Genomic DNA, 144,179 nt, shown 5'->3' with positions numbered 1-144,179 from the left:
TGTTCTTTGGATGCAACTCAGAATTCTGTCTCCTCCAAACACGAGTTTTGTTTCTACGAACAGTTCTAGTTTGGTTTCATAAGATCATATGACATTCTCCCAATACTCTTCAGGATAATCCAAATGCTCTCAAGCAAACTTCAGACAGGCCCAGACATTTATTGACTTAAGCAGGGGGACACGTATGGCACTGCATGATCTGAGTCCCTGGTGGCGTAGTGTGTTACTGATGGTAGCCTTTGTTATGGTGGTCCCAGCTCTATTCAGGTCATTCATTAGGTCCCCCATGTGGTTCTGGGATTTTTGCTCACCGTTCTTGTGATCATTTTGACCCCATGGGGTGAGATTTTGCGTGGAGTCCCAGATCGAAGGAGATTATCAGTGGTCTTGTATGTCTTCCATTTTTTTTATTATTGCTCCCACACTTGATATCACACCAAGCTGCTTGCCTATTGCAGACTTAGTCTTCCCAACCTGGTGCAGGGCTAAAATTTTGCTTCTGGTGTTCTTCGACAGCTCTTTGGTTTTCACCATAGTGAAGTTTGGAGTGTGACTGTTTGAGGTTGTGGACAGGTGTCTTTTATACTAATCACAAGTTCAAATAGGTGCCATTGCTACAGGTAATGAGTGGAGGACAGAGGAGCCTCTTAAAAAGAAGATACATATCTGTGAGAGCAAGAAATCTTGCATGATTTTAGGTGACCAATTACTTATTTTCCATCATAATTTGCAAAATAAATCTTGCCAAATCAGACAAGGTGATTTTCTAGATTTGTTTTCTCATTTTGACTCTCATAGTTGTGGTTTACCTATGATGTCAATTACAGGCCTCTCTCATCTCTCTCATCTTTTTAAGTCGGAGAGTCCCCACTGTATACTGTAGAACCTGCTTTGCGTGAAATTTCATTGTTTGAAATTAAAACTATAATTGGCCTGCTACACATGTACACTTTCTTAATATTTTAATGAGACCATCCAGTTGTTGCCTTCAAGGGTCTATAGATGACCCTGCTTGTAATTTATGGCAGGCTTTGCACTCTGCATAACTTTTGGGAGTGTAGGAGTACCATAACGATATTGTGCTCACAATATTTGAGTAAGGTATTACTGTTGGTGCCTTCAAGATTGAATGGATGACTCTGCATGTAATTTTTGGCAGGCTTTGCACTGTACAGAAGTTTTAAGAGTGTAGAAGTATCACAACTATACTTTGCTCACAATATTTCAATGATGCACTACAGTTGATGCCTTCATGGGTGTATGGATGGCCCTGCTTCCAATTTTGGGCAGGATTTGCACTTAGTGCATAGCATTTATGAGTCTATGCGTACCATTACATGACAATTTGAACAAAATGTGTATGAAGCCCTTCTTTATGTCTAATACAGGGTGTATCTGAGTCCCTCTTACATCACATATTTACCAGTTCTTGCTTCCTTCATAAATTACACTGAAATTTTAAATATTTTACTGAAAATTCCAATTTTGGTTTACTTAAATTATTTTATTAAATCCTTTTTAAATTTTGCCTTATGTAAAAGTAATTATATGGGAAAGTATGTTTCTTAACATTCTTTTCGTGTAAACTCCAATTTCTTCTTGATTTTGAATGTTTTTTTGTCAGTCCTTTAAAGTGGAGTAAAAGTGTGACACCAGTGTTGTCAGCAGTGATCTAGGAGTCAGAGATGCTTTCAGGGGTCTTTCCCATCCTGTTCTCCTTTCATTCAGCACTTTTATTAATCCATTTCAACATTTTCACTGGCCCCCACCCCCAGACCTCTTTGTAGTGTCTGCTGGAAAAATGCTCAGCTTTTCCATTGACTCCCATTATACTCCTTACTCAAAACGAGTATCCGAGTATTAGGTTCAAGTAATGAGCATCGGAGCATTTTAGTGCTCACTCATTTCTAGTCCTGACAAAAAGATGCAGGAAAGTATGGTGCGGCATAGGCATTTAGTCCATTTAGTAACTGCTTTGATGTGCATAGTTTCTGCCAGATGTGGAACTGAAACTATGTGGTTGTCCACAATGTGATGACTTGCCCGCTGCCCGTGCATATTAGCTTGCACATGAGTGTCTGTGTATTGGATTTGCTGAAGTGCAGGGGCCTGGTACATTCTGGTGAATGCAGATGTTCAAGATAATGAATTGGCAGTGCATTGTACTGACTTTAAATGCAAAGTCTTGAGGAAGCATCTGCTTCCTGTTGCTTTGGAGGAATCTCTGCTCTCTCAGAAACGATCATTGGAGTCAGGATTGTGCTATTTTTGTGTAGTATGTAGTAGTCTCTTGTCTACTTAAGTGGGTCTTCAGTATCAAAATCACTTAAACTGATGATGTCTCTTTGACTCCCATATATAGCTTGTTCCAGAACCTTCACCCTTGCCATGGCTGTGGCATGCTCACATTCCTTCCCTGGAGCCTCTATTTCTGCCCTCCTACTTGCCTCCATTTCTGCCTTTTTGCGTATTGCTTTTGCTTCCATTTCAGTTTTCTTTTGTGCTGCTTTCATTTCTCTTTTAGTTTTTTCACGCACTGCTTTTACTTCCATATGTGCCTTCTTGCAGGTAGCTTCCACTTCCATCTTAAATTTTCTTTGGGTAAATTCAGCTTGCATTTTAGAAACAGCTTCTGTCCGTGCCCTTATAAGCTGCCCACTGCCCCCATAAGACAAAGTCCACACACCCAGCCAGGCCCCGTATTTTCAAGTCGTGTTCAGCTCCAGCCCCACGCTATGGTACTTACCAGAAGATATTTAATCAGATAGCTTGACTAGACTGCAGTAGGCAAAAACTGTACAAAGATTTCAGAAGAAGGTTTATTTTCAAGTTGAATTCTTGAAGTTATGCACAATTGCAGTAGGTAAAAAGATTATTCTGAACCAGAACTGCTAGACATTTTGTTAGGCGCCAGGATTCTCTCGCTGCATGGGGTAGATCCCAAGCCTGCATCTGTGGTCTCCCATTCTGCTTTGACCACTGTGGGTGCTGCTGAGCATAGACACCGGTCCCAGCATCTTGCTCAGGCTCGTGCTATTCGTCTGGCTACTGACACCTATGGTAACCACCGGTAGGCAGCGACAAGCGATCGCACTGGAGACTAAGTCCAGAGATCACCCTACTGAGCATGCTCGTGATGTGGTGACCTCTCATAGGTGGTCAGTCATCAGCTTCTCTGGTGATGTGGCAGCTCTGGATTTTTTCCTCGGGCAAGGTCCTGTCCGACTGGACTTGAGCTGTACGTATTAAAGGTTCTCAGAGGCACACGCCAGTGGGCTAGTATCAATCTAATTTCATGTGTGAATGTACTTTGCAACAGTGTGGTTTGTGTCAGCATCTGCTCAGGGTCGCCTGCTAGCCGTTAGAATTCCGGCACCTCCGGAGAGGAGTTTGTTCATGTGGATTCAGGGCTGACGCAATGCCTCTAGAATTCCAGCACCTACGGGTTGTTTAAGTGCTGTTGCTGACTGTCTGACCACTGTTGCTATCTGCTCCGTTAGTGGGTTTAGATCCTCTGTGAAGTTAATAGGGATCGTGTCATATCTTTCGTTGCTGTGTGTGAGTGATACAGCTCTATTGCTGAGCATCTGCTTCATTACTGTGTGCGATTGACACAGCTTTTGCAGAGCACCAGCTTCGTTACTGTGTGAGAGTAACACTACCTCTTGTGCTGCTCACTGAGTCACGTGAAACTCAGTTGCGAGCTAGCAATCGCTCACTGCATTCTCTGTGATTGTTCACATTAGCTTCAGTTTTACATCTCTGCATGGTGGACCCTGGGTTGCGATTGCACTTCCTCATTAAATCTATTTAGTGCAATCTGCCAACCCTAATATGACACCCCAGGAATCCAGTTGTCACAGTAGTATTGCCAGCCTCCCGGGGAGGGTGATGCCATGCCTGTATGCAAGAAGGGATCCCCTTGGCAGGTAACACTTACATACAACACTTTCCTGACTCCAGGACAGAAGGGGGAGCTCCAAACCTGGTTTCAGGGTAGTTTCACTGTAAGTTCTTGTCTGGATGAGGAGTTAGAGGTCACTCTGTGTGAGACAGTGAAGGGGGAGGAAGCAAAAAAGAGAGAAGCTGGGAGTGGAGCTGCGATTGAGCTCACTCCCAGGATCGAGCTCAAGAAATTGGACACCGGAGTCCGAGGTTGTATACCCCACAGCAGAAACCTGAGGGCAGGAGATGGCAGATCTTCTACCCACAACTGACAACCGAAGGCACAGCAGCAGATTAGAGCCCGGAGTCACCACGAGAAAGGGCCACCTGTAAAAAGGCTCGAGCTACCTGCCATGCGGGTAGAGTTCCACCTAAGGGACAGATTAAGAGAGGGACTTGAGGAAAGCTAATGCATCAAAAACCCATAATTCAGCGCAGAAAGGAAGGCTTCCAAACCCACTTGGCTAGGGGATTCCGAACCGCTTCCACGCTGCCCTGATTTCCAAAATTACCTGTAATTTGTGCCCTGGACTGCAATTTCACCAGTAAAAGGTAAGTAAAAGGTATATTATTATTATTATAAGACACTGCAAATCCCATGTCCTCCAATTATTTCCTGCACTTCACCATCTATCATCCTTTACCAACTGCACCAGGAGCCCTGGGGACTAAGCTCTACCTGTGGGGAGCTGTACCAACTCTGCTGCAATACCATCATCCCCAGTGGACCCCTTTAAGCAGCGTCGGCCATCCCTGGCTGAGTAACACAGGTGGCATCACGAACACTTATCCCATAAACTCTATTCACCTTTTTCATATTTTATTGGATGCCAAGGGCAATGGACCAGGTCTCTGCTGCCATGACACATCCCTTTAAGAGCTGTACTGACCCCCATGGTCCTGGTGGGCGCTCCACTAACACATGTGCTTCTATAGATGGCTGACATATTCGGAACGAGGAAGAAGGAAAGGTTTACTGACATCAGAGCTAGGGACTCAGACAGGGAGAGAGGAAGGACAAACTACTAAAAGGCAAATGTTATTGCATAGCAACGCAACAGTAACAGTACAATACTGCATGATTCGAGTTATGGGACATTACACAAACACTTGGTCCATATGAAAAATCTGTCACCTGGGCAGCTCTACTAAAATAAATTGGTTAGTGTACTCATCCATATAATACACTCATCTGAATGAGTTCTTATGTGCTATGTCGAAAGGATACCTTTGGATAAAAAAATACATATACTGAAAATACTAAAAGTTTTTCTATGCCAAATACATGCAAAAGAACAGTGTTGTTTTGATATTTGACAGGCTAACCTATGGATCCTACTTTTCGCAGTATTAAAACAAAACCATTCAAAAACATACTGGATATACAGTATATGTTATTTTGCATATATTGTATTGACATAGAGCAGTATATTTTTATTACATACAGTTTTATACACTGTGAAGACTAATTTTGATTTTGCCTTACTGCCCAATCTCAAAGATTCCGCATATTCCAGTTATTTCTTTGTTTGTCGGAATTTTCATGTACCTAGTATTCTTTTTCTTGTGGACAGTACAGTTGCTTGTAGTTTTCCATATTTATGTCCTTGCTACAATGGAAGTCAAGGCGCCATATCCTCAAGTATTGGAGTGCAGTAATACACAACAGCTAATTTGCACTTGTACTTCAATGAAATGAATGGTGGATGGACACTGTCAGGGATGGCAACAGATAAGGCTGGATTCACATGTTCAAGTCTCACAGTTCGTTTGTGGACCGAGACGTCTGTGAGGCTGCCGAGCTCAGGTCAGGATAGCCACAGCCACTTCCAAAACTGAAGTCCATTGACGGACTACAAAGCTTTGATGTGAGAAGATGGTCTTTTATGGAAGATTGACTAATTACAGTAGAATTCTCATACACGATATCAGTAAGGCAGAGTCACGGACAATAGCTTTCCAATGATGCAAAGCTAAAACACATTCAAGAAGCCAATACTTTAGAAAAGAAAGCAGCTAAGCAGTACCTGAAGGCAGTGATTTCCATATAATTTGTTAAGAGTAGTTCTGCACTACTGCATTACGGTAACTTGAATTTGTTTTCTCATTTTTGGTAATACTTTCTTACACATAATAAGACATGAGGGAGTCTAATTATTAGCAGGTCTTTACCATACTTTCATTAGCTTAATCGCTCATGAACAAAAATCCAAAAGATATCATCAGCTAGCAAGGAGCAGCCAAGAAGGAAAACTCATTCCAAGCAAATCGTACCTTGAGCCCATTGCAATTACAGAGCGCTGTGAATGTGTTGTTTGAAGTACGGACTACAACGCACTGCAGAACAGTGTGTAGACTGTGATATACTGTGACACAAATGTTTCCAAATGTGTTGGATTTTCTGTCTCTGGTCACAAGTCGCAGGCTTCTCACTTGCCATGGATTTCAAAGCAAGTTACATGTGACTGCGGCTTGTCACCAATTTGACCATTTATTTTACAGACAAATCACAGCTCTAAAATAATCAAATAATGGCAGGTCACAGACAAGCTGTACAGATGTATTTTATTGCACAACTTTTCTGAGAATGTTCTACGACACCTCACCGTGTAGCCTTGGCCTTATAGGCATTATAATTCTTGCAAATTTAGTTTTTTTCTCTAAGGGAAACATATATAATTATAGATTTTATCAATATAAAGTCCAGTGTTAAATTATAGCAAGCAGAGATCTTCAATCCTGTAAGAAATTGATATACAATGGCTTGCAAAAATATTCAACTCCTTGGTTTCAGATGACAAAAAATAGATTAAATATTTTTGTAAACAGGTTTTAATGTAATAAAATAGGTAAAAAGCCAAGCCACTGCAAGGGAAAAAAAATTTGTACAATGTGTCATTCATCCATTGAAATTCCTGTCGATTCTCGAATTGGGAATCCTGTACGGGGTCTTAATTAGTGAACACTTTCCCTCTAGGTCTGTGTATAGATTGATGACTGTCGATCACTGGTAATGACCACTGTGAAGAATATTGGAGATATAATTCCATGTCAATCATCTGTACCCTATTGGGCATGGAATCATAAGAACCCCTTCAGCAAGTGCTGTGGTAACATGACAGCTGGCCAGCTTTAAACAAAGGGATACACACCCCACTAGCTATCTAGAATGCAACCTTCTATAGGAAGGCCACATGTGGTTCCAAGCCATGCCGTCCTTTGTTCGGCCAGCTAGGATTTCATAAAGGAGTTATGGAAATGCTAGCTGAACATTGTGTATACAGTACAGTGGGGGAAAACGTATTTAGTCAGCCACCAATTGTGAAAGTTCTCCCAATTAAAACGATGAGAGAGGCCTGTAATTGACATCATAGGTAGACCACAACTATGAGAGTCAAAATGAGAAAAATCCAGAAAATCCCCTTGTCTGATTTGGCAAGATTTATTTAGCAAATTGTGATGGAAAAATAAGTATTTGGTCATTAAAAAAGTTCATCTCAATATTTTGTTGTATATCCTTTTTTAGCAATGACGAGGTCAAACGTTTTCTGTAAGTCTTCACAAGGTTGGCACACACTGTTGGTGGTATGTTGGCCCATTCCTCCATGCAGATCTTCTCTAGAGCATTGATGTTTTGGGCCTGTTGCTGGGCAGCACGGACTTTCAACTCCCTCCAAAGGTTTTCTATGGGGTTGAGATCTGGAGACTGTCTAGGCCACTCCTGAACCTTCCTATGCTTCTTATGAAGCCACTGCTTCATTGCCCTGGCGGTGTGCTTGTGATCATTATCATGCTGAAAGACCTATCCACGTTTCATCTTCAATGCCCTTGCTGATGGAAGGAGGTTTGCACTCAAAATCTCACGATACATGGCCCCATTCATTCTTTCATGTACATGGATCAGTCATTCTGGTCCCTTTACAGATAAACAGCCCCAAAGCATGATGTTGCCACCCCCATGCTTCACAGTAGGTATGATGTTCTTTGGATGCAACTCAGCATTCTGTCTCCTCCAAACACGATGAGTTTTGTTTCTACCAAACAGTTCTTTGGTTTCATCAGACCATATGACATTCTCCCAATACTCTTCTGGATAATCCAAATGCTCTCAAGCAAATTTCAGATGGGCTCAGATATGTACTGGCTTAAGCAGGGGGACACGTCTGGCACTGCAGGATCTGAGTCCCTGGCGGCGTAGTGTGTTACTGATGGTAGCCTTTGTTACGGTGGCCCCAGCTCTATGCATGTCATTCACTAGGTTCCCCCGTGTGGTTCTGGTATTTTTTCTCACTGTTCTTGTGATCATTTTGACCAAACAGGATGAGATCTTGCGGGGAACTCCAGATCGAGGGAGATTATTAGTGGTCTTGTTTGTCTTCCATTTTCTTATTATTGCTCCCACAGTTGATTTCATCACACCATGCTGCTTGCCTATTGCAGATTCAGTCTTCCCAGCCTGGTGCATGGCTACATTTTTGTTTCTGGTGTCCTTCGACAGCTCTTTGGTCTTTACCATAGTGGAGTTTGGAGTGTGACTGTTTGAAGTTGTGGACAGGTGCCTTTTATACGGATAACAAGTTCAAACAGGTGCCATTACTACAGGTAATGAGTTGAGGACAGAGGAGCCTCTTAAAGAAGACGTTACAGGTCTGTGAGAGCCACAAATCTTGCATGTTTTTAGGTGACAAAAAGCTTACTTTCCACCATAATTTGCAAAATAAATCTTGCCAAATCAGACAAGCTGACTTTCTAGATTTGTTTTCTCAATTTTGACTCTCATAGTTGTGGTCTACCTGTGATGTCAATTACAGGTCTCTCTCACCTTTTTTTTTCCCCACTATTTTCAGAACCCCAGAACAGGGCAAGCGGCTGCCTTGGTCTCAAGACATTATAACATGCACGGGAAAGGAGATACATAGAACAGCAAGTGGCAGCTAGGTAGCACAATTGTGTTTAGTCTCAATGATTAGCAGTGGCCCAGTCGGATCTGATGGCACCAGAACCGCTGCCCTAGGATCATCCAGAAAGAAATTATGATCTTTGAAAGCTTTTGGGAGATTTATCTCCAAACCTCCAAGGGAGGAGGGTAGGTTCAGCCCAGAGGGCTGGAGTGTTGTGACTTAGCGGGTTAAATGCTTGCGTGAAGCATATCCTAATGCTTTTTCTCTGGGGAGGTCACAAGGACACATCGTGTGAGGAGGTCACACAGAGAGGGGACGACAAGTCTTCCACATGGCAGCCAATCCCACGCAAGCCAGGCCTTTCATCTAACTGGTAACTGACTATATATTCTGCTTATAATCTTTGTCATACCAGTATTGTATTTGCATATCTGACCATTATATATGTATAACCAGTGTGTATACAGTGTATTGTCCAGTGTGTCCTTAAGGCGATTAAATATATAACTTAACCTTGGGCTGCTCTTTTATCTCGATCCACAAATCCACACATCTGTTTCTTGGCCTATTCTCACACATTACTGGGGCTGGTTTTTGGCCCGTTATAACACTGTTAACGGACCAGGCGTACATCGAACAAGGAACCGGTGGCTGTCCTACCAGGCTGATAAGTTTCTATTTCACTGGTGCTAGTGAAAGGGGTCTCTCAGCCTGTTAGGATTGTGGGCAAGTGTGGTGCCACACCAGTGAATGCATGGGCCACTTTCTCTCTCTCCCCATACATCCATGGGGCCATGTGGACAGGGGGTGTCTGTGTAAAACTGTGCCAAGCTGACCTTACGTGTCCCCAGGGGATGCAGAACATCACATTGGTACAACTGGGGAGACCTTACCACATGATCCTGCTGATGTAATATTGAGGCCAGGAGGGGTGGGAAGGTTTGGATCTTTTAACAATCATCACAACCACCCTTTTGATGTGTATGTGCAGAATGACCAGAGTTTTCATTTAATAAAATACAGGTAAGGCCACATTCACACGTTCAGTAATTGGCCAATATTTTGCATCAATATTTCTACGTAGAGATGGACGAACCCGAACAGTAATGTTCGGGATCTGTACCGAACACCTAGTGTTAAGGCATAGACCTTGAACATGGAATTTTGCAGGAAGTCTGTGTTATTGTTTGGGTTTGGCATTTCACATTGATCTTGCTTTAGTGCAATTTAGTGCAACCTTTTTCTTTATTTGCTATGGGAATTGTTTTTGGTATGCACTATTGGTCAAAGTAGTTCTTTGTTCAGATAGTTTTCCATTACTTACTAAAGCACGAGAAACACGGTAGGGTTAGAGTTGGGCTAAAGTGAGTTGGGCTAAAGTTAGGGTTAGGGTTGGAGCTAAAGTTAGGATTAGGGTTGGGGCTAAAGTTATTGTTGGGGCTAAAGTTACGGTTAGGGTTGGGGGTAAAGTTAGGGTTAGGATTGGGGTTTGGGGCTAAGTTTGGGTTAGGGTTGGGGCTAGAGTTAGGGTTAGGGTTGGGGCTAGTGTTAGGGTTAGGGTTTGGATTATGTTTGCGGTTGGGATTAGGGTTAGGGTTGGGATTAGAGTTAGGATTGAGATAAGGGTTAGGGTTGTGGTTAGGTTTGGAATTAGGGTTAGGGGTGTGTTGGGGTTAGGGGTGTGTATAGGGTTATGGTTAGGGTTGGGATTAGGGATAGGGGTTTGTTGGGGTTAGGGTTGGAGTTAGAATTGGGGGTTTCCACTGTTTAGGCACATCAGGGGCTCTCCAAACGCGACATGGTGTCCGATCTCAATTCTGCATTCAAAAATTCAAACGTTGCTCCTTCCCTTCTGAGCTCTGCCGTGTGCCCAAACAGTGGTTTACCCCCACATATGGGGTATCGGCAAACTCAGGACAAATTGGACAACTTTTGTAGTTCAATTTCTCCTGTGGAACCTCGTGAAAATAAAAAATTGGGGGCTAAAAATCATTTTTGTGGAAAAAAAAAGTTTCATTTTCACGGCTCTGCGTTTTAAACTTTAGTGAAACACTTGGGGGATCAAAGTTCTCACAACACATCTGTATAAGTTCCTTGGGGTCTAACTTCCAAAATGGTGTCAGTTATTGGGGGTTCCTAGTGTTTAGGCACATCAGGGGCTCTTCAAACGCAACATGGCATCCGATCTCAGTTCTGCGTTGAAAAAGTCAAATGTCTTCCTTACCTTTCGAGCTCTACTGTGCACCCAAACAATGGTTTACCCCCACATATTGGGTATCAACGTACTCAGGACAACTTAGACAACAACTCTTGGCATCCAATTTTTCCTGTAAACCCTTGTGAAAATAAAAAATTGAGTGCTAAAAATCATTTTATTGAAAAAAATATATATTTTTTCACGGCTCTGCATTATAAACTTTAGTGAAACACTTGGGGGTTCAAAGTTCTCACAACACATCTAGGTAAGTTCCTGGGGGGGGTCTTGTTTCCAAAATGGAGTCAATTGTGGGGGTTTCTACTGTTTAGGCACATCAGGGGCTCTGCAAATGTAACGTGATGCCCGCAGACCATTCCATCAAAGTCTGCATTCCAAAACATCACTGCTTCCCTTTCGAGCCCCGACGTGTGCCCTAACAGTAGTTTTCTCCCACATATGGGGTATCAGCATACTCAGGACAAAGTGGACAACAACTTTTGGGGTCCAATTTCTCCTGTTAGTCTTGTGAAAATACAAAATTGGAGGCTAACAAAATCATTTTTGTTGCAAAAAAAAAATACTTTTTTGTTTTCACGGCTCTGCATTATAAACTTTAGTGAAACACTTGGGTGTTCAATGTTCCCACAACACATCTAGATAAGTTCCTTCAGGGGCCTAGTTTCCAAAATGGGGTCACTTGTGGGGGTTTCTACTGTTTAGGCACATCAGGGGCACAACATGACGATTGCAGACATGACGAACGCAGACAATTTCATCAAAGTTTGCATTCCAAAACGGCACTTCTTCCCTTCTAAGCTCTGCCATGCACCTAAACAGTGGTTCCCCTCCACATATGAGGTATTAGCGTACTCAGGACAAATTGCACAACAACTTTTGGGGTCCAATTTCTCCTGTTACCATTGGAAAAATAAAAAACTTCAGGCAAAAAAATCATTTTTGTGGGAGAAAAAAATATTTTTTATTTTCATGTCTCTACATTATAAACTTTAGTGAAACAATTGGCTGTTCAAAGTGCTCACCACACATCTAGATAAGTTCCTTGGCTGGTCTAGTTTCTAAAATGGTGTCACTTGTGGGGGGTTTCCACCGTTTAGGCACATCAGGGGTTCTACAAACACGACATCTCAATTCCAGCCAATTCTTCATTGAGAAAGTCAAACAATGCTCCTTCTCTTCTGAGCTCTGCTGTGTGCCCAAACAGTGGTTTACCCCACATATGGAGTATCAGCATATTCAGGACAAATTGGACAATAATTTTTGTGGTTCATTTTCTCTTTTTACATTTGACAAAATAAAAAAACTGATTCTGAAATAAAATGTTTGTGAAAAAAAAGTTAAATGTTCATTTTTTCCTTTCACATTGCTTCAGTTCCTGTGAAGCACGAAAAGGGTTCATTAACTTCTTGAATGTGGTTTTGAGCACCTTGTGGGGTGCAGTTTTTAAAATGGTTTCACTTTTGGGTATTTTCAGTCACGTAGACCCCTCAAAGTGACTTCAAATGTAATGAGGTCCCTAAAAAAAATGGTGTTGTAAAAATGAGAAATCGCTGGTCAACTTTTAACCCTTATAACTTCCTAACAAAAAAAATTTGTTTCCAAAATTGTGCTGATGTAAAGTAGACTTGTGGGAATTATTATTTATTAAGAATTTTTTTACATATCTCTCTGATTTAAGGGCATAAAAATACAAAGTTTGAAAATTGCAAAATTTAAAAAATGTTCCCCATATTTCTGTTTTTTTCATAAATAAATGCAAGTCATATCGAAGAAATTTTTTTACCACTAACATGAAGTCTAATATGTCACGAAAAAAGAATCCTAGAATCAGCAGGACCTGTTATAGCATTTCAGAGTTATAACCTCATAAAGTGACAGTGGTCAGAATTGTAAAAATTGGCCTGGTCATTAAGCTGCAAATTGGCTCTTTCACTAAGGGGTTAAAGAGCCATATTTAAAAAGACAAGTCTTAATGAATACTGAGATTAGGTGTTTTTGCTGCAGTTTTATGCCTTTTGCATGCTAATTTTCAGCTGCTTTTTACAGTACCAGCAAAGCCTATGAGATTTCAGAAATCTAATGCACACACATTGATTTTTTTTCTCATTGGTATTTTGTGCTTTGCATGTTTTTTTGGACATAGAGCAAATCACTTCTTTCAGCATTTTTGCAGTGTCTTTCACACACTGACTTGAATGGGTGGTGAAAAAAAGCTGAAAAACGCACCAAAATGCAGGTATCATGTTTTGCTGCATTTTTTTGTGCCAAAACTTGAACTCTGGTAAGCTTTCTCAGCGCTAGACATTAAAGGAGCGATTATGCTCCTATCAGTGTGTTCCGGTTGGTGGGGAGGGTCGTCACTGATGTGACTGCTCCTCAAATCATCCGAATCATAGTAGGAGAGTGTGGATTATCTTAACATCAGACAGGTGAGGGATATGGTTGTTCGTTTTTTTTTTACAGGGGACATGGGCATCAGTGGATTAGGCATGAGGTGAGTATCGTGGTTGTTTTTTACAGTTGACAAGGGCTTTAATGGAATGGCATAAGGTGAGTATAACTGTGATTTTTTTTTAATTTGTACTACAAATAAAGGAGTCTGTGTCTTTCTTTAAAATAAAGATGCTCCTTTCCTGAGGCGGCTGTGTGCTTTAATTTTAGGCTGGGGGCCAATATCCATGGCCCCTTACCAGCTTGAGAATACCAGCCAGCCCAGCTGTCTGCTTTAGCTTGGCTGGTTGTCAAAACATTTTTAGGTATTTGAGAAAAAAACATCTTGGAGTGTTGTGAATTCTGTTTGTGGGCTCCCCCGGTGGTGTTTGATGGTAGTGCCACTTGTGTGCTTTCTGCTATCTCTGCTCACCTGTTGCCACCCATTAGGGGAGTTTCCTATTTAAGGCTGCTTGGCTGTTAGTCCTATGCCGGCCAACAATGTATCAGTAGCATTCTGTTGCATTCTCCTGCCTCAAGTTCCTGTTCAGCTAAGTTGAATTTTGTTTTGAGTTTATGCTAACTTCTTGTCCAGATTGCAGTAATGTGTCTCGCTGCAGCTGGAAGCTCTTGTGGACAGAAATTGCCACTCCAAGTGGCATGAGTTGTCACTGGAGTTTAAAGTAATTTCTGGATGGTGTTTTTGAGTAGTGTTTTAAGTTGACCGTGAAGTAACACTTTCCTGTCCTTCTGCTATCTAGAAAGCGGACCTCTCTATGCTAAACCTGCTGTTCATCCTACGTATGTCATTTCCTCTGAACTCACCGTCAATATCTGTGGGGGGCTGCTATCTCCTTTTGGGGTACATCTCTGGAGGTAAGACAGGCCAGTATATTCCTCTGATAGGGGTAGTTAGATCTCCGGCTGGCGCGTGGTGTCTAGGGCATCGTAGGAACACTCCCCGGCTGCTTCAAGTGTTGTGTGAGGTTCAGGTCACGGTCAACTTTAGTTTCCATCACCCGAGAGCTAGTCCGTTTTGTTATTTTTTATTTCCTTGCCATTGGGAAATCATGACAGTTTGGCCGGCCAGATGTGTTAAAACCATGCACTAAAGCAGGAAAGGATAAGAAAAGTTTTTTCCTCTATTGTGTTTGAAACTGCTTCTTAGTTTGCTCATTTGTACTTCTTGCTTAAACTGCAGTCTTCAGCCTTTTTTTTTTTTCCTCTCCTCTTAATCTCTGAATGGCTTTGGTTACACCTGTTTGAATCATGGATCCACAGAGTCTGGTTGCAGGTTTGAATAACCTTGCTACAAAGGTTCAGAACTTACAAGATTTTGTTTTACGTGCTCCAATGTCTGAACCTAAGATCCCTATGCCTGAATATTTTACCGGAGACAGATCCCGTTTTTTGAATTTCAAAGAGAATTGTAAATTGTTTTTGTCTCTGAGATCTCACTCCGCTGGTGATCCTGCACAACAGGTTAAAATTGTTATTTCTCTGCTGCGGGGTGACCCACAAAATTGGGCATTTGCATTGTCGCCAGGGGATCCTGCGTTGCTAAGTGTGGATGCGTTTTTTCTGGCTTTGGGGTTGCTTTATGAAGAACCTAATTTTGCGATTTTGGCTGAGAAGGCTTTAATAGCCCTTTCCCAAGGGCAAGATGAAGCTGAGATATACTGCCAAAAATTTCGTAAATGGTCGGTGCTTACTAAATGGAATGAGTGCGCTCTAGCAGCGAATTTCCGAGAGGGTCTCTCTGATGCCGTGAAGGATGTCATGTTGGGGTTCCCTGTGCCTACAGGTCTGAATGATGCCATGAAATTGGCTATCCAGATTGATCGGCGTTTGCGGGAACGCAAACCTGTGCACCATTTGGCGGTATCTTCTGAGCAAAAACCTATGCACCATTTGGCGGTATTTTCTGAGCAAAAACCTGTGCACCATTTGGCGGTGACCTCTGAAAAGGCACCAGAGCATATGCAATGTGATAGTGTTCTGTCTAGAGGCGAACGACAGAATTACAGGCGTAAAAATGGGTTGTGCTTCTACTGTGGGGATCCAGCTCATGTTATATCAGCATGCTCTAAACACATAAAAAAGGTTGATAAAAAGGTTGATAAATCTTTTTCTATGGGTACCTTGCAGTCTAAATTTATTTTGTCCGTGACATTGATTTGTACATTATCATCTGTTACCGTGGATGCTTATGTGGATTCTGGCGCCGCTCTGAGTCTCATGGATTGGTCCTTTGCCAAGCGTTGTGGTTTTGATTTAGAGCCTCTGGAAGTTCCTATACCCCTAAAGGGGATTGATTCTACACCTTTGGCTAGCAATAAACCACAATACTGGACACAAGTGACTATGCATCTTACCCCAGACCACCAAGAGATTATTCGTTTTCTTGTGTTATACAATTTACATGATGTTTTAGTGCTTGGATTACCATGGTTACAAATTCATAATCCAGTCTTGGACTGGAGATCAATGTCTGTGTTGAGCTGGGGATGTCGGGGGATTCATGGGAATGCTCCTTTGGTTCCCATTTCTTCATCTACTCCCTCTGAGATCCCAGCATTTCTGTCAGATTTTCATGATGTCTTCCAGGAGCCTAAAATTGATTCTCTCCCTCCTCACAGAGAGTGTGACTGCGCAATTGAGTTGACTCCCGGTAGTAAATTTCCTAAAGGTCGTCTGTTTAATTTGTCTGTACCTGAACATGCTGCTATGCGGGAGTATATCAGAGAATCTTTGGAAAAGGGTCATATTCGCCCCTCTTTGTCTCCACTAGGGGCAGGTTTTTTCTTTGTGGGTAAAAAGGATGGTTCATTGAGACCTTGTATCGACTATCGACTTCTGAATAAGATTACAGTTAAATACCAGTACCCTTTGCCTTTACTGACTGATCTGTTTGCTCGCATAAAGGGGGCTAAGTGGTTCACTAAGATCGATCTTCGTGGTGCGTATAATTTGGTGCGGATTAAGCAGGGGGATGAGTGGAAGACCGCATTTAATACGCCTGAAGGCCATTTTGAGTATTTGGTAATGCCTTTCGGTCTCGCGAATGCCCCTTCCGTTTTTCAGTCCTTTATGCACGATATTTTCCGTGAATATCTGGATAAATTTATGATTGTGTATCTGGATGATATTCTGATTTTTTCGGAGGACTGGGAATCTCATGTTCAACAGGTCAGGAGAGTTTTTCAGGTTTTGCGGGCTAATTCTCTTTTTGTGAAGGGCTCAAAGTGTATTTTTGGGGTTCAGAGAATTTCCTTTTTGGGATATATTTTTTCCCCTTCATCTATGGAAATGGACCCTGCTAAGGTTCAGGCTATTTGTGACTGGATACAACCTACTTCTCTGAAGAGTCTTCAGAAATTCTTGGGATTTGCTAATTTCTATCGCCGATTCATAGCTGGTTTTTCTGCCATTGCTAAACCTTTGACTGATTTGACTAAAAAGGGTGCTGATGTTGCTAATTGGTCCTCTGCGGCTGTGGAGGCCTTTCGGGAGCTTAAGCGCCGCTTTTCTTCTGCTCCTGTGTTGCGCCAGCCTGATGTGTCGCTCCCTTTCCAGGTTGAAGTGGATGCTTCCGAGATCGGAGCAGGGGCAGTTTTGTCGCAGAAAGGTCCTGACTGCTCAGTAATGAGACCATGTGCGTTTTTTTCTCGAAAGTTTTCACCCGCTGAGCGAAATTATGATGTTGGAAATCGGGAGCTCTTGGCCATGAAGTGGGCATTTGAGGAGTGGCGTCATTGGCTTGAGGGTGCTAGACACCAGGTGGTGGTCTTGACTGATCACAAGAATCTGATTTATCTTGAGTCAGCCAGGCGTCTGAATCCTAGACAGGCGCGCTGGTCGTTATTTTTCTCCCGATTTAACTTTGTGGTTTCATATCTGCCTGGTTCTAAAAATGTGAGGGCGGATGCCCTCTCTAGGAGTTTTGAGCCTGACTCGCCTGGTGATTCCGAACCTACTGGCATCCTGAAGGATGGGGTGATATTGTCAGCTGTCTCCCCAGACCTGCGACGCTCATTGCAGGAGTTTCAGGTGGATAGGCCTGATCGCTGTCCGCCTGGTAGACTGTTTGTCCCTGATGACTGGACCAGTAGAGTTATCTCGGAGGTTCATTCTTCCGCGTTGGCAGGTCATCCTGGAATTTTTGGCACCAGGGATTTGGTTTCTAGGTCCTTTTGGTGGCCTTCCTTGTCTCGAGATGTGCGTATGTTTGTGCAGTCTTGTGATGTTTGTGCTCGGGCCAAGCCTTGCTGTTCTCGGGCTAGTGGGTTGTTGTTGCCCTTGCCTATTCCTAAGAGGCCTTGGACGCACATCTCTATGGACTTTATTTCTGACCTTCCTGTTTCTCGTAGGATGTCTGTCATCTGGGTGGTGTGTGACCGTTTTTCCAAGATGGTTCATTTGGTACCCTTGCCCAAGTTGCCCTCCTCCTCTGAGCTGGTTCCTCTATTTTTTCAGAATGTGGTGCGTTTGCATGGTATTCCTGAGAATATAGTGTCTGATAGGGGTACTCAGTTTGTCTAGATTTTGGCGGGCGTTCTGTGCCAGGATGGGCATCGATTTGTCTTTTTCGTCTGCATTCCATCCTCAGACTAATGGCCAGACTGAGCGTACTAATCAGACTTTGGAGACTTACTTGAGGTGTTTTGTGTCCGCTGATCAGGATGATTGGATTGATTTTTTGCCGTTGGCAGAGTTTGCCCTTAACAATCGGGCCAGTTCTGCCACTTTGGTTTCTCCTTTTTTTTGTAATTCGGGGTTTCACCCTCGTTTTTCGTCCGGTCAATTGGAGTCTTCGGATTGTCCTGGAGTGGATGCCGTGGTGAATAGGATGCATCAGATTTGGGGACAGGTTGTGGACAATCTGAAGTTGTCCCAGGAGAAGACTCAACAGTTCACTAATCGTCATCGGCGTGCTGGTTCTCGTCTTTGTGTTGGGGACCTGGTGTGGCTGTCTTCTCGATTTATTCCTATGAAGGTCTCGTCTCCTAAGTTTAAGCCTCGGTTTATCGGCCCTTATAAGATTCTGGAAGTGCTTAATCCTGTGTCCTTTCGTTTGGACCTCCCAGCATCTTTTACTATTCATAATGTTTTTCATCGGTCATTGTTGCGGAGGTATGAGGTGCCGGTTGTTCCTTCTGCTGGTCCTCCTGCTCCTGTGCTGGTCGAGGGTGAATTGGAGTATGTGGTGGAAAAGATCTTGGACTCCCGTGTTTCCAGATGGAGGCTTCAGTATCTGGTTAAGTGGAAGGGCTATGGTCAGGAGGATAATTCCTGGGTGACAGCATCCGATGTTCATGCTCCTGATTTGGTTCGTGCATTTCATAGTGCTCATCCAGATCGCCCTGGTGGTTCTGGTGAGGGTTCGGTGCCCCCTCCTTAAGGGGGGGGTACTGTTGTGAATTCTGTTTGTGGGCTCCCCCGGAGGTGTTTGATGGTAGTGCCACTTGTGTGCTTTCTGCTATCTCTGCTCACCTGTTGCCACCCATTAGGGGAGTTTCCTATTTAAGGCTGCTTGGCTGTTAGTCCTATGCCGGCCAACAATGTATCAGTAGCATTCTGTTGCATTCTCCTGCCTCAAGTTCCTGTTCAGCTAAGTTGAATTTTGTTTTAAGTTTATGCTAACTTCTTGTCCAGATTGCAGTAATGTGTCTCGCTGCAGCTGGAAGCTCTTGTGGACAGAAATTGCCACTCCAAGTGGCATGAGTTGTCACTGGAGTTTAAAGTAATTTCTGGATGGTGTTTTTGAGTAGTGTTTTAAGTTGACCGTGAAGTAACACTTTCCTGTCCTTCTGCTATCTAGAAAGCGGACCTCTCTATGCTAAACCTGCTGTTCATCCTACGTATGTCATTTCCTCTGAACTCACCGTCAATATCTGTGGGGGGCTGCTATCTCCTTTTGGGGTACATCTCTGGAGGTAAGACAGGCCTGTATACAGTGGGGCAAAAAAGTATTTAGTCATTCAGCAATAGTGTAAGTTCCACCACTTAAAAAGATGAGAGGCGTCTGTAATTTACATCATAGGTAGACCTCAACTATGGGAGACAAACTGAGAAAAAAAAAATCCAGAAAATCACTTTGTCTGTTTTTTTATCATTTTATTTGCATATTATGGTGGAAAATAAGTATTTGGTCAGAAACAAAATTTCATCTGAATACTTTGTAATACATCCTTTGTTGGCAATTACGTTTTCTGTAAGTCTTCACAAGGTTGCCACATACTGTTGTTGGTATGTTGGCCCATTCCTCCATGCAGATCTCCTCTAGAGCAGTGATGTTTTTGGCTTTTCGCTTGGCAACACGGACTTTCAACTCCCTCCAAAGGTTTTCTATAGGGTTGAGATCTGGAGACTGGCTAGGCCACTCCAGGACCTTGAAATGCTTCTTACGAAGCCACTCCTTCGTTGCCCTGGCGGTGTGCTTTGGATCATTGTCATGTTGAAAGACCCAGCCACGTTTCATCTTCAATGCCTTTGCTGATGAAAGGAGGTTTGCACGCAAAATCTCACGATACATGGCCCCATTCATTCTTTCATGTACCCGGATCAGTCGTCCTGGCCCCTTTGCAGAGAAACAGCCCCAAAGCATGATGTTTCCACCACCATGCTTTACAGTAGGTATGGTGTTTGATGGATGCAACTCAGTATTCTTTTTCCTCCAAACACGACAAGTTGTGTTTCTACCAAACAGTTCCAGTTTGGTTTCATCAGACCATAGGACATTCTCCCAAAACTCCTCTGGATCATCCAAATGCTCTCTAGCAAACTTCAGACGGGCCCGGACATGTACTGGCTTAAGCAGTGGGACACGTCTGGCACTGCAGGATCTGAGTCCATGGTGGTGTAGTGTGTTACTTATGGTAGGCCTTGTTACATTGGTCCCAGCTCTCTGCAGTTCATTCACTAGGTCCCCCCGCGTGGTTCTGGGATTTTTGCTCACCGTTCTTGTGATCATTCTGACCCCACGGGGTGGGATTTTGCGTGGAGCCCCAGATCGAGGGAGATTATCAGTGGTCTTGAATGTCTTCCATTTTCTAATTATTGCTCCCACTGTTGATTTCTTCACTCCAAGCTGGTTGGCTATTGCAGATTCAGTCTTCCCAGCCTGGTGCAGGCCTACAATTTTGTTTCTGGTGTCCTTTGACAGCTCTTTGGTCTTCACCATAGTGGAGTTTGGAGTCAGACTGTTTGAGGGTGTGCACAGGTGTCTTTTTATACTGATAACAAGTTTAAACAGGTGCCATTACTACAGGTAATGAGTGGAGGAAAGAGGAGACTCTTAAAGAAGAAGTTACAGGTCTGTGAGAGCCAGAAATCTTGATTGTTTGTTTCTGACCAAATACTTATTTTCCACCAGAATATGCAAATAAAATGATAAAAAAACAGACAATGTGATTTTCTGGATTTTTTTTTCTCAGTTTGTCTCCCATAGTTGAGGTCTACCTATGATGTAAATTACAGACGCCTCTCATCTTTTTAAGTGGTGGAACTTGCACTATTGCTGACTGACTAAATACTTTTTTGCCCCACTATATTCCTCTGATAGGGGTAGTTAGATCTCCGGCTGGCGCGTGGTGTCTAGGGCATCGTAGGAACACTCCCCGGCTGCTTCAAGTGTTGTGTGAGGTTCAGGTCACGGTCAACTTTAGTTTCCATCACCCGAGAGCTAGTCCGTTTTGTTATTTTTTATTTCCTTGCCATTGGGAAATCATGACATTGGAGACCCTCTATTCTTGATAACCAGCCATGGTAAAACTGACATCTGAGGGTTGCAGCCCCCAGCTGTCAGTTTTGTCTGCACTGGTTATCAAAAATAGAAGATATCCCACATCATTTTTCTTTATTATTTATTTATAGCACAGGCACCAGCTGATGAATACTCCCATCAGCGACTCCTGCTTTCGCTGTTTTCATCAACAGCAGGTGTAGGCTGATGGGAGTAGTACGCCTTCATCAACCAACGCCTGTGTTCTTCGCTCTGTTATGCAGATGACAGAGAGGCAAACAATGAATGTTAACACCCCCTATTTGTCAGAATGGGGTCCGGGTTCAGCTGCAGTGCAGTGCTGGTACCCAAAACAAACTTTCTTTATATGTTTGGCCAAACCCACCAGACCCGAACATCCACAGGTTCGCCCATCACTATTTGTCGAAACCAGAAGTGAGTGAAAAGTTCAGAAGTGGTGACGTGTTTCTATCATACTTATCTGATTTTTCCACTCCTGATTTTGGCTTACAAATACTGATCTAAAATACTACGAGTTTACCGCAGCTCACCTAGAGAATTTCACTATGGTGAATTTCAACTGCTCTGAACTCGCCTCTGCACCTTGTGACTTTCTCACGGTGCTAGCGGGTATCTCACCGAGGTCACCGCAGTTCAGCCCGGCTTTGAACGCATCCTGAGTGATGTGATTTTAGTCACTGAGGCTGCACTCGCAGCAGCTCATTCATCAGTGGTTGTCAGCCTGGACGGTCGGATCTTGGCACCATTCAGGTTGAAAACTGTTTATCCCCTCGACATGGATTACGGAGTGGGACAGAACGATGGACAGGTGAGGGATATTGTTGTTTTTTTATTTGAATTCTCTTGCAGGAGATAATGGTGTTAGTGGAATAGGAGAGGTCGTAAGTATGATTTAATTAAGATTTATTAAAGGTGCCTGGGTCTTACTTTCAATTAAAGGGCTTTATTCTTGGTGTGTTTGTTTTTATACAATATGACTATGGGGTTAGTAATGGGGGGTGTCTTATTGATGCCTCTTCATTACTAACCCCCCAACTATTACCTCAGTTGTCACCGCTACGGGGCAAGTGGGAAGAGGCTAAGTGCCAGAATTGGCACATCTTATAGATGTACCTTTTCTGGGCGGCCAAGAGCTGTTTTTAGCCTGGGGGGGCAGTATGCATGGACACTTCCTAGGCTATTAATATCAGCCCCCAGCTGTCTGCATAGCTTTTGCTGGTTATTAATTATAGGGGGACCCTAAGTCATTTTTTTAGGGTCCCCCATTTTAATAGCCAGTAAAGGCTAAGTATACAGCTGTGAGATCATAATAATAGCCTGGGAAGCTACATGGGTATTACCCTCTTCCCAGGCTATAAACATCGGCCCCAGCCATCAGCTTTCCCTCTGCTGGTTACGAAATTTACGCGGGAGCCCACGCCATTTTTTTCAGAAAAATCTTTTAATAATTAAATGCAGGTACAGTAAGCTGCACTCACACTGCACTAACTGTATATGTCACAGACATCTGTATATCTACCTATTCTTTATGTATTCACTGTATGTAATCCATCTCTTCTATCCTGTCAGCTCCTGCTGTGATTTCTCTGTACACGGCTGCTGAAATGCTGACTTTATTTCTATCTATTGTGAGGCAGTGACCCCTGGTACAGCTAGAGGGCGCTGTATGTGCTCTGCAGAATGTGCATGGAAGCGTAGTGAGGCCATGAGGGCGTGCTACAGACACAGGTGTGGCTGTAATTAGAATAGTGAAGCAGTGACTGATTAAAAAGCCCTGTAGTAGTGGGGGAGGTGTGTCAGTGTGTTCTTGGAAGCAGACAGGGCAGTTGTCTGCAGAGCGCTGTCTGTGTGGAGCGGCACAGAGGCTAAAGGAACCAGAGAGACTGACACCCTGCGTCTTGGGCTGTCTTATGTGTACCCGGCTGCACTCCAGAGGATAAAGAGTGCAGTGCGCTGAGTGAGTACAGAGACTTGTTACCGGCGTGCGGTCACCCAGGGAAACTGGACAGAGGGAAGTTCGGCCTGTGTATTGACTGCGTCATATAGCCATGCATTATTAATGGACTGTATGAAGAAGCCGTATACTATATTGACTGTGTGAAGTAACACAATAAAAGAACGTTTTGTTTGAACTTGTTTGGGTCACTGCCGTTTCACTGTGTATGGTCATACCGTTGCATCACATATGGTGGAAAGAATGCGAGGCCAGTGAACTAAGGCATACCCCAGAGAGTGCTGCCACATGGTATATACCACAGGCCACATAGTACTCCTATATACTACGTGGCCTGTGCTATATACTATGTGGCTGCTATATACATACATACATACATACATATTCTAGAATACCCGATGCATTAGAATCGGGCCACCATCTAGTATACATATATATGTGTGTATCACTGACATCTATATATCTACAGTATGTATTCTATGTGTATATACCTATTCTATTTATTCTAACCTGTCACTGTGATTTTACTGTACACAGCAGATGAATTGACAGCTTTTCAAAGGATCTAGAGGTACGGTTCTACAATAAGTATTTTTTTTTCTGGGGGCACTCAACTTTATTAGTATACACAAAGACACAAGCTAGCCCCAAAAGTGCATGAAAAAGCGCAACAAAACATGCGTTTTTGCCCCAACTTCTTTCCTGCCAAAAAAATCAGGTTTGGCTGCAGAAAAAAATGCTGCAAAAACACCCAGTGTGAACATAGCCCAAATGTAACAGAATTGCACATTTCACAGTTCTGTGTGGGCCCTTGACAACAAGGCTCCTGTACAAATAAATATGCTTGTAAGCACATCTTACTGCAAAGTAAATTACACACATCCATTCACTTCCCAACAGTCCTGACTCATTAGGACACGGAAAGCAAGTTATTATTATAATCTCATATGGATTATTAATAGAAATTACCAAAATGTAAAATTCTTGGAATCTTTAGAGCAGTAAAACAATAAAGAACAATAATGACACGTAGCAGACTCATTAGGATACGCAAACCTAGCTTATCTCTGGAGACAAGTAATTATTTCTTTATTTCCCAATATAGAAGATATAATAATAGAATCTAAATAAGGAAAAGTAACATCAATAATTATGATAGCAATGAGTGAAATAAAAATACTTTGGAGAATATTTTTTTAATTAGTCCCTCTTATCCAGAGAAAAAAACACACTAGCAAAAGGCAGAGATGCTTGCCTGCCCAGGTCTCCAAACAAATCAGGATGCAGTGGACCCATGTAGTTAAGATGGCGGCAATGATGGGGGTGGTGGGGAAGGAGCCAATGATGGAGGTGGTGAAATGGGCAATGATGGGGTGGTAGAGGGGAAGACAATGATGGTTGTGGTGGAAAGGACAATGATGGTAGTGGGGGGAGGCAATGATGGCGGTGTTGAAATGGGCAATGATGGGGTGGTGGATAAAGCAATGATGTTTGTGGTGTAAATGACAATGATGGTAGTGGTGGAAAAGACAATGGTGGTGGTGGAATGGGCAATTATGGGGTTGTGGGGGAGAAGGCAATGATGGAAGTGGTGGAAAGGGCAATGATAGGGGTGGTTGGGGAGAAGGCAATGATGGAGGAAATGGAAATGCACAGCATATGCAAAAACACATATAAAAATATGTGAGGTATTATTTAATTTGGTCTTGCAAACTGTGCTGGCTGTTCACATGGGATGCATCTGGATAGCGCTGGGCAGCCTGCCTGATCTAATAGTATGGGCATAACTAATAGGCTGTTAACCTGGATGCTGTGCATTTCCATTGTGTAAAGAGAGCCACATACAGTTCTTCTTTGTGTAATTACATACCAAGCAACCACCCCCCATTGGGATTGGCAGGCTGTGAGTGGTTGTCTCATCGGTATTTTTGCACCTGTATTGCTGCCATCTTAACTATATGGGTCCACTGCATCCTGATAATGCATTTGTTTGGAGGCCTGGGCAGGAAAGCATCTCTGCCTTTTGTTTGTGTTTTTTTGAATTTTTGGAGGCTCTCTGAATCATCTTTTTGTGCTATATTTGTTCCTCATATCCAGAGGCATAAATTTAAGTTGGTGGACCACAGTTGGAATTTTTTTTAACACAACCCCCAGCTACCATGTGCCCTTTATAATATTGGTGTCTTCTTATAAGACAATGAGGTGTTTTTTGGTTCCTCTTTAGGCACCTGAGCCTTGATATGTCTACTACTCTTGTAACCCAAAAGCCTGCCCCATCTTTCTAAAATTATCGAAGCACTGACATCTATATTTTCCATTAACTGGTATGAACATCCAGCGTCGGACTGGAGCACCTTGGGCCCACCAGAGAAAATCATTCTTGGGACCCACTATGTAGCTACATAGAAATAAATACAAGACCACCAATTGTGTGGTAAAACACGCAAACATCAGAGTATAATATAAGGTAGTACACGTCTTAAATATGAAGCAGGGGTTGGGTAGCCCCCCCTCATAGAATATAATGTAGCCCCCCTCATAGAATATAATGTAGCCCCCTCATAGAATATAATGTAGCCACCCTCATAGAATATAATGCAGCCCCCTCTCATAGAATATAATGCAGCCCACCTCACAGAATATAATGCAGCACCCCACAAATTATAATGCAACCCACTCAAAAGGTATAATGCAGTCCCCACCATAGAATATAATGTAGCACCCTCATAGGGTATAATGCAGTCCCCCCATAGAGTATACTGTAGCCCCCTCATAGGGCATAATGCTACCCCCTAAAATAGTATTATGTAGTCCCCAGAATATAATGTAGTCCCCTGAGATAATAATGCAGCCCCACCACAGAATATAATGTAGCCCCCCCCATAGAGTATACTGTAGCCCCCTCATATATTATGATGTAGCCCCCCAGAATATAATGTAGTCCCCTGAGAGAAAAATGCAGTCCCCCCCACAGAATATAATGTAGCCCCCTCATAAATTATAATGCATCCCCCCTCATAGGGAATAATGCAGCCCCTCTTCACCTCCATCATTGTTCTCCCTCCATCCCCATCATTGCCATCTCCTCCACCACCCCTATAATTGCCCTTTCCACCACCTCAATCATTGCTTTCTCCCCTAAAACCCCCATCATTGCCCATTTCACAACCACCATTGTATTTTCCACCACTACCATCATTGTCATTTACACCACAAACATCATTGCTTTCTCCCCCACCACCCCAATCATTGCCCATTTCAACAGCCCCATCATTTCCCATTTCAACACCTCCTTCATTGCCTCCCCCACCTCCATCATTGTCCTTTCCAGCACAACCATCATTGCCTTCCCCTCTACCACCCCATCATTGCCAATTTCACCATCTCCATCATTGCCTCCTTCCCCACGCCCCCATCATCCTACCCCACCACCCCATCATCGCCAATCTCCAATACACACATATCCAATACACACACAGCAGAGCACCACTCTGTCACTCACACACACAAAGCACCGCACCACATACACACACAGCCGCACCACTCTCTCACACACAAAAGCACTGCACCACATACACACACACCACTCACTTCTCGCAGCACAACTCAGTAGCTTCTTCCTCGCCGAAGCTTTCTGTCTGAAACAGCCGTGCGCTGAATGATGACATCATCCAGCTGCACTGTCTCGGACAGGAAGTGCAGGGCAGGACGCCAGGATGTGCTGCGAGAGGAGAGTGGTGTGCGTGCGTGTGTGTATGTGGTGCAGTGCGGTGCTTTGTGTGTGAGTGTCAGAGAGTGGTGCGGGGGTGGTGGAGCTTTACATGCGGGCAGTGTTAGCTGCAGCCATGGGGACGTGGAGAAGCGTAAATATTCATTTCTCTTTAGCAGTCACCCGCTGCTGCTCCACTAGCACAGGGCGGGTCCCCTTGACTCAGGGGCCCCATAGCCACTGGATGGGGGCCCCCAAAGCAGTGAGGAACTTAGGCAGCTGCTGGCCAGTATGTCAACAGTAGGGTTGAGCGACTTTCATTTTTTTAAGATCGAGTAGGGTTTTGGGAAACCCGATTTTGTCCAGAGTCGAGTCGAGTGCAGTCGGCCGATTATCGCTAAAAGTCGGGGATCGACCGAAACACGAAACCCAATGCAAGTCAATGGGGAAGCATAGTCGGCAGTGAGTGGAGGCCAGGAAAACACCTACAGTGCCCATTTTAATGCCAAAAACATCCATTCTTGTTTCTGAAGCTTGCCAATCTTAATTAACTGTATAATAATAGTTGGGCATAGGGAATTGGGGGAAAGTTGTGGGGGGAGTAGGGCTGGCTCAAGTTTTTCGTGGGCCCAGGAAATGCGGACTACGTCACGGCGGTGTTGCAGGGAAAGGTAAGTATTTAAAAGTTGCAAGTGCTGTGATCCTGAGCAAGCAGGGGGGGCCCACTCGTTCGCATTGCCACTGGCACAGGGCCCCTCAAAGTACGGCGGTGTGTTTGCATGGCGGGGGCGCCTCCCACCAGCAGCGACACTTTTGCGTACTCTGAGGGGCCCTGTGCCAGTGACGTCGCCAACGAGTATGCCCCCCCACCTGATGAAGGAACCTGCACTTTCATCTGCACCTTCCTCTTTGTCCCTGTGTAAGGTGGTATAACATGCGGGAAGGGGAACCTTACTTTCAGCAGGGACAGACTCTGGCTGTGTAGAGTACAAGGGGAATGTAGTGGTCTAGGTCAATGTACCAGCAGACTCATTTAGCAGTGGCTGGGCAATGGGCAGGATGAGGAGGAAACAGATATAGGGCCAAAGAATAAAGTAGGCAACATGCAGTTCAAAATTGGTAACAGGACTAAACAGGCGGCATTGCTTTGTTCAGTGGAGTAGCAAACCCAAGAGCAGCAGACACTGTTTCAAGGGCCTAACCACACTAGTAGGCCAAATGCAGTTTAATATCTGATAGTATAGGGCGAAAGCCAGAATGTGGAAGCTCAGCTTTGTTCAGTTGAGGACAACACCAGGGAGGGGCAGACACCTTTAGTAGGCCGGAAAAGCCTATTGCATTTTTTAAAATGGTAATTTGGAGCAGAAGGTTGAAGCTCAGCTTTATTTAGTTGAGGGCAACACCAGGGAGGGGCAGAAGCCGTTAGTAGGCCCTAACCACCATTTTTTTTTTTAAAACCACTTAATGAGAGCCGGAAGGTTGAAGCTCAGCTTTATTTAGTTGAGGACAACACCAGGCAGGGGCACACAGACAGACACCTTTAGTAGGCCGGAAAAGCCTATTGCATTTTTCAAAATGGTAATTTGGAGCAGAAGGTTGAAGCTCAGCTTTATTTAGTTGAGGGCAACACCAGGCAGGGGCACACAGACAGACACCTTTAGTAGGCCGGAAAAGCCTATTGCATTTTTTAAAATGGTAATTTGGAGCAGAAGGTTGAAGCTCAGCTTTATTTAGTTGAGGGCAACACCAGGGAGGGGCAGTAGGCCCTAACCACCATTTTTTTTTTTTAAAACCACTTAATGAGAGCCGGAAGGTTGAAGCTCAGCTTTATTTAGTTGAGGACAACACCAGGGAGGGGCAGAAGCCGTTAGTAGGCCCTAACCACCATTTTTTTTTTTTAAAACCACTTAATGAGAGCCGGAAGGTTGAAGCTCAGCTTTATTTAGTTGAGGACAACACCAGGCAGGGGCACACAGACAGACACCTTTAGTAGGCCGGAAAAGCCTATTGCATTTTTCAAAATGGTAATTTGGAGCAGAAGGTTGAAGCTCAGCTTTATTTAGTTGAGGGCAACACCAGGCAGGGGCACACAGACAGACACCTTTAGTAGGCCGGAAAAGCCTATTGCATTTTTTAAAATGGTAATTTGGAGCAGAAGGTTGAAGCTCAGCTTTATTTAGTTGAGGGCAACACCAGGGAGGGGCAGAAGCCGTTAGTAGGCCCTAACCACCATTTTTTTTTTTTTTAAACCACTTAATGAGAGCCGGAAGGTTGAAGCTCAGCTTTATTTAGTTGAGGACAACACCAGGGAGGGGCAGAAGCCGTTAGTAGGCCCTAACCACCATTTTTTTTTTTTAAAACCACTTAATGAGAGCCGGAAGGTTGAAGCTCAGCTTTATTTAGTTGAGGACAACACCAGGCAGGGGCACACAGACAGACACCTTTAGTAGGCCGGAAAAGCCTATTGCATTTTTTAAAATGGTAATTTGGAGCAGAAGGTTGAAGCTCAGCTTTATTTAGTTGAGGACAACACCAGGCAGGGGCACACAGACAGACACCTTTAGTAGGCCGGAAAAGCCTATTGCATTTTTCAAAATGGTAATTTGGAGCAGAAGGTTGAAGCTCAGCTTTATTTAGTTGAGGGCAACACCAGGGAGGGGCAGAAGCCGTTAGTAGGCCCTAACCACCATTTTTTTTTTTTAAAACCACTTAATGAGAGCCGGAAGGTTGAAGCTCAGCTTTATTTAGTTGAGGACAACACCAGGGAGGGGCAGAAGCCGTTAGTAGGCCCTAACCACCATTTTTTTTTTTAAAACCACTTAATGAGAGCCGGAAGGTTGAAGCTCAGCTTTATTTAGTTGAGGACAACACCAGGCAGGGGCACACAGACAGACACCTTTAGTAGGCCGGAAAAGCCTATTGCATTTTTTAAAATGGTAATTTGGAGCAGAAGGTTGAAGCTCAGCTTTATTTAGTTGAGGACAACACCAGGCAGGGGCACACAGACAGACACCTTTAGTAGGCCGGAAAAGCCTATTGCATTTTTCAAAATGGTAATTTGGAGCAGAAGGTTGAAGCTCAGCTTTATTTAGTTGAGGGCAACACCAGGGAGGGGCAGAAGCCGTTAGTAGGCCCTAACCACCATTTTTTTTTTTTAAAACCACTTAATGAGAGCCGGAAGGTTGAAGCTCAGCTTTATTTAGTTGAGGACAACACCAGGGAGGGGCAGAAGCCGTTAGTAGGCCCTAACCACCATTTTTTTTTTTAAAACCACTTAATGAGAGCCGGAAGGTTGAAGCTCAGCTTTATTTAGTTGAGGACAACACCAGGGAGGGGCAGAAGCCGTTAGTAGGCCCTAACCACCATTTTTTTTTTTTTAAAACCACTTAATGAGAGCCGGAAGGTTGAAGCTCAGCTTTATTTAGTTGAGGACAACACCAGGGAGGGGCAGAAGCCGTTAGTAGGCCCTAACCACCATTTTTTTTTTTTAAAACCACTTAATGAGAGCCGGAAGGTTGAAGCTCAGCTTTATTTAGTTGAGGACAACACCAGGGAGGGGCAGAAGCCGTTAGTAGGCCCTAACCACCATTTTTTTTTTTTAAAACCACTTAATGAGAGCCGGAAGGTTGAAGCTCAGCTTTATTTAGTTGAGGACAACACCAGGCAGGGGCACACAGACAGACACCTTTAGTAGGCCGGAAAAGCCTATTGCATTTTTCAAAATGGTAATTTGGAGCAGAAGGTTGAAGCTCAGCTTTATTTAGTTGAGGGCAACACCAGGCAGGGGCACACAGACAGACACCTTTAGTAGGCCGGAAAAGCCTATTGCATTTTTTAAAATGGTAATTTGGAGCAGAAGGTTGAAGCTCAGCTTTATTTAGTTGAGGACAACACCAGGGAGGGGCAGAAGCCGTTAGTAGGCCCTAACCACCATTTTTTTTTTAAAAACCACTTAATGAGAGCCGGAAGGTTGAAGCTCAGCTTTATTTAGTTGAGGACAACACCAGGGAGGGGCAGAAGCCGTTAGTAGGCCCTAACCACCATTTTTTTTTTTTAAAACCACTTAATGAGAGCCGGAAGGTTGAAGCTCAGCTTTATTTAGTTGAGGACAACACCAGGCAGGGGCACACAGACAGACACCTTTAGTAGGCCGGAAAAGCCTATTGCATTTTTCAAAATGGTAATTTGGAGCAGAAGGTTGAAGCTCAGCTTTATTTAGTTGAGGGCAACACCAGGCAGGGGCACACAGACAGACACCTTTAGTAGGCCGGAAAAGCCTATTGCATTTTTCAAAATGGTAATTTGGAGCAGAAGGTTGAAGCTCAGCTTTATTTAGTTGAGGGCAACACCAGGGAGGGGCAGAAGCCGTTAGTAGGCCCTAACCAAAGTTGAAGGCCAAATGCAGTTTAATTTCTGATACTATAGGCCGAAAGCCAGAAGGTGGAAGCTCCGATTTAGACAGTGGAGGACAATTTGAATTAGGGACTGCAGACAGACTTAGTAGGCTGTCCCCTGTGGACCATGCATCCACCACATTAACCCATTGCGCCGTAATGGACACGTAATCTTCCGTGGCCATGCCTACAGGTCCATGCGTCTGTTGTCAGGTGCACCTTTGTACTCACAGATTGCCAGAGTGCATGGACAATGCGGTCTTCTACATGCTGGTGGAGGGTTGGGATGGCTTTTCTCGCAAAAGAAGTGTCGACTGGTTAGCTTGTAGCGTGGTACAGCGTAGTCCATCATGGCCTTATTAATAGTAAATAAAATATATAACTAGGCTCTATGAACTTTTAAATAGGTTCCAGGGGTACACGGGCAGCATTGGTGTGGTCAGTGGAGGAGTATTGCAAGTAGGGGCTGCAGACAGGCTATCAAAGGCCTAAAATAACAAACAATAGGCTTATGGCAGTTTTACAGCGGTTACATGGATACACGGGCAGGCAGCTTGGTGGTGAGTGGAGGAGTATTTAAAGTAGGGACCGCAGACAGGCTATCAAAGGCCTAACATAACAAACAATAGGCTCATGGCAGTTTTACAGCGGTTACATGGATACACGGGCAGGCAGCTTGGTGGTCAGTGGAGGAGTATTTAAAGTAGGGACCGCAGCCAGGCTTCAAAGGCCTAACATAAGAAAATGGGCTGGCTGTAGGCACTTTATAATTGGTTCCAGGGGTACACGGGCAGCAGTGGTCTGGTCAGTGGAGGACTAGTGGAAGGAGGGACCGCAGACAGGCTTCAAAGGCCTAAAATAACAAACAATAGGCTCATGGCAGTTTTACAGCGGTTACATGGATACACGGGCAGGCAGCTTGGTGGTCAGTGGAGGAGTATTTAAAGTAGGGACCGCAGACAGGCTTCAAAGGCCTAACATAAGAAAATGGGCTGGCTGTAGGCACTTTATAATTGGTTCCAGGGGTACACGGGCAGCAGTGGTCTGGTCAGTGGAGGAGTATTTAAAGTAGGGACCGCAGACAGGCTATCAAAGGCCTAAAATAACAAACAATAGGCTTATGGCAGTTTTACAGCGGTTACATGGATAGACGGGCAGGCAGCTTGGTGGTCAGTGGAGGAGTATTTAAAGTAGGGACCGCAGACAGGCTTCAAAGGCCTAACATAAGAAAATGGGCTGGCTGTAGGCACTTTATAATTGGTTCCAGGGGTACACGGGCAGCAGTGGTCTGGTCAGTGGAGGAGTATTTAAAGTAGGGACCGCAGACAGGCTATCAAAGGCCTAAAATAACAAACAATAGGCTTATGGCAGTTTTACAGCGGTTACATGGATACACGGGCAGGCAGCTTGGTGGTGAGTGGAGGAGTATTTAAAGTAGGGACCGCAGACAGGCTATCAAAGGCCTAACATAACAAACAATAGGCTCATGGCAGTTTTACAGCGGTTACATGGATACACGGGCAGGCAGCTTGGTGGTCAGTGGAGGAGTATTTAAAGTAGGGACCGCAGACAGGCTTCAAAGGCCTAAAATAACAAACAATAGGCTCATGGCAGCTTTACAGCGGTTACATGGATACACAGGCAGCTTGGTGGTGAGTGGAGGAGTAGTGCAAGGAGTGTCTGTCCCAGTACTCCCAAAATATAAATAGATGTTAATGTCTCGCAAAACAACCACAACAAAAAAAAAGGTGGCATACTTAGGTACAGGGGTGGGCTCATCTACTGAGTTTCTGACATAGTAATTTGGCAGTAACTATTTAATGGTGCCAATATACGACACAGACACAGACTACTTTAAGTTGCATCATAGATGTCTACAAATTTGTATTGTCAGTGCCAGACATTGAATGATGTCAGCGAATAGACTAAAGATTGGTGGAGCTGTGCGACATAATTTTGCACGTGGTAGAGCACATTTTGAGCTGGGGTAGGGGGGAACTCTCTTGAGGCCGGCGGGACCGCCCCAGGGCCCCTCATGTTACAACGGTGTGTCTGACGTTGGGTGCGCACCACCACCGCCAGAGACACTACATTGTACTATGAGGGACCCAGTAGCAATGCCGTCAACCAAAAGCGAGCACACCCACCTCTTCAGACAAACAGCAGTCTCACGGGTGCTTGCGCCAAGTCGCGATACCACGGCCCCGTGTGGGGAGTTTTGCCATTTAGGGAGGTGTAAACATGTCGTATGCTGTACAATCAGCTGCAGCAAATTAGACATTAGAAAAGTAATTCACAGGCAAGAGCTTTTCATAGGAAAGCTAGGTGTCGGCCGGGCAAGGTGGGGCAAAAGATTTCGAAATCCAGTTGTGGTTCATTTTAATGAATGTTAGATCGTCAACATTTTGGGTAGCCAGACGAGTCCTTTTTTCGGTTAATATTGAACCTGCAGCACTGAATACTCTTTCTGATAGGACACTTGCTGCCGGGCAAGCAAGCTCCTGCAATGCATATTCTGCCAATTCTGGCCAGGTGTCTGATTTGGAGGCCCAGTAATCAAATGGGAATGACGGTTGAGGGAGAACATCGATAAGGGATGAAAAATAGTTAGTAACCATACTGGACAAATGTTGTCTCCTGTCACTTTCAATTGATGCAGCAGTACCTGTCCTGTCTGCGGTCATAGCAAAATCACTCCACAACCTGGTCAGAAAACCCCTCTGTCCAACGCCACTTCTGATGTGTGCACCCCTAACACTCCTAGTCTGCTGCCCCCTGGAGCTCGTGTGAGAACGATCACGTGCGCTGTGTGCTGGGAATGCCTGAAGCAAACGGTCAACAAGAGTTGATTGTTTGGTTGCTAATATTAGTTCCAAGTTCTCATGTGGCATAATATTTTGCAATTTGCCTTTATAGCGTGGATCAAGGAGGCAGGCCAACCAGTAATCGTCATCGTTCATCATTTTCGTAATGCGTGTGTCCCTTTTTAGGATACGTAAGGCATAATCCGCCATGTGGGCCAAAGTTCCAGTTGTCAAATCTCCGGTTGTGATTGGTTGAGGGGCAGTTGCAGGCAAATCTACGTCACTTGTGTCCCTCAAAAAACCAGAACCCGGCCGTGACACGCAACCAATTTCCTGTGCCCCCGGGAAAGGTTCGGCATTAAAAATATACTCATCCCCATCATCCTCCTCATCCTCCACCTCCTCTTCGCCCGCTACCTCGTCCTGTACACTGCCCTGACCAGACAATGGCTGACTGTCATCAAGGCTTTCCTCTTCCTCTGGTGCAGACGCCTGCTCCTTTATGTGCGTCAAACTTTGCATCAGCAGACGCATTAGGGGGATGCTCATGCTTATTACGGCGTTGTCTGCACTAACCAGCCGTGTGCATTCCTCAAAACACTGAAGGACTTGACACATGTCTTGTATCTTAGACCACTGCACACCTGACAACTCCATGTCTGCCATCCTACTGCCTGCCCGTGTATCCTCCCACAAATAAATAACAGCACGCCTCTGTTCGCACAGTCTCTGAAGCATGTGCAGTGTTGAGTTCCACCTTGTTGCAACGTCTATGATTAGGCGATGCTGGGGAAGGTTCAAAGACCGCTGATAGGTCTGCATACGGCTGGCGTGTACAGGCGAACGTCGGATATGTGAGCAAAGTGCACGCACTTTGAGGAGCAGGTCGGAGAACCCAGGATAAGTTTTCAATAAGCACTGCACCACCAGGTTTAAGGTGTGAGCCAGGCAAGGAATGTGTTTCAGTTGGGAAAGGGAGATGGCAGCCATGAAATTCCTTCCGTTATCACTCACTACCTTGCCTGCCTCAAGATCTACTGTGCTCAGCCACGACTGTGTTTCTTGTTGCAAGAACTCGGACAGAACTTCCGCGGTGTGTCTGTTGTCGCCCAAGCACTTCATAGCCAATACAGCCTGCTGACGCTTGGCAGTAGCTGGCCCATAATGGGACAACTGGTGTGCAACAGTGTCATCTGCCGATGGAGTGGTTGGCAGACTGCGTTCTGTGGAAGAGCTGTAGCTTCTGCAGGAGGACGAGGAGGAGGAGGAGGAGGAGGGGGTGCGAACGCCTACAGCCAACTGTTTCCTAGACCGTGGGCTAGGCACAACTGTCCCTAAATTGATGTCGCCTGTGGACCCTGCATCCACCACATTCACCCAGTGTGCCGTGATGGACACATAACGTCCCTGGCCATGCCTACTGGTCCATGCATCTGTAGTCAGGTGCACCTTTGTACTCACAGATTGCCTGAGTGCATGGACGATGCGCTGTTTAACATGCTGGTGCAGGGCTGGGATGGCTTTTCTGGAAAAAAAGTGTCGACTGGGTAGCTCGTATCGTGGTTCAGCGTACTCCATCAGGGCTTTGAAAGCTTCGCTTTCAACTAACCGGTAGGGCATCATCTCTAACGAGATTAGTCTAGCTATGTGGGCGTTAAAACCCTGTGTACGCGGATGCGAGGATAAGTACTTCCTTTTTCTAACCAGAGTCTCATGTAGGGTGAGCTGGACTGGAGAGCTGGAGATCGTGGAACTTTCGGGTGTGCCGGTGTACATGGCAGACTGAGAGACGGTTGGAGACGGTATTGTTTCCGCCGGTGCCCTAGATGCAATATTTCCTCCTACAAAACTGGTGATTCCCTGACCCTGACTGCTTTTGGCTGGCAAAGAAACCTGCACAGATACTGCCGGTGGTGCGGAAAATGGTGGCCTTACAGTGACGGAAGGGATGTTGCGTTGCTGACTAGCTTCATTGGCCGAGGGTGCTACAACCTTGAGGGACGTTTGGTAGTTAGTCCAGGCTTGAAAATGCATGGTGGTTAAGTGTCTATGCATGCAACTAGTATTTAGACTTTTCAGATTCTGACCTCTGCTTAAGCTAGTTGAACATTTTTGACAGATGACTTTGCGCTGATCAGTTGGATGTTGTTTAAAAAAATGCCAGACTGCACTCTTCCTAGACTCGGATCCCTTTTCAGGGATTGCAGACTGAGCTTTAACCGGATGGCAACGCTGTGCTCCAACAGGTTTTGGCTTTGACACGCGTTTTGGGCCAGATACGGGCCCGGCAGATGGAACCTGTTGCGATGTTGATGCCTGCTGCGGCCCCTCCTCCACCTCCGCTTCTGAACTACTGCCGCCTGCACCCTGTTCCCCCAATGGCTGCCAATCGGGGTCAATAACTGGGTCATCTATTACCTCCTCTTCGAGCTCGTGTGCAACTTCGTCTGTGTCACTGTGTCGGTCGGTGGTATAGCGTTCGTGGCGGGGCAACATAGTCTCATCAGGGTCTGATTGTGGATCTGTACCCTGAGAGGGCAATGTGGTGGTCTGAGTCAAAGGAGCAGCATAGTACTCTGGCTGTGGCTGTGCATCAGTGCACTCCATGTCAGAATATACTTGTAATGGGCATGGCCTGTTAAATGTTTCACTTTCTAAGCCAGGGACGGTATGTGTAAAGAGCTCCATGGAGTGACCCGTTGTGTCGCCTGCTGCATCCTTCTCTCTTGTTGTAGTTTTTGCTGAGGAGGACAAGGAAGCGACTTGTCCCTGACCGTGAACATCCACAAGCGACGCGCTGCTTTTACATTTACCAGTTTCGGAAGAGGAGGCAAAAGAGCTAGAGGCTGAGTCTGCAATGTAAGCCAAAACTTGCTGTTGCTGCTCCGCCTTTAAAAGCGGTTTTCCTACTCCCAGAAAAGAGAGCGTTCGAGGCCTTGTGTAGCCTGACGACGAAACTGGCTCCACAGCTCCAGACTTAGGTGGAATATTTTTATCCCCACGACCACCTGATGCTCCACTACCACTACCATCATTACCAGCTGACAATGAACGCCCACGACGACCTCTTGCACCAGACTTCCTCATTGTTTTAAAATCTTAACCAAAGTAACTTTATTTGTTGCTGTCAAACAACTTACACGGTGAGCTATAACTTCAGTATGATTTCAATATCCCTTAACAGGTTGGTGAGACCACAAGGAAAATCAGGCACAATGTTACACACTCTGTTTTCTGTGGCACAAAATCACAGAGATGACACACACGCAGGACTGTCACTCAAGCACTAATGTCAATATTAATCTCCCACCTAATTTATGTTTGTTTTTTTTTCAGGGAGACTTTAGAAACCAAATAATATTAAAAAAAAAAAAAAAAAAAAAAGGCTTTCTATGGCCCACTGAATGAAAGGGAGAGAGGTGGCACACCCAGGAGTCAAGACTGGCACACAAGCTGAAAGGGCAATATTACTCTCCCACTGTTTTTTTAGGTTTTGTTTTTTTTTTCAGGGAGACTTTAGAAACCAAATAATATTAAAAAAAAAAAAAAAAAAATAGGCTTGCTATAGCCCACTGAATGAGAGATAGCACACACAGCAGTGGCACACAAGCCCTGACTGAGGCCAATATTTTTCTCCCACTGATTGATGTAGTGTTTTTGTGTTGAGGTAGAATTTAGAACACAAATCACGGAAAAAATAAATAGGCTTTCTATGGCCCACTGAATGAAAGGGAGAGAGGTGGCACACCCAGGAGTCAAGACTGGCACACAAGCTGAAAGGGCAATATTACTCTCCCACTGTTTTTTGTATGTTTTTTTTTTTTTTTTCAGGGAGACTTTAGAAACCAAATAATATTAAAAAAAAAAAAAAATAGGCTTGCTATAGCCCACTGAATGAGAGATAGCACACACAGCAGTGGCACACAAGCCCTGACTGAGGCCAATATTTTTCTCCCACTGATTGATGTAGTGTTTTTGTGTTGAGGTAGAATTTAGAACACAAATCACGGAAAAAATAAATAGGCTTTCTATGGCCCACTGAATGAAAGGGAGAGAGGTGGCACACCCAGGAGTCAAGACTGGCACACAAGCTGAAAGGGCAATATTACTCTCCCACTGTTTTTTTATGTATTTTTTGTTTTTTAAGGGAGACTTTAGAAACCCAATAATATTTAAAAAAAAAAAATAAATAGGCTTTCTATGGCCCACTGAATGAAAGGGAGAGAGGTGGCACATCCAGGAGTCAAGACTGGCACACAAGCTGAAAGGGCAATATTACTCTCCCACTGTTTTTTGTATGTTTTTTTTTTTTTTTTCAGGGAGACTTTAGAAACCAAATAATATTAAAAAAACCAAAAAAAAATAGCCTTTCTATGGCCCACTGAATGAGAGAGAGAGGTGGCACACCCAGGAGTCAAGACTGGCACACAAGCTGAAAGGGCAATATTACTCTCCCACTGTTTTTTTATGTATTTTTTGTTTTTTAAGGGAGACTTTAGAAACCCAATAATATTTAAAAAAATAAATAAATAGGCTTTCTATGGCCCACTGAATGAAAGGGAGAGAGGTGGCACACCCAGGAGTCAAGACTGGCACACAAGCTGAAAGGGCAATATTACTCTCCCACTGTTTTTTTAGGTTTTGTTTTTTTTTTCAGGGAGACTTTAGAAACCAAATAATATTAAAAAAAAAATAAAATAAATAGGCTTTCTATGGCCCACTGAATGAGAGGGAGAGAGGTGGCACACCCAGGAGTCAAGACTGGCACACAAGCTGAAAGGGCAATATTACTCTCCCACTGTTTTTTTAGGTTTTGTTTTTTTTTTCAGGGAGACTTTAGAAACCAAATAATATTAAAAAAAAAAAAAAAAAAATTAGGCTTGCTATAGCCCACTGAATGAGAGATAGCACACACAGCAGTGGCACACAAGCCCTGACTGAGGCCAATATTTTTCTCCCACTGATTGATGTAGTGTTTTTGTGTTGAGGTAGAATTTAGAACACAAATCACGGAAAAAATAAATAGGCTTTCTATGGCCCACTGAATGAAAGGGAGAGAGGTGGCACACCCAGGAGTCAAGACTGGCACACAAGCTGAAAGGGCAATATTACTCTCCCACTGTTTTTTTTATGTATTTTTTGTTTTTTAAGGGAGACTTTAGAAACCCAATAATATTTAAAAAAAAAAAATAAATAGGCTTTCTATGGCCCACTGAATGAAAGGGAGAGAGGTGGCACACCCAGGAGTCAAGACTGGCACACAAGCTGAAAGGGCACTATTACTCTCCCACTGTTTTTTGTATGTTTTTTTTTTTTTTTCCAGGTAGACTTTAGAAACCAAATAATATTAAAAAAACCAAAAAAAAAATAGCCTTTCTATGGCCCACTGAATGAGAGAGAGAGGTGGCACACCCAGGAGTCAAGACTGGCACACAAGCTGAAAGGGCAATATTACTCTCCCACTGTTTTTTTAGGTTTAGTTTTTTTTTTCAGGGAGACTTTAGAAACCAAATAATATTAAAAAAAATAAAAAATAAATAGGCTTTCTATGGCCCACTGAATGAGAGGGAGAGAGGTGGCACACCCAGGAGTCAAGACTGGCACACAAGCTGAAAGGGCAATATTACTCTCCCACTGTTTTTTTAGGTTTTTTTTTTTTTTTTCAGGGAGACTTTAGAAACCAAATAATATTAAAAAAAAAATAAAAAAAAATAGGCTTGCTATAGCCCACTCAGTGAGAGATGGCACACACAGGGATGGCACTGTAGCAGAAATGCCAATCTTAATCTCCCACAAAAAAAAAAAAAAAAAAAAAAAAAACTGTCCTACAATTACTATCTCCCTGCAGTAATGTAAGCCAGGTATGGCAGGCAGCAATAGGAGTGGACTGATGCACAAATTAAATAAAAAGTGTGGACAAACAAAAAAGATAGCTGTGCAGAAAGGAAGGAACAAGAGGATATGTGCTTTGAAAAAAGCAGTTGGTTTCCACAGTGGCGTACACACAGCAATACAGCTATCACGGAGCCTTCTAGGGCAGCCCAATGAGCTACAGCGCTGAGGGGAAAAAAAAAAAAAAATAGCTTCCACAGTCCCTGCACACCGAAGGTGGTGTTGGACAGTGGAAATCGCTGCAGCACAAGCGGTTTGGTGGTTAGTGGACCCTGCCTAACGCTCTCCCTGCTTCTGACGAAGCGGCAGCAACCTGTCCCTAAGCTCAGATCAGCAGCAGTAAGATGGCGGTCGGCGGGAACGCCCCTTTATAGCCCCTGTGACGCCGCAGACAGCAAGCCAATCACTGCAATGCCCTTCTCTAAGATGGTGGGGACCAGGATCTATGTCATCACGCTGCCCACACTCTGCGTTCACCTTCATTGGCTGAGAAATGGCGCTTTTCGTGTCATTGAAACGCGACTTTGGCGCGAAAGTCGCGTACCGCATGGCCGACAAGCACAGGGGTCGGATCGGGTTTCATGAGACGCCGACTTAGCCAAAAGTCGGCGACTTTTGAAAATGATCGACCCGTTTCGCTCAACCCTAGTCAACAGGTGTCAGTGTCTGGGCCCACAGTAGAATCCTCCGGTTTTCCGGTGGGCCAGTAAGACCCGGGGAACATCATATCCCCTCCTCGTTCTCCTGTAGTGATCACCCCTCATCCCTCTGGTACAAGCTCAGTTCTCCAAACTGCCATAGCCACTGGATGGGGGCCCCCAAAGCAGTGAGGACCTTAGGCAGCTGCTGGCCAGTATATCAACAGGTGTCAGTGTCTGGGCCCACAGTAGAATCCTCCGGTTTTCCGGTGGGCCAGTAAGACCCGGGGAACATCATATCCTCTCCTCGTTCTCCTGTAGTGATCACCCCTCGTCCCTCTGGTACAAGCTCAGTTCTTCAAACTGCCAGCTGACACTGAGCCAGGTTAACTAGCTGAAGAACCCCAAAGTTGCTTAGCTGCACAATTTTGAAGGCATCAGACAAAGCAGCCAGTTATAGAGTAATCTAATTTTGCACATGCCATTAACAACTCTATGAGAGCAGCTGTAGGATGACGGCCAAAACACAATGACACATTTTGCGAGAAAGTTGAGCTCAGCATCTGGTCTGTAAAGCTGCCAAATATACTTGTTTCATGTTGACACAGATTCTGGATGCACAATCTGGGCAAGAGGCACAATTAGGAGACACACAATTATTTGTAGGTGATAAAAATACACATCTGTGTATATGACTCGTCTCATCTTGCCTTTTGCCCAGAGCAAAATGTAGTGATGAGGTTGTCAGTGTGTGTAATCTCAGAGCACAAACAGCTCATGAAGGACCTGTAGATTGCAGCCGGCCATAAAAAAGACCACACTTCTTCATAAATGTCCCCTCTTGTTGAGCGACTATTGTTTTCTGGTGACAAAGACATACCTAGGGATAGAAAAAAGATGAAAGTGCTCAACAGGAATTTTAATTGATGTGTGATCAATGGAAATCATACCCATCAGTAGAATGACTGCGGCGACCCTCCAAAACAAACCCGCCCCAACAACCCAGGGAATCCCCTCTCCCTTACCGCCCAACACCACCCCATTGAATAACTGGATACACACAAATAGTTGATGGGTGAAGTTGGTCACAGCTTTCATTTTTTGCATACCATATTAAACAATAATAAACAGAAGCACTTTAAACTTTATGAAAAGACCAGTAGCAAATGCCCTGCAATTCAGCAGGCAAGTCAGCCTACATAGCTGCAGTATTCCAGTGCTTCCTTTTTTGCAAAACGCCGCTTTGACTTTTAACCTGTAATGACAAAATAATATTAACCATACAAAGGGAGGGAGGGTGGGGCGAGCACCTCTGGGACACAAAAAGGGGAAGAGGAGGATCCAGGCTGTTACCCCCAATCTTTATCAGGTGAAGGAGGGGTTTGGGAGCGAGGTTACCAGCCCAACAGGGGACTAATTGGCCATACCGAACAGGACATTACCAATAACATTTAATGGAAAAGGGGGGGGGGGAGTGGGGACCACAAAGGAAGGCCAGGGGGGAGAAGTAGGGCACCGCAGTCAGTGGCACGTTCCTTAACCAGTGCCGTGCCAACCATAAATGTCAGTGGCACTTCTTAGGCCACTGTGACCTCTTAAATGTTCTTGTAAGTGTACACATATTTCTAAGCTTGGAACTAAAGCTTATCCTCATTTAAGTATCTCTAAGGATATACCATCCTGGAGAATTATTACGTTCTTCAGCAGTTTTGTTAGTGATTATGCCGAAAATAAGTCTAATTAAAGGGGTTGTTCACTACGATATTGTACTGTTCATTTGGGGTCATCTGAGAGTGTGCCTACAATGCGTTTCTGGTGATTTTTTTTTTGTGCTGCTTCTTGCAGTTCCAGAGAAGTGGATGGGATTTATAGAAATCTTGTGCACTCATCGTAAACGGCCCCGTGGTGTGGCTTTCAAATCTGCAACATGTCAGTTTCTCTTGCGAGTACACTGAGTTTTATGTGTGAATTGGTTTAGACGTGGAAAATTCACAGGTGAATATGGGAAACGCACTAAAATCACATGTAATCTGCACATGACTGTATCTATAAGGTTTTGTCAAAGCCAAATATCTAAAAGTATCAAACAAAGCAGCTTTATTTAAACCAGGACCATACCAAAAAGAGACAAAAACAGCAGTGTAAAAAATGTGGGGAAAAAATCAATGAAAACAACGCAAGTAACAGAATTTACTTAATAGGTGCAGAAATGCTGCAGAAAATCTGCAACATCAAAAACGTACCCGCCCCCGGAAGAAGCAATCTGCGAAACGGCGTTCGTCGGGCGAGGGCTGATCATCACCACCAATCATTGCTCTGTGCACAGTTCTACAGCACCTGCTTCCATCTCTACATTACAGTACCTAACAGGTATCCTTAAATGCTTTTTCCATTTTCCTTGATTTTTGTTATTCCTGCATCCCCTCTAAAACTATATATATATATATATATATATATATATATATATATATATATATATATATATATATATATATATATATATATGAATTTTTAGCCCTCCTCAGCACAGTAAGCTATGATCTTGCACTAGCTGAGTTTGCCTTGTATTAGCTCTTATTAACTTGTTTTTAGAGACTGGGAAATTTAGGACACCAAGTCTCACTGTCTTGGAGTAGAATTTTCTGTGCATTTTAATTATTTATTAATTTTATCAATAATATTAGACAATTTAATCCGTCATTAATTATTGCCATACATGTTGCTGGTCATCCTTTTCCCCTTTTATTTGGAGGTCCCATTTTTCTGTCTGTTTTATCATCGAATATTTAATCCTTTAAAATTTGTATAAATAAAATGTAAAATTTTATTGAATTTCTTTACTTCGCTTCCTTTCTTTTTTGGTACTATTCCATAAAGGAGGACTATGTAACACAACTCCACAACTGTTAAAGGGGAATCTGAACTTGCTTTCAAACCTGCCGGACCCTGCCTCTACCTGTGATCTGGTACCCTGGACTGTGGCTGCCTGAAGTCTTCAGTAAACCAGGTAAATCGACAGCAAACCTGTGTCCTTCGTTTCTTACTGCACCACCATCCTCATCTACACACCGGGAGCAACGGGGACCCAATTTCACCTGTGGGAAGTTATACCATCTTAGCTGCCACAACATCACCCCAGAGGACCCCTTTAAGCAGCGTCGATATCCCCGACCAAAAACCACAGGTGGCATCACGAACACAAACTTTATTTCACAAATCCCTTATAAGACTATCCCTTTTACTTGGGCGCCCAGGGCCACGGACCAGGTCGCTGCCACCGTGACATCCCCTTTAAGTACTGGACCCGGTACTGAGTACCGCACGGCCCTGGCAGACATTCCAACTATGTTTATTAAACATCAAAATTCACCAAATACTCAACATGGGAACGTAGATAAAGGAAAAAAACACCATGCTGCCTTACAAGACTCTCACACCTCTGCCCTTTTCCTCTTTCAGTTCTGGTGCGTCTTCTCCTGTGGTCCCTTATCGCTGCAACACTACAGCCCTGATAGCCAATTCAAGCCAGAACACAGAAGTCCGAGACTACGGGTGCGGTTTCTCAGTTTTTTCTCTGGCAAAAAAAGCTTTGAAAAATTGCAAGGTTTTTCGTGCAACGCAAGGTTGCACAAAATTGTGACTCTTGGCGTTTTCACACCATTCTCTTCAAGTGGGTGAACCCCAAATGGTCTAATTCATGACGAGCAGCGGTATTCGCTGCGCCACAAACCGCTCTGGAGAATCAGGAGCATCTCCACCAAAAGGCCCCTTCATCAAAACGGCAAGAGAATCACCAGTCTTGATGAATCGGCCCCCGTATTTTCTGATTATGATGGAACGTCATGGCTGCGGTCAAACAGGGAAGCACTTCAGGTCAGTCGGACCCACTCCTATGACATAGAGCGAGAGTCCACACAAAACATCTGCAGATTAACCCTCTCCACGACTAGATCCCATTATCTCCCAGACTATCGGCAGTCACTCTACTCATGTTCTCCTTCTTGACTCCTGCCTAGACCACATTAGGCAAAGTAGCCACCTTTCTACCCCTGAGCACTGGATATTGCTCTCTTTCCTGATAGAACTGTGTAGTCAGTAATGCTATTATACATACCAAGAAGATCCCATGAACACATATACCAATCACAGTGTGAACTCTCCCCATAACACATATTTACTTCATGATCACAGGAGTAATACTGAATAATTACTTGTCAGATAAGAGTGTGTATTTTTATGATAAAATGAGTAAAATGTATTAAATTCCCACTAAGCTAACCGTACAAAACAACTTAAATTACTGCAAATAATATTCTGCAATATAAAGCCCCCTCGGGTCACAAATGAAATATTTTCCCACAGTCCCGCACTCTGCCAATGCCACGGGCTGACAACCAATTAAATTGTCTTAAATCGTCATGAACACAATAAACTCCGACCCTTTGGTCATCACTGTTCTTTGTCATTATGAATAAAACCCCATAAAGCCGTCTAGTGTAGAAAATGTCATTTGTCAAAGATCGCATAACAGACGTGTTCCAAATTCAATGGCCGTACTGATATACATTCCCTGTAGCATTGCCCTGTAACAAGGGCGTCCATTATATGGGGCCCTGTACTGATATAGTGCAAGCTCTTGTGCAGATTCTATATATTACCCCTGCAGGGTGTAATCATTAGTGAACTTTGGGACCACATATTATTTTCCATTTTTTAACATGGCATTACAAAGCTACTACTTTGCTTATTTTTCTTTAAATGGTAATGCACAGTGGTATTTTATACATACAGCTCTGGCGAAAATTAAGAGACCACTGCAAAATGTTCAGTTTGTCTGATTTTTCTCTTTATAGGTATATTTTTGATTAAAATGTAAATTGTTCTTTTAGTCTATAAATTTCTGACAACGTCTCCGAATTTCCAAGCAATACATTTTTTTTTATTTTTTTCTGAAAAGAAGTGGTCAAAATTAAAAAAACAATGCTTTCAGACCTCAAATAATGCAGAGAAAACAAGTTCATAATCATTTAGAAATAACAATACTAATGTTTTACCTCAGGAAGAGTTCAGAAATCAATATTTTGTGGAATAACCATGATTTTTAATCACAGCTTTCATGTGTCTTGGCATGCTTTCCACCAGTCTTTCACACTGCTTCTGGCGCAAACATTTAAGCAGATCTTTGTTTGATGGCTTGTGACTATCCGTCATCCTCTTCATTACATTCCAGAGGTTTTCAATGGGGTTCAGGTCTGGAGATTGGGCTGCCCATGACAGGGGTTTGATGTGGTGGTCTCTTAATTTTTGCCAAAGCAGTATATGAACATTTAGACATTTCGATTACATACAGTATAAAAATATATTTTATGATATTTAATAGTCTAAAATCTTAGACAACTTGATCTCATTTGATAGATATTATACTCAATATCTAAAAATCATGTTGTTGCTCCCCGGAAACAAAATCACGTTAGGATACCAGCCACTAGGTGTCTCTCTTCTGTCTGACTTGCTGTCCACTGCCAGTTGTCAGATGTAATCCATCTTTAGCAGGAGAGATACCAAGACGGATTATAGATAGTAGGAACGGACATAGTCTCTTTACTCCTACTCTCCTGTCTGAGTACATGCAGTATAGCAGAGAGGTGGGCTTTCAGGCTTGAACAATTAAGTATCATAATTGGAATGTGACAGACATCTTCAATTCTGTGCAGTGAAGGAAAGTGTGTTCCAGCACCTATAGTGCTGGTAAAATTCAGATGAATAGGAACTGCTCAACAAAAATTTTGCCATGTGCTATTTATTATTATTATTATTATTATTATTATTAACAGTTTTTTTTATATTTTGTTGATCATCACAGATAAAAGTAAAAGTATACACATATATAATGCATGCTGTTACAGTTATGAAGATCTAAGGGTTGTATTCTGTTTTTTACAGTATATAGGTTTTATTAAATGAATGATATTTTAAATTAGGATTATTTTTATGTTGGTCCCATAAAGAGTTATTAACTGCAATTTTTTTTGTATGCTAGTATATTATATCGGTGCATAGAAATATGCACAATCCCCATTATAACAATGCTATGTTTTAATAGGCATTTACAAAAAAACAGTCCTTGGAACAGCAGCTTAACTTGAAGTTCATGGGGCCCACTGCAAAATCTCCAACAGGGACCCCAATTATAGCAGGATTTTAGTGGTTATGGTCTTTTCAAATGGGACAAAGAGGCATTTTGGGGCCACTAAGCTCCAAGGCCCGGGTGCGATTGCAACCCCTGCACCTATTATAGTTATGCATCTGCTAGGAAACTCTTAAAATGGGTTCAATATGTAAAAGAAAATAAAACAAAATAATCAACATTTTGAATGAACAAGTGTCAACTCTTGACCTTTGGATACATAGTCCACCTGGGCGCAACCTAGTGTTAAACTTACTCATCCTTATTGATTGCTTCCATGGCAGCAAGCAGAAGTCTTGATAATTGTGAATAACTAATATTCGAAAATTGTGCTACCTTTTATTTTCTGAATATAGAATACTCTTTTTTTTCCTCTCTTAAGATATAAAGGGTTAGTCCTGGTCTGTTCACTTCCAAATAGAGAGGTGAGCTTGGCAGATAATGTCACTTCTACTGATATCTGCCTGGATGCTTGTGAGGTCAGAAGGTATTATGCATCTGTCCGATTCTAATAAAAGGGATATGTCACATCAGGTATCCGTATTCAAGTCATAAGCACTCACCTCTCGATGTGGTAGTGAGTGGGCCAGGACTAACTGCTTAGATCCACTTCTCAGGTCCATTTGTAGTATCTCTTGCGAATACTCATGAGCAATCATTCCCGTCCATTGTCATACATGTACAATTCAAGTATTTCTTTTTGACATTTGAAATTGTAACTTTAGGAATCTGTCAGCCGTTTTTTTCAATGTAATCTGAGGACAGCATGATGTAGGGGTTAAAACAATGAACTCAAGGATGTGTCACAAGGATGTGTGTTGTTGTTTACTCAGACTGAAGGTTTAATCACCTGGTGATTATCATTGCTGTGACTAGTTGGCAAGCAGGCATTCATCTGACGCGCCCACAGGGCCGTGGAGTACTCGGCACCGGGTCCTGCGGTTCACAGGGGGATGTCACGGTGGCGACCCGGTCCGTGGCCCTGGGCATCAAAGTTAAAGGGAAAGGTCTTTAAAGGGAATAGAGTTTATGTTCGTGACGCCACCTGTGGTATTCGGTCAGTGGGGACCAACTCTGCTTTAAGAGGACCTCTGGGGTGATGTTATGGCAGCTAGATGGTATAACTTCCCACAGGTGAAGTATATCCCCAGGGCTCCCGTGGTGTAGATAGTAGATGGTGAGGAGTGCAATAAAGAACGAGGACACAAGGTTGCAGTCTCTTTACCTTGGTTTACTGAAGACTTCAGCATCCATAATCCAGAGCACCAGATCACAGGGCAGTCAGGGTCTGTCCGGCTTGAAGGCAAGTTAGGAGTCCCCATACCCAGGTGGAAATCAAAAGCCTTCCTCTAGTGCTGCGGTGGTGTAGTCCCTTACGGCTTAAAGCTCCACATAAGGTCCTCACAGATGTTGTCTCTCTCTCTCTCTCTCTCTCTCTGTCCCTCAGGTAGGATAGGACATAACCTGTATGATTGGTGGCTTGAGGCTATTTATAAGGACTCTAGCATGCCCCGGCCTTGGAGGGGTGCCACCGTGCCTCCTGGGTGTTAGGTCGGACAGGTAACGTAAAGTTCAGTTGTCCTGATGGTCTCTGATGTAAGTCGAAGAGGGCCTTACGATCCTCGGTGTTCCGGCTACCGGTTTCTGCGCCTCAGAAGGAGACAGCCTGCTCGGGGCTGGTCTCTCCCTGATATCCTCTCCTGTGCTTTGCTTTCATGCACGCTCTCTGAAATGTATTCGGCTTTCTCAATGTCTCTTTCCAGGAACTGCTGCACTGGGGCCACACAGCTCTGTAAAACCTTCCTCTGCCTCAGACTGAACCAGTCTGTTTCCTGGCAAGACTGTTCTCACTCTCCCTACAGACTACCAGATATATATATATATATATATATATATATATATATATATATATATATATATATATATATATATATATATATATATATATACACTCACCGGCCACTTTATTAGGTACACCTGTCCAACTTCTTGTTAACACTTAATTTCTAATCAGCCAATCACATGGCGGCAACTCAGTGCATTTAGGCATGTAGACATGGTCAAGACAATCTCCTGCAGTTCAAACCGAGCATCAGTATGGGGAAGAAAGGTGATTTGAGTGCCTTTGAACGTGGCATGGTTGTTGGTGCCAGAAGGGCTGGTCTGAGTATTTCAGAAACTGCTGATCTACTGGGATTTTCACGCACAACCATCTCTAGGGTTTACAGAGAATGGTCCGAAAAAGAAAAAAAATCCAGTGAGCGGCAGTTCTGTGGGCGGAAATGCCTTGTTGATGCCAGAGGTCAGAGGAGAATGGGCAGACTGGTTCGAGCTGATAGAAAGGCAACAGTGACTCAAATCGCCACCCGTTACAACCAAGGTAGGCCTAAGAGCATCTCTGAACGCACAGTGCGTCGAACTTTGAGGCAGATGGGCTACAGCAGCAGAAGACCACACCGGGTACCACTCCTTTCAGCTAAGAACAGGAAACTGAGGCTACAATTTGTACAAGCTCATCGAAATTGGACAGTAGAAGATTGGAAAAACGTTGCTTGGTCTGATGAGTCTCGATTTCTGCTGCGACATTTGGATGGTAGGGTCAGAATTTGGCGTAAACAACATGAAAGCATGGATCCATCCTGCCTTGTATGGAGCATCTTTGGGATGTGCAGCCGACAAATCTGCGGCAACTGTGTGATGCCATCATGTCAATATGGACCAAAATCTCTGAGGAATGCTTCCAGCACCTTGTTGAATCTATGCCACGAAGAATTGAGGCAGTTCTGAAGGCAAAAGGGGGTCCAACTTGTTACTAGCATGGTGTACCTAATAAAGTGGCCGGTGAGTGTATATATATATATATATATACATACATACATACATACATACATACATACATACATACATACATACATACATACATACATACATACAGCGCCCCAGAGTCCTGGTCGTTGCAGTACTGTGGCTCCGCCACTAAGGGGAGCTATGGTACGTCTGATTGCACTAAAGGAGTTTCTCTGACCAGGTAACACTCACACTACACTTCACACTCCGGCCACCAGGGGGGGTGGTTCTATCTAGTAGGCCACTCCTCACACTCTGGTAAAACTGGGGGTTGGACAGGAAGACAGGGAGAGAAGTAACTGGGAAGAGCTAGTGAGAGGATCTGTCAGGGATGGGATCCTGGCAGACTCCTAAGAGCAGAACTAACCAGTGAACAACGGGAATACAGTAAAGAGGAATTAGGACCAGAAGGAGTCGTGCTGTTAGACCGAGGCAACATCCTTCTGAGGCGCAAACAGTCGGTGGCCGGAACGCCGAGCAAGTAAGAGACTCTAAGTACTACTGCAAACCACGGCAGGGCAGCCAATTATAGGTCGGCTGTCTCACACAAATCACCTAAGCAGACAACGGAGGCAGCTGTGGGAGAGGGGCGACTCTAGGGACCCGGAAGAACTCCAGGCCTACCCCGTCATACGGGTGCGTCCTACCATATCACCTGGGGGACGGAGAGAACAAACATCAGAGACAGGCAGAATCAGTTGTGAGGACTATCCCGGGAGCTCAGCAGGGAAGAACTACAACACCCAGCGCTAGGAGGTAGACACTGATTCCCACCTGCAAAGGGAACTCCTGATGTGCCTTTGGACCGGCCGGTCTCTGACAGCCCTGTTGACAGCACTCTGGACTGAGGACTCTAAAACCTTCAGTAAAGAGACTGCAACCTGGTGTCCTCGTTATTTACTACGACCTACACTGCACCGCAACATTACCATCGCATCTATCATTGTGCGCCCCTCAGCAGGGTCATGGACCGGGTCTAGCCACCGTGACCACCCCAGAGCAGAGACTCAGAGGCCCAGTACCGGGTACCCCTCGGCCCTGCGGCAGTGGGGGCGCTACAATTTGGCGTCACGAACAGGATCTACTTAAGCCTGAAAAATCAGGTCATGTGTGCCTTGGAACTGTGATTTATTGTGCTTGGACTGTGTATTGCCATTTACCGCCAAAATTCGCCATTGCCGCGCACGGAGGGAGGAGCCTTAGCTTCGTGGGCGGAACCGGCCAAAAGAAGCACAGAACGGAAAGCGCGGTAAGGTGCCAATCCCGGAAGAGGAACTCCGACCTCCAGCAGGTTAGTGGGGGGAAGGGACAGCCATGTCCGAGTCGGGAGGAGAGGAGGTGGCGGCCGCAGCCGCGGACGCAGGGGCAGCTCCGGTCCCCGCAGCGGGCGAAGCCGCGGCCCTAATACCACCACCGGTTGCCGCAGAACCCGCTGTTCCCCTCAGCCACTCGGACACTGCCGCTAACACAAAAGCCATAATGCCCTTCTCTATGCCGTACCTGCCCGGAGCGGCCTGGCTCCCACGATACTCTGGGGAGTCGCATACATTCACTGACTTTAAGGAAGGGCTCTGCAGCCTGCTCGAGTTCTATCCCCTGACAGAGCCTCAGAAGGTTCATTTGATAACCGGCCAACTCTTTGGGGCGGCTCTGAGAGAATTGAAGTCCTGGCCCGCCGAGGATAAGGGAACTACACAGCAGATTTTTGCAAAGCTTAAAGCCACCTTTGATACTCACACTGCTACAGAAATTAAACTGACTTTCTATGGATACAAACAGAGACCGCAGGATAGCTTACGGGACTATGCCCTTAATCTCCAGGAGGCGATGCGGGCCATTAAGCAGAGTGACCCTGGCAGCATGCAGGATGAGGATAAACTCCTGAAGGAGCGGTTCATTGAGGGGCTCCTGTGCAGTCACCAGCGGGGCCAATTGCACTTCCTGGCCATGCAAAATCCAGACTTGACTTTTGCGCAATTCAAAGATAAAGCTATCCAGGCATTGCAGGAGCGACAGCCCAGCCGCGCAATACCACCCAGGCGCCCCGCTCTCACATACCACCAGGAGGTGGCATCGGATACCCCAGTTGCCGCGGAGGCCGACGCCCAGAGCTTCGAGGACGACTCCCCTGCAGGACTCCGTCTTCAGATGCAGGAGCTGACCAAGAGCGTTGCTGCCCTAGCCCGGACGGTGCAGTCCCTACAGGAGGCCCCCAAGGAAAAGATCCAGCTAGCCTTCAGACCAGAAGATGTCCCCTGGACGCGACAGAAGAGGACCCCACCGACCAGAGGCCGGGACAGCGATCGCTTCCATCAGGACGGACGACCCATCTGCCGCCGCTGTCACCAGGTGGGCCACCTTGCAAGGTACTGTCCTTTAAACGAGCAACCCCTGGGGCAAAGGGCCAACCCCCAGGAGTAGGACGGTCAGGCCCGCAGCATTGGAGAACCAAGTATATTGGAGGACGACCAGTTCTCCCTGTAGTGGTTGATGGAATCCCCTTGAACGCTTTGCTGGACACCGGTTCTCAGGTGACGACTATACCTTACGTGCTTTATAAACGGTATTGGGAGGACACTGATATTACTCGTGGCCCTGACGATGATTTCACCATAATAGCCAGTAATGGTCAGCCGTTGCCACAAGTGGGGTATAAGGAGGTCACCATCAAGGTGGGGCGGGTGGAATTGAAAGCCCAAGGGATTGTGATTGTTGATATTGATCATCGAGAATGTAATCCCATGATGACTCTTGGTACTAATGTTATAGAAAATTGTCTTGCAGAAGTTATTGTTTTGTTGCAACAGGTGGCAGAAACCGCTGGCCACAGTGAGCAATGTGCCCTGCAGAAGGAAATCAGAGCTCTGATGCAGAGACAGCAGGTAGAGCTGACTGGTGGTGAGATTGGTCGTGTCACTGTGAGTGATTCAAACCCCATCGCGATACCCCCCAGGAGTGAAATGTTAATATTGTGTCGGGCAGCCATAGGCCTCAGGGGAAAGGACTACCAGGCCTTGGTAGAACCCGTGTATTCAGACAATAGGCCTACTATTCTGACAGCCCGGGGGGTGGTCGACGTTCGCCAGGGGAGAGTGCCCGTACGTGTCCTCAATTGTGGGGAGGAAGAGGTTCACCTCACCAAGTATGCCACGCTCGCCAAATTGTTCACTGTTAATAATAGTGTGATACAGACACCTGAACCCTTGGTCCCGTCAAACGTGGCGGAGGACAACGGTTCTGCAGAGCACTCGAAAGACTGGTGTCGGGAATTGCATGTGGGCACTGACTCTACCCCATCCCATCAAAAACAGGGGGCCTACAGGGTGGTACACGAGTACGAGCAGGTATTCAGCAAAGACCCCTTAGATTTTGGGCAGGTGAAAGGGATCCAACATCATATCCCCACGGGAGATCACCGACCCATAAAAGAGAGATATCGCCCTGTACCCCCAGCTCATTACCAGTGTGCCAAGGACATGTTGCGGGAAATGAAGGAGGCTGGGGTGGTGAGAGACAGCTGTAGCCCCTGGGCAGCTCCGTTAGTCCTTGTTAAAAAGAAAGATGGTACAATGAGGATGTGTGTTGATTACAGGCAGTTGAATCGCATTACACATAAGGACGCATACCCACTGCCCAGGATAGAGGAGTCTCTGGCTGCGTTAAAATCTGCTAACTACTTCTCTACCTTAGATCTCACCAGTGGGTACTGGCAGGTTCCTGTAGCGGAGGCGGACAAAGAGAAGACGGCCTTCACGACGCCAATGGGTCTCTGCAAATTCAATTACATGTAGAAAGAAACGGTGTGGATCCAGCTCCGGGATAAAAATGCAAAATTTTATTTAAACATTTAAAACGCTGCTAGAACATGACCAGCATGAAGGTGACGGAGAGCAACCAGCACCTGGACGCGTTTCGGGCAACAAAGATGCCCTTAGTCCTCACTGAGGACTAAGGGCATCTTTGTTGCCCGAAACGCGTCCAGGTGCTGGTTGCTCTCCGTCACCTTCATGCTGGTCATGTTCTAGCAGCGTTTTAAATGTTTAAATAAAATTTTGCATTTTTATCCCGGAGCTGGATCCACACCATTTCTTTCTACATACCAATCAGTGTTGTGGCAGCAACACTCTGTATCCGTGCTCGGACTGACTTCTACCATCTCATCTGAACTAAGGGTGAGCTGAAATACCGTTCTTTTTTCATGAATTCAATGACATGCCATTCGGATTGTGCAATGCTCCCGGGACGTTCCAGAGGATGATGGAGTGCTGCCTGGGGCACATGAACTTCGAAACCGTGCTGCTGTATTTGGATGATGTCATTGTCTTCTCTAAGACCTACGAAGATCATCTGAAGCACCTGGCCAAGGTGTTTGAAGCCCTGTCCAACTTTGGCTTAAAGGTGAAACCGTCCAAGTGTCATCTGCTGAAACCTAAAGTGCAATACCTGGGCCATGTGGTGAGCGCTGAAGGAGTGGCCCCAGACCCCGACAAGGTCACGGTGATCAAGGACTGGCCAAAGCCCAGTGACCTCCACAAAGTCTGGCAGTTCCTTGGGCTGGTAGGCTATTACCGGAGGTTCATTAAGGACTTCACCAGGAAGGCCGCACCCTTGCAAAACCTGTTGGTAGGCCAACCAAAGAAGACCAAGGGGAAGAACACCCCCTTTGACTGGAACGAGGAGCTGGAGGGATCCTTCACTTGTTTGAAGTCGGCACTGACGGGAGAAGAGGTACTGGCTTACCCCGAATACGACCAACCGTTTGTGCTGTACACAGATGCCAGCAATGTGGGATTAGGAGCCGTGCTGTCCCAGGTCCAGAAAGGCAAAGAAAGGGTGATCGCTTACGCCAGCAGGAAACTCCGTCCCACGGAAAGGAACCCTGACAACTACAGTTCCTTTAAGCTGGAATTCCTTGCCATCGTCTGGGCAGTGACAGAGAGGTTCAAACACTACCTGGCCTCCGCGAAATTCACCGTCTTCACGGATAACAATCCGCTAACACATCTGGATACTGCCAAACTCGGGGCCTTGGAACAGCGGTGGATGGCCCGGCTGTCCAACTACGATTTCACCATCAAGTACCGGGCAGGACACAAGAATGCCAATGCCGATGCCTTGTCCCGAATGCCCAATTTGCCAGAAACGGGAGAAGACCCGGAGGCACTTGAAGAGGTGGAGCTGCCTGCGTTCCATCGCCCCAAAGCCACTCAGAACTCTCATCATGTGAAGAACAGGCACAGGAACCAACCGGATGCCACGCTGAATCCCCTGCCCCATCACGGGTGGGCGGAGACCCAGGATGGTGACCCCGCGGTCCGTCGGGTGAAAGAGCTCTTGACGCAGGCAGGGTTGCATCCCGGCCCAGATGATCCACAGGAAACCCAACAGCTGTGGAAGGGGAGAAGCAAACTGTTTATCCATGATGGCAAGCTGTGCAGGAGGAGCATCGACCCACGTACTCATGAATTGGTGTGGCAGATAGTGGTGCCAAGGCGAGATGCGCCCATGGTTCTGGGAGCCTACCATGATGGAGCCGGACACTTCGGATGGAGGAAGCTAGAGAGGCTACTCCGAGGGAGGTTCTACTGGATTGGCATGAAGAGAGCCATTGAGAAGTGGTGCCGGGAGTGCGGTCCATGTAGCCTACGCAGGAAGGACCGAGGCAGCCAACGGGCTCCCCTGCAGCCTATCATCACCAAACGGCCGCTCGAACTGGTCGCGCTGGATCATGTGAAGTTGACACCTAGCCGGTCAGGCTATATCTACACTCTTACCATCGTAGATCACTACTCCAGATTTTTGGTGGTTGTACCTGTCAAGGATCTAACGGCCAGGACTGCCGCCAAGGCCTTCCAGCAGTACTTTTGTAGGCCCCATGGCTACCCGGAGAAGGTACTGACCGATCAGGGACCAGCATTCGAAGCCGAAGTGTTCCAAGAGTTCTGCCAACTGTACGGGTGTAAGAAGATCCGAACCACGCCGTACCATCCTCAAACCAATGGGATGTGCGAAAAGATGAACCAGGTGGTGATCGACTTATTGAAGACCTTGCCCGTAGAGGAACGGAACCTGTGGCCGACGAAGTTGCCTGATTTGGTGGATATCTACAATCACATCCCAGTAAATTCCACCAACTGTACTCCAGCGTACCTAATGAGGGGAAGGCCTAGCCAGTTACCCGTTGATCTGGACATGGGGGTCCTAGTCCCCGAAGATACCTCACCGGATGCGGATTGGGATGCAGAAAGGCAGCGAAGGTACCGCAAAGTACAGGAGTGCGTGGAAAGAAGTCTCGCTCAGGCTAGGCAAAAACAAGAAAGGGACTACAACCAGCACGCTCCTGCGATTCCCCTGTCACCTGGTGAGCAAGTACTTAAACGAAAGAGGAGACTACACAAGCTGGATGACCAATGGGAAGCGGAACCGTATACCATCCTGCCATCCGATTTCGACAACACGAAGGTCTGTCTCATCAGCAATGACAGAGGGGAGACCTCGACAGCGGTATCCAGGGATCACCTTAAGGTCTGCCCCGATAAGTTGAGAGAGAGGGACACGGCCCCAGGAATCTCCCCGCCAGTGGAAAAGGAGAAGATGATCCATACCGTCCTTGGTGACTTTCCCCAGTCCTGGACTCAGATAAATCAGGCCATCGTGGTACCTGTTCTAATGTTTCAGCAGCCGGACCCACCAGAAACAATGGTGGTACCAGATAATCCGGCCCCACAACCTCAACAAGCCTTACCTGAAGATGCCATGCCAACCGTTGAACCGGCAAATCCTCCCTCTGCTAGCGGTGAATCTGCTGTACCCACTGTTGATAGCAGCAGCTCTGAGAACTCCAGCCTGCCAGTGCTACCCAGACTCACTAGAAGTGTAGCTAGAAGACAGTGCACTACACCAGTGGTAGCAAGCATAGTGGGCCCTGTTAGGCCAATAGCAACCCCTGCGCTGCGAAGGTCCACACGCAGCACTCAAAATCAAACTCCCCTCTGCTACAAAACTTGGAGGTATTGATAAGGGCTGCTATCTAGTTGAAAATGTTTGTGTACATATCTTTTGTTACAGGTTGTAAAATGGACACTAGCGTAATGGACGGTGAATTGCTCAAAAACTTTCCAAAGGTGGGACCCTTTGTTTACCCGTGGTCCCCGCCGTTTCAACCACTGGACTGAGAGTCATAAACTGTGCATGACCTAACTTTCGCAACGTTCAAGAGTCCTCACCTCCCATAAAGGGAAGCACTGTTATGTTTACTTGTTTATGCTATTTCGAAATTTTGTGTGTTTTCTGTTAACATGTATTATTGTTCTTGTTTTCCCAGTCCGGGAGTACTGGATTTAACCGGGGGGGAGTGCAGCGCCCCAGAGTCCTGGTCGTTGCAGTACTGTGCTATGGGGAGCTATGGTACGTCTGATTGCACTAAAGGAGTTTCTCTGACCAGGTAACACTCACACTACACTTCACACTCCGGCCACCAGGGGGGGTGGTTCTATCTAGTAGGCCACTCCTCACACTCTGGTAAAACTGGGGGTTGGACAGGAAGACAGGGAGAGAAGTAACTGGGAAGAGCTGGTGAGAGGATCTGTCAGGGATGGGATCCTGGCAGACTCCTAAGAGCAGAACTAACCAGTGAACAACGGGAATACAGTAAAGAGGAATTAGGACCAGAAGGAGTCGTGCTGTTAGACCGAGGCAACATCCTTCTGAGGCGCAAACAGTTGGTGGCCGGAACGCCGAGCAAGTAAGAGACTCTAAGTACTACTGCAAACCACGGCAGGGCAGCCAATTATAGGTCGGCTGTCTCACACAAATCACCTAAGCAGACAACGGAGGCAGCTGTGGGAGAGGGGCGACTCTAGGGACCCGGAAGAACTCCAGGCCTACCCCGTCATACGGGTGCGTCCTACCATATCACCTGGGGGACGGAGAGAACAAACATCAGAGACAGGCAGAATCAGTTGTGAGGACTATCCCGGGAGCTCAGCAGGGAAGAACTACAACACCCAGCGCTAGGAGGTAGACACTGATTCCCACCTGCAAAGGGAACTCCTGATGTGCCTTTGGACCGGCCGGTCTCTGACAGCCCTGTTGACAGCACTCTGGACTGAGGACTCTAAAACCTTCAGTAAAGAGGTAAAGCGACTGCAACCTGGTGTCCTCGTTATTTACTACGACCTACACTGCACCGCAACATTACCATCGCATCTATCATTGTGCGCCCCTCAGCAGGGTCACGGACCGGGTCTAGCCACCGTGACCACCCCAGAGCAGAGACTCAGAGGCCCGGTACCGGGTACCCCTCGGCCCTGCGGCAGTGGGGGCACTACATATATATATATGGAGTCACCTAGCAAGTAGGATCAAAAGCTCCCCCTGGTGGCCTGGAGTGTGAATGTGTTGCATGTTTGTGGTACCTGGTTGCAGTTATCCCTTCTTGCCTTCGAGCGTAACATCACTCTCCCCGTGAGGAAAGCAATGCTACCGTGACGACCAGGACCCTGGGGCGCCACACATCCAACTCTGCCCCTTCTGTGATAAGCACATCATGGACTATATAGAAAACCTGGTGAGGTCGGGGTTAGCTTTCTCAGCTCTGCTGCATTGCTAAATCTAAAAACTCTGTGACACATCGGTGGATTCATGGTCTCTTTGCCGACATCATGCTGCTGTCAGATGAGATAGCAAATACCTGCTGACAGATTCCTTTTAAAGAGGTTTTCTCAAGTTTGAAAGTTGTCCCCTTTTTGAGGAATAGGGGATAACTTCCCAATCACTGGGAGTCCGACTTCTGGCACCCCACTGATCCTGAGAACAGGGGCACTGATGAGTCCAGTGTGAATGCAGCAGCGGTCAATCTTGCGCACTGGCTGCACTATTCATTATTAACCCCTTAGTGACAGAGCCAATTTGGTACTTAATGATCGAGCCAATTTTTACAATTCTGACCACTGTCACTTTAAGAGGTTATAACTCTGGAACGCTTTATCGGATCCTGCTGATTCTGAGACTGTTTTTTCATGACATATTGTACTTCATGTTAGTGGTAAAATTTCTTCGATATTACTTGCGATTATTTATGAAAAAAATGGAAATATGGTGAAAATTTTTAAAATTTAGCAATTTTCAAACTTTGTATTTTTATGCCCTTAAATCAGAGAGATATGTCACGAAAAATAGTTAATAAATAACATTTCCCACATGTCTACTTTACATCAGCACAATTTTGGAAACAAAATTTTTTTTTTTGTTAGGGAGTTATAAGGGTTAAAAGTTGACCAGCAATTTCTCATTTTTACAACACCATCTTTTTTTTAGGGACCACATCACCTTTGAAGTCATTTTGAGGGGTCTATATGATAGAAAATAACCAAGTGTGACACCATTCTAGAAACTGCACTCCTCAAGCTGCTCAAAACCACATTCAAGAAGTTTATTAACCCTTTACGTGCTTCACAGGAACTGAAACAATGTGGAAGAAAAAAATGAACATTTAACTTTTTTTTGCAAACATTTTACTTCAGAACCATTTTTTTAAAAATTTTCACAAGAGTAAAAACAGAAATTTAACCACAAATTTTGTTGTGCGATTTCTCCTGAGTACGCCGATACCCCATATGTGAAGGTAAACCACTGTTTGGGCGCACCGCAGAGCTTGGAAGTGAAGGAGCACCGTTTTACTTTTTCAATGCAGAATTGGCTGGAATTGAGATCGGACGCCATGTCGCGTTTGGAGAGCCCCTGATGTGCCTAAACAGTGGAAACCCCCCACAAGTGACACCATTTTGGAAACTAGACCCCTTAAGGAACTTATCTAGATGTGTGGTGAGCACTTTGAACCCCCAAGTGCTTCACAGAAGTTTATAACGTAGAGCCGTGAAAATAAAAAATCGCATTTGTTTACACAAAAATGATCTTTTCGCCCACAAATTCTTATTTTCACAAGGGTAACAGGAGAAATTAGACCACAAAAGTTGTTGTACAATTTCTCCTGAGTACGTCGATACCCCATATGTGGGGGTAAACCACTGTTTCGGCGCACCGCAGAGGTTGGAAGAGAAGGAGTGCCGTTTTACTTTTTCAATGTAGAATTGGCTGGAATTGAGATCGGACGTCATGTCGCGTTTGGAGAGCCCCTGATGTGCCTAAACAGTGGAAACCCCCCCACAAGTGACACCATTTTGTAAACTAGACCCCTTAAGGAACTTATCTAGATGTGTGTTGAGCACTTTAAACCCCCAGGTGCTTCACAAAAGTTTATAACGTAGAGCCGTGAAAATAAAAAAATCGCATTTTTTCTACAAAAATGATCTTTTTGCCTCCAAATTTTTATTTTACCAAGGGTAACAGGAGAAAATGGACCCCAGAAGTTGTTGTACAATTTGTCCTGAGTAGGCCGACACCCCATATGTGGGGGTATACCACTGTTTGGGCGCATGGCTGAGCTCGGAAGCAAAGGAGCGCCATTTGACTTTTCAATGCAAAATTGACTGGAATTGAGATCGGACGTCATGTCACGTTTGGAGAGCCCCTGATGTGCCTAAACAGTAGAAACCCCCCACAAGTGACCCCATTTTGGAAACTAGACCCCCCCATGGAACTTATCTAGATGTGTGGTGAGAACTTTGAATGCCTAAGTGCTTCACAGAAGTTTATAATGCAGAGTCGTGAAAATAAAAAACATATTTTTTTCCCACAAAAAAGATTTTTAGCCCCCAAGTTTTTATTTTCACAAGGGTAACAAGAGAAATTGGATGCCAATATTTGTTCTCCAATTTGTCCTGAGTATGCTGGTACCCCATATGTGGGGGTAAACCACTGTTTGGGCACACGGCAGAGCTCGGAAGAGAAGGAGCGCCATTTTTGAATGCAGACTTTGATAGAATTGTCTGTGGGTGTTATGTTGCGTTTGCAGAGCCCCTGATGTACCTAAACAGTAGAAACCCCCCACAAGTGACCAAATTTTGGAAACTACACCCCCTAAGGAACTTATCTAGATATGTGGTGAGAACTTTGAATGCTCAAGTGCTTCACAGAAGTTTATAATGCAGAGTAGTGAAAATAAAAAATATTTTTTTTTCCACATAAAAGATTTTTAGCCCCCAAGTTTTTATTTTCACAAGGGTAACAGGAGAAATTGGACCCCATATGTTGTTGTCCAATTTATCCTGAGTACGCTGATGCCCCATATGTGGGGGTAAACCACTGTTTGGGCGCACGGCAGAGCTCAGAAGGGAGGGAGCACCATTTGACTTTTTTAGCGCAAAATTGGCTGTCGTGTTTGGAGACCCCCTGATGTACCTAAACAGTGGAAACCCCCCAATTCTAACTCCAACCCTAACCCAAACACACCCCTAACCCTAATCTCAACCCGATCCATAATCCTAATCACAACCCTAACGATAATCACAACCCTAACCCCAAAACAGCCCTAATCTCAACCCTAACCATAACCCTAATCAAAACCCTAAATCCAACACACCCTGTTGTGAATTCTGTTTGTGGGCTCCCCCGGTGGTGTTTTATGGTAGTGCCACTTATTTGCCTTCTTCTATCATTGATCACCTGTTGACACCCATTAGGGGAGTTTCCTATTTAAGGCTGCTTGGCTGCTGGTCTGATGCCGGCCAACAATGTATCAATAGCATTCTGTTGCATTCTCCTGCCTCAAGATCCTGTTCAGCTAAGTTGAATTTTGTTTCTAGTTTATGCTATTTTTGTCCAGCTATTTGCAATGTGACTCTCTGTAGCTGGAAGCTCTCGTGGACTGAAATTGCCACTCCAGTGGCATGAGTTGTCACTGGAGTTTTAAAGTAATTTCAGGATGGTGTTTTTGAGTAGTGTTTTGAAGTTTACCGTGAAGTGACTCTTTCCTGTACTTCTGCTATCTAGTAAGCGGACCTCACTGTGCTAAATCTGCTGTTCATCCTACGTATGTCTTTTCCTCTTGACTCACCGTCAATATCTGTGGGGGCCTGCTATCTCCTTTTGGGGTTCATCTCTGGAGGTAAGGCAGGCCTGTATATTCCTCTGATAGGGGTAGTTAGATCTCCGGCTGGCGCGTGGTGTCTAGGGCATCGTAGGAAACACTCCCCGGCTACTTCCAGTGTTGTGTCAGGTTCAGGTCACGGTCACTTTAGTTCCCATCACCCGAGAGCTAGTCCGTTGTTATTTTGTTTTCCCTGCCATTGGGAAAATCATAACAACACCCCTAATCCTAATCTCAACCCTAACCTCAAACCTAACCCTAATCCCAATACACCCCTAACCCTAATCCCAACCCTAACCTTAACCTTAACCCTAATCCCAACCTTAACCCAAATCCCAACCCTAATCCCAAACGTAACCCGAATCCCAAACGTAACCCTAATACCAACCCTAATCCTAACCCTAATCCCAACCCTAACCCTAACTTTAGCCCCAACCCTAACCCTAATTTTAGCCCCAACCCTAGCCCTAACCCTAACTTTAGCCCTAACCCTAACCCTAAATTTAGCCCCAACCCTAAATTTAACCCTAACCCTAGCCCTAACTTTAGCCCTAACCCTAGCCCTAAGGCTACTTTCACACTTGCGTCGTGTGGCATCCGTCGCAATCCATTGTTTTGGACAAAAAACGGATCCAGCAAATGTGCCCACAGGATGCCTTTTTTGCCCATAGACTTGCATTGCCGACGGATGGCCACACGTCACATCCATCGTGCACTGGATCCGTTGTGTTTTGGCAGACCGTCGTCACAAAAAAATTTCAATGTAACCTTTTTTGTGTACGTTGCGTCCGCCATTTCCGCGCATGCGTGGCCGTAACTCTGCCCCCTCCTCCCCAGGACATAGACTGGGCAGCGGATGCGTTGAAAAACTGCATCCGCTGCCCACGTTGTGCACAATTTTCACAACGTGCGTCGGTACGTCGGGCCGACGCATTGCGACCGCCCCGTACCAACGTAAGTATGAAAGAAGCCTAAGGCTACTTTCACACTAGCGTCGTACTCGGCCTGTCGCAGTGTGTCGGGCCGACGTACCGACGCTAGCATTGTAAGCGCCGCACAACGGGTGCAGCGGATGCTGTTTTTCAACGCATCTGCTGCCCCATTGTGAGGTGTGGGGAGGCGGGGGCGGCGTTCCGGTCGCGCATGCGCAGTCGGAAATGGTGGACATGTCGCACAAAAAAACGTTACATGTAGCGTTTTTTTGTGCCGACGGTCCACCAAAGCACGACGGATGCGACGTGTGGCAATCCGTCGCAATTAGTGTTGAGCGATACCGTCCGATACTTGAAAGTATCGGTATCGGAAAGTATCGGCCGATACCGGCAAAGTATCGGATCCAATCCGATACCGATACCCGATACCAATACAAGTCAATGGGACTCATGTATCGGACGGTATCCCTGATGGTTCCCAGGGTCTGAAGGAGAGGAAACTCTCCTTCAGGCCCTGGGAACCATATTAATGTGTAAAAGAAAGCATTAAAATAAAAAATATTGATATACTCACCTCTCCGACGCAGCCTGCACCTTACCGAGGGAAGCGGCAGCGTTCTTTGTTTAAAATTCGCGCTTTTCTTTCCTTTACGTGAAGTCCCGGCTTGTGATTGGTCGCGTGCCGCCCATGTGGCCGGGACGCAACCAATCACAGCAAGCCGTGACGTAATTTCAGGTCCTTCAGGATTTTAAAATTACGTTCCGGCGTTGTGATTGGTTGCGTCGCAGTCACATGGGCGACGCAACCAATCACAGCAAGCCGTGACGTCATTTCAGGTCCTTCAGGATTTTAAAATTACGTCCCGGCTTGTGATTGGTTGCTTTGCGGTCAACCAATCACAAGCCGGGAGGCTGGACACGCGCGCATTTTAAAATGCGCGCTTGTCCAACCTCCCGTGACGTCCCGGCTTGTGATTGGTTGCTTCGCGGTCAACCAATCACAAGCCGGGAGGCTGGACACGCGCGCATTTTAAAATGCGCGCTTGTCCAGCCTCCCGGCTTGTGATTGGTTGATCGCGACGCAACCAATCACAAAGCCGGGACGTAATTTTAAAATCCTTAAGGACCTGAAATTACGTCACGGCTTGCTGTGATTGGTTGCGTCGCCCATGTGACTGCGACGCAACCAATCACAAAGCCGGGACTTCACGTAAGGAAAGAAAAGTGCAAATTTTAAACAAAGAACGCTGCCGCTTCCCTCGGTAAGGTGCAGGCTGCGTCGGAGAGGTGAGTATAGCAATATTTTTTATTTTAATTCTTTCTTTTACACATTTTTACATTAATGTTGTTTCGATACCGATACCCGATACCACAAAAGTATCGGATCTCGGTATCGGAATTCCGATACCCGCAAGTATCGGCCGATACCCGATACTTGCGGTATCGGAATGCTCAACACTAGTCGCAATGTGTCGCTAATGCAAGTCAATGGAGAAAAAACGCATCCTGCAAGCACTTTTGCAGGATGCGTTTTTTCTCCAAAACGGCGCATTGCGACGGAAGCCAAAAAAACGCTAGTGTGAAAGTAGCCTAACCCTAGCCCTAACCCTAAATTTAGCCCCAACCCTAACCCTAAATTTAGCCCCAACCCTAACCCTAGCCCTAACCCTATCCCTAATTTTAGCCCCAACTCGTCTCTCCTGCCGGTCGGCAGATGGCAGCAGATGGCGGGCGCACTGCGCATGCGCCCGCCATTTTCTTTCCCGAGGAAGAAGCCGGCCGGCAGGAGGAGATGCAGGAGGACCCAGGGACACCGGTAAGTATGATAGGGTCCCCGAATCCCCCTATTTCTCTGTACTCTGATGTGCGATCACATCAGAGGACAGAGAATTACAGATCGGCGATCGCAAAACAGGGGTCGGTAAAAACCGACCCCGATCATGTTCTTTGGGGTCTCGGCTACCCCCGGCAGCCGAGACCCCAAAGATCTTCCGGGGGCCGGGCGGCGGGCGCACTGCGCATGCGCCCGCCATTTTTTCCACGGAAAAAGATGGCGGCGCCCATCGGGAGCCACGAGGAGCACCGGGAGAGATAGGTGAGTATTGGGGGGGCTATCGGGGGCCATCGGGGACCCTATTTCTCTGTCCTCCGATGTGCGATCACATCGGAGGACCGAGAAATTAAATGGCAAATCGCGTTTTTTTTTTTGTTGCGACCGCCGGTAAACGGTTAATTACCGGCGATCGCAACTCGGGGGTCGGTAAAAACCCCCCGAATCATGTTCTCTGGGGTCTCGGCTACCCTCAGCAACCGAGACCCCAAAGAAAATCCGACTCTGGGGGGCGCTATTCACTTTTTCCACAGCGCCGTTAATTAACGGCGCTGTGGTTTAAGTACCCTTAGCGGCCGCCGTTAAAAGGTGTATCGGCGGTCGTTAAGGGGTTAATGAAGTTGCAGAAGATAGCTGTGCTACAATTTGGTGGTCTTCGAAAACTCCTATAATGAGTGGAGCCACAGTGCACTTGATCAACCTTTGCTCCATTCAAACTGGGCTCTGGATTCTCAGAGCCCTGAATTTCGGGGCAGTGGGGGTCCCAGCAGTTGGCCCCCCTATCTCAACGATAGCTGATAACTTTACAAACTTGAGACTACCCCTTTAGCATAGATACAGCTGACATCACTACTATTTAAACTGTGGCCTTAAATGACAAGATAAATTTGTCCCTTCATTCTGTGAATTAACCCCACCAATGACTGTATTGTGCCTGAGTTCTATCATCCTCTCATCCAAATCCTTCCCGGCTGGAGAGGACTCATCAATAAACATCAGCGCCATGAATAACCATTGTGCTGTGCTTTTGCCTTGTTGCAAATTTTCGCTACACTTTAGAACAAAGATCACTCAATTGTCCGCTCTATTTATAACTTCTCTGTATTGTTTCAGGATTTAGCAGTTTTTCATTTGCACAGAATAAATGGGCTATGCTTCTATCAAACAATGGCGGGTGACGAGAAGGTCTGTCATGTGCTAGGAAGAGACTGAAATGTGAATGCTTGGCATGAAGTGTAAATAATTGATTGCCGTACAGATAGGATGCCTATAGAGCGTATCCTGTGTCGTTTATATCAGCGGGTGTTTTCTGCAGAAATACATTTATAGTATCAAGAGCTAGAGTTGGACATTATAATAAAAGCAGTCAGCATTCATCAAACGTGCAGTAAAGGCAGCCATTACATTGGCCAAACCTTACAATTTCGCCAAGAACAACTATTGTGTAGGGGGGAGTCCCAACTCTTCCTCCATGGAATAAAGAAAATCTGGGGTAGGTTAGGTAGGTTAGACATCTAATTGAGATGTATGGTCATCTTAAGAAGGGGGAGAGACAGCATACACATTACCCAAAAAAGAAAAAATATTGTGTTCTGCTCAATTTGTGTATGATTGCATGGTGGGCCAATGGATCCTAAAATGGCTTTTGGGCAATGAAATCTGAGTGGAAAACAGAATTACTGAGGGTGGATCCCAAGAAAACAAGGGTAAGAAGTCCCACACTTTACTCCACATCAAAATAAAATGAAAAACTAAAAATGCAGGATATCTTGAAAAAAGAGGACTTAACCGATGCATTTCAAACCGATGCATCTAAGCAGTTTTTAACCATGGCACACTAAATGTCACATTGACCGAGGCGGTTTATATTCAAGTATGCATAGTTAAGTATGGAATGAGTCATTAACCTTTAAAGGGAATTTGTCAGCAGGTTTTTACTAGGTAATCTGAGGACAGCATGAGGTACGAGTTAAAACACAGAATTCAATGATGTATCACATACCAAGCTGTGTGCTTTTGCTTTCTTACAGTGAATGTTTTATCACTAGGACATTAACACTACCAGGTCTGTTGTTTATTGACTGGTAGTCCAAACCGCACCCCCTCCTGTGATAAGCATCCCACTGTCAATAGACTATGTACAGCCTTGTGTGTGGGCGGGGTTAGCTTTTCAGCTCTGCTGCATTACTAAAACTAAGAACTCTTACTCTGTCAGAATGGCTGCCCCCAGCAAACTAAGTGGTACATTGTTGGATTGAGGGTTTCTTTGCCTACATTATGCTGCACTCAGATGAAGTAGCACAAATCTGCTGACAAATTCCCTTTAAGATAATGGAGTTTAAAAAAAGAGAAAACTATAAAAAGTGTCAAATATTTCTGAATATCAAAGATAATGAATATGAACAAATACATGCATGTAATGATATGTGATAAATACATGACAGGAAAATGTAAACTAATAAATATAATTAAGATCTGACTGAAGATGTAACCCTTTGGGGATTTTCTGTCCAACTCCAGAATTGATCTAAGGCCGGGGTCACACACAACGTATAAAAAAACGGTCCGTTTTTCACGGACGAGAATCGCACAAATGTTTCCAAAACAGTGATCCGTGTGCAGTGCGAGGATGCGATTTCCTCGCATCAAATGATCCATTTGACATTTGTGTGACATCCGTATGGCATCCGTATGCCGAGATTTTCTCGCAGGCTTGCAAAACCAACATCTAATGGATTTATGTGCTCAAATGTTCATTAAAACATATCTACAGTGTATATATATATATATATATATATATATATATATATATATATATATATATATATATATATATATATATAATCATGGAGACACACATATATATATATATATGTTCTGTATTTATATTCAGTTCAGCGCGATATATGTGAAAAGCCGGTAATTCAATTGCCGGCTTCTCATTTCTCCTTCACAAACCCGACAGGATATGAGACATGGTTTACATACAGTAAACCATCTCATATCCCTTTTGTTTTTGCATATTCCACACTACTAATGTTAGTAGTGTGTATGTGCAAAATGTGGGCGCTGTAGCGTGTCAAATAAAGGGTTAAATTGCGGAAAAAATTGGCGTGGGCTCCAGCGCAATTTTCTCCGCCAGAGTGGTAAAGCCAGTGACTGAGGGCAGATATTAATAGCCTAGAGAGGGTCCATGGTTATTGGCCCCCCTGGCTACAAACATCTGCCCCCAGCCACCCCAGAAAAGGCACATCTGGAAGATGCGCCTATTCTGGCACTTGGCCACTCTCTTCCCACTCCAGTGTAGCGGTGGGATATGGGTTAATGAAGGGTTAATGTCACCTTCTATTGTAAGGTGACATTAAGCCAGATTAATAATGGAGAGGCGTCAATTATGACACCTATCCATTATTAATCCAATTGTATGAAATGGTTAATAAAACACACACACTTTATTAAAAATTATTTTAATGAAATAAACACACAGGTTGTTTTAATATTTTATTGCTCTCTCAATCCACCAGAAGACCCTCGCTTGGCAAAATAATAAACCCACAATATACATACCCTCTGATGAACTGTCAGGTCCCACGAAGTAAATCCATCTGAAGGGGTTAAATCATTTTACAGGCAGGAGCTGCGCTAAAGCACTAGCTCGTACCTGTAAACCCCGGGTGCTGAAAGGAAAGCTGGGTGATCTGTACTTACATTGAGTCGCGGTGAGGCGCCCTCTGCAGGATGCACTCATATGATCTCGAGCGTGGGAACTTTTCCAAGGCTGCAGTTCATGAGAACATCCACCAGAGGGTGCCTCACCGCGACTCAATGTAAGTACAGATCATCCTGCTTTCCATTCAGTACCCGGGGTTTACAGGTACGAGCGAGTGCTTTAGCGCAGCTCCTGCCTGTAAAATGATTTAACCCCTTCAGATGGATTTACTTCGTGGGACCTGACAGTTCATCAGAGGGTATGTATATTGTGGGTTTATTATTTTGCCAAGCGAGGGTCTTCTGGTGGATTGAGAGAGCAATAAAATATTAAAACAACCTGTGTGTTTATTTCATTAAAATAATTTTTAATAATGTGTGTGTGTTTTATTAACCATTTCATACAATTGGATTAATAATGGATAGGTGTCATAATTGACGCCTCTCCATTATTAATCTGGCTTAATGTCACCTTACAATAGCAAGGTGACATTAACCCTTCATTACCCCATATCCCACCGCTACACGGGAGTGGGAAGAGAGTGGCCAAGTGCCAGAATACACGCATCTTCCAGATGTGCCTTTTCTGGGGTGGCTGGGGGCAGATGTTTGTAGCTAGGGGGGGCCAATAACCATGGACCCTCTCTAGGCTATTAATATATGCCCTCAGTCACTGACTTTACCACTCTGGCGGAGAAAATTGCGCGGGAGCCCACGCCAATTTTTCCCGCGATTTAACCCTTTATTTTAGCAGCTACAGCACCCAAATTTTGCACATACACACTACTAACATTAGTAGTGTGGAATATGCAAAAAAAAAGGGGGATATGAGATGGTTTACTGTATGTAAACCATGTCTCATATCCTGTCGGGTTTGTGAAGGAGAAATGAAAAGCCGGCAATTGAATTACCGGCTTTTCTCTAACACCGGTGCGTATTTCTCGCAATGCACACGCATGGTCCGTGTGTAATCCGATTTTTTTTCTCGCACCCATAGACTTGCATTGGCGAGTCTCGGCCGAGATACGCTGACAATCGCAGCATGCTGCGATTTCACTCGGATCCTGAATATGGTGGAGAAAATATCGGATGATGGGAGCTGCACCATAGATTAACATTGGGCCAAGTGCTATGCGATTTTTTTATCGCATAGCACTCGTCCGTATTACGGTCTAGTGTGACCCCGGCCTAACATGCTTCCTTGCTTAGTAGTTTTTTGTGCCAATCTGTACCTCTCACTGGTTTATTCACATTTCAATTCCAATAATGTTAAATTAGTTGAAACTACCCTTCTACCCTTGTGTTTGATAATGTAATGCTAGGAGGCTGCTGAGATATTACAGTTTTTCAAGTTTATGATGGCAATTATGTTTTCACTAGGGATGAGCGAGCACTAAAATGCTTGGATGTTCGTTACTCGAACCAAGCAATTCCTAATGCTCGGATGCTCATTTCAGGAAACAAGTATAATGGAAGTCAATGAGAAATTGGAGCATTTTTCCAGCAGACCCTATCAGGAGGTTAGAGGTGTAGTGAAAATGTAGAAATGGATGGAAAAAGGTGCTGAATAGAAGGAGAACAGCATGGGAGAGACCTCTGGAAGCATCTCTGACTCACAGATTGCTGCTGAGAACAATGGTGTCACACTTTTACTCCACTTTAAGGGCTGACAATAAAACATACAAAATCAATGAGAAATTGGAGTTTACAGGAAAAAAAATGTTAAACATTCTTTCCTGTAAAATAACTTTTTCACGGTTCCACCCCTCAGTGTGTCTGGGATGCAGTTACTGACAGCTTAGCCATTCAATCTGGTACAGGGTCATGCAGAAACTGTCAGTACTTTGATTGACAGCTCGGCCGTCCAACCTAAGACTGGGAAGCATTGGCTGTCCCCAGGTGTTCATTGTCCCAGGTGATTGCCAGTCTATTTAATTGGGCTGTTTCTACCAGACCTCTGCCAGATGTACATTCAGCTACTGTGTGGTTTGCTCTATCTATTCCTTGCGTTCTGTTTGATCTTCTGTTGCCTGACCTTAGACCTCATTCTGACCATCTGTCTGTTTAACCCCTTCTGCTCTGATGCGCTATCTCCTCATATTCTGACCTCGGAATGTTCCCTGACGACACCTTTCTCTCTTGCTTCTGTTTATGATATTCTCTACCGGCTTCTGACCTTGGATTCCTTGACTATCCCATCTCCCTGCATGAGAGGTGACTCCGCGTCACATTACATCTGGCCAATACGCTTTCCTTTTTCATTTGAATGCAGTCTAATCACACTCTGTGACCAAGTGGCCAATTTGATGCAGATGACTCAGGATCTGGCTAGGGAATGCAAGAGTCTGGAGTCATCACAATTTCAGTTGCAGGGTCAGATAATTAATTTGATGAATACCTCCTACTGTCCTACAGCACTCAACAGCCGGCAGTGACTCTGATGGCAGTATCTTCTGATGTAAAGTTTCTCTCCCCAACCTATAATGGCCCTCCCTGATAAATTTTCAAGAGAGAAAGACCAATTTAGGGTATTTGTGGAGAGCTGAAGGTTATTTTTTTACCTTGTGCCCCCAGTCGTCACTGGATGAGTTCTAACGGGTGGGAATAATTATGCCTCTACTGCGAGGAGGTCCTCATACCCGAGTATTTTCCCCATCCCCACAAGCCCCAGAATGGCTTTCTGTTGACGCCTTTTTTGACAGTTTAGGTCTGATATATGACGAACCCAACAGGATTCAGGTTGCTGAGGCTAAGATCATGAACTTGGCACAGGGGGGTTACACAGCTGAGAACTACTGTACTGAGTTCTGACAGTGGTCCAATAAAGTTCAGTGGAACAATGCAGCTCTCAGGTGCCAGTTCCACAAAGGTCTTTCCAAAACTCTTAAGGATGCTCTCGTCCTTCATGGCGCCCCTTGTTCTCTGGTGAAGGCCATACAAATGGACTACAGAATCCATGAGAGATGTGGTGAACAGCAGGCTGCCCATCATACTGCCCAGGAGCAGGTCCATTTACTAGAGGTGAAGCCAGTGGAGGTTAGAGTTGCCAGTCTTCGTGTTGTAGAGAAAAGATGTATATAAGATCTTGGACTCTGTCTGGAGTGTGGTCTCTCTGGACATTTTTTCTCAAGAGTTGCCCAACTCGTCCTCAGGCTAATATACTTTCGGGAGAACGTCTGAGTCTGGGTCGGCTGAGGAGGTCACCCAGACTCCCTGGTACCTTTTTCTTCCTCTGATAAAATACTAATAAATACACTGTTATCCTTCAAGAATCAGGTGTTATTAAAGTTGGCATTTATTGGCTGTGGGTCTGCTGAGAACTTTATTGATTTGGGACTGATTATGAAGTTATGGTTAGGGGCAGTTAGTTTAAAAATACCCATTAAAATCTTCATTCTTGACAAGACACCACCATTAGCCCGGAATTTGGTTATCTCCTGTTTTGTGTTGGATAAATTACCTGCTGGGGTGATGCTGAGACTTCCATGTTGCAGATTCACAATCCTGTCCTGATTGGTGTCAGAAAGAGACTGTTACATGGAGCCCCAATTGTTGCAAGAAATGTCTAAAATCTATACAAATATGCTCCGCTATTCTGAATGGTCTGCATAGGTATCTGAAGGACTTAGGAGCTGTGCTCTCGGAAAAAAAGGCATAGATATTACTCCCCCATCGTCCTTATGATTGTCATATTAATCTTATTTCTAATGCCAAATTGCCTAAAGCTCACCCTTACAATTTATCTGGGCCTGCCTGAACAGACTGCAATGAAAGAATCCATCCTTCTTCCTCCCTTGTAGCTGCCGGATTTTTCTTTGTAAAAAAGAAAGAAGGGGGTCTCCTTCCTTGTGTCGATTTCCAAGAACTAAACAAAATCACAGTTATAAATATTTACCCACTTCCACTCATCCCCAACCTCTATAATCAACTTCTGGGGTCCTGGGTGTTTTCTAAACTTGATCTTAGAGGGGCTTACAATTTAACATGCGTCTGGAAGGGTGATAAGTGCAAAACAACGTTTTTAATGTCTGACGGTCTATTTGAAAACCTTGGGGGAGCCAGTATCTATGGCCCCTTCCTAGGCTAGTAATATCAGCCTGCAGCAAAGCCTTTGCTGGTTACTAATTATAAGGGGACCTTACGTCATTTTTTTAGGGTCGCCCATTTTAATAACTAGTAAAGGCTAAGTATACAGCTGTGAGCTGATATTAAGAGCATGGGAAGCTCCATGGGTATTACACCCTTCTCAGGATATAAACATCGGCCCCCAGCCATCGGCTTGCCCTCTGCTGCTTAAGAAAATTACGTGGGAGGCAATGCCATTTTTTTTCAGAAAATATTTTTTTTATTTATTCAATACATGTACAGGAAGCTGCACACACACTGTACTAATTGTATTTGTCACTGACATCTGTATAACTATCTATTCTATGTGTATATAACTATTCTATCTATTCTATTTTAACCTGTCAGTGTGATTTTACTGTACACGGCAGCTGAATTGCCAGATTTTCTTCTATCTGTCTTTATAATATATACATATACAGTATGTGTGTGTCACTGACAGTTATATATCTATGTATTCTATGTGTATATATCTGTTCTAGCTATTCTATTTTAACCTGTTACTCTGATTTTACTGTACTCGGCAGATGAATTGCCATTTTTTGAAAGGACATTGGTGCGTAAAAATCTGACAGCACTCACATAGTCTGAATGCTGTGCAATTTTTTTTTTTTAGCACAGCTATAGGCTTGCATTGGCGAGTCTCAGCATGTCGAATACGCCTGAGAAAAAATTCTGATGTGAGCTGCCTCATAGATTAACACTGGGCTGAGTGCTATGCGATGTTTTCTCACATACCACTCAGCCGCATTCTACGGTAGTGTGACTCCAGCCTAACAGTCTTATCAGTTCTCAGGTCTCAGTGTTTGTATCTCATCTGCTGCACCCACCAGTGCACACCTCAACGGCAGCCGAGTCAGTTGCACCAGTAAGTGCTCAACTCAATGGCAGCCAAGCCAGCTGCACCTTCCAGTGCTCAGCTCAATGGCACCCAAGCCAGCTGCACCCGCCTCAATGGCACCCGCCAGTGCTCATTTCTCCATCAGTCTGTCCTATTTGCACCTGCAGTTCCTGACATCTTCACTGACTGCCTGCATCTGTTGGACATTGCCTCAGGCCATCCCAGCTACCTGTTCCTAGGGGTCAGCTGCCAACCACCCAAGGTCAGGCCTGGAATATCACCTGGACCACCTCCCTTGTCTATCCTCGGATCTTAGTGTCCTTAGCTGCTTCGTATCCATGGTCAGATTGGATGAGGCTCCTATTCACAGCCCTCCAGTTCTTCCTTGGGCCTCGGCACAGTGGTTCCACCACCCAGCCCGTTACAAGGTCTTCTCCCCACTGTCTGATTCTCCAGCCCCTCTGCTGCCTCCGGTCTTTTGTTGCCTCCATCATTTGAAATCTCAGCGGAGACCTGTCATTTAAAGACCAGGTTCAGGCAGGGGCCCGGATAATCAGACAGGGAGGAGAAGACCCAGTGCACAGGAGCCGGAGTGTGTACTGAGTCTAGAGTTGAGCGACTTTCATTTTTTTAAGATCGAGTCGGGTTTTGTGAAACCCGATTTTGTCCAGTCGAGTCGAGTGCAGTCGGCCGATTATCGCTAAAAGTCGGGGATCGACCGAAACACGAAACCCAATGCAAGTCAATGGGGAAGCATAGTCGGCAGTGAGTGGAGGCCAGGAAAACACCTACAGTGCCCATTTTAATGCCAAAAACATCCACTCTTGTTTCTGAAGCTTGTCAATCTTAATTAACTTTATAATAATAGTTGGGCATAGGGAATTGGGGGTCATTTGGCAAAAGTTGTGGGGGGAGTAGGGCTGGCTCAAGTTTTTCGTGGGCCCAGGAAATGCGGACTACGTCACGGCGGTGTTGCAGGGAAAGGTAAGTATTTCAACGTTGCAAGTGCTGTGATCCTGAGCAAGCAGGGGGGGCCCACTCGTTCGCATTGGCACTGGCACAGGGCCCCTCAAAGTACGGCGGTGTGTTTGCATGGCGGGGGCGCCTCCCACCAGCAGCGACACTTTTGCGTACTCTGAGGGGCCCTGTGCCAGTGACGTCGCCAACGAGTATGCCCCCCCACCTGATGAAGGAGCCTGCACTTTCATCTGCACCTTCCTCTCTGTCCCTGTGTAAGGTGGTATAACATGCGGGAAGGGGAACCTTACTTTCAGCAGGGTCAGATTCTGGCTGTGTAGAGTATAAGGGGAATGTAGTGGTCTAGGTCAATGTACCAGCAGACTCATCTAGCAGTGGCTGGGGAATGAGCAGGATGAGGAGGAAACAGATATAGGGCCAAAGAATAAAGTAGGCTAAATGCAGTTCAAAATTGGTAACAGGACTAAACAGGCGGCATTGCTTTGTTCAGTGGAGTAGCAAACCCAAGAGCAGCAGACACTGTTTCAAGGGCCTAACCACACTATATATGATTAGAACACAGTTATACCATCAACCTAGGGAGTACAATATTATATCCTCCTTCATAAATAAATAAAATTCATAAAATTCACCAGGATTAGGTATACTGTGTAAGTGAGTGACCACCGCCACCTAGTGGAGACAAAAAAACCCAGACACCTTTATATGGATTACCAGAAAGCAGCAGGACAAGGGATTGGATTAAAATATACTTTATTAAATCTACATTACAATAACTCCATAAAATATAAATATTTAATTCCATACAGGACAAAAAATAAGCATATAATATGCCGGCCAAATTCACATAGGTACTCCCTTAATCTCGCTTTGTATAAGTGAAATAAAGTGCAAAAATGTGCTGAATTTAATAAAATTATCTATAAAAAAATACTAAAATTCAAATTTTATAAAAGATAAGGGACATTTTATGGGGCACCCTTAATACATGCACAAAGTGCAAAAAAGTGCTCAAAAAATAAGTGCCAGAAAAATCAGCATACAAGTGCAGAGTGCAATGGCTTTGTATTCAGCCAAACAATACCACACACATGTGCAAAAACGCAAGAAAAGCAGAAGAGTAGAGCTAATAAGATCTCAGGTTAATACCTGTATATGTGGCCGTGTCCTGATTGCACGCACCCCAACGCGCGTTTCGGTTTCCTTCCTTCGTCAGGGGGTAGTTGTGGTCAAAAAACAATCCTTTATATATGTCTCGGAAGTCTCCCATCCCTAACCCCCTGGCTACGCCGGCGCATGCGCAGTCAGGAGGACCCGGAAGTCCGAAACCCCGCCCCACGTGACCGGACGTACAGGACAGCGTCCCGACGTTACCAAGGTCACCGGGACTCAGAGTCTCGGGCCCCAGGCCACTAACCGCGCATGCGCACCACCAGGAGGCAGTATAGGAGGCTCCATACACGCATTCCCGCAAGAACTAGCTCAACTCAGATAAGTAAATAGTGGGTAGTGATAGCGCATAAATTAGGCCGGCAGTGATTTAAATCATGCAATAGTGTAAACAGATCATAACAAATGACGGAGTTGCATGACCATCAATGGTCCACAGTGGCCCACAATAGGGGGCCATATCCGCAACCACTACACCATATACTTATATTAAATTACACATATTTTAGTCCGGCATAAATACACATCAAGACAATTTTATAACGAATAAATACAATTTCATAAATACTAAACAGACAACTATCTCTATTTACATAAGTATAACATGAATTAGTGAATACCATCACATAATGGATTACATCACGCTGTATATACATATGGATGACAAGATAGTATAGTGCTTATATTCTTCATTATTCCTTGCTATTTATCGTTTTCTTTATAGTGTCCGTATCGCCGCCAACCAAATCACTTCATCCAGGCATCACCCATCCTTCTCTAAACAGGTATGTATGGAACTAATATCTATATAAAAACAAAATTCAGATGTTTAATAGTTCAACATAAAAACAGACCACACGCATAGCTTAAAAATAATAAAATTAAAAATGAATAAAAATGAATAAAAAGTGTAAAAACAGAGTTATTAAAGAGGTTTTGACAAATTGTAAAAAGACTTATTATAAAAAAGGGGCAAAGCTTATATTTTCGTTTAGTCCCCTTGGTGAAACAGTATCTAAAGCCCATATCCATTTTGTTTCCTTTTTGGCCAATGGGATAGTAATTGGTCCACCGCGTTCACCCGTATTAACTATATCAATACCACGCACTTTAAATCCCACGGGGTCACTGTTATGGCACAGTTTAAAATGCTTGGGAATTGTTTTTAATGATGATATATCCTGCACTTCTTTAGCGGCCTCAATCCCAAGAACGTGCTCACGGACCCTGACCTTGAGTTGCCTAGTGGTCATGCCCACATACACCAGGGAGCACGGACATGTAGCATAATAAACTACTGCTTTTGTAGTACACGTTATATTATGCTTAATTTGAAAAGTTTTAGTGCCATTAGAAGTGCAAAATGTGTTCTCCCTCATTATATTTGGGCATGCCACACATTTACCACACGGGCGGCAACCCAAGGTCGGTCTGCATCTATCCAGAAAAGAGGGACAAACTGAATTATGCATATAGTGACTTTCTACCAAACAATCCCTGAGGTTTCTAGACCTCTTATAGGTTATACTTGGCCTTTCTCCTATATATTTGGACAGTACAGGGTCTGCTTGTAAAATCCCCCAAAATTTGTTTAACTGGAGTCTCACCATATCACTTTGTCCATGATAACGTGTTATGTATCTAACTACTTGATTAGTCTTGTCCGGCCTATTCCCGTAAAGTGCCTGGTGCCTAGACATATTTTTTGCCCGATTATATCCTCTCTTAACCGATCTCCGGCTATACCCCCTCTCCAAGAATCTATCTTTAAGTTCAGATGCCTGCCTTACAAATTCGGTGTCCTCTGAACATATTCTCCGCAATCTCAAAAACTGACCTGTAGGGATAGAGTTGATCATAGTCGGGGGATGCGATGATGTTGCATGCAACAATGAATTGACTGCTGTGGCCTTTCTAAAAACTTTAGTATGCAGGCAATTATCCTCAGACCTCTGTATCTTAACATCCAAAAATTCCATCACATCCCGATCATATTTATAGGTTATCCTCAGATTCAGAAAATTCTGATTCAACCCTACCATAAATTCTTGGAGGGATTCAACCGAACCCTGCCAAATCAGGAATATGTCATCAATGAACCGCACCCACATTGGGATGCGGTCCATTGACGACCCGGACTCAGACATAAAGAGGTCCCTCTCCCACAGCCCCAAGAATTTGGCCGGCATATTATATGCTTATTTTTTGTCCTGTATGGAATTAAATATTTATATTTTATGGAGTTATTGTAATGTAGATTTAATAAAGTATATTTTAATCCAATCCCTTGTCCTGCTGCTTTCTGGTAATCCATATAAAGGTGTCTGGGTTTTTTTGTCCTAACCACACTAGTAGGCCAAATGCAGTTTAATATCTGATAGTATAGGGCGAAAGCCAGAATGTGGAAGCTCAGCTTTGTTCAGTTGAGGACAACACCAGGCAGGGGCAGACAGACACCTTTAGTAGGCCGGAACAGCCAATTTTTTTAAAAAACAGCAGTTAATAAGAGGCAGAAGGTAGAAGCTCAGCTTTATTCAGTTGAGGACAACACCAGGCAGGGGCAGACCCCTTTAGTAGGCCGGAACAGCCAATTGCATTTTTAAAAATGGTAATTTGGAACAGAAGGTTGAAGCACAGCTTTATTCAGTTGCAGCTTCTTGGCAATAATATAAAGAAGACGAGACAGGACAACACTCGTTGGATGCCATATCTGTGTTTTCACTGGAAAAAAAACTGTCAGTTAACTATTTGTAGGAGAAAGTTTTTGTAGCTGGAGGCCACTTTTTGTATTGTACCAGTTTTTTGTTGTATGTTTGGAACTGAAGGTTGAAGCTCAGCTTTATTCAGTTGAGGACAACACCAGGCAGGGGCAGACCCCTTTAGTAGGCCGGAACAGCCAATTGCATTTTTAAAAATGGTAATTTGGAACTGAAGGTTGAAGCTCAGCTTTATTCAGTTGAGGACAACACCAGGCAGGGGCAGACAGACACCTTTAGTAGGCCGGAACAGCCAATTGCATTTTTAAAAATGGTAATTTGGAACTGAAGGTTGAAGCTCAGCTTTATTCAGTTGAGGACAACACCAGGCAGGGGCAGACACCTTTAGAAGGACGGAAAAGCCAATTTTTTTAAAAACAGCAGTTAATCAGAGCCAGAAGGTAGAAGCTCAGCTTTATTCAGTTGAGGCCAACTTGAATTAGGGACTGCAGACAGACTTTGCAGGCTGTCCCCTGTGTGGACCATGCATCCAATACATTAACCCATTGAGCCACAAAGGACACGTAACCTTCCGTGGCCAGGCCTACAGGTCCATGTGTCTGTTGTCAGGTATACCTTTGGACTGACAAATTGACAGAATGCAAGGACAATGCGGTCTTTAACATGCAGGTGGAGGGGTGGGATGGCTTTTCTCGCAAAAGAATTGTCAACTGGGTAGCTCATAGCGTGGTATATCGTAGTTCATCCTGACTTTATTAATATTAAATTAAATTAAAAAATAGGCTCTATGCACTTTATAATTGGTTCCAGGGGTACACGGGCAGCAGTGGTCTGGTCAGTGGAGGCCTAGTGGAAGGAGGGAGCGCAGAAAGGCTTCGAAGGCCTAACATAATTAAATTGGGCTGGCTGTAGGCACTTTATTATTAGTTACAGGGGTACACGGGCAGCAGTGGTCTGGTCAGTGGAGGCCTAGTGGAAGGAGGGACCGCAGACAGGCTTCGAAGGCCTAATATAATTAAATTGGGCTGGCTGTAGGCACTTTATTATTAGTTGCAGGGGTACACGGGCAGCAGTGGTCTGGTCAGTGGAGGCCTAGTGGAAGGAGGGACCGCAGACAGGCTTCGAAGGCCTAACATAATTAAATTGGGCTGGCTGTAGGCACTTTATTATTAGTTACAGGGGTACACGGGCAGCAGTGGTCTGGTCAGTGGAGGCCTAGTGGAAGGAGGGACCGCAGACAGGCTTCGAAGGCCTAACATAATTAAATTGGGCTGGCTGTAGGCACTTTATTATTAGTTACAGGGGTACACGGGCAGCAGTGGTCTGGTCAGTGGAGGCCTAGTGGAAGGAGGGACCGCAGACAGGCTTCGAAGGCCTAATATAATTAAATTGGGCTGGCTGTAGGCACTTTATTACACGGGGTACACGGGCAGCAGTGGTCTGGTCAACGGAGGCCGATTGTAATGAGTGTCTGCCAGTTAGTAGTCCAAAACAACAACTAAATGTGAATGTCTCGCATTAAAACAAAACAAAAACACTAAAGGGTGCAATCATTAGGTTCAGGGGTGGGATCCTCTGCGTTGTTTCAGACCTACTAATTTTGCGCAAAGTATTTACTGTGGTAAATAGAGGACACTGCCCCTGACTATGTTAAGTACCATCATACATGTCAACACAATGGTATTGTCAGTGGCAGGTATGGAAGGATGTCAGCGCATAGACTGAACATTGGTGGAAGTGTGAGAGATAACTGTGGAAGTGGTAGAGCAATGTTTGACCTGGGGGTGGGTGAACTCTCTTGTGGCCGGCGTTACAGGCCCAAGGCCCCTCATGTTACAACAGTGTGTCTGACGTTGGGTGCGCACCACCACCGCCAGAGACACTTTATTGTACTATGAGGAACCCAGTAGCAATGCCGTCGACCAAAAGCGAGTACACCCACCTCTTCAGACAAACAGCAGTCTCACGGGTGCTTGCGCCAAGTCGCGATACCACGGCCCCGTGTGGGGAGTTTGGCCATTTAGGGAGGTGTAAACATGTCGTATGCTGGACAATCAGCTGCAGCAAATTAGACATTAGAAAAGTAATTCACAGTAGTCCACAGGCAAGAGCTTTTCATAGGAAAGCTAGGTGTCGGCCGGGCAAGGTGGGGCAAAAGATTTCGAAATCCAGTTGTGGTTCATTTTAATGAATGTTAGATCGTCAACATTTTGGGTAGCCAGACGAGTCCTTTTTTTGGTTAATATTGAACCTGCAGCACTGAATACTCTTTCTGATAGGACACTTGCTGCCGGGCAAGCAAGCTCCTGCAATGCATATTCTGCCAATTCTGGCCAGGTGTCTAATTTTGATGCCCAGTAATCAAATGGGAATGACGGTTGAGGGAGAACATCGATAAGGGATGAAAAATAGTTAGTAACCATACTGGACAAATGTTGTCTCCTGTCACTTTCAATTGATGCAGCAGTACCTGTCCTGTCTGCGGTCATAGCAAAATCACTCCACAACCTGGTCAGAAAACCCCTCTGTCCAACGCCACTTCTGATGTGTGCACCCCTAACACTCCTAGTCTGTTGCCCCCTTGAGCTCGTGTGAGAACGATCACGTGTGCTGTGTGCTGGGAATGCCTGAAGCAAATGGTCAACAAGAGTTGATTGTTTGGTTGCTAATATTAGTTCCAAGTTCTCATGTGGCATAATATTTTGCAATTTGCCTTTATAGCGTGGATCAAGGAGGCAGGCCAACCAGTAATCGTCATCGTTCATCATTTTCGTAATGCGTGTGTCCCTTTTTAGGATACGTAAGGCATAATCCGCCATGTGGGCCAAAGTTCCAGTTGTCAAATCTCCGGTTGTGATTGGGTGAGGGGCAGTTGCAGGCAAATCTACGTCACTTGTGTCCCTCAAAAAACCAGAACCCGGCCTTGACACGCAACCAATTTCCAGTGCCCCTGGGAAAGGTTCCGCATTAAAAATATACTCATCCCCATCATCCTCCTCGTCCTCCACCTCCTCTTCGCCCGCTACCTCGTCCTGTACACTGCCCTGACCAGACAATGGCTGACTGTCATCAAGGCTTTCCTCTTCCTCTGGTGCAGACGCCTGCTCCTTTATGTGCGTCAAACTTTGCATCAGCAGACGCATTAGGGGGATGCTCATGCTTATTACGGTGTTGTCTGCACTAACCAGCCGTGTGCATTCCTCAAAACACTGAAGGACTTGACACATGTCTTGTATCTTCGACCACTGCACACCTGACAACTCCATGTCTGCCATCCTACTGCCTGCCCGTGTATGTGTATCCTCCCACAAAAACATAACAGCCCGCCTCTGTTGGCACAGTCTCTGAAGCATGTGCAGTGTTGAGTTCCACCTTGTTGCAACGTCTATGATTAGGCGATGCTGGGGAAGGTACAAAGACCGCTGATAGGTCTGCATACGGCTGGCGTGTACAGGCGAACGTCGGATATGTGAGCAAAGTCCACGCACTTTGAGGAGCAGGTCGGAGAACCCAGGATAAGTTTTCAATAAGCACTGCACCACCAGGTTTAAGGTGTGAGCCAGGCAAGGAATGTGTTTCAGTTGGGAAAGGGAGATGGCAGCCATGAAATTCCTTCCGTTATCACTAACTACCTTGCCTGCCTCAAGATCTACTGTGCCCAGCCACGACTGCGTTTCTTGTTGCAAGAACTCGGACAGAACTTCCGCGGTGTGTCTGTTGTCGCCCAAACACTTCATAGCCAATACAGCCTGCTGACGCTTGCCAGTAGCTGGCCCATAATGGGACAACTGGTGTGCAACAGTGTCATCTGCCGATGGAGTGGTTGGCCGACTGCGATCTGTGGAAGAGCTGTAGCTTCTGCAGGAGGACGAGGAGGAGGAGGAGGAGGGGGTGCGAACGCCTACAGCCAACTGTTTCCTAGACCGTGGGCTAGGCACAACTGTCCCTAAATTGATGTCCCCTGTGGACCCTGCATCCACCACATTCACCCAGTGTGCCGTGATGGACACATAACATCCCTGGCCATGCCTACTGGTCCATGCATCTGTAGTCAGGTGCACCTTTGTACTCACAGATTGCCTGAGTGCATGGACGATGCGCTGTTTAACATGCTGGTGCAGGGCTGGGATGGCTTTTCTGGAAAAAAAGTGTCGACTGGGTAGCTCGTATCGTGGTTCAGCGTACTCCATCAGGGCTTTGAAAGCTTCGCTTTCAACTAACCGGTAGGGCATCATCTCTAACGAGATTAGTCTAGCTATGTGGGCGTTAAAACCCTGTGTACGCGGATGCGAGGATAAGTACTTCCTTTTTCTAACCAGAGTCTCATGTAGTGTGAGCTGAACTGGAGAGATGGAGATCGTGGAACTTGCGGGTGTGCCGGTGGACATGGCAGACTGAGAGACGGTTGGAGACGGTATTGTTTCCGCTGGTGCCCTAGATGCAATATTTCCGCCTACAAAACTGGTGATTCCCTGACCCTGACTGCTTTTGGCTGGCAAAGAAACCTGCACAGATACTGCCGGTGGTGCGGAAAATGGTGGCCTTACAGTGACGGAAGGGATGTTGCGTTGATGACTAGCTTCATTGGCCGAGGGTGCTACAACCTTAAGGGACGTTTGGTAGTTAGTCCAGGCTTGAAAATGCATGGTGGTTAAGTGTCTATGCATGCAACTAGTATTGAGACTTTTCAGATTCTGACCTCTGCTTAAGCTAGTAGAACATTTTTGACAGATGACTTTGCGCTGATCAATTGGATGTTGTTTAAAAAAATGCCAGACTGCACTCTTCCTAGCATCGGATCCCTTTTCAGGGATTGCAGACTGAGCTTTAACCGGATGGCAACGCTGTGCTCCAACAGGTTTTGGCTTTGACACGCGTTTTGGGCCAGATAGGGGCCCGGCAGATGGAACCTGTTGCGATGTTGATGCCTGCTGCGGCCCCTCCTCCACCTCCGCTTCTGAACTACTGCTGCCTGCACCCTGTTCCCCCAATGGCTGCCAATTGGGGTCAACAACCGGGTCATCTATTACCTCCTCTTCGAGCTCGTGTGCAACTTCGTCTGTGTCACTGTGTCGGTCTGTGGTATAGCGTTCGTGGCGGGGCAACATAGTCTCATCAGGGTCTGATTGTGGATCTGTACCCTGAGAGGGCAATGTGGTGGTCTGAATCAAAGGAGCAGCATAGTACTCTGGCTGTGGCTGTGCATCAGTGCACTCCATGTCAGAATCTACTTGTAATGGGCATGGCCTGTTAAGTGTTTCACTTTCTAAGCCAGGGACGGTATGTGTAAAGAGCTCCATGGAGTGACCCGTTGTGTCGCCTGCTGCATCCTTCTCTCTTGTTGTAGTTTTTGCTGAGGAGGACAAGGAAGCGACTTGTCCCTGACCGTGAACATCCACAAGCGACGCGCTGCTTTTACATTTACCAGTTTCAGAAGAGGAGGCAAAAGAGCTAGAGGCTGAGTCTGCAATGTAAGCCAAAACTTGCTGTTGCTGCTCCGGCTTTAAAAGCGTTTTTCCTACTCCCAGAAAAGAGAGCGTTCGAGGCCTTGTGTAGCCAGACGACGAAACTGGCTCCACAGCTCCAGACTTAGGTGGAATATTTTTATCCCCACGACCACCTGATGCTCCACTACCACTACCATCATTACCAGCTGACAATGAACGCCCACGGCCACGACCTCTTGCACCAGACTTCCTCATTGTTTAAAAAAATTAACCAAAGTAACTTTATTTGTTGCTGTCAAACAACTTACACGGTGAGCTATAACTTCAGTATGATTTCTATATCCCTTAACAGGTTGGTGAGACCACAAGGAAATCAGGCACAATGTTACACACTCTGTTTTCTGTGGCACAAAATCACAGAGATGACACACACGCAGGACTGTCACTCAAGCACTAATGTCAATATTATTCTCCCACCTAATTTTTTTTTTTTTTTTTTTTCTCAGGGAGACTTTAGAAACCAAATAAGATAAAATGTTTTTTTCAGGGACAATTTAGAAACCAAATACTAATAAAAAAAAAAAAATAGCCTTTCTATGGCCCACAATTAGAGAGAGAGAGGTGGCACACCCAGGAGTCAAGACTGGCACACAAGCTGAAAGGGCAATATTACTCTCCCACTGTTTTTTTATGTATTTTTTTTTTTCAGGGAGACTTTAGAAACCAAATGATATTAAAAAAAGCAAAAAAATAAATAGGCTTTCTATGGCCCACAATTAGAGAGAGAGAGGTGGCACACCCAGGAGTCAAGACTGGCACACAAGCTGAAAGGGCAATATTACTCTCCCACTGTTTTTTTATGTTTTTTTTTTTTTTTTCACGGAGACTTTAGAAACCCAATAATATTAAAAAAACAAAAAAATAAATAGGCTTTGTATGGCCCACTGAATGAGAGATGGCACACACAGGAGTGGCACACAAGCCCTGACTGAGGCCAATATTTTTCCCCCACTGATTGATGTAGTGTTTTTGTGTTGAGGTAGATTTTAGAACACAAATCAAGGAAAAAAATAAATAGGCTTTCTATGGCCCACTCAGTGAGAGATGGCACACACAGGATGGCACTGTAGCAGAAATGCCAATCTTAATCTTCCACAAAAAAAAAAAAAAAAAAAACAGGGACTGTCCTACAATTACTATCTCCCTGCAGTAATGTAAGCCAGGTATGGCAGGCAGCAATAGGAGTGGACTGATGCACAAATTAAATAAAAAGTGTGGACAAACAAAAAAGATAGCTGTGCAGAAAGGAAGGAACAAGAGGATATGTGCTTTGAAAAAAGCAGTTGGTTTCCACAGTGGCGTACACACAGCAATACAGCTATCACGGAGCCTTCTAGGGCAGCCCAATGAGCTACAGCGCTGAGGGAAAAAAAAAAAAAAAATAGCTTCCACTGTCCCTGCACACCGAAGGTGGTGTTGGACAGTGGAAATCGCTACAGCACAAGCGGTTTGGTGGTTAGTGGACCCTGCCTAACGCTCTCCCTGCTTCTGACGAAGCGGCAGCAACCTCTCCCTAAGCTCAGATCAGCAGCAGTAAGATGGCGGTCGGCGGGAACGCCCCTTTATAGCCCCTGTGACGCAGCAGACAGCAAGCCAATCACTGCAATGCCCTTCTCTAAGATGGTGGGGACCAGGATCTATGTCATCACGCTGCCCACACTCTGCGTTCACCTTCATTGGCTGAGAAATGGCGCTTTTCGCGTCATTGAAACGCGACTTTGGCGCGAAAGTCGCGTACCGCATGGCCGACAAGCACAGGGGTCAGATCGGGTTTCATGAGACGCCGACTTAGCCAAAAGTCGGCGACTTTTGAAAATGAACGACCCGTTTCGCTCAACCCTAACTGAGTCTTCTCCCCACTGTCTGATTCTCCAGCCCCTCTGCTATCCCCAGTCTTTTGTTGCCTCCACCATTTGAAATCTCAGCGGAGACCTGTCAGTTAAAGACCAGGTTCAGGCAGGAGCCCGGATAATCAGACAGGGAGGAGAAGACCCAGTGCACAGGAGCCGGAGTGTGTACTGAGTCTTCTCCCCACTGTCTGATTCTCCAGCCCCTCTGCTATCCCCAGTCTTTTGTTGCCTCCACCATTTGAAATCTCAGCAGAGACCTGTCAGTTAAAGACCAGGTTCAGGCAGAGGGTCAGGGAATCAAACAGGGAGGAGAACATCCAGTGCAGTGACCAGCCCCTGTGCACTGAAATTGAATTATCAGAAATCTTGAAATGGTGATTAAAGAAGAACCATAAAGCGGATTTCGTTACCAAAGGCATCAATGTAATCAGTGTTACAGCGCCATTACAGCCATGTCTTTACTTTATATTTCAAATCAATTTGACAGATTCTCTTTAAGTGTTTCTAGCTTTCTGTTAGGGTACGTCATTTTACTTTGTACTACTATAATCCTTTAATAAATTACTAAAATATTTGTTTTGTCTTTTTTGATCTATATACACCTCTGTGTGCACTCAAACAGGAGCTGTGCACTTCAGCGTGGGGTATTGAGTGATTAGTGGAGGTCCCAGGACCCGGACCCCCACCAATCAACAGCACTTTGTAATCTTTGTACTACAGAACAATCTTTGGATATAATTGTTACTCTTTAATGAAATAACATTTTAGTTTGGCTGAATAAGAATTACAAATTGGTTTCTGTTGAACTACATGTACAGCAATGGGATGCAAAGCATTTTTACCATTCCCTTACCTACAAACCTCCCAATAGTGAATCACTGGCTGCATCATGGACAGACTAAGTTTGGGTTTTCAGTATTTTCATATAATTTGTCTCCTCTAGAAATGGCTTTGCTTTCTTAGGACTGTAATTTGACATTTCCCTTCTTAATACTGTGCAGTATATGTGGGATATTTGCTCTTGATATGTGTAAACAGGCCAGTGATAATACAGCTCAGGGAAATATTATCACTATGGCATTTAGCCAGAAATATGAACCATTTCATAGTCTGCTTGGACATATTTAATAGTGACATTTGTTTTTCTCCCTAGTAGACATATTCCACTTCATAATATTCTGTCCTTTTAAGGCACAGGTAAACAGAACGTGAATGACATTTATTCTGTAAATGTCATGATTTAATTTTTTGTATAGTGCATTAGCAAATCCATATAGCACATCAGTCATATGCAGATATATATAGTCACAGGCAAGTTTGCAACAATTACAGGGAAAGGGAAATAGTTTTAATTTATTTTAGCTGAACAGTGCTACCTAGTGATGAAAATGTTTATTACAACATAAACATATGTCTCATCCATTTTACCATTTTTTTGCTGTTAATACTAAGGTGCATTATCAGATTTGCAATATATGGAAATAATGTCATCATCCTCAGGTCTCATACCTGAGTCCATGTTACAGCTTAGCACAGTTTCTGTGTTGTATTGATCTGTAATATGGTGTTCGTACAAGTGTATGGGTCGTTATTAGTGATGAGCGAATATACTCGGTACTCGAGATCTCCCGAGCACGCTCGGGTGTCCTCCAAGCATTTGTAAGTACTCGGAGAATTAGTTTTCTGCGCCGCAGCTGAATGATTTACATCTGTTAGCCAGCATAAGTACATGTGGGGGTTGCCTGGTTGCAAAGGTCTAGCAGGGCCAGTAGATACAGGTGCTTCTCACAAAATTAGAATATCATCAAAAAGTTAATTTATTTCAGTTTTTCAATGCAAAAAGTGAAACTCACATATTATATAGAGTCATTACAAACAAAGTGATCTATGTCAGGTGTTTATTTCTGTTAATGTTGATGATTATGGCTTACAGCCAATGAAAACCCAAAAGTCATTATCTCACTAAATTAGAATAATTAACAAAAAATACCTGCAAAGGTTTTAGAAGTGTTTAAAAAGGTCCCTTAGTCTGTTTCAGTAGGCTCCACAATCATGGAGAAGACTGCTGACTTGACAGATGTCCAGAAGGCTGTCATTGACACACTCCACAAGGAGGGTAAGCCCCAAAAGGTCATTGCTTAAGAAGCTGGCTGTTCACACAGTGTTGTATCCAAGCCTATTAATAAAAGGCTGAGTGGAAGGAAAAAGTGTGGTAGAAAAAGGTGCACAAGCAACCGGGATAATCCAGCCTTGAAAGGATTGTTAAGAAAAGGCCATTCAAAAATTTGTGGGAGATTCACAAGGAGTGGACTTCTGCTGGAGTCATTGCTTCAAGAGCCACCACACAGAGGTATCCAGGACATGGGCTACAAGTATCGCATTCCTTGTGTCAAGTCACTCATGACTAATAGACAATGCCAGAAGCGTCTTACCTGAGCAAAGGAGAAAAAGAACTTGACTGTTGCTCAGTGGTCCAAGGTGGTGTTTTCAGATTAAAGTAAATTTTGCAATTCATTTGGAAATCAATTTCCCAGAGTCTGGAGGAAGAGTGGACAGACACATAATTCAAGTGCTCCAGTGGAGCAGACGACATTTAAGTGCATTTGGGCGAGATTTAGTGTGGAAATGGGGAGATTTAATGTGTGGGGAGATTCGGAGTGGGGATGGGGGGATTTAATGTGTGTGGGGAGATTTAAGGACATAAAAAGGAACAAAGGTGAAGATGGGGGCATGTAGGAGGAAACAGTATGGCAGAATGAGGGGCGTGTATGAGGAAACAGTAGTAGAGCGTGGGGGGCATGTATGAGGAAACAGTATGGCAGAATGGGGCCATGTATGGCAGAATGGGGGTATGTATGTGGGAACAGAATGAAGGGATTGGGGCATGTAGGAGGAAACAGTGTGGGGTAGTGGGGGGATGGGAACAGACACAGTATGGTGAGTGGGGTATGGGTGCAGACAATATGGGAAGCTAAGGGGAATGTATGTGGAAACAGTTTGAGTAGAGATGGGAAAAGGACAGTATGAGGAGTGAGGGTGATGGGATGTGTGCAGACACAGTATGTGGATTCAGGGGCATATGTGAGCAGACAGTATAAAGAGTGAGGGGGTAAATATATGCGGAGATGGTAAGGTGAAGAGGGGGAATGTGAGAGGAGACAGAATGAGGAGGGAGGGGAATAGTGTGAGGAGACAGTATGGGGGAGAAAAGTGAGTTAGCTCAGCATATAGACTGAGTAATGGGGGCATAGCATGGGGGGACAGTGTAAGGGCACAGGCAGGAAGGGACAGTATATCAAGGATGGGGAGGGTGATGAGGGGGTACAGTATAGAGGCTGGGCTCTATAGGAGGGACAACGCGTAAGAGATCAGTGTGAAGAGGGGGGCCAGTATGGAAAGGAGGAGGCAGTGTGGACAGCATGTACCATAAGAGGGACATTGTGCAGAGAATATAGTGAGGGGCAATTATTTATTCAGGGGATCAGAGTAGGGCAGATATTTTTATTCTAGAGCATTATAATGATATTGCTATTAGTGATGAGCAAATATACTCGTTACTCGAGATTTCCCAAGCACGCTCGGGTGACCTCCGAGTATTTGTTAGTGTTCGGAGATTTCGTTTTCATCACGGCAGCTGAACGATTTACAGCTATTAGCCAGGCTGAGTACATGTGGGGATTGCCTGGTTGCTAGGTAATCCCTACATGTAATCAAGCTGGCTAAGAGATGTAAATCATGCTGCTGAGGTGATGAAAACCTAATCTCCGAGCGGTCATAAATACTCAGAGACCACCCGAGCAATTAGTACACTCGCTCATCACTAATTGCTATCTTTAAGGGCATCATGTGGGGATGTGATGCATTAGACCAGAAAAGATGGAAGTCTGCAGAGATGAGCTGTGGATGAGAAAACTCATCATGGCCTCTGGACAAGATGAAGAAAAGAAAGAGAACAACTCCAGATACAATATAATGTATCAGGTACCTGGATGTACATGTTATTTGTGATATTGACTAATTCCCATGTTTATATTTATGTTAGGAGCTATAGAGAGGTTGTCCAGGTTTGTGATGAGTCTGCAGTCATTGTATTATCGCAGTGCGCACTGCCCACTGTCAGGATTCTCTGGTGCCAGTGATTTGCATACATGCAGTCATATGCTGACTAGACACGAGTGGCCTCACTAGTTGAAAATGAACTAAGTGACGCTGGACACATCTAGTTGGAATGTGGCCAGAAGTACACAAATCACATGCTGACATGACTGTCTACTCTTGCCCAGTGTCGGACTGTGGTGACAAGGGCTTTCACTCTTTAATCCCTAGACAGAGATCTGGATTTATAACGTCCCCTGTAGTGATGAGTAAGTGTGCTCGTTACTCGAGTTTTCCGAGCATGCTCGAGTCTCAACCAAGTATTGCCGATGCTCGCATGCGATGCTCAGATCCATGCCCTGCATGTTGCGCGGCTTAAAGAAAAGTGCAGGGATTGCCTGCCATACACAGTTAAACTGTAGCCATGTTTATTGGCTGAATTACAGCCAGGAGACATGTGGGGCAGGTATTCGAGCATCGTATCCGAGCATCGGCAATACTCAGGTGAGAATCGAGCATGCTCGGAAAACTCGAGTAACGAGCACACTCGCCCATCACTACAGGGAGGATTATAAACCCAGATCCCTGTCTAGGGATTTAAAGAGTGAAAGCAAGGGTTAGTCTGGGACCTGCTAAACAGAGTGGCTAGTGCAAGGTCCCTCAGGTAGCCTTGATTACAAGCCACATGGGACAGCAGTAACTGGAAATGCCATATACTCCTGATAAGATACTAAATTTCTGCATTACTTGAATTTTTGTTAAATCTCAATGTCCTGATAAGACAACACTTTCCAGACTAAACTTAATAGACATGTTCTGTTATAATGGCAATGCAGATGAGTATCCATCTAACCTATTCATCTGAAGAAATAATTGTTGAGAGTATTCTGGTTACATTTGGTGTAATTGCAGCACGTGAATTTTAATTATTGCTCTAGTCCCAGATTGTTAGTCACAGACAATAGTTTGCTGCATCTTCATTCATCTGACGTTTTTCATTTTTGTGAAGCGATCCGACAAACACCAAATCCTTTGAATAAGTATATCCCATATGCCAGAGGCATGTACAATCTGTTATTATTCTTTCCTAATAGAACTAATTAATTTTATCATAGGAAACCTTGACAATCTTTTTCCAAAATGCTGTTGTAAGAACGTGGCTTTAATTTATATGAGTGTGATTGACGTACATTCCATATAAATGCGATGGAATCTGATGGAGTGCCTACGGCAATGTAGTGTGGAGCTGCAGAGACTTCATGTTCCTCTATTCTGTCTGAAATGTGTCTGATCGATGGTATAATCAAGGTGATCAGCTCCCAATAAAGGCACTATAGTATGGGATGATTCATACAGTAATGGTATCAACCATTGTTAATACGATCATTTGGACCTCATACAAAATATATATTGTCAGCAGCACAACCCCTTAGAAACATGGGGATTTCCTGTTTTTTTCTCTACCCTTGTTCCAAGAGTCACGCCATATTTATTCTTTTCCACCTTCGAATGATGACATTCATTTTGCTATTCACTATGATGGAAATGGAAAAAAATTCCAAGTGCTGTGACACTGAAAGGAAGAAACGCAATTCTTTAACCCCTTCACCCCCGGAGCTGTTTTCGTTTTTCGCTCCCCTCCTTCCCAGAGCCATAACTTTTTTATTTTTCCGTCAATATGGCCATGTGAGGGCTTATTTTTTGCAGGACGAGATTTACTTTTGAACAATACCATTGGTTTTACCATGCCATGTAACAGAAAATGGGAAAAAAATTCCAAGTGTGATGAAATTGCAAAAAAAGTGCAATCTCACACTTGTTTTTTGTTTGGCTTTTTTGCTAGGTTCACCAAATGCTAAAACTGACCTACCATTATGATTCTCCAGGTCATTACGAGTTCATAGACACCTAACATGTCTAGGTTATTTTTAATCTAAGTGGTGAAAAAAAATTCCAAAGTTTGCTAAAATAAATTGTGCGATTTTCCGATACCCGTAGTGTCTCCAATTTTCGTGACCTGGGGTCGGGTGAGGGCTTATTTTTTCCATACCAAGCTGGCGTTTTTAATGATACCATTTTGGTGTAGATACGTTATTTTGATCGCCCGTTATTGCATTTTAATGCAATGTCGTGGCGACCAAAAAAACGTAATTTTGGCGTTTTGATTTTTTTTCTCGCTACGCCATTTGCGGTCAGGTTAATCCTTTGTTTTTATTGATAGATCGGGCAATTCTGAACACGGCGATACCAAATATGGGTGTGTTTGATTTTTTTTAAATTGTTTTATTTTGATTGGGGCGAAAGGGGGGTGATTTGAACTTTTATATATTTATTTTTTTTATATTTTTAAACACTTTTTTTTAAAAAACATTTGGCATGCTTCAATAGCCTCCATAGGAGGCTAGAAGCATGCACAACTCGATCAGCTCCGCTACATAGAGGTGAAGTACAGATCACCTCTATGTAGCAGAAATCCAGGTGTACTTTGAGCGCTGACCACAGGGTGGCGCTCAAAGCAATCGGCCATCAACAACCATAGAGGTCTCAAGGAGACCTCTGGTTGTTATGGCAATGCACAGCTGACCCCCGATCATGTGACGGGGGTCAGCTGTGCGAGCACTTCCGGCCGCGCGGCCGGGAGCGCTAGTTAAATGCCGCTGTCAGCGCTTGACGGCGGCATTTAACTAGTTAATGGGCGCGGCTGACATGTCGCGGCTTTGAGGTGGGTTCACCGCCGGAGCCCACCTCAAAGCAGGTTATCTGCCAGCTGACGTACTATTCTGTCAGCTGGTAGAAAGGGGTTAATTGTTTTTCGGCTTTTGTTTTTATGGCATTCATTATGCTGATATGATTCTTCAGGGCAGTACATTTATGGCGATACCAAATATGTAGAGTTTTTTGTTTTTTTTTCCACTAAAGTATTGGAAAAAAAAGTGTTTTGAAAAAAAAAAATAGTTTCTGTTTCCATTTTCAGAAACCTGTATTGTTTTCATTTTTACATCAATGGAGCTCCATTAAAAGCAAGCTGACAATTTTATTGATACCATTTTGAAGTAAATATGACATTTTGATTGCTGTGAAATTTATTCCTTGGAAGAGTGGCGTCAAACAAAAAAAAAACAATTCTGACACTTCAATTCTTTTCTCTTTTTGATGTCTACCAACCAAGTAAATTAATTGTATATTTTGATATCAGGCTTTTATAAAAAGGATTATCCAAATTTTTATACATTTTTAAAACTTTTTTTACTTTATTTTTAGTTCCCTTTTTAGGAATGTAACCTGCGATCTTTTGATCCCTTGTTCTACAGTGGGTTAAATAAGTATTGAACACGTCACCAATTTTCTAAGCAAATTTATTTCTAAAGGTGCTATTGGCAAGACATTCTAACCAGATGTCGGTAACAGCCCTTCCGATCCACACAGGCAAAGAAATCAAATAAGAGATGTCCATAAATTAAGTTATGTGCAATAATGAGAAATTACAGCGGGAAAAAGTACTGAACACAATCATTTAACACTTTGCACAAAAGCCTCTGTTGGTGACAACAGCTTAAAGACACCTCCTACATGTAGAACTAGTCACATACATTGCTCAGGTGTGATTTTGGCCAATTCTTCCACACAAACACTTTTCAGGACTTTGTGGGCTTCTTCTATGAACACTGAGCTTTAGTTCCTGGCAGACGCGGTTCTGAATAAGGTGCGCGTCTCTGACTGGGGAGCACACAGAGAAAGCATCAGTAAAATGATGTCAGGGCCAGTTCCCCCCTAGCATCACTCCCCTTAGTGATGCACTAATTAGGAGACCCCCGGCCGGCCAGTGGTCACTAGAGGGGAGGGGTCCTACGGCCACTCCTACGGAGGTTAAATCCAGGTGTCCGGCCGGGAACTTCCTCTTTTCATCCCGGCAGACACCCGGAAGCTTTTGTATATACGTATGTTGATGTAACTAACCTTAGTAATCTTTATTAAGTCACAGCGGAAGAAGCGGAGGAGGTCAAAGGTCGTAACCGCTCGATAGGCCAATTCCCCTGTCGATCACAGACAGGAGCTCGGCGCGAGTGCCCGTTACGATATGTAATTGCCTTTCTCTGCTTATTTAATTAATAAACTGTGACCGACCTGTTCAACCCAACTAGGACTGAGTGTGTTTCATTACGGGAGCAATGGGAGGGGGGAAGGCACTGGTTACGACACCCAGGTCTCCACAGTCTTCCATTAATTTTCCATTAGATTCAGGTCAGATGATTGACTGGACTGTTCTTGCTGCTTTATTTTCTTTTTCTGAAACCAATTATGAGTTTCCTTGTGTGTTTGGGATCATTTGCTTCATCATCCTTGCAGATTTTTATTAAGAATGTCTCAGTACATTTGTCCATTCACCATTCCTTCAATTAAATGAAGTTTGCCAGTATTGTATGCCGAAAAACACCATGATGTTCACATCTCCAAACTTTACTGTTTTTATGGTGTTCTGAGGGGTGATATGCAGTGCCTTTGGCCTCCAAAGATGCCGTGTATTATGGCATCTAATGAGTTCAATTTTGGTCTCATCTTAGCAGACTATATTCTCCCAGTATTTCACTAAATGTTGCTGAACAATCTTCAAATGCGCTGGAACATGATTTTTATTCAACAATGGAGTCTTCTGTGGTGAGCATGCTTACAGGCCATGAAGCTTGAGTACGTAACTTTAATTTTTGTTTGAAACAATTGTACCTGCTGATTCCAGGTCTTTCTATAGCTCTCCACAGGTGGTCTTTGTCTCTTGGACAACTCTTCCAATAATTCTTTTTACTCCTCGGTCTGAAGTCTTGTGGGGAGAACCAGGTTGTGGCCAGTATATGGTGAAATTATGTTTTTTCCACTTCAGGAAAATGGCCTTAACAGTGCTCTCTGGTACCTTCAGCAGTTTAGAAATTATTTTATAACCAATGCCATCAATATGTTTTGCAACAATAATATAATGAAGATCTTTTGGACAGCTCACTGGTTTTACCCATCATGAGATCTTTCTTTTGTGGCACCCTGGTAATGAGATACTTTTTTTATGCGCCATCAGTTGAACCAACTGATGTTATTTTTCACTAAGAGGCAGGATTGGTTTGTAATTACTGATAGATTTCAATTAGTGTCATTACTTTCCATGGCTTTTTGTACCTCTTTCTTCATGTGTTCAATACTCTTTCCCAGTGTAATTTCTCATTATTACACATACAGTGACAAGCAAAAGGGTAACAATGTGTTCAACTTTTGACTCCAGATCTCACTATCCATTGCTGCTTCATACGTGGGGCTATCATGCCATATGGAGGTATACATGCGCAAAATACGCAGCCACACCTTGCCAACGGATCACTGTTCAGGGAACATTTCTGCGTATTTGGTCCGTAAAAAACAGACCGTATTTTTATACGATGTGTGTAACTCCAGCCTGATACAAATTCTGAAGAATCACATATTTATGCTCAACACAGCACAGAAATAATGTCATAGATATCAACCACTGAGGACTCTCAAATAGTGATGAGCGAATAGCATTGTTGCTCGGGTCTCCCCGAGCATGCTCGGGTGATCTCTGAGTATTTGTTAGTGATTGGAGATTTAGTTTTCGTCGCCTCAGCTGCATGATTTATGGCTGCTGGACAGCCTTAATACATGTGGGAATTCCCTAACAGGCATTCCTCACATGTATTCAGCCTGTCTAGCAGCCGTTAATCATGCAGCTGAGGCGTCGAAAACTAAATCTCCGAGCATTAACAAATACTCAGATATCACCCGAGCATGCTCGGGAAGACCCGAACAACAATGCTATTCACTCATCACTACTCTCAATATCTGACATTATTTCTGTGCTGTGTTGTGCATAACTATGTGATTCTTCAGAATTTCTTTTAGTCTTTGCCTGATGAAGAGACCTGTGTAGTCTGGAAAGCTTGCAATTTGTTACCAACTTTTCAGTTATCCATTAAAAGGTATCAACCACTGAGGACTCTCAATTCTAAATATTTTTCTATGTAATGGCTAACATGGTACAAAGATATATATCTTTCCTGTTTTGCTCCTAAAAATCTAAATTTTCATTCATATTATTTTGTTAGTATTTTGTAAATCCACCTTTGATTTCAATACTGCCTGAATCCTTCTGGGCATGCTGTCAATCAGAGTCAAGCATGTCTTCACCAAAATCTGATCCCTCGTCTCTTTTACCTGTTCCGAAAGTTGATGCATCCTGGTCAACTCACTTGGGTATGTATACAGCCTTTTCTTCAACTGTACCCACAAGTGTTAATTGAGTTGAGGTCTTGTGACTGTGGGGGCCAATCCAATAGCTCTACTTCATTGTTATTGAACCATTTCTTTGCCAATCTCAACATATGCTTCAGGTATCCAATGTCTCTGGCTGTGAAACAACCACAAATTATCAGGCTTCCTCCAAAGAACTTTACAGTTCCTTCAATTTTTCAACCCGTTAGTTGCTTTTTACCATTTCTTCCAGATCCATTTGCACCCATCAGAGCCTAGTCTATTGACTTTTGCTTATCGCTCCAAATCGCCTGTTTCCCATCTTTTCTTACTTTTTTGCGAACTCAAGCAGACTCTTCTTATGATGATGTTGAAGTTGTGGATTCTTCACCATTTTTCAAGCCACCATTCCAGACTTGCATAACGTGCATCGCACGGTGCTTGCATGGATGTCTATCATCTCACTATTGTGAAGCATATGAACCACCTTCACTGCAGTGTTTGCTGTGCCAGATCTCAAAGACTTTGTGATGAGTGTTGTGAATTCTGTTCTCGGACTCCCTCCTGTGGTCATGAATGATACTTTGGTTAGTTCTGCTCTTGGACTCCCTCTGGTGGCTTTGAGCGGAACTGCTGGTCACTGAGGTTGGCTTTGTCAGCTGCTCTCGTTTATTGCTTGCTGGCTTCCCTATTTAACTCCACTCAGATCGTTACTTGATGCCAGCTGTCAATGTTTTAGTATTGGTTCAGATCTCTCTTGGACTTCTCTGAGGACCTGTCTACTCCAGCAGAAGCTAAGTCTTTGCTAGTTCATTTGTTGTTACTGCTGCCTGAATATAGTATTAGTACTGCAGAATTAGGCATTCAGGACCTGAAATTACGTCACGGCTTGCTGTGATTGGTCGTGTCGCGGTCACATGGGCGGCACGCAACCAATCACAAGCCGTGACGTAATTTTAAAATGCACGCGTTTCCTGCCTCCTGTGACGTCACGGCTTGTGATTGGTCGCGTCGCCCATGTGACCGCGACACGACCAATCACAAGCCGGAACGTAATTTTAAAATCATGAATGCCTAGAATTAGGCATTGAGGACCTGAAAATTACGTCACGGCTTGCTGTGATTGGTTGCGTCGCGGCCACATGGGCAGCACGCGACCAATCAGAAGCCGTGACGTCACGGAAGGAAGTAAACGCGCGCATTTTAAGCAAAGAACGCTGCCGGTTCCCTCGGTGAGGTCCAGGCTGCGTCGGAGAGGTAAGTATAGCAATATTTTTTATTTTAATTCTTTATTTTACACATTAATGTTGTTTCGATACCGATACCCGATACCACAAAAGTATCGGATCTCGGTATCGGAATTCCGATACCCGCAAGTATCGGCCGATACCCGCAAGTATCGTCCGATACCCGATACTTGCGGTATCGGAATGCTCAACACTAGTAGTTAGCTCTTAGGCTGTGAAGAGGCGTCTAGGGAGAATTAGGTACGCTCCACGGCTATTTCTAGTTTGTGTTATAGGAGTAGGGTTTGCGGTCAGCAGAGTTCCCACTTTCCCAGAGCTTGTTCCGATTACTAGTTTACTCATCAGGTCATTCCGGGTGCTCCTAACCACCAGGTCCATAACAGTACAGGTGGCCAACAAAGTGTTAATGCATCTCAAAAGAAGGATAAGAGAAGTTCTGAACCCATTTTTTTTTCTTTGCAGTGTGTTTTGTCTCTCTTTTCCCCTTAATCTCTGGGTGGTTCAGGACTCAGGTGTAGATATGGATATTCAAGGTCTGTCCTCTTGTGTGGATAATCTCACTGCAAGAGTACAAAGCATTCAAGATTATGTAGTTCAGAATCCGATGTTAGAGCCTAGAATTCCAATTCCTTATTTGTTTTCTGGGGATAGATCTAAGTTTCTGAATTTCAAAAATAATTGTAAACTGTTTCTTGCTTTGAGACCCCGCTCCTCTGGTGACCCCATTCAGCAAGTAAAAATTATTATTTCTTTGTTGCGTGGCGACCCTCAAGACTGGGCATTCTCCCTTGCGCCAGGATATCCTGCATTGCTTAATGTAGATGCGTTTTTTCTGGCGCTTGGATTGCTTTATGATGAACCGAATTCAGAGGATCAGGCAGAGAAAATCTTGCTAGTTTTGTGTCAGGGTCAGGATGAAGCGGAGATATATTGTCAGAAGTTTAGAAAATGGTCTGTGCTTACTCAATGGAATGAGTGTGCCCTGGCAGCAATTTTTAGAAAGGGTCTTTCTGAAGCCCTTAAGGATGTTATGGTGGGATTCCCCACGCCTGCTGGTCTGAATGAATCAATGTCCTTGGCCATCCAAATTGATCGGCGTTTACGTGAGCGCAAAATTGTGCACCATTTGGCGGTGTCCTCTGAGCAGAGGCCTGAGCTTATGCAATGTGATAGAACTTTGACCAGAACTGAACGGCAAGAACACAGACGTCAGAATGGGCTGTGTTTTTACTGTGGTGACCCCACTCATGCTATCTCTGATTGTCCTAAGCGCACTAAGCGGTTCGCTAGGTCTGTCACCATTGGTACTGTACAGCCTAAATTTCTTTTGTCTGTTACTCTGATTTGCTCTTTGTCATCCTACTCGGTTATGGCATTTGTGGATTCAGGCGCTGCCCTGAATTTGATGGACTTGGAGTTTGCCAGGCGCTGTGGTTTTTTCTTGGAGCCTTTGCAGTATCCTATTCCATTAAGGGGAATTGATGCCACGCCGTTGGCCAAGAATAAACCTCAGTGCTGGACTCAGTTGACCATGTGCATGGCTCCTGCACATCAGGAAGATATTTGCTTTTTGGTGTTGCATAATTTGCATGATGTGGTCGTGTTGGGTTTGCCATGGCTACAGGTTCATAATCCAGTATTGGATTGGAAATCAATGTCTGTGTCTAGTTGGGGTTGTCAAGGGGTACATGGCGATGTTCCATTGGTGTCAATTTCTGCTTCCACTCCTTCTGAAGTCCCTGAGTTTGTCGGATTACCAGGATGTATTTGATGAGCCCAAATCCAGTGTCCTACCCCCTCATAGGGATTGTGATTGTGCTATAAATTTGATTCCTGGTAGTAAGTTTCCTAAGGGCCGACTTTTCAATTTATCTGTGCCAGAGCACGACACTATGCGGAGTTATATAAAGGAGTCCTTGGAGAAAGGGCATATTCGCCCATCTTCATCACCGTTGGGAGCAGGGTTCTTTTTTGTGGCCAAGAAGGATGGTTCTCTGAGACCCTGTATAGATTACCGCCTTCTCAATAAAATCACGGTCAAATTTCAGTACCCTTTGCCTCTGCTGTCTGATTTGTTTGCTCGGATTAAGGGGGCTAGTTGGTTCACCAAGATAGATCTTCGAGGGGCGTATAACCTTGTGCGTATTAAACAGGGCGATGAATGGAAAACAGCATTTAATACGCCCGAGGGCCATTTTGAGTACCTGGTGATGCCATTCGGGCTTTCAAATGCTCCATCTGTGTTTCAGTCCTTTATGCATGACATCTTCCGAAAGTATCTGGATAGATTCATGATTGTATATTTGGATGATATTTTGGTCTTTTCGGATGATTGGGAGTTTCATGTGAAACAGGTCAGAATGGTATTCCAGGTCCTTCGTGCTAATTCCTTGTTTGTGAAGGGGTCTAAATGTCTCTTCGGAGTTCAGAAGGTTTCCTTTTTGGGCTTCATTTTTTCCCCTTCTACTATCGAGATGGACCCTGTTAAAGTTCAGGCCATTTATGATTGGACTCAACCTACATCTGTGAAGAGCCTCCAGAAATTCCTGGGCTTTGCTAATTTTTACCGTCGCTTCATCGCTAATTTTTCTAGTGTGGTTAAACCTTTGACTGACTGATTTGACAAAGAAAGGTGCTGATGTGGTGAATTGGTCCTCTGTGGCGGTTGAGGCTTTTCAGGAGCTGAAACGCCGTTTTTCTTCGGCCCCTGTGTTACGTCAGCCAGATGTTTCGCTCCCTTTTCAGGTCGAGGTTGATGCTTCTGAGATTGGAGCAGGGGCTGTTTTGTCTCAAAGAAGTTCTGATGGCTCTGTGATGAAGCCATGTGCCTTCTTTTCTAGAAAGTTTTCGCCTGCTGAGCGTAATTATGATGTTGGCAATCGGGAGCTGCTGGCTATGAAGTGGGCATTCGAGGAGTGGCGACATTGGCTTGAGGGAGCCAAGCACCGCGTGGTGGTCTTGACGGATCACAAAAATCTGGCTTATCTCGAGTCTGCCAAGCAGTTGAATCCTAGACAGGCTCGATGGTCGCTGTTTTTCTCCCGTTTCGATTTTGTGGTGTCATACCTTCCAGGTTCTAAGAATGTGAAGGCGGATGCCCTTTCTAGGACTTTTGTGCCTGATTCTCCGGGAGTCCCTGAGCCAGCTGGTATCCTCAAAGAGGGGGTAATTCTGTCTGCCATCTCCCCTGATTTGCGGCGGGTGCTGCAGGAGTTTCAGGCTGATAGACCTGACCGTTGTCCAGCGGAGAAACTGTTTGTCCCTGATAGATGGACTAGCAGAGTTATTTCTGAGGTTCATTGCTCAGTGTTGGCTGGTCATCCTGGGATTCTTGGGACCAGAGATTTGGTGGCTAGGTCCTTTTGGTGGCCTTCCTTGTCACGGGATGTGCGTTCTTTTGTGCAGTCCTGTGGGACTTGTGCTCGGGCTAAGCCCTGCTGTTCTCGTGCCAGTGGGTTGCTTTTGCCCTTGCCAGTCCCGAAGAGGCCTTGGACGCATGTTTCCATGGATTTTATTTCAGATCTTCCTGTCTCTCAAAGGATGTCTGTCATCTGGGTGGTTTGTGATCGCTTTTCTAAGATGGTCCATTTGGTACCCTTGCCTAAATTACCTTCCTCCTCTGATTTGGTGCCATTGTTTTTTCAACATGTGGTTCGTTTGCATGGCATTCCGGAGAACATTGTGTCAGATAGAGGTTTCCAGTTTGTCTCTAGGTTTTGGCGGTCCTTTTGTGCTAAGATGGGCATTGATTTGTCTTTTTCTTCGGCTTTCCATCCTCAAACAAATGGCCAAACCGAACGAACCAACCAGACTTTGGAAACCTATCTGAGATGCTTTGTTTCTGCTGATCAGGATGATTGGGTGACCTTCTTGCCATTGGCTGAGTTCGCCCTTAATAATCGGGCTAGTTCGGCTACTTTGGTTTCGCCTTTTTTCTGCAATTCTGGTTTTCATCCTCGTTTTTCTTCGGGGCAGGTTGAGCCTTCTGACTGTCCTGGTGTGGATTCTGTAGTGGACAGGTTGCAGCAAATTTGGACTCACGTAGTGGACAATCTGACGTTGTCCCAGGAGAAGGCTCAACGTTTCGCTAACTGCCGTCGTTGTGTTGGTCCTCGACTTCGTGTTAGGGATTTGGTTTGGTTGTCTTTTCGTTATGTTCCTATGAAGGTTTCTTCTCCTAAGTTTCAGCATCGTTTCATTGGTCCTTATAAGATTTCTGAAATTCTCAACCCTGTGTCATTTCGTTTGGTCCTTCCAGCTTCTTTTGCCATCCATAATGTGTTCCATAGGTCGATGTTGCAGAGGTATGTGGCGCCTATGGTTCCCTCCGTTGATCCTCCTGCTCCGGTGTTGGTTGAGGGGGAGTTGGAGTATGTGGTGGAAAAAATTTTGGATTCTTGTATTTCAAGATGGAAGCTTCAGTACCTGGTTAAGTGGAAGGGCTATGGTCAGGAGGATAATTCCTGGGTTGTTGCCTCCGATGTCCACGCTGCCGATTTAGTTCGTGCCTTTCATTTGGCTCGTCCTGATCGGCCTGGGGGCCCTGGTGAGGGTTCGGTGACCCCTCCTCAAGGGGGGGGTACTGTGTGAATTCCGTTCTCGGACTCCCTCCTGTGGTCATAAATGGTACTTTGGTTAGTTCTGCTCTTGGACTCCCTCTGGTGGCTTTGAGCGGAACTGCTGGTCACTGAGGTTGGCTTTGTCAGCTGCTCTCGTTTATTGCTTGCTGGCTTCCCTATTTAACTCCACTCAGATCGTTACTTGATGCCAGCTGTCAATGTTTCAGTATTGGTTCAGATCTCTCTTGGACTTCTCTGAGGACCTGTCTACTCCAGCAGAAGCTAAGTCTTTGCTAGTTCATTTGTTGTTACTGCTTCCTGAATATATTTCTTAGTACTGCTAATTTCTAGTCCAGCTTGCTATCATGATATTCCCTTGCTAGCTGGAAGCTCTGGGGTGCAGAGTGGCACCTCCACACCGTGAGTCGGTGTGGGGAGTCTTTTTGCTTACTCTGCGTGGTTTTTGTAGTCTTTTGTGCAGACCGCATAGTTCCCTTTTCTATCCTCTGACTATTTTAGTGAAGTCTGGCCTCCTTTGCTTAAACCTGTTTCATTCCTGTGTTTGTGACTTTCCTCTTAACTCACAGTCAATATATGTGGGGGGCTGCCTTTACCTTTGGGGAATTTCTCTGAGGCAAGGTTAGGCTTCTATTTCTATCTTTAGGGGTAGTTAGCTCTTAGGCTGTGAAGAGGCGTCTAGGGAGAGTTAGGTACGCTCCACGGCTATTTCTAGTTTGTGTTATAGGAGTAGGGTTTGCGGTCAGCAGAGTTCCCACTTTCCCAGAGCTTGTTCTGATTACTAGTTTACTCATCAGGTCATTCCGGGTGCTCCTAACCACCAGGTCCATAGCAGATGAGCCAACTTGTTGACTTCGATATTTTGCCTGGGCGTCCACATGTTGGCTTTTGAATGAATGGATGCACTTAATTTCATATTCTTTCCCCTGTCATGGCACTCACATGATGCAGGATAGCAATTTTGCTGGACGAGAAACCGCTATCGATGAGCTAGATAATGTTGTTTCTCTTTTCTTGGGAAATCTTCATGGCTGCTCTTTAATTTGGACGAGTGAACTTTCACTTGGGAATCAACACATAGAGATATTAGAGAATGTGAGAACAGGATGTAATTTGTAGTTTACAGGAAGAAAAATATTTTTCCACCATCAGGAGCAAAACAGTAACAATGCAGTGACATGACAAGAATCTGCATAACTAATCATATGATAAATAGTTGGAAGTCACATTTATGTATAAGATAGTCAAGATGATTGTCTATAAAATGATGGGAGTGTCACATTCAAAGCAGTAGTGGATGGTGAGATATGGAGCCTGAAAGTCAAAAGTTCAAAACATTGTTACCCTTTTGCTTGTCACCCTTTTTTGCCTTTGTGCATTGGATGGGTTGTTACCGACATCTTGTGATAATTTCATGTCAATAGCACCTTTAGAAATATATTAACTTAGAAAATTGGTGACGTGTTCTATACTTGTTTCACATGCTGTATATACTACAATACAAATTAAAAATCTGTTGTGAATTCTGCTTTTGGGCTCCCTCCGGTGGTTGTAGTTGGTAATGCAGTTGCCCCTGAGTTGCAGTCCTGGTCAGGTGTATCTGCTGATTGCAGTTCTGACTGGGGTATTTAGGTGTGCAGGATTCATTAGTCCTTGCCAGTTGTCCATGGTTGTTGGGAGGTTTTGTGTTGTGATTTTGCTTTTTGCTCCCTCTAGTGGTCATTAGTGATTTGACTCTGGAGCGTCTGTCTTTTCCTATATCCTCACCTGGGCCGTTAGTTCAGGGGCGTTGCTATATAAGCTCCCTGGACCTTCAGTTCAATGCCTGGCATCGTTGATATCAGAGCTAATCTGTTGTGCTCTTGTCCTCTGATCCTGGTTCCTGTTTTTTAAGCTAAGTCTGCTTCCTTGCTTTTTGCTTTTGTTTTGTTTGGTATTTTTGTCCAGCTTGTTCCTATCTGTATCCTGACCTTTGCTGGAAGCTCTAGGGGGCTGGTGTTCTCCCCCCGGACCGTTAGACGGTTCGGGGGTTCTTGAATCTCCAGCGTGGATTTTTATAGGGTTTTTGTTGACCAGATAAGTTATCTTGCTATATTCTGCTATTAGTAAGCTGGCCTCTCTTTGCTGAACCTGGTTCATTTCTGTGTTTGTCATTTCCTCTTACCTCACCGTTATTATTTGTGGGGGGCTTGTATCTTGCTTTGGGGTCCCTTTCTCTGGAGGCAAGAGAGGTCTTTGTTTTCTTCTCCTAGGGGTAGTTAGATTCTCCGGCTGGCGCGAGTCATCTAGCGATCACCGTAGGCATGATCCCCGGCTACTTCTAGTGTTGGCGTTAGGAGTAGCTATTTGGTCAACCCAGTTACCACAGCCCTATGAGCTGGATTTTTGTATCTTGCAGACTTACACGTTCCTCTGAGACCCTGTCCACTGGGGTCATAACAGTATGCCAGGCCAGTATTAAATGTTTAATGCATTGCAGAAGTGGGATTATAAGAAAGAAAATTTTGAGTTTTTTTTTTCCCTCTCTCATTTTTTTTTTTCTTTTCCCCTTTACCTCAGAGTGGCTTAAGCTTGCTGCAGACATGAATGTCCAGACCTTGATTACAAGTGTGGACCAGCTTGCCGCTCGTGTGCAGGGTATACAAGATTATGTTACCAGAAATCCTAGGTCTGAACCCAAGATTCCGATTCCTGAACTGTTTTCAGGAGACCGATTTAAGTTTAGGAATTTCAGGAATAATTGTAAATTATTTTTGTCCCTGAAACCTTGTTCGTCTGGAGACTCTGCTCAACAAGTAAAAATTGTTATTTCATTCTTACGGGGTGACCCTCAGGATTGGGCTTTTTCGTTGGCGCCAGGAGATCCGGCATTGGCTGATATTGATGCGTTTTTTCTGGCGCTCGGTTTACTTTATGAGGAACCCAATCTTGAGATTCAGGCAGAGAAAGCCTTGCTGGCTATGTCTCAGGGCCAGGACGAGGCTGAGGTGTATTGCCAAAAATTTCGGAAATGGTCCGTGCTGACACATTGGAACGAGTGTGCACTGGCCGCTAATTTTAGAAATGGCCTTTCTGAGGCCATTAAGAATGTTATGGTGGGTTTTCCCATTCCCACAGGTCTGAATGATACCATGTCCCTGGCTATTCAAATTGACCGGCGGTTGCGGGAGCGCAAAACCGCAAATTCCCTCATGTTGTCTGAACAGACACCTGATGTGATGCAATGTGATAGAAAAACCGCAAATTCCCTCATGGTGTTGTCTGAACGGACACCTGATTTGATGCAATGTGATAGAATCCTGACTAGAAATGAGAGGAAAATTCATAGACGCCGGAATGGCTTGTGCTACTACTGTGGTGATTCTACACATGCTATCTCAGCATGCTCTAAACGTATATCTAAGGTTGTTAGTCCTGTCACCGTTGGTAATTTGCATCCTAAGTTTATTCTGTCTGTAACTTTGATTTGCTCACTGTCATCTTATCCTGTCATGGCGTTTGTAGATTCAGGTGCTGCCCTGAGTCTTATGGATCTCTCATTTGCTAAGCGCTGTGGTTTTATTCTTGAACCATTAGAAAATCCTATCCCTCTTAGGGGTATTGATGCTACGCCATTGGCAGAAAATAAGCCGCAGTATTGGACACAGGTTACCATGTGCATGACTCCTGAACACCGCGAGGTGATACGTTTTCTCGTTCTACATAAAATGCATGATTTGGTTGTTTTGGGGCTGCCATGGTTACAGACCCATAATCCAGTCCTTGACTGGAAGGCTATGTCAGTGTCTAGTTGGGGCTGTCGTGGTATTCATGAGGATTCCCTGCCTGTGTCTATTGCTTCTTCTACGCCTTCGGAAGTTCCGGAGTACTTGTCTGATTATCAGGATGTCTTTAGCGAGTCCAGGTCCAGTGCATTGCCTCCTCATAGGGAATGTGACTGTGCAATAGATTTGATTCCAGGCAGTAAATTTCCTAAGGGAAGACTGTTTAATCTGTCGATACCTGGACATACCGCTATGCGTTCATATATCAAGGAGTCTCTTGAGAAAGGACACATCCGTCCGTCTTCTTCCCCTCTTGGTGAGGGATTCTTCTTTGTGGCTAAAAAGGACGGATCTTTGAGGCCTTGTATTGACTATCGGCTTTTAAATAAGATCACTGTCAAATTTCAGTATCCTTTGCCGCTGTTGTCTGACTTGTTTGCCCGGATTAAAGGTGCCAAGTGGTTTACCAAGATAGACCTTCGTGGTGCGTACAACCTTGTGCGCATTAAGCAAGGGGATGAATGGAAAACCGCATTCAATACGCCCGAAGGTCATTTTGAGTACTTGGTGATGCCTTTTGGGCTCTCTAATGCCCCTTCAGTTTTTCAGTCCTTTATGCATGACATTTTCCGGAACTATCTGGATAAATTTCTGATCGTTTATCTGGATGATATTCTGGTTTTTTCTGATAATTGGGACTCGCATGTGGAGCAGGTCAGGATGGTCTTTAAAATTTTGCGTGAAAATTCTTTGTTTGTCAAGGGCTCAAAGTGTCTTTTTGGTGTACAGAAGGTTCCCTTTTTTGGGGTTCATTTTTTCCCCTTCTGCTGTGGAGATGGACCCAGTTAAGGTCCGAGCTATTCTTGATTGGACTCAGCCCTCGTCAGTTAAGAGTCTTCAGAAGTTCTTGGGTTTCGCTAACTTCTACCGTCGTTTTATCGCTAACTTTTCTAGCATTGTGAAACCTTTGACGGATATGACCAAGAAGGGCTCCGATGTGGTTAATTGGGCTCCTGCTGCCGTGGAGGCTTTCCAGGAGTTGAAACGTCGGTTTACTTCGGCGCCTGTTTTGTGCCAGCCTGATGTCTCGCTTCCCTTTCAAGTTGAGGTGGATGCTTCAGAGATTGGAGCAGGGGCCGTTTTGTCGCAGAGAGGCCCTGGTTGCTCTGTTATGAGACCTTGCGCCTTTTTCTCTAGGAAGTTTTCGCCTGCGGAGCGAAATTATGATGTGGGCAATCGGGAGTTGTTGGCCATGAAATGGGCATTTGAGGAGTGGCGTCATTGGCTCGAGGGTGCTAAGCATCGTGTGGTGGTCTTGACTGATCACAAAAATCTGATGTATCTCGAGTCTGCTAAACGCCTGAATCCTAGACAGGCCCGCTGGTCATTGTTTTTCTCCCGTTTTGACTTTGTTGTCTCGTATTTACCAGGTTCAAAGAATGTGAAGGCCGATGCTTTTTCCAGGAGCTTTGTGCCTGATGCTCCTGGAGTCGCTGAACCTGTTGGTATTCTTAAGGATGGTATTATCTTGTCAGCTATTTCTCCAGATCTGCGACGTGTGTTGCAGAGATTTCAGGCTGATAGGCCTGATTCTTGTCCACCTGACAGACTGTTTGTGCCTGATAAGTGGACCAGCAGAGTCATTTCCGAGGTTCATTCCTCGGTGTTGGCAGGTCACCCAGGAATTTTTGGCACCAGAGATCTGGTGGCCAGATCCTTTTGGTGGCCTTCCTTGTCTAGGGATGTGCGGTCATTTGTACAGTCCTGTGGGACTTGTGCTCGAGCTAAGCCTTGCTGTTCTCGTGCCAGCGGGTTGCTCTTGCCCTTGCCTGTCCCTAAGAGACCTTGGACACATATCTCCATGGATTTCATTTCTGATCTTCCGGTGTCTCAGGGCATGTCTGTTATCTGGGTGATATGTGATCGCTTCTCCAAGATGGTCCATTTGGTTCCTTTGCCTAAACTGCCTTCCTCTTCCGATCTGGTTCCTGTGTTTTTCCAGAACGTGGTTCGTTTGCACGGCATCCCTGAGAATATTGTGTCAGACAGAGGATCCCAGTTCGTTTCCAGATTCTGGCGATCCTTTTGTAGTAGGATGGGCATTGACTTGTCGTTTTCGTCTGCTTTCCATCCTCAGACTAATGGACAGACGGAGCGAACTAATCAGACTTTGGAGGCTTATTTGAGGTGTTTTGTCTCTGCTGATCAGGACGATTGGGTGACCTTCTTGCCGTTAGCTGAGTTTGCCCTTAATAATCGGGCTAGTTCCGCCACCTTGGTTTCGCCGTTTTTCTGCAACTCTGGTTTCCACCCTCGTTTTTCTTCGGGTCATGTGGAACCTTCTGACTGCCCTGGGGTGGATTCTGTGGTGGATAGGTTGCAGCAGATCTGGAATCTTGTGGTGGACAACTTGAAGTTGTCACAGGAGAGGGCTCAGCGCTTTGCCAACCGCCGCCGCGGTGTGGGTCCCCGACTACGTGTTGGGGATTTGGTGTGGCTTTCTTCCCGCTTTGTTCCTATGAAGGTTTCCTCTCCCAAATTTAAACCTCGTTTTATTGGTCCTTACAAGATATTGGAAATTCTTAATCCTGTATCCTTTCGCCTGGATCTTCCTGTGTCGTTTGCTATCCACAACGTGTTTCATAGGTCCTTGTTGCGGCGGTACGTTGTGCCTGTGGTTCCTTCTGCTGAGCCTCCTGCTCCGGTGTTGGTTGAGGGCGAGTCGGAGTACGTGGTGGAGAAGATCTTGGATTCTCGTCTCTCCAGGCGGAGGCTTCAGTACCTGGTCAAGTGGAAGGGCTATGGTCAGGAAGATAATTCCTGGGTGGTCGCCTCTGATGTTCATGCGGCCGATTTAGTTCGTGCCTTTCACGCCGCTCATCCTGATCGCCCTGGTGGTCGTGGTGAGGGTTCGGTGACCCCTCACTAAGGGGGGGGTACTGTTGTGATTTTGCTTTTTGCTCCCTCTAGTGGTCATTAGTGATTTGACTCTGGAGCGTCTGTCTTTTCCTATATCCTCACCTGGGCCGTTAGTTCAGGGGCGTTGCTATATAACCTCCCTGGACCTTCAGTTCAATGCCTGGCATCGTTGATATCAGAGCTAATCTGTTGTGCTCTTGTCCTCTGATCCTGGTTCCTGTTTTTCAAGCTAAGTCTGCTTCCTTGCTTTTTGCTTTTGTTTTGTTTGGTATTTTTGTCCAGCTTGTTCCTATCTGTATCCTGACCTTTGCTGGAAGCTCTAGGGGGCTGGTGTTCTCACGGTCCGGGGGTTCTTGAATCTCCAGCGTGGATTTTTATAGGGTTTTTGTTGACCAGATAAGTTATCTTGCTATATTCTGCTATTAGTAAGCTGGCCTCTCTTTGCTGAACCTGGTTCATTTCTGTGTTTGTCATTTCCTCTTACCTCACCGTTATTATTTGTGGGGGGCTTTTATCTTGCTTTGGGGTCCCTTTCTCTGGAGGCAAGAGAGGTCTTTGTTTTCTTCTCCTAGGGGTAGTTAGATTCTCCGGCTGGCGCGAGTCATCTAGCGATCACCGTAGGCATGATCCCCGGCTACTTCTAGTGTTGGCGTTAGGAGTAGCTATTTGGTCAACCCAGTTACCACAGCCCTATGAGCTGGATTTTTGTATCTTGCAGACTTACACGTTCCTCTGAGACCCTGTCCACTGGGGTCATAACAGTTTTGGTCCTGGTTTGGTGCCTTCTGCCAAATCAGCAAAGATAAGTGTCTGGTTTTGTTTCTGTGGCACACATGCTGTGTGCTTAATAATTCTGTGCTATTCAGTGTTTTTTGTCCAGCTTAGATTGTGTCAGTATTTTCTCAGTCTTGTTGGATTCTCTGGAGTGGCAGATATACATTCCATGTCTTTAGTTAGATTGTGGAACTTTTTGTATTATCTGCTGTGGATATTTTTGGAAGGGTTTTAATACTGACCGCTTAGTATTCTGTCCTATCTTTCCCTATTTAGCTAGAGTGGCCTCTTTTGCTGAATCCTGTTTTCTGCCTGCGTGTGTCTTTCCTCTCCTACTCACAGTCAATATTCGTGGGGGGCTGCCTATCCTTTGGGGTTCTGCTCTGAGGCAAGGTAGTATTCCTATTTCTATCTATAGGGGTATTTAGTCCTCCGGCTGTGTCGAGGTGTCTAGGGTTTGTTAGGCACACCCCACGGCTACTTCAAGTTGCGGTGTTAGTTCAGGTTTTGCGGTCAGTACAGTTTCCACCTACTCCAGAGAAAGTTCATGCGGCTCCAAAGTCACCGGATCATAACAAAAATCAGTCTCTTATGAAGTCCAACCGGTCTTCACAGAAACACCATAATGTCAGAACAAGGGCCTTCTTCAGGCCCTCAGCTGTCACAGCATGATAGTGGCCTTTAAGGATTGAACTCTGCTTACTGCTGTTAGAAGCTGATGCTGGCTATGTATCACAGCAATCAACTGCTGTGTATGATGCGGACTCAGCTCCTTAGACTGCATTATACACAGAAACTTGACATACAGCATAGCATTGATACAGTATTTTAGACTGCAAAAGATGTGATCGGCTGATCATTGACATATTTGCGGCAGTCACTCATCGTCAAACTTGCACCAACTATTGTGCACTGTTACAGGGTCTTTCGCTACTTTGTAAATCCAAAGTCCTCTTTTCTGCTTCTTTATAGGATGAACATATAATTGTGGTTTGGTAAATTACAGTGCTTCTGTAACCACAATCTATGGAGGCCTCATAAAATAGCTTTTTAATTAATGACACATGCATTTGTACAATGATATTCACTTTCCTTTCAGACAGCATAATATTATGCCAAAGTGAGGTCGATACATTTTCAGATCTAATCATCAGATAGAACTTTATTCCATCAAATGAGTCTTATCTGTGTGGAACTTGTATGAACTTTTTTTGTTTACACTTCAAGATCTTCACTAAATGTGGAAAACTTAAGACTGTTCTCACATTCTTATTCAGCAGCTTGAGATCATTCATCCCAGAAATACAAGGATCTGAAAAAGTCTCTAAGGATTCATAAACTTAAATCCAGTTTTGAGATGACCAAGTAAACAGTAAAACTCAGCTGTCTTTTTGTTTTTTTAAATGGAACTTTCTTACAGGTTTAGCAATATCCAATTTGTTGCAGGTTTTAGTAGAATCAATCGACTCTCATTGCAGCAGAACGAACTTTAATATTTGGGTGAAACAGCAATAATTGAATTCAGCATCACAACATGGATAGTTTCTGTAAAAACTGAACTAAGAATTGAGAAGTCATGGAGTACAGACTAAGAAATCTCTTATAGTTCACACATTGCCATCTGCTGTCTGCTCAACTCACTCCCACCAAGATAAGCCTGCAGCTGTTGTAGACTGTAGCACCCAGGGACGGACTGGAAGTGAAATTCAGCCCTGGAATTTGAAAGCATATAGGCCCATGTTATACCACGACAGGACCAGCCCATCTGGCATTTGCCAGATGGCCTGTCCGGCCCTGGCAACACCCTTTATCTTTACAAAAGCATCCAACATCCAGGGTTGCCAACTTGACTTTTTATTTTTTCTGGACAGATTTTTTTCTGGATTGTTAAAAAAATCAGACAGATAATGTTTTATGGACACATTGGAAAACCATAATAAATCATAAAGATTATAAGTTATAAATGTCTACAGCCCATAATTCTGATATGAAGACATTAACCTAATTCTCTTTAAAATGTAAAATGATGATAATTAGTCAAAATAATCTGTAAAAGTTCCTTCAGCTTCAAAAAATCATGAATTTCTTAAAAAGGTTTACGGACAGGGCAAAAGAGTGCCTTATTTTTACTGACTGAAATTTCTGGACAGCTGGCAACCCACCCAATGTCACGTTCATTCCCTCCTCTGCAACCTTTCTTCCTTTATTTGCTTCATCTTCTGAGAGCTGAATGAATTATATAAAAGTATCGAGGCACCTACAAAGTACAAGAGTTTATATGACATCCCATTCTAAATCCATAGACAGTAACATGACTACATCCCCATGCAGACATAACAGCTTCCACTCTTCTGGAAAAGTTTTCTACAAGATTTCTACAAGAATTTCAGGTGTGTCCATGGGAAGCTTTTTCTCATTTATATAGATGAGCATTTGTGAGGTCAGTAGTGTTGAGCGATACCGTCCGATACTTGAAAGTATCGGTATCGGATAGTATCGGCCGATACCCGAAAAGTATCGGATATCGCCGATACCGATACCTGATACCAATACAAGTCAATGGGACACCAAGTATCGGAAGGTATCTTGTATGGTTCCCAGGGTCTGAAGGAGAGGAAACTCCTTCAGGCTTTGGGATCCATATTAATGTGTAAAATAAAGAATAAAAATAAAAAATATTGATATACTCACCTCTCCGACGGAGCCTGGACCTTACCGATGTAACCGGCAGCTTCCGTTCCTAAGAATGAGCGCTTGAAAGACCTTAGATGACGTCGCGGCTTGTGATTGGTCGCGTGGCGACATTAATTTCGATCCCGATAACGATTCCCAATATCACAAAAGTATCGGATCTCGGTATCGGAATTCCGATACCGCAAATATCGGCCGATACCCGATACATGCGGTATCGGAATGCTCAACACTAGAGGTCAGACACTGACCAAACTCAGACTCATTAATCAGGCTGCCAGGTAGAGAAGTGTGATTCATCTCTCCACAGAACACATTTACAATTATCTACAGTCAAGTAGCAGCATGGTTTGGGATGTAAGGCTTGGATGTAGCTGCTCAGCCAAGGAATCCCATGTCATGAAGCTCCTGATGCACAGATTTTATGGTGATAGTAATGTCGAAATTAAAAGCAAAGCCACAGAAAGAGAAATCAAAATTGCCCCAAAAATGCAATAATTAACACAGTAAATTAGGACAGCAGTATTTTTGTGAGGTACCCAAGGTGGTAGCCATGGGCGAGCTGCTGTTCCTCCATGCCCTGGCACTTTACAAACAGTGTCCGACTCCGTATGTGTTGTGCTGTAAAGTTTGCTTTGCACTCACTTGTAAGCCAGAGGCCTTGTGCTTCATCCACTTCCTTTGTTTCAGGATCAGCCACAAACACACATCAGGGGACATCTGGTTCATTTTAACAAGTTCAACTTTACTGTACAGTTCCAGTACATCAGTCTTCAACACACAATAACTGGCACAGTATCCTCTGGTTCCAGCTCCATCCATATAGTACAATTCAAGCTTTTGCTTACTTTCAGCTCAGACTGTCCCTACTTTAACAGCTCCTGTTAGCCCTAGGGACTCCCTATCTGGCACCACAACATTCCCAAGATTTGTTATGCTTCCCTCACGTGGTTTCATGTCTGGCTTCCTTTGTATGGAAAGGTATTAAGACATACTCCTCAGTGTCTAGTTTGGGCCATAGGCCCGGACGCTGCAGGAAGGTCCGCAGGAAATTTGGTACCACCTCATACTGCCAGAACAATATGTACACCACATGCTTCCAGCTCACTGCACCCTGAACTTGATCCTCACACGAACCTCACACTTTATCTAACTAAAACAGGAAGTGGTTCCCTTTTTTCCACCTCCCATCCAGGGCTGGTCTTAAACATTTAACAGTACATCATAAGCTAATATCACTTATACACTAATGAGACCCACCACTATCTACCTTGTTCTGTCTGTCACTGCTCTGGGCCCTAAACCCGAACCTATTTCTAAAGTCATATACTATGTCCTATGCTTTCCCTACCCCTGAGGTGAGAGTACCAGAGTTACCTTAGGTGTTACCTTGCAGTACCCACAAGGCAACATCAGTACCTACACCCTTCATAATTCACACAATAAAATGCAATAAAACTGCATGTCAATATTCACATTACGTAACTTCTCGTCCTCATGAGGCAGGTATACTATAGTCTTTGTCACACCATTACATTTACCTGCCGAGATCACAGAAACTAATTCACTATTAGGATGCAGTAAACCTCCTTAATAAAGATGGAGGCAACACAGGTGCAAAATACTGATAAGACAGCCACACACAACCTCCCAATTCATGGATGGTGTGATTGCTTAGTATTAAAATTGCACACAAAAAGGGTAGTATAGGATGCTGGTCATACACATTTGTTGCCTCCATCTTTATTAGGGGATTTGCCACTTCCTGATAGTGCATTAGTTTCTGTGACTTGGTCAGGTAAATATTTTTGCCCTTTTTTCAGTGTTGATGTTCATGTTAGAGGAGGTTTGATATTATTCTGGTATTGAGTCAAAACCGTTTCTGCAAAATGCACAACAGAACTTTGCAACTTTGCTCTGTTAATTAACCTGGAGTTGCTAGATGCTCAACTTTCAGTGATGCTCCTTACAGTTGATTGTGGAATATTTTGGAGGGAAGAAATCTCACTAACTTGCTACAACGGGGGCATCCTATTATCCTATTATAGACACTCGAATTCCGTAAGCTCTTTAAAATGACAAATTATTTCACAAATGTTTGTAAAGACAGTCTGCGTGGCCTTCTTCAGTGTAGTTGTGACATCAACAGCATGATGACTACATTATGCCGCTGCACATTGATACGGTGGGTTAATAACAGCTCCTTCAATGTGACAGCACTGCTCATGTTTTCAATTGAAATTGAATACAGACATTCTCTCTGTTCTCCAAGCTGGGTGTCAGTATCAAAATGCTGCCTGGAGACAGCTCAGACCACTGCCTGAGGTGAGAACTCATCTAACTCACTGCAGAAGTCATACTGCCTATATGGCTATGCACGTATGGATGCAGTCATTGTATTCATGTGTATAGACTCTCAACTGTTCCCTCATTGTGTTGAGGATATATAAAATGCTTATCTACTTTGATAATGGCTGTCAACCGCTTTACAACCAGGATAGTAAGTACACTGGTAAACTTGTAATTGAGACCTTTAGCTGTCATAGACTTTACAGATAACGGTTGTCCTTCTAGACTTGGGATGTACAGCACATCTTTTACTGGCATGTTCAGTATCTACTGCATTTTTTCTGCTTCCATCAGCATAATGGATTTTTTGTTTGGTTATTTAAATCAAACTTTGTAAAAAAAAAAAAAAAAAAAAAAAAAGCTTCTAGCACTAGTAAAATTACATTTGCTCTGGTTAATGCATCAGCATTGTAATGTGTGATTATTTGTCACTTTAAGGCTACTTTCACACTAGCGTCGGGCTCGGCCCGTCGCGGTGCGTCGGGCCGAGGTTCCCGACGTTAGCGTTGTCTCCGCCGCACAACGGGGGCAGCGGATGCATTTTTCCAGCGCATCCGCTGCCCCATTGTGAGGTGCGGGAAGTGCGGGGAGGTGGGGGCGGAGTTCCGGCCGCGCATGCGCGTTCGGAAAAAGCGGACCGTCGTGAGCAAAAAACGTTACATGTAGCGTTTTTTGGTCCAGACAGTCCGCCACAACACGGCGCAACCGTCTCACGACGGTTGCGACGTGTGTCAATCCGTCGCAATACGTCGCTTAATGTTAGTCTATGGGGAAAAAACGCATCCTGCAAGCACTTTTGCAGGATGCGTTTTTTCGGCAAAACGACGCATTGTGGCGGATTGCAGTTAACGCTAGTGTGAAAGTAGCCTAAGGTTGCTGGGACAATTATTAGCACATGAATCAGAGATTGTTGCTTTGACCTTTTTGTTTAGTCCATTTTGTACATTTTGTGTTGTGCTCTTCATATTGTATATACTTTCTTGAATTATGCCTGTTTGTTGCATCTGAAACATGATCTAGTTTATTTCAAGTGTGAGCTTTAAGAACTATTCCAATGTCCTCTTCTGTCGAGTCCTGTACAAGCTTCTTTCTTATCCAGTATTTATTTACTAGCCAGTTTTTTTTTTTGGCATATTCTAGCATCAGTTCTGCCTTTGCCTTGCCTCTATTGTAATGATTAGTGCACCTTGCTTATCAAGTAATCTCCATAGCCATATACTGTAGCTATTCACCTTGCGGTACTGGATTCTTTCTGAGTCATCACCACTGAGAAAGAACTGTTGGGATACACAGGTCAACAACCACTATTTTCATCATCACAACATGGAAGATTGCAGGAGAAACTGACATTAACAAAACAACGGGGAAGTCATACAGTACGGACTGAACAAACTAAAATTTAACACCACCTACTGCCTACACAAAACAGACCCCGTAGAATAAGTATGTAGTTGTTATTAAGCCAATATCCTTTAACATAAGTGGAACGCCCGCCAGGGCCATGGGGTACTGGGTACCGGGTCCAGTACTTAAGGGGATGGGTAGCGGCAGCAGTGACCCGGCCCGTGGCCCTGGGCGCCCAAGTAAAAGGAAAGGTGTATTTGGCAAGAATCGTGTGGTGGTGCCAGAAATAAGCAGAGGACACAAAGTTGCAGTCTTTTTACCTGGATTACTGATGGTTTACAGCAGAGGTGTCAAACTGCATTCCTCGAGGGCCGCCAACAGGTCATGTTTTCAGGATTTCCTTGTATTGCACAGGTGATAATTTAATCACCTGCACAGAATGATTCCAGCACCTTGTGGAATGCTAAGGAAATCCTGAAAACATGACCTGTTGGCGGCCCTCGAGGAATGCAGTTTGACACCTCTGGTTTACAGCCACAGTCCAGGGTACCAGCAACAGGTGATGGTGGAGTCCAGGCTGCTGGAAACAAGTTGAACTCCCCTTGTCAGGTCAGATTGGGAGCCTTCCACTATGCGCTGTATAATAGTCCCTTGCTGCCTATGGCTTCTTCAAAGGTCTTCTCTCACTCTCTGTCCTGAGACCGTTCCTGCATGGTAGGTGACGCTAGCCATTTTATAGGGGTCTCTATCCACAGTGACTCTGGGCTCTGTATGTCGCTGTATCTCAGGGTGTAGATGTGGGCAAGTCACTTTCAATATCCTGCCCTCCAGTTTCTGGTGTGGGGCATACAGTCCTACACAGCCTCTGGCTCCTGGTGCCCGCTTCCTGCGCTTCAGCTTGGAAAGGAGCCCAGTCACAGCTCCCTTCCAGCTCCTTACTTCTCCTGTGCTCCTTTCTCTTTCACTGTCTCTACAGACTCTCTGACTAAACTGCCTAACTCCTCCAAGCCAGAATATATATCTCTGGGGGAAGCTCCCCTGAAACCGGGTTCAAAGCTCCCCCTTCTGGCCTGGAGTCAGAACATGCTGCATTTACAGGTTAATAATAATAATAATCTTTATTTTTACCTGTCAAAAGGATCCTCCTCATTTCCAGGCATAGCATCACCCTCCCCGAGAGGAAGGCAATACCACTGTGGTACCTGAACTCCTGGGGTGCCACATAAGTATGATTAAGCTTGATTAAGTTTTTTATATTTAATCCATTGCAAATTGTGTATTTCTAGCTCAATACATCCAGCGCAAGTTCATTTTCTTCACATTTCTTCACCCCATCTTTACTGAAAAAAAAAACAAATGAAAAAAAAAAAGATCTGTACCTTGCCACAATTCTGCCTCTGAGCTCCTTGGCCAGTTCCTTTGACCTTATGATTCTCATTTGGTCTGACATGCACTGTGAGCTGTGAGGTCTTATATAGACAGGTGTGTGCCTTTCCAAATCAAGTCCTATCAGTTTAATTAAACATGGCTGGACTCCAATGAAGGAGTAGAACCATCTCAAGGAGGATCACAAGGAAATGGACAGCATGTGACTTAAATATGAGCGTCTGAGCAAAGGGTCTGAATACTTATGATCCTATGATATTTCAGTTTTTCTTTCTTATTAAATTTGCAAAAAAATTATTTTTATTTTTTTATTTTTTTAGTCAAGATGGGGTGCAGAGTGTACATTAATGAGAAAAAAATTATCTTTTTTGAATTTACCAAATGGCTGCAATGAAACAAAGAGTGAGAAATTTAAAGGGGAATGAATACTTTCCATACCCACTGTATATGTATGCACAGCTGTAATAAGTTATACATGTGGTCTGAGTGGAGAAAGGGGAGTAAGTTTCAGTCATACAACTCCACCCGATCCCACATTTACATCAGATGGTCGTCCAGTCCTGATGAAATCAGCAGGGATAGCTTAAATCAATTTCCTGTGTATATCAATAGCTTGCAGAAAATTATAGGTTCATAATGGTCCACAATGTCCATACGTTATATCTACCTACACTGCATTATCACTTCGCAAAACCCAATCACAACTGAGTTGGAGCCAGTCACACAAATAAGTACCGTAACACGGTTGATCGTGATCTGTAGTAAGGGGATTGAAATCAAGTCAGCAACATCTGTAAAGAAAAATGAAGGCAGGAAAGTGATAAACCCCCAATCATGTTGGAACATTAAGGGCTCCTTCTCACTTGCAAGAAATACGTGCGAGTCTCGCATGTTAAAACCAAGCTCTGGCGCCGGCACTCCAGAGCGGAGCGTGCAGCTCCATGTGTTGCTATGCAGCCGCACACTCCGCTCTGGAGTGCCGGCACCAGAGCTTGGTTTAACATGCGAGACTCGCACGTATTTCTCACAAGTGAGAAGGAGCCCTGACAGTTGCTACTGGATCCTATATATTGTGGGCCACAGTTGGTATTACATGATGGATAAGTATCTGCATATATTTCTCAGCATTGTGGACACCAATAATCCTGAACAAATCACCAACTCCATTTGCTTACATGCAGCCCCAAACGTTCAAGGAACCAGCCTTACCAGGTGCTCTAGACATCGTAAAGATCTAAATACAGATCTTCTTTGCATGTAGGCTTGCTCAAATCCTTCCGTCACTTCATATAATCCCAGACAGACTCGACGATATAGAGATCAGGGCTCTGAGTGGACCATATCATCACTTCCAGGACTCCTTGTTTTTCTTTAAGCAGAAGATAGCCTGTTGCATGATAGATAAATATTTGCCTGATTTGATTTACATTTCTCTTTTATTCACTGATAAAAATAAACTGTTAAAACTTCTATTTTAACCCCTTCACGCCACAGCCCTTTTTCATTTTTGCGTTTCCGTTTTTCACACCGCTTCTTCCCAGAGCCATAAATTTTTTTTATTTTTCCATCAATATGGCCATGTTAGGGCTTGTTTTTTGAGGGACGAGTTGTAATTTTGAACAACACCATTCGTTTTACCATATCGTGTACTCGAAAACTGGAAAAAAATTCCAAGTGAGGGGAAATTGCAAAAAAAAGTGCAATTCCAAAACTGTTTTTGGATTTTTTTTTACCATGTTCACCAAGTGCTAAAACTGACCATTATTATTATCCATGTCATTACGAGTTCGTAGATAACAAACATGTATAGGTTGTTTTTTATTTAAATGGTGAAAAAAAAATCCATAGTTTGATAAAAAAAAAAAAATCTGTCATTTTCCGCGACCGGTAGCATCTCCATTTTTCATGACCTGGGGCTGGCTGAGGGCTTATTTTTTGCGTGCCAAGATGAAATTTTTAATGATAGCATTTTGTCGTGGATACGATCTTTTGATTGCCCATTATTGCATTTAAATGCAATGTTGCTGCAACCAAAAAACGTAATTCTGGCTCTTTGTTAGGTTTTTTTTTGCTACATCGTTTGCCGATCGGATGAATTATTTTTATAGTTTCATAGATAGGGCAATTCTGAACGCGGCAATACCAAATATGTGAATTTTTTTTTTTTACTGTAATTGTTTTATTTTGAATGGGGCTAATGGGGGGGTGATTTGAACTTTTATATTTCTTTTATTTTTTTCATATTTTTGAAAACTTTTTTTTAACTTTCTACTTGCTTCAATAGTCTCCATGGGAGACTAAAAGCTGCACTATCCTGATCGCCTCTGCTACACACAGGCAATGATCAAATCGCCTGTGTGTAGTAGAAATGCTCACTTGCTATGAGCGCCGATCACCAGGTGGTGCTCATATCAATCTGGCTACGACAACCATAGAGGTATGCTGGAGACCTCTGGTTGTCATGCAGACCAATCAGTGACCCACAATCATGTGACTGGGTCACCGATGGGTGGCATTAATGTTGGCCCATTCCTCCATGCAGATCTACTCTAGAGCAGTGATGTTTTGGGCCTGTCGCTGGGCAACATGGACTTTCTACTGCCTCCAAAGGTTTTCTATGGGGTTGAGATCTGGAGACTGGCTAGGCCACTCCAGGACCTTTATATGCTCTTACGAAGCCACTCCTTCGTTGTGCTGGCAGTGTGCTTAGGATCATTATCATGCTGAAAGACCCATTCACATTTCATCTTCAAAGCCCTTGCTGATGGAAGGAGGTTTGCACTCAAAATCTCACAATACATGGCCCCATTCATTCTTTCATGTACACGGATTAGTCATCCCGGTCCCTTTGCAGAGAAACAGCCCCAAAGTATGATGTTGCCACCCCCATGATTCACAGTAGATATGGTGTTCTTTGGATGCAATTCAGCATTCTGTCTCCTCCAAAACACAACGAGTTTTGTTTCTACCAAATAGTTCATCAGACCATATGACATTCTCCCAAAAACTCTTCTGGATAATCTAAATGCTCTCTAGAAAACTTCAGACAGGCCCGGACATGTACTGGCTTAAGCAGGGGGACACGTCTGGCACAGCAGGATCTGAGTGCCTGGCAGCGTAATGTGTTACTGATGGTAGTCTTTGTTACGGTGCTCCAAGATCTTTGCAGGTCATTCACTAGGTTCCTCCGGTGTGGTTCTAAGATTTTTGCTCACTGTTCTTGTGATTATTTTGACCCCATGGGGTGAGATCTTGCGTGGAGAGCCCCAGATTGAAGGAGATTATCAGTGTCTTGTATGTCTTTTATTTTCTTATTATAGCTCCCACAGTTGGTTTCATCACACCAAGCTGCTTGCCTATTGCAGATTCAGTCTTCCCAGCCAGGTGCAGGGCTACAATTTTGTTTCTCTTGTCCTTTGACAGCTCTTTGGTCTTCACCATTGTGGAGTTTGGAGTGTGAGTGTTTGAGGTTGTGGACAGGTATCTTTTATACTGATAACAAGTTCAAACAGGTGCCATTACTATAGGTAATGAGTGGAGGACAGAGGAGCCTCTTAAAGAAGAAGTTACAGGTCTGTGAGAGTCAGAAATCTTGCATGGTTTTTAGTTGACCAAATACTTATTTTCCATCATAATTTGAAAAAAAATCTTGCCAAATTAGACAAGGTGATTTTCTAGATTTGTTTTCTCAATTTTGACTCGCGTAGTTGTAGTCTACCTATGATGTCAATTACATTCCTCTCTCATATTTTTAAGTGGGAGAACTTACACAATTGGTGGCTGACTAAATACTTTTTTTCCCACTGTACATTGCTGTGCAAACATGTGACTGTGTATACAGTATTTACAGTTGTGCTCAAAAGTTTACATACCTGCCTGAATTTTTGCTTTCCTGGCCTTTTTTCTGAGAATATGAATGATAACACCAAAACTTTTTTTCCACTCATGGTTAGTGGTTGGGTGAAGCCATTTATTGTCAAACTACTGTTCTTTCTCTTTTTAAATCATAAGGACAACCCAAAACATCCAATGACCCTGATCAAAAGTTTACATCCCCTGGTGATTTTGGCTTGATGACATGCACAGAAGTTGACACAAATGGGTTTGAATGGCTACTACAGGTAACATCCTCACCTGTGACCTGTTTGCTTGTAATCAGTGTGTGTGCATAAAAGCTGAGTGAGTTTCTGGGATCCAGACAGACTCTTTCATCTTTCATCCAGCCACTGAGGTTTCCGGATTGTGAGTCATGGGGAAAGCAAAAGAATTGTCAACGGATCTACTGGAAATTGTAGTTGAACTGTATAAAACAGGAAAGGGATACAAAAAGATATCCAAGGAATTGATAATGACAGTCAGCAGTGTTCAAACTGTGATTAACAAATGGAAAATCAGGGGCTCTGTAAAAACAAAACTACGGTCAGGTAGACCAACAAAAATGTAATTCAAAACTGCCAGGAAAATTGTTCGGGATGCAAAGAAAAACACACAAATAACATCATCTGAAATACAGGACTTTCTGAAAACTAGTGGTGTGGCGGTTTCAAGATGCACATTAAGGAGCACTTGAAGAAAAATAGGCGGTATGGTCGAGTTGCCAGAAAAAAGCTATTACTGTTTAAATTCCACACAGTTTCTCACCTACAATACGCAAAAGAGCATAGAGTCAAGCCTCAAAACACCTGGAAGAAGGTAATTTGGAGTGATGAGACCAAAATTGAACTTTTTGTCCACAACCATAAACGTTACAGTTGGAGAGAGGTCAACAAGGCCTATTATGAAAGGAACACCATTCCTACTGTAAAGCACGGATGTGGATCACTCATGTTTTAGGGATGTGTGAGCTACCAAGGCACAGGAAACTTGGTCAAAGTTGAAGGAAAGATGAATGCAGCACGTTATCAGCAAATTCTGGAGGCAAATTTGCACTCATCAGCCTGGGAGCTGCACAAGGGACGTACTTGGACGTTCCAACATGACAACAATCCAAAACCTAGGGCCAAGTCACTCTGTCATAGGCTACAGCAGAAAAAAGTGAAGGTTCTGGAGTGGCCATCTCAGTCTCCTGACCTCAATATCATTGAGACACTCCGGGGAGATCTCAAGCACGCAGTTCATGCTACGCAGCCCAGGAATTTACAGGAACTGGAGGCTTTTTGCCAAGAAGAGTGGGCAGCTTTACCATCTGAGAAAATAAAGAACCTCATCCACAACTACCACAAAAGACCTCAAGCTGTCATTGATGTTAGAGGAGGCAATACATGATATTAATAAATGGGATATGTAAACTTTTGATCAGGGCCATTTGGATGTTTCGGTTTGTCATTATGATTTAAAAAGAGAAAACACAGTAATTTGAAAGTAAATGGCTTCACCCATCCATTAACCATGAGTGGAGAAAAAGCTTTAGTGTTATAATTCATATTCTCTGAAAAAAGGCCAAGAAAGCAAAATTTCTTCCAGGGTATGTAAATCTTTGAGCACAACTGTATATATGTATGTGTGTATGTGTATATATATATATATATATATACACTCACCGGCCACTTTATTAGGTACACCTGTCCAACTTCTTGTTAACACTTAATTTCTAATCAGCCAATCACATGGCGGCAACTCAGTGCATTTAGGCATGTAGACATGGTCAAGACAATCTCCTGCAGTTCAAACCGAGCATCAGTATGGGGAAGAAAGGTGATTTGAGTGCCTTTGAACGTGGCATGGTTGTTGGTGCCAGAAGGGCTGGTCTGAGTATTTCAGAAACTGCTGATCTACTGGGATTTTCACGCACAACCATCTCTAGGGTTTACAGAGAATGGTCCGAAAAAGAAAAAAAATCCAGTGAGCGGCAGTTCTGTGGGCGGAAATGCCTTGTTGATGCCAGAGGTCAGAGGAGAATGGGCAGACTGGTTCGAGCTGATAGAAAGGCAACAGTGACTCAAATCGCCACCCGTTACAACCAAGGTAGGCCTAAGAGCATCTCTGATCGCACAGTGCGTCGAACTTTGAGGCAGATGGGCTACAGCAGCAGAAGACCACACCGGGTACCACTCCTTTCAGCTAAGAACAGGAAACTGAGGCTACAATTTGTACAAGCTCATCGAAATTGGACAGTAGAAGATTGGAAAAACGTTGCTTGGTCTGATGAGTCTCGATTTCTGATGCGACATTCGGATGGTAGGGTCAGAATTTGGCGTAAACAACATGAAAGCATGGATCCATCCTGCCTTGTATGGAGCATCTTTGGGATGTGCAGCCGACAAATCTGCGGCAACTGTGTGATGCCATCATGTCAATATGGACCAAAATCTCTGAGGAATGCTTCCAGCACCTTGTTGAATCTATGCCACGAAGAATTGAGGCAGTTCTGAAGGCAAAAGGGGGTCCAACCCGTTACTAGCATGGTGTACCTAATAAAGTGGCCGGTGAGTGTGTATATATATATATATATATATATATATATATATATATATATATATATACATACATACATACATACATACATACATACATACATACATACATACATACATACATATACCAAAGCAGGGCCGGCCTTTGCCCTGTGCGGCCGCACAGGGCGCCAAGGCTCGTTAGCATACAAGGGGCGCATTTATTGAGCTCAGCAGATTAATGTCACATTACATCACAATCAGGGGTGGGATTCAGCCGGTACGACCCGGTACGGGGCAGCCGTTTTCTAAAATTTCCATCTGCCAGCGTTCCGGTTACCACGCCCCCGGTCATCGGGCCCCCCCTGGCAGTGGCGTAGGAAGGGGGGGGCGGGCCGCCCCGGGCGGCACAATGCGGGGGGCGGCACAATGCGGGGGGGCGGGTCGCCGGCGGCGCAGAATTTACCTGGCTGTTCGCTTCTCGGCTTCAGAAAAATGGCCGCCGCGATCTCCATCTGCGCATGCGCGGCATCCCGCGGCCATTTTCCTGAAGCCCCGGGTAGCAGAGCACTCCACCTGCGCACGCGCGGCCTCAGGAAGATGGCCGCCCCCACCGATAAGCAGATAGAGCAGGATCGCGGTCAGGTAAGAAGAACTTGTTTTTTTTTTTTTAATTATTATTGAGAGCGGCGATCGGGAGGGGGGGGGCAGGGCAGAAAGCTGGACACAGGGAGGCAGAACGCTGGACACTGGGGCAGAAAGCTGGACACTGGGGCAGAAAGCTGGAGACGGGGCAGAAAGCTGGACACAGGGGGGGCAGAGCGCTGGACACTGGGGCAGAACGCTGGACACTGGGGCAGAACGCTGGACACTGGGGCAGAAAGCTGGACACTGGGGCAGAAAGCTGGACACTGGGGCAGAACGCTGGACACTGGGGCAGAACGCTGGACACTGGGGCAGAAAGCTGGACACTGGGGCAGAACGTTGGACACTGGGGCAGAACGTTGGACACGGGGGCAGAACGCTGGACACTGGGGCAGAACGCTGGACACTGGGGCAGAACGCTGGACACTGGGGCAGAACGCTGGACACTGGGGCAGAACGCTGGACACGGGGGCAGAACGCTGGACACGGGGGCAGAACGCTGGACACGGGGGCAGAACGCTGGACACGGGGGCAGAACGCTGGACACGGGGGCAGAACGCTGGACACGGGGGCAGAACGCTGGACACGGGGGCAGAACGCTGGACACGGGGGCAGAAAGCTGGACACTGGGGCAGAAAGCTGGACACTGGGGCAGAAAGCTGGACACTGGGGCAGAAAGCTGGACACTGGGGCAGAAAGCTGGACACTGGGGCAGAAAGCTGGACACGGGGGCAGAACGCTGGACACTGGGGCAGAACGCTGGACACTGATGCAGAACGCTGGACACGGGGGCAGAAAGCTGGACACGGGGGCAGAAAGCTGGACACGGGGGCAGAAAGCTGGACACGGGGGCAGAAAGCTGGACACGGGGGCAGAAAGCTGGACACGGGGGCAGAAAGCTGGACACTGGGGCAGAAAGCTGGACACTGGGGCAGAAAGCTGGACACTGGGGCAGAAAGCTGGACACGGGGGCAGAAAGCTGGACACGGGGGCAGAAAGCTGGACACGGGGGCAGAAAGCTGGACACTGGGGCAGAAAGCTGGACACTGGGGCAGAAAGCTGGACACTGGGGCAGAAAGCTGGACACTGGGGCAGAACGCTGGACACTGGGGCAGAAAGCTGGACACTGGGGCAGAAAGCTGGACACTGGGGCAGAAAGCTGGACACAGGGGCAGAATGCTGGACACTGGTGCAGAATGCTGGACACTGGTGCAGAATGCTGGACACTGGTGCAGAATGCTGGACACTGGTGCAGAATGCTGGACACTGGTGCAGAATGCTGGACACTGGTGCAGAATGCTGGACACTGGTGCAGAATGCTGGACACTGGTGCAGAATGCTGGACACTGGTGCAGAATGCTGGACACTGGTGCAGAATGCTGGACACTGGTGCAGAATGCTGGACACTGGTGCAGAATGCTGGACACTGGTGCAGAATGCTGGACACTGGTGCAGAATGCTGGACACTGGTGCAGAATGCTGGACACTGGTGCAGAATGCTGGACACTGGTGCAGAATGCTGGACACAGGGGCAGAATGGAGACACGGGGCAGGATGACAGACATGGCGTCATGACTGGAGACACTGGAGGCAGGATTGGAGACAGATGGGGCAGGATGGATACGATGGAGACAGATGGGGCAGGATGGGAAGATCATATGGGGCAGGATAGATACTCATTAGGGCAGGATGGGAGAATATATGGCTGACGCCAGGAATGAGACACACGGGGGCCAGGATGGCGAATATTATTACCATAGGGGCTAATTAAGGGATATTATTACTGCAGTGATGTATTTATTTTATTTTTGGAGTATACTGTTTTAAATGGAGGGGCGGTCCTATTACTGTGTAGAGTGACACTATGTCGCCTTCTTCATGTGGTGTAATGTAGAAGTTGGGAAAATTAAGTAATGTGTTCTGCAAGTGGAACTCGAGATAACTGTGTTATTTCCTGCAGAGACGAGTCCTGGCTGGATGAAGTGATGGCGGTCTGTGCGGGATGAAAGATGAAGGACTTCACCTAGAGATGTCACTGGTGAGTCAGTGTGTTACCTATACACTGACACTATACACTGTATACTATATACTGAGGTCCTGTGTATGTCACCGGTGATCACTGTATTACCTATACACAGACGCTGCATACTAAGTACAGATCTCCTGTGTATAATGGCACTTATGGTGATAGTATTGTGGGTTTTTTTATTATTGATCAGTATTGTAGTATTCAGTCACTATGTGGTGGTAATATGTGGTCTGGTCATGATGTTGTGGTATTCGTTCCTTGTATTTGATATTATTCGATCACTGTGGTGGTAATATGTCATCTGGTCATGGTGTGGCGGTATTTGTGCCTGGTAGATAGTATTATAGGTCACTGTGGTGATATGGTGTCTGGTCTGTCTATTGAACTGGGCGTGGCTTATTAGTATGGGCGGGGTTATTGAAAATGGGCGTGGCCAAAATTCCGGCCGCCGCGACTTAGAGGACCTGTTGTTAAAAATTTGAATCCCACCCCTGATCACAATGTAGACACTTAATGGCCTGAGGGCGCCCGCACCTCTTGTGGCGCCCCCCGCCGCGCCATTTGCGCTATCTGTATCTGCTGCTCGCCTGCTCCTGCCCAGTGCTGCCCGCCCGGCGCCCGCCCTGTCGCTCGGCTCTCTGCGTGTGACGTAGGCTGGACTGCACTTCAGATTCTGTGCACCATCCCGATTTCTGTGGCCTCAGGAGAGCGCAGTTTTTCAAAACTTAAGCTCATTAAGACATATTTAAGGTCCACTATGACAGAGAGCAGGTTATCCTCACTTGCAGTCTTGTCAATTGAAAATGATGTGTTGGCATCTCTAGACTTAAATGAAACTATTGATGAGTTTGCCAAAGTAAAAGCACGGAAAGTTGCTTTTTAAATCAGTTTATGTAGCACGTTATTATGTTCTTGTTGTTGCTGGATTACAGTATAGTGCACTTTATTTTTATTTTTTTGTCTTGAAGGTTGAAAATTGTGCACATATTTAATAACAGTTTTTCTCATGTATGTTGCATATTTATTATATTATTTATATTTGATATTTTAAGATATTTTATTTAGTATTAAGGTGGATCAAAAGTCATAGAATGACTCTTGGTCCGCACGGCACCCGACCTGCTGCCACCCGTCCGGAACTCTTCTCCATGCTGGCCATCATCTCTGCACTCCGATTGGCTGTCAGCGTTGGGCTGACAGCCAATCAGAGTGCAGGGCGGTGTTTGGCCTTGCAGGCCGCCGCTCTGCACTCTGATTGGCTGTCAGCCCATATGGCTTTGGACCAAGCGTCATTTTTTCCTTTTGGTCCGCTTTAAAGCACTTTATAATTCCCGTTATTGCAATATTAGTGTTTCTTCAAGTGTTTTGCAGGGAAACACAAGTTTTCTAAGTAAACGTGTTGTTGTGAATATTAAAGAGTTATTGTTTTCTTTCAAAGTTTGGAGGGGGGGGGGCGCCGTCCTGCAGTCTCGCACAGGGCGCCTTTTGGGCTAAGTCCGGCCCTGTACAAAAGTAGTAAAAAGAAGGCAGCACTCCAAGACTTTCCAGTAGAAAAAATGTGAAGTTTTAATCGACCCACATCACTGCGCGACGTTTCGGCTCCATGAGCCTTTTTCAAGCAGTGGGTGTTAACAATAGTTGTGCTTATATAGAGACAATTTGAACTAATTTGCATATTACAATTGCCATTAATACATACATAAACAAGTGATTGTACAATTTTCTATAAAGTGCATATTATATATCTTTAGTGCAGTCTTCATACTTATAAAAGTGCTATGTGCTATATTGCTTAGAAAATCGCATGATCTGCTAGTTTCTTATTTCATTCATAGATAATCCCATTGGTGTATATTGTAATTACATTAATCTTATTGTAACCCTCACCTTGCCACAGTCCGGCGATACCACATGGAGGACTCTGCTTTCGCCATTACCGGCGTTCATCTAAATGTATTGCGCATGTCTAAATGTCTAATTCCTATGTCACAGAGTGTCAGCCAATGAGAGTTCCAATGTACTTTCGTTTTAGTAGCGCATGCGCACTATCATTTTGTCAGGGCTGCAGCGCCATCTTTAATGCGCCCGAGCGTTCTGTTTTTCACAGCTATATAGACCTCTATAGCGGTCATGTCACAACGCAATAGCGTCTTCTTTTTGTACAGAGTTATTAAAAAGTTACGTTTAAGCTGTATATTTTGACATGCATGAATATGCATGTTCCTTACTTGGTAAGTGGCTAGATGGATGCAGTTTCACTCAGACACAACGGACGAACGCCTTATTCAGACTATCTCCATTCGTCTATGCTTCTCCAAGTTGATGCACAGCCTCTCCAGGCCATGACATCACCCTTTAGAGAAGCAAAAAAAGTGAACACATTAAAGTACCATATAAATAAGTAAAAGTCTGACAGCCGTTGCTGCTTTTTATATGCTGTGATTTTTATTATAGGAAAAAAAGAACCATTGCCATTGGTCGACACTTGTGACAAATAACTTGAATCAAAAAAGTAAATAGTTCAGGATTTTCAGAGAAAGATAAATAAAAATAAAATGGGTAAAGAACTATTTATTTATTTTTCTAAGGAAAAAATTTTTTTCATTCCTCCATGTGGATGCTCCATCCAGTGGCTGGTAAGGGAACATACAGGGCCCACTGGTCATACGGGAATCTATAGAATAACAACAGAGAATTAAAATCAGTACAGTATGCAAAGTACCCAATGCAATGAGTACCCATGCATAGTGTTACAAACCTAAAAAAAACAACAAGGAGCCAATATACATAAAGTTCAAGGGTCTATCATAGGGGTTCATTCACATACCCGACTGGATTTTAAATTCTACGTTCAGTCCTTTCGGTTTTAGAGTATTCAACTCATAAATCCATTTAAGTTCCAATTTTTTTAAGAGGCATACCCTGTCTCCTCCCCTTCTCTGTATGGGGACCCTATCTATTATTCTGACTTTAAGATCTTTTTCTGTGTGTTTAAATTCCATAAAGTGTTTAGAGACCGGGAGATCTAATCGTTTCTTTCTGATCGAGTGCCGATGGTTATTTATGCGTGTTTTCAGCTCACAGGTCGTTTCACCTATATACCACAGTTTACAGGGACATTCTAATAAATAGATTACATGGTCAGAATTACATGTCAAATATTGTTTGATTGTGTATACCTTATTAGTGTCCGGATGTTTAAATGTGGGACCTTTTAATATATATGAACAATTTACACAGGACAGGCACGGAAAGCAACCTTTTTGAGTTATACCTGTGATCGTAGTCTGACTGAGGTTTCTTAGGGGACCAATGTCTGCTTTGACCACAAAATCTTTAATATTCTTGCCCCTACGGTATGAAAACAGTGGGGGCTCCCTAAGTTCTTTAATTCCTGGTAAGCAATTGCCTAACATCCCCCAATGTTTCCTGATGACTTTTGCTATGGCTCCGCTTTCCTCAGAGTATGTCATCACACAAGGTACCCTGGTTAATATTTTTTTGCCTCGATCGTTCTTTCCCAAGAGGTCTTTACGATCTTTTTTAGAGGCCTTGCATTTTGCAATATTGATTATTTCTTGTGGATATTTTCTGTCCAAAATTTTTTTAACCAGGATATCAATGACTCCCTCCATCTCTTTATCCTCTTTAACAATCCTACGCACTCTTAGGAGTTGACTAAGGGGTATAGACCTTACCATACTGCGTGGGTGTTGACTGTCATAAGTTAAAAGACTATTCTTATCTGTCTTTTTGACATATAGCGTAGTTGTCAATTTTTTCTCGTTCTGTATTACCGATACATCTAGAAATTGTATCTCTGACCTGGAAAAATTTAACGTAAATTTAATAGTGTCATCAACCCCATTCAGGAACCGATGAAAACTATTCAATTCTTCTTCCGTGCCTTTCCATAGGAGGAAGACATCATCTATGTATCTCCACCACACCAGAACATGCCGGAAGTGGTGGGACACATAGACGAGGTCCTCCTCCAAGGCACTCATTACAAGGTTTGCATAAGCAGGGGCCATATTGGCCCCCATAGCTGTACCTCTTTGTTGAGCATAAAAGGTATCCCCAAACAGGAAGTAGCTCCGCCTCAAAATTATTTCCAACAATTTAATTATGAATATTTTACCCTCAGGGGTTATCTCAGTTGTGTTCAATTTTTTATCAACTGCTCTTATTCCCGAGTTGTGATCTATTGAGGTGTAGAGTGAGATGACATCGAAAGATGCCAGAATGACATTATCCTCTAATTTTATAGATTCCAGTTTGTTTAGAAAGTCTGTGGTATCTTTAATGTAGGATTTTAAATTTTTTGCAATTGGGTTAAGGATTTTGTCTAGGAAAGTTCCTATTCTACTAAATACTGAATCCACACCAGCCAGCCACTATGGGTCGCCCCGGAGGGTCGACCAATGACTTGTGGATTTTTGGGGTTATGTACAGTACAGGGGTTCTTGGAAATTCTATGGACAAGTACTCCATTAGTTCCTGGTCTATAATTTTATTGTTCAGGGCTTCTTGCAAATATTTATTAATTTCCCCCATTATTTTAAACTTAGGATCATTCTCTAGTTTTTTATAGACATTTACATCCCCCAATTGTCGATTTATTTCTGCTATATATTTGGACTTGTCCATGATGACGACAGCACCACCTTTGTCGGCAGGTTTGATTATGATGTCGTCATCATGGACAAGTTCCTTCAAGGCCTCAAATTCCTCTTTTGTTATATTGGGGTGTTTGAATTGGTTTAACGCTCCATTTCTAATTTCTTCTATCTCCTTTCTTACAACTCTCTCAAATGCATCTATAATTGTGGAACTAGTAGGTGGTGTGAAGTCACTTTTATTCCTCAATTCCATGTTATTGGAATTGAATTCACCACATCCTACTTTATTTTCTACATTCCTGTTCTGGAACCACTCTTTTAATTTTATAGATCTAAAAAATCTCTCCAGATCTATCTGTAGGTCGAACCAATTAGTATGTGCACACGGTGCAAACGACAGTCCTTTGCTCAGGATTGAGACCTGTGGAGGGGTTAATACCTTAGTAGAAATATTGATCACGAGTTCTGATCCCTCTTCTTGGATGCTGCTTGTCTCTGTGGTTGTGTTCTGTTCTTTTCTGGTCTTTTTTTGGCACCGGTGGTGGCGCTTGCCTCCTCTCCTCTTGCGTTTGATTGTCCCTCCATAGTATTGTCCTGGTCTATGGGAAATAATGTCATTATTAGTCAGGTTATTATTATCACCACATTGCTGATTGTTCCAAAAACCACCTTTCTTTTTCCAAACAGGTTTACTATTTTCTTTCTGCCATGCATATATTTGACCCGTTTCATAGTCCTCTAAGTCTCTGTTCCACTTTTTCCTTTTGATCTCTTCCAAGTCATTACGCAGCTTAATGCCCTCTTTATCAACTTTTTCTTTAAATATATTCCATTCTTCCGCCGTTATTAATGCCTGTATTTTGCTTTCAGATTCTCCAATATTTAATTGTAATTTTTTTATCTCAGTTTGTAAAAAGTCAATATTTAGCAATATTGTGTCCATCGCATACTTGTTACAGATCATGACAAATCGTGCACAATATGCTGTATTACGTTGGAATAGGTTAGGGCGTATACCTGATCTCAACCCTCTAGGGATTTTGCCCTCTTTATAATACTGCCCCAAAGTCATCATATGTAGTTGTAGATTTATGGTACATTTGATATCACTATCATACTTGCGTTTCAGTTCCAATACGGACGGTGTCTTAAGAAAGCAAGCTTCACCTTGAATGCCCCCAAGGATTCGCTCCTCTTCCTCAGGTGTATATTTAAACACTCCTAGCTCCATGGTGTTTCCCTCCATGGAACAGAAAAATGGCTTGTAAAGCAAAAAATGGCAAACAATTGAAAAAAGATAATATGTGCAAAAATTTCCGGACATAAATTGATAGGGAAAAAATGGAACAGTAAGCTAGGGAAGTGGGTTGTGTTGGAGCAGGAGAGAGACTGCACAGGCCGTATGCACGAAACTGCAAGTATCACTGATTGCTATAAATGATAGCTGTTTTATGTGACCGAACTGAGACTAGCTCAAACGTATCTGAGTAGCCAGAGTCTGTATGGTTTAGTTAATGCCTGGACAATGCTAGAAAAATATTAAAATTTGAGAGTCCTCAGTAGTTGATACCTTTTAATGGCTAACTGAAAAGATGGTAACAAATAGCAAGTTTTCAAGAATACTCCGGTCTCTTCAAGAGGTATAGTATAACATAAAATCTGAAGAGCCACATATTTATACATGGGACACAGGAATAATGCAGTGACATGAAGCAGAACTATCAATATGTGATATATATATACAGTATATAGTGGTTTACAGAAGTATTCAACTCCTTGGCATTTTACCTATTTTGCTACATTACAATCTGTTTAAATATTTTTGGAATCCGATTTGTGTGTGATGCATTAGCACTAAATTGTATAAGTTGGTGGAGTTAAGTGAGGAGATATAGCTTACATTAAATTTATGGGATCAAATTGCAAAAAAATGGCATATTGTGGACAAGTACAAGTCAGGGTTGGTTTATAAAAAAAAATCCCAATCTCTGATGATCTCCCGGAGCACCAACAAATCCATTATCATCAAATCCAACAGAGGGCCGCCCACAACAATGCTCAGCCCAGGCAATAAGGGCATTAATCAGAGAGGCAGCTCAAAGACCAAAGGTGATCCTGAAGGAACTGCAGAGTTCCCAAGCAGAGACTGAAGTATCTGTCCATACGACCACAATAAGCCATACACTCCATAGAGGTGGGCTTTATGGAAGAGTGGGCAGAAAAAAGCCTTTATTTACCCAAAAAAGTTGTAAGACTCATTTTGAGTATGCCAAAAGACATGTTGGAGACTTCCCAAATATATGGAGGAATATGTTTTGATCAAATCTGACCAAAATTGAACTTTTTGGCCACCAACATAAATTCTATGTTTGGTGCCAAACCAACACAGCTCATCACCCCAAGAACATCATCCCCCACAGTCAAACTTGTTGGTGGAAATTATGGGGAAGTTTTTCGACAGCAGGGACAGGGAAAATGGTCTGAGTCAAAGGGAAGATGGATGGTGCAAAATACAGGGATATTCTTGAGCATAACCTGTTTCAGTCTGTGAGTGACTTTACACTGGGACAGATGTTCACTGTTGTGAATTTACCTTTTGGCTCCCTCTAGTGGCTACTAGTGATTTTACTCTGGGTATGTCTATCATCCCTTGTATGCTCACCTGGGTCGTTAGGTCAGGGGTGTTGCTATATAAGCTCCCTGGACCTTCAGTTCACTGCCTGGCAACGTTGATATCAGAGCTAATCTGTAGTGCTCTTGTCTACTGATCCTGGTTCCTGCGTGATTAAGCTAAGTCCGCTTTCTTGCTTTTTGCTATTTGTTTTTGTTTGCATTTTTGTCCAGCTTGTTCATTATCTGTATCCTTTCCTTGCTGGAAGCTCTAGGGAGGCTGGAGTTCTCCCCCCGGGCCGTTAGACGGTTCGGGGGTTCTTGAACCTCCAGTGTGGAATTTTGTTAGGGTTTTTGTTGACCATATAAGTTATCTTACTACATTCTGCTATTAGTAAGCGGGCCTCTCTTTGCTAAACCTAGTTCATCTCTGTGTTTGTCATTTCCTCTTACCTCACCGTTATTATTTGTGGGGGGCTTGTATCCTACTTTTGGGGTCTATTCTCTGGAGGCAAGAGAGGTCTTTGTTTTCCTCTTCTAGGGGTAGTTAGTCCTCCGGCTGGCGCGAGACATCTAGCGACCAACGTAGGCATGTTCCCCGGCTACTTCTAGTGTTGGCGTTAGGAGTAGATATATGGTCAACCCAGTTACCACTGCCCTATGAGCTGGATTTTTGTACTTCGCAGACTTGCTGATATCTCTGAGACCCTCGCCATTGGGGTCATAACAGTTTGCCAGGCCAGTATTAAATGTTAAATGCATTGCAGAAGCGGGATTATAAGAAAGAAAGTTCTGAGTTTTTTTTTTCTCTTTCTCATTTTTTTTTCTTTTCCCCTTTAACTCTGAGTGGCTTGTGTTTGCTGCAGACATGAATGTCCAGACCTTGATTACAAGTGTGGACCAGCTTGCTGCTCGTGTGCAGGGCATACAAGATTATGTTATCAGAAATCCTATGTCAGAACCTAAGATACCGATTCCTGAACCATTTTCCGGAGACCGATTTAAATTTAGAAATTTCAGGAATAATTGTAAATTGTTTTTGTCCCTGAGACCCTGTTCATCTGGAGACTCCGCTCAGCAAGTAAAAATTGTTATTTCTTTTTTACGGGGCGACCCTCAGGATTGGGCCTTCTCGCTGGCGCCAGGAGATCCGGCATTGGCTGACATTGATGCGTTTTTTCTGGCGCTCGGTTTGCTTTATGAGGAACCCAATCTTGAGATTCAGGCAGAAAAAGCCTTGCTGGCGATGTCTCAGGGCCAGGACGAGGCCGAAGTGTATTGCCAAAAATTTCGGAAATGGTCCGTGCTGACCCAGTGGAACGAGTGTGCATTGGCTGCAAATTTTAGAAATGGCCTTTCTGAAGCCATTAAGAATGTGATGGTGGGTTTTCCCATTCCCACAGGTCTGAATGATTCTATGGCCCTGGCTATTCAAATCGACCGGCGGTTGCGGGAGCGCAAAACCGCAAATCCTCTCATGGTGTTGTCTGAACAGGCACCTGATTTAATGCAATGTGATAGAATCCTGACTAGAAATGAGCGGAAAATTCATAGACGCCAGAATGGCTTGTGTTACTACTGTGGTGATTCTACACATGTTATCTCAGCATGCTCTAAACGTCTTACTAAGGTTGTTAGTCCGGTCGCCATTGGTAATTTGCAACCTAAATTTATTCTATCTGTAACTTTGATTTGCTCACTGTCATCGTATCCTGTCATGGCGTTTGTGGACTCAGGTGCTGCCCTGAGCCTTATGGATCTGTCATTTGCCAAGCGCTGCGGATTTGTGCTTGAGCCATTGGAAAATCCTATCCCTCTTAGGGGCATTGACTCTACGCCATTGGCAAAAAATAAACCGCAGTTTTGGACACAGGTTACCATGTGCATGACTCCCGAACATCGGGAGGTAATACGTTTTCTTGTTCTACATAAAATGCATGATTTGGTTGTTTTGGGTTTGCCATGGTTACAGACCCATAATCCAGTCTTGGACTGGAAGGCTATGTCAGTGTCAAGCTGGGGCTGCCATGGAATTCACGGAGATTCCCTGCCCTTGTCTATTGCATCTTCTACGCCTTCGGAAGTTCCGGCGTATTTGTCTGATTATCAGGATGTCTTCAGCGAGTCTAAGTCCAGTGCACTGCCTCCTCATAGGGAATGTGACTGTGCAATAGATTTGATTCCTGGCAGTAAGTTTCCTAAGGGGAGACTGTTTAATCTGTCGGTACCTGAACATACCGCGATGCGTTCATATATCAAGGAGTCTCTTGAGAAGGGGCATATCCGTCCTTCTTCTTCCCCTCTTGGTGCGGGATTCTTTTTTGTGGCCAAAAAGGACGGATCTTTGAGGCCTTGTATTGACTATCGGCTTTTAAATAAGATCACTGTCAAATTTCAGTATCCTTTGCCGCTGTTGTCAGATTTGTTTGCCCGGATTAAAGGTGCCAAGTGGTTCACCAAGATAGACCTTCGTGGTGCGTACAACCTTGTGCGCATTAGGCAGGGCGATGAATGGAAGACCGCATTCAATACGCCCGAAGGTCATTGTGAGTACTTGGTGATGCCATTTGGGCTCTCTAATGCACCTTCAGTTTTTCAGTCCTTCATGCATGACATTTTCCGGAAGTATCTGGATAAATTTTTGATTGTTTATCTGGATGATATTCTGGTTTTTTCTGATGATTGGGACTCGCATGTGGAGCAGGTCAGGATGGTTTTTGAGATTCTGCGTGAAAATTCTTTGTTTGTAAAAGGCTCAAAGTGTCTCTTTGGTGTACAGAAGGTTCCCTTTTTGGGGTTCATTTTTTCCCCTTCTGCAGTGGAGATGGATCCAGTCAAGGTCCGAGCTATTCATGATTGGACTCAACCCTCGTCAGTTAAGAGTCTTCAGAAGTTCTTGGGTTTTGCTAACTTCTACCGTCGTTTTATCGCAAATTTCTCTAGCGTTGTTAAACCGCTGACGGATATGACCAAGAAAGGCTCTGATGTAGCTAACTGGGCTCCTGCTGCCGTGGAGGCTTTCCAGGAGTTGAAACGCCGGTTTACTTCGGCGCCTGTTTTGTGCCAGCCTGACGTCTCACTTCCCTTTCAGGTTGAGGTGGATGCTTCGGAGATTGGGGCAGGGGCCGTTTTGTCGCAGAGAGGCCCTGGTTGCTCTACTATGAGACCTTGTGCCTTTTTCTCTAGGAAATTTTCGCCGGCAGAGCGAAATTATGATGTGGGCAATCGGGAGTTGTTGGCCATGAAGTGGGCATTTGAGGAGTGGCGTCATTGGCTCGAGGGTGCTAAGCATTGTGTGGTGGTCTTGACTGATCACAAAAATCTGATGTATCTCGAGTCTGCTAAACGCCTGAATCCTAGACAGGCCCGCTGGTCATTGTTTTTCTCCCGTTTTGACTTTGTGGTCTCGTATTTACCAGGTTCTAAGAATGTGAAGGCCGATGCTCTGTCTAGGAGCTTTGTGCCTGATGCTCCTGGAGTCGCTGAACCTGAGGGTATTCTTAAGGAAGGAGTTATCTTGTCAGCTATTTCTCCAGATCTGCGACGTGTGTTGCAGAGATTTCAGGCTGGTAGGCCTGACTCTTGTCCACCTGACAGATTGTTTGTGCCTGCTAAATGGACCAGCAGAGTCATTTCCGAGGTTCATTCCTCAGTGTTGGCAGGGCACCCGGGAATTTTTGGCACCAGAGATCTGGTGGCCAGGTCCTTTTGGTGGCCTTCCTTGTCAAGGGATGTGCGGTCATTTGTTCAGTCCTGTGGTACTTGTGCTCGAGCTAAGCCTTGCTGTTCTCGTGCCAGCGGGTTGCTCTTGCCCTTGCCTGTCCCGAAGAGACCTTGGACACACATCTCTATGGATTTCATTTTGGATCTTCCGGTGTCTAAGGGCATGTCTGTCATCTGGGTGATATGTGATCGTTTCTCCAAGATGGTCCATCTGGTTCCTTTGCCTAAGCTGCCTTCCTCTTCTGATCTGGTTCCTGTGTTCTTCCAGAACGTGGTTCGTTTGCACGGCATTCCTGAGAATATTGTGTCGGACAGAGGATCCCAGTTTGTTTCCAGGTTCTGGCGATCCTTTTGTGGTAGGATGGGCATTGATTTGTCGTTTTCCTCCGCTTTTCATCCACAGACTAACGGACAAACGGAACGAACTAATCAGACTCTGGAGGCGTATTTGAGGTGTTTTGTCTCTTCTGATCAGGATGATTGGGTGACCTTCTTGCCGTTGGCTGAATTTGCCCTTAATAATCGGGCTAGTTCTGCCACCTTGGTTTCGCCATTTTTCTGCAACTCCGGTTTCCATCCTCGTTTTTCCTCGGGACATGTGGAGCCTTCTGACTGTCCTGGAGTGGATTCTGTGGTGGATAGGTTGCAGCGGATCTGGAATCATGTGGTGGACAACTTGAAGTTGTCACAGGAGAAGGCTCAGCGTTTTGCCAACCGCCGCCGCGGTGTGGGTCCCCGACTTCGTGTTGGGGATTTGGTATGGCTGTCTTCTCGATTTGTTCCTATGAAGGTCTCCTCTCCCAAATTTAAGCCTCGATTCATTGGTCCTTACAGGATATTGGAGATCCTTAATCCTGTGTCCTTTCGCCTGGATCTTCCGGTGTCGTTTGCCATTCACAACGTATTTCATAGGTCCTTGTTGCGGCGGTACGTTGTGCCTGTGGTTCCTTCTGCTGAGCCTCCTGCTCCGGTGTTGGTTGAGGGCGAGTTGGAGTACGTGGTGGAGAAGATCTTAGATTCTCGTCTCTCCAGGCGGAGGCTTCAGTACCTGGTCAAGTGGAAGGGCTATGGTCAGGAGGATAATTCCTGGGTGGTCGCCTCTGATGTGCATGCGGCCGATTTAGTTCGTGCCTTTCACGCCGCTCATCCTGATCGCCCTGGTGGTCTTGGTGAGGGTTCGGTGACCCCTCACTAAGGGGGGGGTACTGTTGTGAATTTACCTTTTGGCTCCCTCTAGTGGCTACTAGTGATTTTACTCTGGGTATGTCTATCATCCCTTGTATGCTCACCTGGGTCGTTAGGTCAGGGGTGTTGCTATATAAGCTCCCTGGACCTTCAGTTCAATGCCTGGCAACGTTGATATCAGAGCTAATCTGTAGTGCTCTTGTCTACTGATCCTGGTTCCTGCGTGATTAAGCTAAGTCCGCTTTCTTGCTTTTTGCTATTTGTTTTTCTTTGCATTTTTGTCCAGCTTGTTCATTATCTGTATCCTTTCCTTGCTGGAAGCTCTAGGGAGGCTGGAGTTCTCCCCCCGGGCCGTTAGACGGTTCGGGGGTTCTTGAACCTCCAGTGTGGAATTTTGTTAGGGTTTTTGTTGACCATATAAGTTATCTTACTACATTCTGCTATTAGTAAGCGGGCCTCTCTTTGCTAAACCTAGTTCATCTCTGTGTTTGTCATTTCCTCTTACCTCACCGTTATTATTTGTGGGGGGCTTGTATCCTACTTTTGGGGTCTATTCTCTGGAGGCAAGAGAGGTCTTTGTTTTCCTCTTCTAGGGGTAGTTAGTCCTCCGGCTGGCGCGAGACATCTAGCGACCAACGTAGGCATGTTCCCCGGCTACTTCTAGTGTTGGCGTTAGGAGTAGATATATGGTCAACCCAGTTACCACTGCCCTATGAGCTGGATTTTTGTACTTCGCAGACTTGCTGATATCTCTGAGACCCTCGCCATTGGGGTCATAACAGTTCACCTTCCAACAAGACAATGACTCAAAGCATACAGCTAAAGCAACACTTGAGTGGTTTAAGGGAAAACGTTTATATCTTTTGGAGTGGCCTAGTCAAAGCCCAGACCTTAATCCAATGTAAATGTTTTGGAGTGGCCTAGTCACGACCCAGACCTTAATCCAATGTAAATGTTTTGGAGTGGCCTATTCAAAACCCAGACCTTATTCCAATTGACAATCTGTGGTCAGACTTGAAGATAGCTGTTCATCAGAGAAAACCATCTAACTTAATGAAGCAGGAGCTCTTTTGCCTTGAGGAATTGGCAAAAATCACAGAGCTAGATGTGGAAAGCTCAAAGAATCTTATCCAAGGCGGCTTGCAGCTGTAATTGCTGCAAAAGAATGCCCTAAAAAGTGCTGACTTTAGGAGGGGTCAATAGATATGCAGAATGACGTTTTCAGTTATTTTTTCCTATTTGTTGTTTGCTTCATATACAAAAGAAAACCAAATGTTCATATTTATAGTCATGTTATTCAAATGCACTGATGCAAACCCTCAAAAAACTGTGAAATTCCAGGTTGTGAGATATCAAAACATGAAAAATGCTAAGGGGATGAAAACTTTTGCAGGTGTGTGTGTGTGTGTGTGTGTGTGTATATATATACAGTACAGACCAAAAGTTTGGACACACCTTCTCATTTAAAGATTTTTCTGTATTTTCATGACTATGAAAATTGTAAATTCACACTGAAGGCATCAAAACTATGAATTAACACAACAAGGGCACACCTGTGAAGTGAAAACCATTTCCGGTGACTACCTATTGAAGCTCATCAAGAGAATGCCAAGAGTGTGCAAAACAGTCATCAAAGCAAAAGGTGGCTACTTTGAAGAACCTAGAATATAAGACATATTTTCAGTTGTTTCACACTTTTTTGTTAAGTATATAATTCCACATGTGTAAATTCAGTTTTACAATTTTTATAGTCATGAAAGTACAGAAAAATCTTTAAATGAGGTGTGTCCAAACTTTTGGTCTGTACTATATGTGTGTATATATACAGTCATAAGAAAAAAAAAATTTTGCAACAGCTATTTCAGTTTCATATATCTAATAACTATTGGACACAGTAATGTTTCTGCCTTGAAATGAGGTTTATTGTACTAACAGAAAATGTGGAATCTGCATTCAAACTAAATTTGACAGGTGCATAAGTATGGGCACCCTTATCATTTTCTTGTTTTAAATACTCCTACCTACTTTTTACTGACTTACTAAAGCACTTTTTTTGGTTTTGTAACCTCATTGAGCTTTGAACTTCATAGCCAGGTGTATGCAATCATGAGAAAAGCTACTTAAAGTGGCCACTTGCAAGTTGTTCTCCTGTTTGAATCTCCTCTGAAGAGTGGCATCATGGGCTCCTCAAAACAACTGTCAAATGATCTGAAAACATAGATTATTCAACATAGTTGTTCAGGGGAAGGATACAAAAAGCTGTCTCAGAGATTTAACCTGTCAATTTCCACTGTGAGGAACATAGTAAGGAAATGGAAGAACACAGGTACAGTTCTTGTTAAGGCCAGAAGTGGCAGGCCAAGAAAAACATCAGAAAGGCAGAGAAGAAGAATGGTGAGATCAGTCAAGGACAATCCTCAGACCATCTCCAGAGAGCTGCAGCATCAACAATTTTTATAAAACATTAAGCTTAAGATTAATAGGAGTGCCCAAACTTTTTCATATGACTGTATATATGTGTGTGTGTGTGTATATATATATATATATATATATATATATATATATATATATATATATACATATACATATATATATATATATATATATATATATATATATATATATATATACACTCACCGGCCACTTTATTAGGTACACCTGTCCAACTTCTTGTTAACACTTAATTTCTAATCAGCCAATCACATGGCGGCAACTCAGTGCATTTAGGCATGTAGACATGGTCAAGACAATCTCCTGCAGTTCAAACCGAGCATCAGTATGGGGAAGAAAGGTGATTTGAGTGCCTTTGAACGTGGCATGGTTGTTGGTGCCAGAAGGGCTGGTCTGAGTATTTCAGAAACTGCTGATCTACTGGGATTTTCACGCACAACCATCTCTAGGGTTTACAGAGAATGGTCCGAAAAAGAAAAAAAATCCAGTGAGCGGCAGTTCTGTGGGCGGAAATGCCTTGTTGATGCCAGAGGTCAGAGGAGAATGGGCAGACTGGTTCGAGCTGATAGAAAGGCAACAGTGACTCAAATCGCCACCCGTTACAACCAAGGTAGGCCTAAGAGCATCTCTGAATGCACAGTGCGTCGAACTTTGAGGCAGATGGGCTACAGCAGCAGAAGACCACACCGGGTACCACTCCTTTCAGCTAAGAACAGGAAACTGAGGCTACAATTTGTACAAGCTCATCGAAATTGGACAGTAGAAGATTGGAAAAACGTTGCTTGGTCTGATGAGTCTCGATTTCTGCTGCGACATTCGGATGGTAGGGTCAGAATTTGGCGTAAACAACATGAAAGCATGGATCCATCCTGCCTTGTATGGAGCATCTTTGGGATGTGCAGCCGACAAATCTGCGGCAACTGTGTGATGCCATCATATCAATATGGACCAAAATCTCTGAGGAATGCTTCCAGCACCTTGTTGAATCTATGCCACGAAGAATTGAGGCAGTTCTGAAGGCAAAAGGGGGTCCAACCCGTTACTAGCATGGTGTACCTAATAAAGTGGCCGGTGAGTGTATATACACGCATGAAAGCTGTTAATAAAAATCAAGGTTATTCCACAAAATATTGATTTTTGAACTGTTCCTGAGGTAAAACAATAGTAGTATTGTTTCTAGATTTAACTTATTTATATACTTAAGAAGAATACTCCAATCTCAAGATATCAGTTCCCATCTAAGGTCTTTGAAAACTCCATAGAATGACATTTCCTGTGTTATCACATGGCCAGTCCCGTATGTAAAGGAGGCCGGCTGGTAATTTCAATAGCTAAGCCAACTCCCTTTTACGGCTGATGCATAGACAGAGAGAAAGTCTGCCTGAGCTATTGAAATGATCTAGTCAAGCCATCATCTTCACACACAGCACTGGCCACCTGACAACACAAGAAACTCTTTTCTGCATTGAAAATAATTCAGAAGTGGGGCTGCCGGCATCAGGGACCAGGAATAATATCCGAAGGATGGGAAATTTTTCTTATTTCAAGTATATTAGTAAATTATAGTTTTATATTTTAAGCACATGTAACAATTGTCTTTTTTTTTTTTCAGGGGGACAACACCTTCCACACTATGACTGCCAACACTGACTGTGTGAAGGGAGGCAATGTAGTTAATATTGATCTGTGTACTAAACACAAAGCTATAACTAGAGGATAGATGTATGACGTAATATCAGGCACACTTTGGAGACAATTATGGATGACATGAGTCAATGATGCCATAAATATGAAAAAACAGGATATTCTTTTTTTAACACATTCTCAATGAAAGAGATGTAAGAGTGCAGATGCTGCAATTTGTTTTCTTCTTTATGAATGTGGTATACTTGACAATGACAAAAAATGAGTCTAGCAGTCTGATGTGTGTGCTGCTGACCTTAGCAAGTGTCTCAAATAAGTTATTTGTCATTTTGGACCATGCATTAATCTTCTCTTAACAACAGCACAGGCCCAGTGATGACAGTGATAGACGGAACATAGCTCTAAATACGTTTTCAATCACAAATTCCCTCTAAATGAATACCATCTGAGTTAATAAATGTGTCTTCTTATTTTGAGAAGCCAAAATGAACTATGATTCATCCGGGCATTAAATCTGTTGCCAGTGTAAGCAAGTCTGACATTGGAACAGCTTCTAAATCACAATGTGATTCGCAGAACATTTTCCTTCTACTTAGAATCTTGTTTTTGCACATTTCAATTATATTGACTACTGAAGAAGGAAGGAAAATTTAGATGCATAAATGAAATGAAATAAACCAGCAGAGCAATAACTATAAGGCTGTGTTCACACGTTTATTTAATAGTCCCCTTAAAGGAAACCTGTCAGCAGGATTGTGCACGGTAACCTACAGACAGTGTCCGGTCGGTGCCGTTATACTGATTACAATGATACCTTGGTTGATGAAATCCGTCTTGGTTGTAGTGTAATCTTTATATGCAGTTTCTAGTTAATGATATGCCCGTGCTCCGGGGCGGGTCTGGAGGGGGAGTCTGCATGTGGTGCTCTGATTAGATATTCATAATGCAGACTGCTGACAGGTCACTGATCCCTCAGTGACCTGCCCCTAGTGACCAGCCCCCTAGTTTGCATAATGAATATCTGCATATACTTTTAAAAAAAAACTTCTGCAGGCAGGTGCCGGCTGTGGCACCTTCTCTGCAGCAAAATCGAATGTTTTGTGTGCCAATAATACATTTTATTTAAGTTATTCAACTAGATGAAAAAAAAAATCAATTTGAAAATGGCACCCACTGCGCCTACGCAGTAGCTGCTATGCATTATGAATATCTAATCAGAGCACCACATGCATACTCCCCCTCCAGCCCCGCCTTAGGGCACGAGAATCGCATTAACACAAAACTGAAAATAAAGTTTAAACAACAACAATAAGACGGATTTCATCACCAGGTATCATTTTGTGGTGCCCCTGAGGGTCCAGTCACCACAGAGGTACTGCACCTCAGCCAGAGGTGTGGTACTCTGTTCTCGGGTAAGGAGGGGGCACTACCCGGTACCCACAGACTAGCATCCAACACCACACCACTCTAGGCCAGGGGATCTGGGCGGACCCTTTAAAGGGTGGGCCCCATCCGACCACATGACAGGGGCGCCAATGGAAGGGATTTGCGATGTGCTTCTTGCTGGCACATGTTAAATCCCGCTGTCAAAGATTGTCAGCAGACTGTGAGTAAAGTGTGAAAACTGCACCCTGCTGTGTCCTCAGAATTATTACTGCGTCACCTGCCCTGCACTACAACAGTTCATTGTTAACACTTTAACTGTCCTGGGGCCTAGCTCTACTCATGGAGAGCAGTAACATATCAGCTGCATCATCAACCGCCCCAGTGGACCTGAATCACAGTGTCGGCCAACTTCTTATTGCCGAACACCACAGGTGGCGTCACAAACTAATCCCCTATAAACTATCTCCCATCAATACCCATATAAGTTTTTTTCTTACATCAAGTGTTTCAGCCCTGATATATATAGCAGACAACAGGATTTCCTGTGAACACCAGCCACACGCCGGCGTTCACAGGAGTATCATAATGACAGGAACGGGGATCTTCTGCAGACCCTTGGATGTCATGGCAACCCATCGGAGCCACGCGACCACGTTCAGCTGTCATCTGCAAGGAAAGTTTCGGGCTCCGCACCAGAGCTGACATCAAAGTCAGGGACATGACATAAGATGTAAATATGCGTCATGTGTCGTGAAGAGGTGGAGGTAT

General features: G+C 44.5%; 1 long non-coding RNA gene across 1 annotated transcript; it reads right to left on the bottom strand.

Annotated features, from left to right (window-relative positions):
* Positions 1–74,821: 74,821 nt before the first annotated feature.
* LOC143810044 (uncharacterized) lies at positions 74,822–127,746 on the bottom strand. The gene is made up of 3 exons (XR_013222618.1): positions 127,678–127,746; positions 117,934–118,111; positions 74,822–76,059 (listed from the first exon to the last, which is right to left on the bottom strand). It is a non-coding gene; the product is annotated as an uncharacterized LOC143810044 (long non-coding RNA).
* Positions 127,747–144,179: the final 16,433 nt, after the last annotated feature.

This window comes from Ranitomeya variabilis, chromosome 2 (genome assembly GCF_051348905.1).
Source record: "Ranitomeya variabilis isolate aRanVar5 chromosome 2, aRanVar5.hap1, whole genome shotgun sequence".
Taxonomy (NCBI): Eukaryota; Metazoa; Chordata; class Amphibia; order Anura; family Dendrobatidae; genus Ranitomeya; species Ranitomeya variabilis.
The sequence above is the reverse complement of the archived record's forward strand: the minus strand, read 5'-3'. Positions and strand labels throughout refer to the sequence as shown.